The sequence below is a fragment of the Zophobas morio genome, unplaced genomic scaffold (assembly GCF_036711695.1).
Source record: "Zophobas morio isolate AGI-343-1 ecotype UQ-CSIRO unplaced genomic scaffold, CSIRO_AGI_Zmor_V1 ptg000002l, whole genome shotgun sequence".
Taxonomy (NCBI): Eukaryota; Metazoa; Arthropoda; class Insecta; order Coleoptera; family Tenebrionidae; genus Zophobas; species Zophobas morio.
This window is the reverse complement of record NW_026972107.1, coordinates 10,276,132-10,420,310: the sequence shown is the minus strand read 5'-3', so window position 1 is coordinate 10,420,310 and position 144,179 is coordinate 10,276,132. Positions and strand designations below refer to the sequence as shown.

The window sequence follows — 144,179 nt, the reverse complement described above, 5'->3', positions numbered from 1 at the left end:
GTCCAGGCAAGACGAGCCTCAGCCCTAACCTACATATCTGGAGAAGAGAAAATCCAGGTCGGACTTCCACCACCCCCAGGAGTGTTTAGTTCCGAGGGGCATATCCGCCCTCCCCAGACCCCCCTCCCCAGACAATGCCGGTCTCCCCCTATCCGCAACCCTGGGGACGCGCCTGATAGGTAGCTCAACCCACAGGTGGATTTTCGACTAGTTCTATCTCTGTTCGTTCTAAAACCAAATTCTTCTAGAATGTCGCTTTCACTTCATTAAATGTGCTAGAATTTCATAGAAGATTCGCCTTTCATTCCGTTCTGCTTTATAGCATTCAAATTCATCAATAGAATATTCATATACCTCCTTAGAACTGTGTCAATATCTTAATTTTTAAACGTTAATCTAGTACTATAAAATTCTTCTTTTTCTCGCTTCTGACAAGAAAACCTTGAAGAACCTGCCTGAAACGATATTCTTCTCTTAGCTTTTCTTATTCTAAAATCTTCTCGAAATAGCATGTGTCTCAATTACTGATCTATTGCATCCAGAAAAATTCCTCCATTGTTTCTATGTTTCTTCGACTCTGAAGTCCAGATCTTATTATTCGTTCCTCCAATTGGAGATCTTTTCAATTTTCACTTGGAATTTTCTAATCTTCTAAAATCTCTTGTGAATTCACCCTTTGTAACAATCCAGAATAATCATCTTTTCAACAAAAATCTTCTAGGACTTTCGACTAATTCTATCTTTTTTCTAAAACGGAAATGTTCTACCTTGTAGCCCTCAATTCTTTAGATATTCTAGAAGACTAACATATTTACGCTACAAGTTGAATTAAGAAAAATTAAACAATTCTACCTATTATGAAATATATGAATAAAATTTTTTTTTTTCAACATACAGACTGTGGACAGATCTATTTTTTTAAACCTCATAATTTTTTTAGTTTAGTTTAGTAGTAAGTTAATAATAATGAAAACAAAAATTTTTTTATTCACCATACACGCCCTACCGAAGTAAAAAAATTGAATAACCTTAAAAAATATGGAATTTATTCGAAACCTAATATGTATACCAGAATAAAAGTCCGCCGTTTTATACCTTCAGAACGGTTCGAAATATTGAAATTTTGTGAACGCCTTTGCTTTTAGCTTAATGTGGGAAACTTACGTCAGTAAATATGACACGCTAATTTCAAGTTTTCAATTTTGTAGTGCCCAGAATTCATAATTAAACATCCTATGTTTAACATGGTATACATATATATTCCAGAAGAAGAAAATCAATCAGAAACCTCTAAATTATCTTTTTTTTGTGAAAAGTAAATATTAAGACATTAGAAGTTGTGTCAACTGAACAGCTTTGGAGGTCTGAGAATAATTTTAGTGTTAAAGACCTTTACACCTGTTATGTTTTTAAATTACTCGATTTACGAGTAAAGATCATATTAAGCGTAATTATAAGTGAAGTAAAATATATGAGCTGGAAAAGCGCGGCATCTAACTCGTTTCTACTGCGGATCTGTGAAAACATTCCCCTGTCTTTACGAGTAGAGCATAAAAGTTGGAACTTTATCAAGCCATAAGTAGAATTGATTCTAGGACGTTAATTGATTGGAAAATTTTCGAAGCTACCAAAAGAAGGTAATTTTGGGTACTGAATTGGATTTCGTTCTGACTGACTTAAAACAACTTGTGTTGGGTTGTGTTTCCAAAATTTTGGGAGCCATTTTTAATTTAATCAATAAAATAAATTGTTTCATTATTATTTTTTGCGCCATTTTGTGTACGCAAATGTCAGATGACGTCATCAAACGCATGGGAATAGCCCCGAAATTTTAATTATCTCTATGAAAAAGGCGTCGCCGTAAAGTTGTGTTTAAAAAGTCCCCGTGTGACGTTCGCTATACGGAAGACTCTTTTATTTCTCATTTATTGGCTTCTCCATGTCGCTCGGCTGATATGAGCCGATGTTACGAGGCCCTCGGTTGACCCACACCACCATTACAAGGGTTGCAGCCAATTTAGATACCCTCATTTCGGCGTCATATTTTTGCGATTCGGCCGATTGATAAACGAAGCAAAGCGGTATCGCTCCGGGCGCAGCAGCGACACCGACGCCAGCAATTACCGGAACTCATTAACTATATTAATGTTCCCTTTAATTATCTTATTCGATTGGTGCTTTATTGCCCGGCCACACGCGAGGGGCGCGGGGACGACCGAAAAGGTGCGGATGTGAGGCCTCTGGCCATACACGAATTGCATTAGCCCGGCACTCATTACCACAACCACTAATGCGCCAATTCGAAAAAAGCAAAAAGAAGAAAAAGACCCCGTGTCGTCATTGATCCGACGGAAGCGCCAGCTAAAGCAACCTCCTGTTGCCGCCCTACGTCATTTTTAGCTCACTAATATCGTTACTGCTTCTACTTTAACTTTACTTTTGCTCAAAAGAATTCCTGAATGGCGGGGATTATGAGGAGGGTACTTTCCGAATATAACTTTCATTAAAACGACTTAGATTAGCTAAATAACGCCGCTACTTGCTTTACGAGATTAAGGTCGCGGTCGTACGAAGCGCGTTAAAACTCAAGGTTTTTTCGGGGATTTTGTTGATACGAAACGGCTCGAGTTAAAAAACATTAACTGCGTGATTATATGAAAATACGTGTACAAGAATCGAGACTTTGTATAGTATCACGACCTGAGATTCTCAAATCTGTGGAGTTCTATGCCTGGATAAATTTCCCTCTTTAAAGTTAAAGAGGAAGCCAGCTAGACGGCCTGATTCACGGTGGCAAAGATCCGGTATTTCAGATAAATATTCACATGAACAATGGCAATGAAAGACAAAACTCTACATTTGAGTGCGAACCCGATCCCGTTATTTCAGTTAAAGTTAAATCTCCTGAATTTTGCCGATAGCGCAGTGTGGAAGAAAACAAGCTAAATCTAATTATAGCACACTCTATCAAGAAATTCAAACAAAGAACAACTTACGTCATGTTAAATTATACATCAGTTCAAGTTAGTGATTAAATCAAAATTACATCGGGGACTCAACGAAACTCCATATTACAAAAAACAAAAGATATATGAAATAAACACAACAGATACAAATTCAATACAAGGAAAATCAAAGAAAACAAGGTGCTCTTGGGAACAACTCGAGCAATAAATGTTCAAATTCAAGCTGTGCGAAAATATTAAACCTGTAAGAAAACATTGTATGAACTTTTGAAACTAATTTTGTACATATATATGTAGCATTTTTTTCGGTTAATATTTTGAGAGTCGCAAAAATTCCGTCTTTCCTTACGACTCCCAGAGTTTTAACTAAGTTCAAGTGTGTCGGGTGTCAGAGGAAAATATAGTATTTTTACTTCACGAGCGTAAGCTAAGAAAATATTGTAATGGAGTCCACCGGCCGACTCTATACTTTTATACTTTCTCGACCTTCCATGACCCTTAGACTACAAAGAAGTAGATCTCCCGTTTCCATCTGTCTGTCTGTCTGTCGTGTGTCCGTTTTCCGTCTCCGAAACTACTGTAAATTTTGTATGTATATTAAGAAAACTTACTAGAATTTGGCTAATCATTTCCACCAACAGTTTGATGACGTCATCTCCAAAACTTACAGTGGTAAATTTGATTTTATTGTTACAAAATTATATACTCCTGCATTCGTGGTGTATGAATCCGTGTTGAGTTTTCACTTTGGACATCCACGTTTTTTGCGAAAAAATCAAAATTGGATAACAAAATTTTGCAATTTAACTTTGAAACTGCAAAATCGAATGCTCTGAAATCTTGGAAACCTTAAGCTATCGTAATCATGGTAAATTATTTATCAAAATTTATTCATTTATCCTCTTTTAAAAATTGATGACGTCATCTCAAAATCTTTTTTTGATTTTCTAATTTTTCCATTTATCTATGTTTCAGTTTCATAATTCGTTTATTCAACTTTCAATTGGTAATTTTTTTTTCTTCAATTTTTCAATTTCTCAGTTTTTAATTTTTCGATTTTTCAATATCTTCTTTTCACAGTTCTTTAAGTTTTTGATTTTTATTTTTCATTTTCCCTATTTTTTAATTTTCAGTTTCTCGATTTTACATCACAATTTTTCCTTTTTTAATTTCCTTTATTTTTTCAATATTTGTTTGGATTTTATAATTTTTCATTTATCCAATTTTTCAAATTTTCAATCTTTGATTTTTCAATCCCTCGATCATTCAACTCTGTAATTTTTCTCAATTTCTCGATTTTTTGATTTCTTTAATTTTCAATATTTCGATTTTATAATATTTCGTTTCTTTTATTTTACAATTTTTCGATTTTTAAGTTTCTCAATTTTATAATTTTGCAATATTTCTATTTTTTTTTTCGAAAAGTGAAAAATTAAAAAATCGGAAACCAAAAAAATCTGTACAAAATTGAAAAATCGTAAAACTGAAGAAACGAAAAATTACAAAATCGAAAAAGTGGATAATCGAAAAATTGGAAAAAAAACGAATCGAAAAATTGGAAAACCCAAAAATTGTAAAATTGTAATAAATTCAATATTGTAAGTTCGAAAAATTGGAAAAGTGAAAAATTTTAGTTATTATCACATATTTTGAAATTAAAACTAGAAAAATTACAAATCAAAAATTGAAGAAACGAACAAGTGAGAAGGGTGAAACTGAAAATTCAAAATAGAAGAAATGAAAATTATAAAATTGAAAAAAGTAGAGAAAATTAAAAACCAAAACGAAAAATTGCAAATCGAAAAACTGAAGAAATTTCAGATTGAAAACTAGTGAAATTTTAAATTGAAAAATTGCAGAATATAAAAATTGAAACAAAAAGTGCAAAATTGAAAGATCGAATAATGAAAAAATTAAATATCGAAAATTTGAAAAAGTGAAAAATTTTAATTACGAGTATTATTACACATTTTGAAATGAAATCTAGAAAAATTGCAAATCAGAAATTAAAGAAACGAAAAACTGAGAAAGGAGAAACTGAAAATTTAAAATAGACAAAACGGAAAATCAAAAAATCTAAGGTTGAAAAATCGAAAAATTGAAAACCCATAAATTTCAAGTCGGAAAATTGAAGAAACAATAAATTCAAAAAATCGAAATAGAAGATACAAAAAATTATGAACGCGAAAACCCAAAAAATGGAAGGAAATTGAAAAATCGAAAAACTGAAGAAACGAAAAATTACACAATCGAAAAAGTTGAAAACCGAAAAATTGCATATAGAAAAATTTTAAAATCCAAAAATTGGAAAATTTCACCTCGAAAGAAAGAAAAATTATAAAACTGAAAGAGATAGAGGAAATTATAAAACAACGAAAAATTGAAAATCGAAAAATTAAAGAAATGCAAAATTGAGTAATTGAAAAATTGAAAAATTGAAACATTGAAAAATTAAATATTTAAAACTAGTGAAATTTCAAATCGAAAAATTGCAGAATCTAAAAACTGAAACATCTAAATTTGGAAAATCGAAAAACTAAAAAATTTTAAAATTAAAACTGGATGAGTTGCGCATCGTAAAATTGAAAAAACAAATAAATATAAATTAGAAAATAGCAAATCGAAAAACTAAAGAAACGAAAAGTCAAAAAATCGAAAAATTGTAAAAAGAAAGAGAATAAAAAACCCAATCAAAAAATTTCAAATCGTAAATTTGAAGAATTGAAAAGTTGTAGAATCGAAATATTGAAAAAATATTGAAACCTCGAGAAATATTAAATCAAAAAATGGCTAAATGTAAAAACTGGAGAAACAAAAAAAATGAAAAATTGAAAAATCGAACATCGAGAAAATTTAATGAAAAAAAAATACGAATCGAAAAATTGGAATAAAAAAACGAATAAAATCGAATCGAATAAATGGAAAACCCAAAAACTGTAAAACCGAAAATGCAACATTGAAAGATCAAAAATTGAAACATTAAATATCGAAAAATTGGAAAACTGAAAAATTTTAATTATTATATTATTATATATTTGAAACGAAAACTATAAAATTCGCAAATCAAAACTGGAGAAATGAAAAACTGAAAAATGGAGAAACTGGAAAATCAAAAATAGAACAGACGAAAAGTTGGAAAATCTTAGGTTGAAAAATCGAAGAATGGAAAGCTGTAAAATTGGAAATCGAGAGATTGAAAAATTGAAAAATTAAAAATTGAAAACCAATAAAATTGCAATCGAAAAATTGCGTAATCTGAAAACTGAAACATCAAAATTTGAAAAATAGAAAAACTGAAAAATTTAAAAATGAAAGCTCGAAGAGTTGCATGTCGTAGAAGAAAAATCGAAGTTAAAATACAAAAAATTATAAAATGGGAGCATTAAAAAATCTAAACATTGTAAAAACAAAGAAAATAAATAACCGAAACAAAAAATTGCAAATCGAAAATTTGAAGAAATGAAAAATTCAAGATTCGGAATATTGAATAAAAAATTGAGAACTCCAGAAAGTTTAATTCGAAACATTGAAAAATGTAAAAATTGAGGAGAAAATGATAAATTGAAAGATCGCACGTCGAAAAATTGAAGGAAGAAACGAAAAATTGAAAAAATAAAAACTGAATAAACAAAAAAAAAATAAAAAACACAACATTGAAAAATAGAATAAATCAAGAAAATAATGAATCGAATAAAAAATGGCAAATCGAAAAACTAAAAAATTAAAAATTGGAAACTCTAGAAATTCAAATTCAAAACTTGCAAAATCTAACAACTGAACAAAGTTGGAAAATTGAAAAACTGAAGAAAAAAATGAAAAATTTAAGAATTGAAAACTGTAAGTTAAAAAAGCTGCGAGAGGGTTATATACCCCATTAATTTTTACTTTATCAGGGTATCGGAACACAAAAATCTTAAATTTTTTTTATAACTTTTTAAAGAAGCGGGATTGGTTATACTGCATCTCAGGGGCAAGAGAAGATCTGTCTAAATAACTTCCCACCAATTTTTTCTTTAAGTTTCACTCATTGTTACATATTCCCCTGATGGCAATGTTTTAATTTTTCTTTTTACTCTTCTGTTATTAAATTTTTTTCATTGAAACCGTGAGCTGAAATAGAATTTCGTGGAATTCGAGACATAATTTAATACATTCCACAATACGATCGAACAGATACGAAAAAGCTTTTTCTAGTTTGAAAGTATATTTTATCTCTTCTATACTAATTTTTTACTGCCTCCTTAAAAATGTATGAGATAAGCAATATTTTGTCACGCAGCTTGCACGCAATACAGAATTTTTTCATGATTATTGAGCTCGATACAATTATGGGATTTAATGCCAAGATCCTTGTTAAAGATTCACTAACAAATAAAAATAAGTTCTTGACGAAACCACCGCCAGACACTTTTTTTTATTTTGTAACAGAATTGATAAACAACTTCATAACGTTGTTGTTATTCTAATTAATTAGGTTATGACACACAATTAGCTTAAGTAGCGCAAATGTGCATCGTAACTATAATGAAACATAGCATGTTTCTCTGGAATAAGTTCTAGAAATATCGTCGGAGCGATAATATATTACAATAAAATTTTGCTCAGGTAACTTCCTTGTCAATGTACCGTGGTATATGATGGGATTCAGGAACGTTTCGATAACGGCGCTAAGGATAAATTGTGAAATTTATGGCTCTTATAGATTCAACAGGTTTTAATATATAGACCTGAAGACAAAATTTGGATGACCCTTTCAGCCGCAAATAAATAAGTCGCGCTTACCTATATCCCGCTTCCGTTTAACGCATTAGTCGAGTTTACGGCATAACGTATGAACCTAAAAATGCAATAAAACCCGGAACATACATTAACCAACCATAACTGTTAATTTCTGTTAAACAACCCAATAAATATTCCACGCAACCTCTGTCCGTTTTAGCGGTAAATTGACAAACCCGAATCATTTCGCCTTTACCTACTGCGAACAAATTTCATGATACTCGTGTCGGCGTAAACTTTGTTTCAATCCTATCTGTTTGCATAAGTTTTTAGGTTAAAATTTGTAATCGTAACTACGGATTAAACTTTCCGGCTTGTTCACATGAACTTCATTTTATGCCACTTGTTTACTCAACATTTCAACCCAACAGAGCAACCTTTGCAGTAGCTGTGTCTACAAACATCAAACTTTTTCAGCACGAAAGTTTTTTTCAAATTTCAAACTCTCGACTCTATCAAAGTTTTGCCTTAACAGACTTAAATTTCGAAGAAAACACATCATCCGGATTCGCCACGTACACGACGATGAATGTTTTGTGTGCTGGCTTTATTTTAAACTGCTTTTTCTGGGGAGATTGGGGTGTCGAACATGCTGCAATTAATCTTGGACTGATTTACGAGTAGCAAAATTGTCGAAAGCAATTTTTGGTGAGAGGAAGGTTAGGATTTCGACTGCAATTTCGTGAAATTGTTAACTTGCTATTTATCGATGGTTTCAGGTGTTTACAACTGTCGAGAACTGCAAACATTAAACAACCTAATCTTAACAATCAAACCTAATGAACGTAAATTTGTAATAACGAAGTTATATCGTGACTATCCTCTAGATTGTCTGTTGACCCTTTCTACGTTATGCAGGGCGTGGACGGCCGTAAATCTAACTTAAACCCAACGTTTGTGTTTATACGGCGTGTACCCAAAGATTACAATAAACTGCTTGTAAGAGGCTAAGAACGATTAAAAAATTTATATAAAGGCGGATTATTTTGCAAGAGGACGTTTATAATTTCGCATTTTTCGCTAACATTTGGTTAAAATTGTAAACTGTAAAAATTGTTCAGTCAAATAATATGTGGTGTCCTGAATTTGAGTTGTGACTGTAAACACGTGTTAAAAACTTGTTTTTACTTTCACGAAGGGTATTGTTAAAACAAAAATTGGTATATATTTTGCCTATATCAGACAGGATTTTTTTTTGGCTTCTGGTTAGCGTTTTACCGTTTATAGTCGTCGCACAATGAAAACAAAAACATAAACAAAAAATAATTATGATGGTAATGGAATGTCATTATTTTCACCTTTCTTAGGTTGTCAGCCTGCCAATTATCATCAAAATTTACATTTGAATTTTAAAACTCCTCAGACAAGAATTATTTACTCGGCAAGAATTTGAGTTAATTATATTTCATAATTACCACAATAAATTCCTATAATCCACGTTTAGAATTCATAGTTAAAACATTTTACATTTACATTCACGGGTTAATTGCTAAGTGGTTTTTTCATGAGCCAACTTTGCATAATATTCCTAATATACACACAAAATTCGACAAAAATCGGTCCAGTAGTTTCAGAGATTATCTGTCTAGTAAAAATTGACAGAGGCGGCAGACAGACAGACAGATAGATAGATAGACAGACAGACAGACGGAAGCGGATGACCAACTTTTTCTTACTTTATGGGTCATAAAACGTCGAGAAAACTTGTAAGCAGCCATTCCTTCCTTAACTTACGCTCAGGAAGTAAAAATAAAAGTATTCGACGCCACAGTCCTCGTCAACTAGTGTAATTTGAGTAATATCATGTTTTTAATGATATTCTAGTTTGAAGTATGTAATGCTTTGACTTTTCCATCATCACGTGTTAGATTTGTGTCATTTTTTCTAAATTCACAGTTCATATTACGATTTTTGGCTGTTCCAGGTTTTAATACAATTTAACAACAATAATGAAAAACGTTCCGGTAAACACGTGGTGGAAATTCACTTATTAACTCTCAGTTTATTTTAAATTAACGACGTATCTTAAAGTTGTGGATGTTTTACTTAGGTTAATTATTATCCACACTTCATCACTTCTCACCAGAGATTTACAACAATTCATTTATGGCATTTAAACTAATCTTGAACGTTGATGAATTTTGAGAGAAAAGCCCTTGAGAATTATCATCAGTTAAATTAATATCGTTTAATAATACATTAATGTGATTTTGAACGTATTTAATGTGTACCTAGGGTGCATGATGAACTATTATTGATTTAACAATTAACTTGAACTTACCATAATTTAATGTCCTGTAAATTCGTCGTCCCGCCATCGTTATACATTCAATAAAAATAGTTTCTTATTTTAAATCGAAAGAGGGCACAAAATCGCCTAGCGAAAGAGGAGCTTACGGTTTCTAATCAAAACTAACGTTTTTTTTTATTTGCCGGAATGGATTTTTATTTAGTTGTAAACTTCATGAGGAGTTGTTTTGCGAAGGCGGAGTGTACAGAACAATATGCGGCGGGTTTTTTGGGTTTTGCGATGTGGTGTTGTGTTACAGCTGTCAATAGAGTAAACTCGTCGAGGAAGAGTGATAGGAGGACGAGATACTTAAACTCCGCTCTCGTTGCAACTTTCTCTGTAGCACGTTTTCTTTCTATTTTTGTGTGTTTAAATTTGTGATATTTAAATATTTTGCATAGTTTGTAACATTTGATTTCATTTTTGAAAGCTTGAGAAGATTTTTACAGAGTGTTTGCGTCTCTAGAATGGCATACATACATTGCATACATTGTTTCGGTTTGTTTATAAAATTTTAATAGTTAATCTTATGTTTAGACTGATTTTGTTCTATCACAATTACCAACGTACCTAACAGGGTCTATTTCACGAATTGCCAGTTCCGTGTTTTCTCGACTTTTTATAGCTATTAGAACATAAAAAAGTAGCTCCCTGGCTGTCGATCGTTTGTGGGAAACCATTGGACTCTGATGTGATTTATCAATCCTTACCTGTTTTTAACTTAGTTTTTTGGGAAAAAGAAATCGTAATTATAAATTTTTTTACTTCCCGGGCGTAAGCTAAGGAAGTGTAGTAATTGAGTGCATCGGACGAATGGTCACTTTTATATTTTCCCGACGTTTCATGACCCCTAGAGTATCAAAAAAGTAGTCTCCCGTTTCAGTCTGTATGTCTGTCTGGTGTCTGTATCCATTTTTATTAGATACGTACCTAATCTTCGAAACTGTTGTAACGATTGTTGCCAAATTTTGTATGTATAATAGAAAATAATTCAATATTTATTTGATTTAAATGTTATACAAAAATATGGTCCTATAATTGTGGTGTACGAATCCGCTTTAAGTTTTTCCCTAACCGTCTAAATTGTCACAAAAACACAATGCAGGATATATTAACAGTTTACCATTATCGTAAGGAATTCCAGTCGTGGTCTAGTGGTTACGAGTCAAAAATGCGAACCGGATGTCAGAGTTCGATTCCAAGTTTGGCTTTTCGTTTCTTCTATTTTTTTCTCTTTCTCCCTCGCATTGTGTATTATCTATGTTTATGACGTCAATGAAATTATACCACTTTCTCGAAAAACTGAGAATACGTCCGTTAATTTAAAAATGTATAACCATCTCGGACGCCCCAAATATCTTTTTTTAAGAATGTGAAACCTTCTCGGGGGTACCAACTGTTTTTCTTAAAAATGTGAGACCTTCTTGGGGGCCCCAAATGTTTTTTTAAGAATGTGAAACCTTCTCGGGGGTCCCAATTGCCTTTTTTAAAAATGTAAAGCATTTTCGGACACGCCAAATGTTTTTTAAGAATGTAAAACCTTCTCGGGGGTCCCAACTGCCTTTTCTTAAAATGTAAAACCTTGCTGCGGGTCCCAAACAGTTTTTTTTCATGTCAAACCTTCTCGGGCGTCCCAACTGTCTTTTTTAAAATGTAAAACCTTCTCGGTGGCCACAAATGTGTTTTTTTAAAAATGGAAACCTTCTCAGGGGTATCAACTGTCATTTTGTAAAATGTAAAACCTTCTTGGGGGCGCAAAACGTATTTTTTGTCTTATGTGAAACCTTCTCGGGGGTCCCAACTGCCTTTTGTTAAAATGTAAAACCTTGTTGCGGGTCCCAAACTTTTTTTTTTAATGTCAAACCTTCTCGGGGGTCCCAAATGTCGTTTTGTAAAATGTAAAACCTTCTCGGGGACGCAAAACGTATTTTTTGTTTTATGTGAAATCTTCTCGGGGGTCCCAACTGTCTTTTTAAAAAATGTAAAACCTTCTCGCGGGCAACAAATGTCTTTTTTCAAAATGTGAAACCTTCTCGGGGGTACCAACTGTCTCTTTTTAAAATGTAAAACCTTCTCGGTGGCCAAAAGTGTATTTTTTTTTTTATTTAAAATCTTCTCGGGGACGCCAAACGTATTTTTTTTACTGTGGGGGTACCAAGTGTCTCTTTTTAAAATGTAAAGCCTTCCGGGGGCCACAAATATATATATTTTTTTAATTTGAAACCTTCTCGGGGCTCCAAGTTGTCTTTTTTTAAAATGTAAAACCGTCTCCGTGGTCTCAAATGCATTTTCCTTCTCGGGAGTCCCAATTGTCTGTTTTTAAAATCTAAACTCATCTCAGGGATGCCAAATGCCTTTTTTAAAAATGAGAAACATTCTCAAGGGTCCCAACTGTCGTTTTGTAAAATGTAAAACCTTCTCGGGGACGCAAAACGTATTTTTTGTTTTATGTGAAATCTTCTCGGGGGTCCCAACTGTCTTTTTTCAAAATGTAAAACCTTCTCGGGGGCAACAAATGTCTTTTTTCAAAATGTGAAACCTTCTCGGGGGTACCAACTGTCTCTTTTTAAAATGTAAAACCTTCTCGGTGGCCAAAAGTGTATTTTTTTTTTTATTTAAAATCTTCTCGGGGACGCCAAACGTATTTTTTTTACTGTGGGGGTACCAAGTGTCTCTTTTTAAAATGTAAAGCCTTCCGGGGGCCACAAATATATATATTTTTTTAATTTGAAACCTTCTCGGGGCTCCAAGTTGTCTTTTTTTAAAATGTAAAACCGTCTCCGTGGTCTCAAATGCATTTTCCTTCTCGGGAGTCCCAATTGTCTGTTTTTAAAATCTAAACTCATCTCAGGGATGCCAAATGCCTTTTTTAAAAATGAGAAACATTCTCAAGGGTCCCAACTGTCGTTTTGTAAAATGTAAAACCTTCTTGGGGGCGGAAAACGTATTTTTTGTTTTATGTGAAACCTTCTCGGGGATCCCAACTGTCTTTTTTCAAAATGTAAAACCTTCTCGGGGGCGGAAAACGTATTTTTTGTTTTATGTGAAACGTTCTCCGGGGTCCCAACTGTCTTTTTAAAAAATGTAAAACCTTCTCGGGGGCAACAAATGTCTTTTTTAAAAATGAGAAACCTTCTCAGGGGTTCCAACTGTCGTTTTGTAAAATGTAAAACCTTCTCGGGGACACCAAACGTATTTTTTTTACTGTGAAACCTTCTCGTGGGTCCCAACTGTCTTTTTGTCAAATGTAAAACCTTCTCGGGGGCGGAAAACGTATTTTTTATGTGAAACATTCTCTGGTGTCCCAACTGACATTTTAAAAAATATAAAACCTTCTCGGGGGCAACAAATGTATTTTTTAAAAATGTGAAACCTTCTCGGAGGTACCAACTGTCTCCTTTTAAAATGTAAAACCTTCTCGGTGGCCAAAAACGTATTTTTTTTTTAATTTAAAACCTTCTCGGGGACGCCACAAACGTATTTTTTTTTAGTGTCAAACTTTCTCGGGGGTCCCAACTGTCTTTTTTAAAAAGGTAAAACTTACTCGGGGGCAACAAATGTCTTTTTTAAAAATGTGAAACCTTCTCGGCGGTTCCAACTATCTCTTTTAAAATGTAAAGCCTTCTCGGTGGCTACAGATGTCTCTTTTTAAAAATTTGAAACCTTCTCAGGGCTCCAAGTTGTCTTTTTTTTAAATGTTAAACCGTCTCCGTGGCCTCAAATGTATTTACCTTCTCGCGGCTCCCAATTGTCTGTTTTTAAAATCTAAAATCATCTCAGGGACGCCAAATGCCTTTTTTTTTAAAAGGAGAAACCTTCTCGGGGGTCCCAACTGTCTTTTTTTAAGAATGTAAAACCTTCTTGGGGGCGCGAAATGTCATTTTTAAGAATGTGAAACCTTCTCGGGGGTCCCAACTGTCCTTTTTAAAAATTTAAAACCTTCCCGGGGGTATCTACTTAAATGTCTTTTTTAAAAATGTGAAACTTTCTCGGGGATCCCAACTGGCTTTTTTAAAAATGCAAAACCTTCTCGGGGGCGCCAAAGGTTTTTTTAGGAATGTGAAACCTTCTCGGGGGTCCCAACTGTCTTTTTTAAAAATGTAAAACCTTGTCGGTGGCCACAAATGTATTTTTTTTTAAATGTGAAACATTCTCAGGGGTCCCAACTGTCTTTTTGTCAAATGTAAAACCTTCTCGGGGGCGCAAAACGTATTTTTTGTTTTATGTGAAACCTTTTCGGGGGTCCCAACTGTCTTTTTTAAAAATGTAAAACTTAATCGGGGGCAACAAATGTATTTTTAAAAATGTGAAACCTTCTCGGGGGTTCCAACTATCTCTTTTAAAATGTGAAGCCTTCTCGGTGGCCACAAATGTATCTTTTTAAAAATTTGAAACCTTCTCGGGGCTCCAAGTTGTCTTTTTTTACAATGTAAAACCGCCTCCGTGGCCTCAAATGTATTTACCTTCTCGCGGGTCCCAATTGTCTGTTTTTAAAATCTAAAATCATCTCAGGGACGTCAAATGCCTTTTTTTAAAAAGGAGAAACCTTTTCGGGGGTCCCAACTGTCTTTTTTTTAAGAATGTAAAACCTTCTTGGGGGCGCGAAATGTCATTTTTAAGAATGTGAAACCTTCTTGGGGGTCCAAGTTGTCTTTTTTTAAAATGTGAAACCGTTTCGGTGGCCTCAAATGTATTTACCTTCTCGGGGGTCTTAATTGTCGGTTTTTAAACTGTAAAATCATCTCGGGGGTCCCAACTGTCTTTTTTTTTAAGAATGTAAGACCTTCTTGGGGGCGCGAAATGTCATTTTTAAGAATGTGAAACCTTCTCGGGGGTCCCAATTGTCTTTTTTAAAAATGTAAAACCTTCTCGGGGGCGCCAAATGTCTTTTTTTTAAGAATGTGGAACCTTCTCGGGGGTCTTAACTGTACTTTTTTAAAGAAGCCGAAATTTTCTCGGAGGGGCCAAGTGTCTTTTTTTAAGAATATTAAATCTTCTCGGGATACTCAGCTGTATTTTTTTAAGAAGGTGAAACCTTATTTTTTTCCATTATACTGTGGCTAGTACCTTCTATACTGTTTTTACTCCATAGAGGTTATTACGAAAAATAAGATTCCCTAAAATCAAATTTTATAGTTTTTCAGGGAATATTTGTGGGACTGTACTTCAGAAGCGAGGGAAGTTGTGTCGAAATAACTGTCGACCATTTTTTGAACTACATAAAATTTTGGAAATTAAACGACTGCAAAATAGTTCTCAATTCAATAATAGTCTAAAATATATCTAGTTTCTTATTCTAAATCGAAAAAGGGCACAAGATCGCGTGACGGAAACAGAACACACGGTTTCTAGTCAAAGCTGATTTTTTTGATCGTTTTTTTAAATGGATTTTTAATTGCAAACTTCATGAGGAGACCAGTGTTCGCTTGAAACGCGCGGTTTTTTTTACAGATATCTAGTTGTTTTACAAAGACGGGGTGTAGAGTATAATATGCGGCAGATTTTTCGGGTTTTGGGATGTGATGTTGTGTTATCGCTCTCAATAGAGTAAAATCGTCGAGGACGGGTGATAAATAGGATGAGGTACTTGAATTCCTCTGTAACAGGTTTGCTGACCTTTAACGATTTCGTTCTACTTTTGTGTGTTTAAATTTTTTATATTCAAATATTTGCATAGTTCTGTTATATTTGATTTCAATTTTGAAAGCTGGAGAAGATTTTTACAGAATGTTTCCCTGTATAGAAATTCAGTAATAGTTTAAAATGCATCTAGTTTTAGTTGTTTATATAAATTTCTTGATTTTGAATCTGGATTCGAATTTCTGTTCATTTCTTACAAGAATTAGACGGCTTCTATGTCGGCAACTGTGGCTAAAATCACGCACACGGCGTAACATTCCGTTTAATTACTTCCACGACATTTGACGTTGAAGACCCAAACTATCAGTGACATTCCACTTTAAAGGCCACTCACACGTACCGGCATCTGCATCCCACACAATCGCTAATAAATAGATCAATATTCACAAGTGTTTTATTTATGGCTTAGCAGAACTAAACCAGAAATAAAACAGATGTGAATACCGATAAACTGACAACTGAAAGACGCTTAGGATCTACCAGACACATTACGTGTGAGTGGACTTCAAGAATTCGGAAAATCCTAGAACAAATTTTACCAGCCGGATCCTACAGCATTGAAATGTCCTTATGACGTAATACTAGTAGTGTTTTCACTGATATCCTTAGATCCTTTTCCTTTTTGTGGCAAAGTTTGAATTCCGTTTCACTACTTCTTCGACAGAAAACTTGTTTATTCATTTTTGTAGACAAACATTCAAGCGAATACTCAAATAAGCCGCTTACATTTAGTTCCATGAGTGGATATTTATTTATAACCCAACTCTCTTTCGCCTTTCACGTACATACTCCTTCCTTCCTGTGAAAGTACTAAGCGGTGCAACAAATTCCCAAGAACGTCTAAAGTTCTTTGAATTCAATGAAGTGTGCGGAAAAAGAATAAATCCGATTAATTTATTTGTGCAGCGGAACGTCATGAAGTGCACGTCTTATTCCGGAGTTTTCCGTGTTCATTTCAGGTAAAACAGGATAACAATGTAGTTCTTAGGAGATTTATACTCGCCTAGCTGCAATCTTTTGAGCGGTTACAGCGTCTTAGTCGTATATAAAAGACGCAAGATAAAACAATGGTACTTGAACAATGATAAATCGTCGAAAGGCAAGTTTAGCGCAAGAATGCGACGAGACCGTTTAATCTCCGGAGGCGGCAGCGGCGGCGGTCGATGCGACCGGCGAGGCGGCGAGGCAAGTGGGGCCGCGGGTTATAGTTTCTATAATTATCAGGTTTGTTTGGGTAAATTTTAGTATAAAAAATGAACCCAAACCAAAATTATTTGTAATTTATAGGTATTGAAATTTTGACGTAAAAAATTAAGTTCTAGTACCATTTAGGAAAAATGGTTTTGTACAATAGTGTCACGCTTGGTGAGACAAATAGACTTTTAGTGTTCCTAGAGCTATTTTCTTCTCATTTTAGCTCTACCTCTTCAAAAAAAAGCGATCTTATAAATGCAAAATTAAGTCCTGAATTTTGAAAACTGAAGTCAGGACCTTAAAAAGATTTAAAATCATCATTTCAAAACTTTTACAGTTCTTGAAACGCTCTTAGAGGAAAAAGTTGACATTAAAACAGGACCTTAAAAATCTTGGGAACGCAAATCAAAATCCGAAAGGACAAAAGTTCTATATTATATACTTAGTTAAAAATCTTGATATATGTATTGAGATACACATCATTTCGAATTAAAAATAAAGTTGAATATTATCTACAAAAAATGTTAAGATATTTGAGAATCCAAATTAAAAGCTCAAGGGGCCAAAGTTCTACATTTTTACTTTTTAAGAGTAAGCTAAGGAACTATTGTAATTGAGTTCATCGGCCGACTTCCTGCTTTTATCTTTTCTCGACCTCTCATGACCTCTAGAGTACGAAGAAATAGGTGTTCCGTTTCCGACCGTCTGTCTGTCTGTTTAGCGTTTGTTCGGATTTTTATTAGACAGAACATCTTTGAAACTAGTGGACAAATTGTTGTCAAATTTTGTATATAAGTATATTAGGAATTTCATGTAAATGGTAAAACACTAACCAAAATTTAGCTGATCTTCCCCACCACCAATGGGTTAATGTCATCTCCAAAATTGACATTAGTATATTTTTTTATTTTATAAAATATGCACTTGTGGTCTATGAATCCGTGCTGCATTTTCACTCTAAACAGATTTTTGGAAGAATTCGAAATTGTATAACAAATTAACTTTGAAATTGTAAAACCTCATAAAAAAATTAAATTCGCATAATCAAATTTTATAATTTTTTAAAAAAGCTAGATTTGTTTTATTATACATCAGGGAAGAAGGAAGTTCTATCAAAATAACCTTCCATCAATTTTTTACATAAAATTTTTATCTAACCTTGTCAAGATTCTAAAAACAGAAAAAAGTTGAGATACAAGCCTAACGTAATATAAAACAAGAAACGTAATCTGGGACCAAAGTTCAGCATTTTGAATTTCAAAATAAAGTTGAACATTGAGATACAGCCTTGAGCTCGAGAACCCGAATCATAATCTCCAGTGCAAAACTTCTACATTGTTTGGTGAAAAATTTTGACATTCAGATAAACTGTGTAGATTCTAAAAAAAAGACAAAACTTGAACCGTTGAGGTACAATGTTAAGACAATGTAAAACAAAATCGTAGTCTTACGAGGCCAAAGTTCAATATTTTGCATTTAAAAATAAAGATGAATATTGAGAATCTCGAACCGAATTCAAAATCTCAAGGAGCCAATGTTCAACATTTTTTCGGTAAAAATTTTGATGTATTTTGATAAAATTGTCAAATTCTAAAAAAAAGAAAAAAGTCCAAAGTTGAGATACAATCTTAAGATATTATAACACAAAAACGTGGTCTAAAGGGACCAAAGTCCAGCACTTTGAATTTGACGATACAGTTGAACATTGAGACACAACCTTCAGAATCTCGATAACCCGATTCAAAATCTCAAGGGGCCAAAGTTCTACATTTTTTAGTTACAATTTTTGGCATATTCGTATAAAATCGTAAGATATAAAAAATAGTTGAACGTTAAAATACAATCCTAACATATTACCTTATAAACCAAAATCGTAATCTTACGATACCAAAGTTCAATATTTTGAATTTGAGCATCTCGAAACCTAATCAAAATCTCAAGGGGCCAATGTTGTACACTTTTTAGTTGAAAATTCTCATACATTCAGATAAAATCGTCAATATACCAAAGAAAAGAAAAAAGTCGAAAGTTAAGATACCATCTTAGAACGTAATCTTATGGGACCAAAGTTCAGCATTTCGAAGTTAAAAATAAAGTTGAACATTGAGACACAACCTTGAGTTTTTCGAGAACCGGAATCAAAATCTCCAGTTCTCAAAGTTTTACATATTTTGGTTAAAATTTTTGACATATTTGTAAAAGATCGTGAAGATTTAAAAACAAAAGCTGAATGATCAGATGCAATCTCAAAATCGTAATCTTACCAGAGCAAAGTTCAATGTTTGGAATTTAAAATTAAAGTAGAACAGTGAGAATCTCGAGAACCCAAATTAAAATCTCAAGGGGGCGATGTTCTACATTTTTTAGTTAAAAATTTTGACATATTCACAAAAAATAATCAATGTTCTAAAAAAAAGTCGAAAGTTGAGATACCATCTAAAGATATTGCAGCATAAAAACATAATCTTAAGAGACCAAAGTTCAGCATTTTGAATTTCAACATAAAGTTGAACTTTGAGATACAACTTTGAGCTCGCGAACCCGATTCAGAATCTGAAGCGGAAAATTTCTACATTGCTTGGTCAAAAATTTTGACATTCACATAAACTGTGTAGATTCTAAAAAAAAGACAAAAATAACCGTTGAGATACAATGTTAAGACATTGTAAAACAAAATCGTAATCTTGCAAGGCCAAAGTTAAATATTTTGAATTTAAAAATAAAGTTGAACATTGAGGATCTCGAACCCAAGTCAAAATCTCAAAGGGCCAATGTTCAAAATGTCCAAAGTTGAGATACAATCTTAAGATATTACGAGTAAAACGTAGTCTAAAGAGACCAAAGTCACTTTGAATTTGACGATACAGTTGAACATTGAGACACAACCTTCAGAATCTCGAGAACCCGATTCAAAATCTCAAGGGACCAAAGTTCTACATTTTTTAGTTAAAATTTTTGAGATATTCGTATAAAACCGTAAGATATAAAAAATAGTTGAACGTTGAAATACAATCTTAACATATTATAAACCAAAATCGTAATCTTACGGTACCAAACTTCAGTATTTTGAATTTAAAAATAAAATTGAACATTGAGAATCTCGAAACCAAATCAAAATCTCAAGGGGCCAATGTTGTACACTTTTGAGTTGAAAATTCTCATACATTCAGATAAAATCGTCAATATACCAAAAAAAAGAAAAAAGTCGAAAGTTGAGATACCATCTTAAAAAGGAAATCTTATGGGACCAAAGTTCAGCATTTCGAAGTTAAAAATAAAGTTGAACGTTGAGACACAACCTCGCGATTTTCGAGAACCCGAATCAAAATCTCCAGTTCTCAAAGTTCTACATATTTTGGTTAAAATTTTTGACATATTCGTAAAAGATCGTCAAGATTTAAAAACAAAGTTGAACGTTCAGATGCAATCTCAAAATCGTAATCATACCAGAGCTAAGTCCAATATTTGGCATTTAAAATTAAAGTAGAACATTGAGAATCTCGAGAATCCAAATTAAAATCTCAAGGGGGCGATATTCTACATTTTTTAGTTAAAAATTTTGACATATTCACAAAAAAATCATCAATGTTCTAAAAAAAGTCGAAAGTTGAGATACCATCTAAAGATGTTGCAAAATAAAAACGTAATCTTAAGAGACCAAAGTTCAGCATTTTGAATTGAAAAATACAGTTGAGCATTGAGACACAATCTTAAAAATCTCGAGAAGCCGAATCATAATCTCAAGGCCAAAGTTCTACATTCTTTAGTAAAAAATTTTTGCATTTTCACATAAAATCGTATAGATTCTAAAAAAAGAAAAAAGTTGAGCCGTTAAGATACAGTTTTAAGATATTGTCAAACAAAATCGTAATCTTGCGAGACCAAAGTTTAATAAATATTTTGAATTTAAAATTAAAGTTGAACATTGAAAATCTCGCTAACTCAATTCAAAATCTATAGGGGCCAATGTTCTGCATTTTTTAGTTAAAATTTTTGGGATATTCGTATAAAATCGTTAGATATAAAAAATAGTTGAACGTTGGAATACAATCTTAATTTATTATAAGCCAAAATCGTAATCTTACGATACCAAAGTTTAATATTTTGAATTTAAAAATAAAATTGAACATTGGGAAGTTCGACAACCCAAGTTAAAACCTCAAGGAGGCGAAGTTCTACATTCTTTAGTTAAAAATTTTTGGATATTCAGATGCAATCGGGTAGATTCTAAAAAAAAAATTGAACAGTTAAGATACAGTCTTAAGATACTGTAAAGCAAAATCGTAATCTTACGAGACCAAACTTCAATATTTTGAATTTAGAATAATAATTAATTAAGAATCTCGAGAACCCAAATTAAAATCTCCAGGGGGCGATGTTCTACATTTTTTAGTTAAAAATTTTGACATATTCACAAAAAATCATCAATGTTCTAAAAAAAAGTCGACAGTTGAGATACCATCTAAAGATATTGCAGAATAAAAACCTAATCTTAAGAGACCAAAGTTCAGCATTTTGAATTGAAAAATAAACTTGAACATTGAGACACAACCTTAAGAATCTCGAGAAGCCGAATCACAATCTCAAGGGCCAAAGTTCTACATTTTTTAGTAAAAAATTTTTGCATATTCAGATAAAATCTTATAGATTCTAAACAAAGAAAGAAGTTGAGCCGTTCAGATACAGTTTTAAGATATTGTCAAATAAAATCGTAATCTTACGAGACCAAAGTTTAATATTTTGAATTTAAAAATAAAGTTAAAAATTGAAAATCTCGCGAACTCAATTCAAAATCTATAGGGGCCAATGTTCTGCATTTTTTAGTTAAAATTTTTGGCATATTCGTATAAAATCGTAAGGTATAAAAAATAGTTGAACGTTGAAATACAATCTTTACATATTATAAACCAAATTCGTAATCTTACAATACCAAAGTTCAATATTTTGAATTTAAAAATAAAATTGAACATTGAGAATCTCGAACCCAAATCAAAATCTCAAGGGGCCGGTGTTGTACATTTTTTAGTTGAAAATTCTCATACATTCAGATAAAATCGTCAATACACCAAAAAAAAAGAAAAAAGTCGAAAGTTGAGATACCATCTTAAAACGTAATCTTATGGGACCAAAGTTCAGCATTTCGAAGTTAAAAATAAAGCTAAACATTGAGACACAACCTTGAGATTTTCGAGAACCCGAATCAAAATCTCGAGTTCTCAAAGTTCTACATTATTTGGTTAAAATTTTTGACATATTTGTAAAAGATCGTCAACATTTAAAAAAAAAAGTGAACTTTCAGATGCAATCTCAAAATCGTAATCTTACAAGAGCAAAGTTCAATATCTGGAATTTAAAATTAGTAAAACAGGCGCAGTTCTACATTCTTTAGTTAAAAATTTTTGGATATTCAGATACAATTGGGTAAATTCTAAAAAAAAGAAGAAAAATTGAACAGTTAAGATACAGTCTGATGACACTGTAAAGCAAAATCGTAATCTTACGAGACCAAAATTCAATATTTTGAATTTAGAATAATAATAATTAATTGAAAATCTCGAGAACCCAAATTCAAATCTCAAGGGGGCGATGTTCTACATTTTTTAGTTAAAAAATTTGACATATTCACAAAAAATCATCAATATTCTAAAAAAAAGTCGAAAGTTGAGATACCATCTAAACATGTTGCAAAATAAAAACGTAATCTTAAGAGACCAAAGTTCAGCATTTTGAATTGAAAAATACAGTTGAGCATTGAGACACAATCTTAAAAATCTCGAGAAGCCAAATCATAATCTCAAGGGCCAAAGTTTTGCATTGTTTGGTTAAAATGTTTGACAATTTGACATATAAAATCGTCAAAATCTAAAAAAAAAAGAAAGAAAGTCGAACGTTGAGATACAATTTCAATATGATTGATGTTTGAATTTGATACATTCAGATAAAATCGTCAATATTCTAAATTAATAAGACAAAAGTCGAAAGTTCAGATGCAATCTTAAGATATATAAAACAAAAACGTAACCTGAAAGTACAAATGTTCTACATTTTTTAATTCAAAATTTTGGCATATTCAGATAAAAAACAAAAAACTCAACGTTGAGGTACAATCTTAACATATTATAAAACAAAATCCTAATCTTACGAGATCAAAGTGCAGTATTTTGAATTTGAATTAAAAATTTTTATCATTTTTTAGATCAATTTTTTGGTGAACGTTTTCGTTGAAAGTTCAAACCTTTATGGCTGAGGCGTTCTTCCACAGTTGTCAAAAGGTGAACGGTGTTTGGCGATTTTCTGTTCTGTGGTGAATTCCGTGAACAATTTTCCGCTAATCTTGTGGACTTTGCACATTTATCCAATGTCCTGAACGTCGTGCAACTCCTGTCTATAGTTCGGGGTCTTTTTAATGATCTATTTAAAATTAATCGATCAATTTAATTGTGGCGTCTGGGTAAGAAGCTTTACAGGGATAAAAGAACAAGCACGAACTATCCTGGGTCCCGGAGAGAATTTTTTTATGAAAAATTAATTTCGTAATGTAGAAAGGAGGAAGAAGCCGTGAGGAAGTTTAAATGTAACAGAGTAGAAAGAGAAGTAAAAGTGAATGGAAAGAAATTGTTAAAGCTATGAGCCAACTGGGTTTAAAATGCTAGTATATATGAATTTTCACATTTCATTTTATTTGCTCGGTGTGTTTTGTCTGACAGGTCGTGTATTTATATGAAATAATACGTAAGAGTGAAAATATCAGGTGCTTCTTCGATAGTTGGAGACTGATACAGGGTTAGTTCGATTTCAGTATATATTACTATTATTATAATTCGGACTATTATGTAAAGGAAGCAAGATAAAACAATGGCACTTGAACAATGATAAATCGTCGAAGGGCAGGTTTAGCGCAAGAATGCGACGAGACCGTTTAATCTCCGGAGGCGGCGGCGGCGGCGGTCGATGGAGTCGGGTTATAACCGGAGAGGCGGCGAACCAGGTGAGTGAAACCGCACCGGCCGGCCGCCCCACGCAGTCATAGCTGACAAAGGGGGCGCCGAATGTCCCCATTTATCAACGTCAGGGCCGGAGCGCGGAAACCGCGATTAATGGAACTTACATGAATACCAAGGATGCAGCATAAACAACCCTAATGGAAAACAAACCTGCATGCCGGGTTATTAAAACTCGAACAGCCATTATTGCCGGCGGCGATCGTCAGCCGCTTATAAATACAGAGCGGATGACGCCGCCGCCCCATTCAATACGTGGACATAAATCACGCCGCCCCCGCCCGCGCACTCGCTAAATTAAAAACCGCATTCGGAAAAATGCCGCCCGGCCGGGCCAAACGAGCCCTTGTATCTGATAAAGCCATTTTAGAAATTTAATGGCTTCATTAATAACGCGCTCTCTAAGTTTTTGTTGGCTGGCTGTATTTAATCTCGGCCAGGTACGAAACACACCCTGTTTGCATAATATCGTCACGTTGCCTATCTTGCGAAATTGCGGACAGATAAATGCGGCTGTGCTGCTGCTCCTGCTGCTCGAAACAACTTTCCTGATAGCCTTTCGACGTAAATGCAGCACCCAAGACTGCCTGAGGACGCCTTGTTTAGCCGGTTCATGCAGGAGAGTGAACTCCGAGTTTGCCAACTCATTAACCAAAGCTTTTCGTTTAATTAATTATTTCGCGGAACGGAAATAGCATCATTGAACTATTACATGCCTGCTGGCCGCAGAAGGTCGCTGATTACTTCGTGATAACACACAATCATTTCTATGTTTGGATCGATTCACCGCAAATACCGGTAAAGCTCACATCATGTGCACTGAAAAACCTATCGCGTATAACATTTAGTCCGAATGTGCTCATAAGAATATACGAAATGTGTATACAAATGTTGGTTGTAATATCACACGAAAAGTATATTCAAATTAATACACATTTAACGTGATTTATTAAACGCCGTTTACCCAAAATGTTGTTGTTTACGAACTTGATTTTTGATTTTTCCGAACACGGAGCTTTCTCACAACATTAATTCCAAGTATGAGTATTTGGGAAAATTATAGAATATCGCCGTTTAGAGACTATAAAAGGGTATTGTGTCAAGGATTTTCCACGATCGGTTATTTAGTCATTAATTAACTGCAAACTTTATGCATAAATGTAATTGAAACTTACCACAAGCTAACAATAAATTAATGACTTTCGCACGAACGGGGTTAAGCTACAGAGAATTAAGCTTCAGTTTGATATAACTGATACCTACGAATGCGATTTTCAAACAAAAAATTGGTTTAAGGTTATTTGGACAAAACTTTCCTAGCCCCTGAACTAGATACAGTCCAACAAATTCAGCTTCCTCGAAAAATTATAAGATTTGATTTTGCGAATTTTATTTATTTTATTATAACGCCTGTAAGTTACAAAAATGTGGCCCATAACAGTCACAATGTTAGAAAAAAAGTGACCCAAGAGCGGATCAAACTATGCAATCTAGACTTTTTTGAAAATCTGGATGTCTAGGATAAACAATAAAGACGGATTCATAAATCGCAAGTGCAAGACTATGTTATTATTGTTTCTGGCATTCACCTCAGAAGTTAAAATCACCAGGTTGTAGGTTGTAGCGCACGATAGGTCCCTGAGATTGTTTTCAAATTGTTTTAAAAATCAATTAGCAGGAATCCTGAAAACTCTTTGACTCCTTAAAAAATATAATTTTAGGAACTGTATTCTTGATGGTAACCTATACAACTTAAATTAAAGATAAGTATGGAATACCAAATGCAGGACATTGTAATATTTATAAGAAGAGTGGTACTCCGACAAAATAAGTCGTATTCGACGCCACAATCTTTCTCAACGAATGTAATTAGTGTAATATCAGATTATTGTTAATTATGTTGGTTAAAATTATTGAGAGAACGTGGTGTACTTAAATGTTGCTCAAGAAGACGTGGTATAGAGTATAATATGCGGCAGGTTTTTTTGTATAGAGATGTGTATGTGTGTGTTATACCTGTCAACAAAGTAACATCATCTAGAAAAGGTGACATACTACGATTATGAACTTAGATTCCCTTCTCGTTACAAAGTACTCTACCACAGATTTTTCGACTGCTATAATTTGAATTTGCTTCTCCGGAATTGTAATAATTTCAGTATTATCATCTCATAACTTTAGTGACCAAAAAATATTTGTATCGATTTGTAACCTTTGATTTCATTTTTGAAAACTAGAGAGAATTTTTTATCTGATTTCCAGATTTTACTTTTCCAGAACAGATGAATCATCAGTTTGCCGTTCATATTTTGCATTTTGATTTAAAGTCACTTTTACAAATCTGTTTCAATTTCAGTGAATAATCTCGAAAGGTAGGTAATATCTACAACAAGAACCGAAATGAATTATATGAATATGTATATACGACAAAATAAGTCGAATTCGACGCCACAGTCTTCCTCAATGAATGTAATTAGTGTAATATCAAATTATTAATTGTGTTAGTTAAAATATTAATTATAAGAAAAACAATTATATTATAAGAAAAGTGGTACATCAACAAAATAGATTAGGACAAAAAATAAGTCGCATTCGACGACACAGTCCTTAAAAACTGTAATTAGCGTAATACCAGATTATTATTAATTTTATTGGTTCAAATAATTGAGAGAGTGTGGCGTACTTAAATGTTGCCTGCGAATACGGGGCATAGAGTATAATATGTGGCAGGTTTTTTTTTGTATGGAGATGTGTATGTGTATATTTTATTTGTCAATTGACCAAAGCGATCTAGAAAAGGTGACATACTACGACGAGGAACTTATATTCCGTTTCATTCAATAACTTTGATGACGATTTGTTGCCTTTTTTTGTGTGTGTATAAATTATTTGTATCGATTTGTTTTTGACAGCTGGAGAGCGTTTTGCATCTCTTTCCATATTTTTCCTCTCGAGAACGAAGGAACAAATAATTTTCCCTTCATATTTTGAATTTTTTTAAGATCTCTGTAATAAATATTTGTAATATTTGATTTCATTTTAGCAAAAATTGAGTCAAAAATGTTTAAAATTAGGTAAGATCCTCGTAAGATGTATAATAAGAACCGAAATGTATTATGAATATGTTGCTAATTTTTTGTGTTACTGTAAATGATCACAGTAAAAAAACACCTACAAAGTCCTATTTTAGGGTATTTCATTCAATTTTTTTTTTTATTAAAAAACATATTTTGAGAAAAAGTTTGGAAACTAAACGACTGGATAATTCTAAATTCAATAGTAGTTTGAAATTAGAGATGTACCGACTACAGTCGGCCGACTGTTTATAAATGCAACAGACAGTGGTTTTTTTTTTCTATTTCTCTGACTACCTTAAAAACTTGTTTTATTTTAATAAAAGGAATAACTGAAGTTTCTTTTTTTTCCAAAAAATGTGTTAAATTTTTTTGGATAATTTTAACATTTAATTTTTTGTAGTAACTCAGTACAAAAATAAAGAATAACACAATTTAGGGCAGTTTATACAATACTTAACCAATTTTAACCACTTTTTTGGAAAATTTTTGGAAATTTTGAATTCGCTCTGCGTGTTTATTGTACCATATATCGTGACGGCGATTTCAGAATCGTAACTAGCGGAAGATTATCTATACTTTGACACCAATTTTCGGTCGATTAAACTAATTTTAACCGGTTTTAACAAAGCCGACTAGTCGGCCGACTGCAGTCGGTACATCTCTATTTGAAATATATCTAGTTCTTAATTGTTTTTATAAATTTTTGTTCTGCGAAGATTCTTTTACATTTCAAAAAAAAAAATCACAAGTGGTCTCAAAAATTTTTGAAACTCTTTCAAAAATTAAACGCACCGAGACCCTGAAGATTCTGTTGAACACTTTCAAGAACAAAACACCAAGAGTTCGGAGATTGCTTTCAAATTGTTTCAAAAATGAAGTAGCAGGAACCTTGAAGACTTTTTGATCCCTTAAAAATATTAATTGTTCGATCTTTAATGTTGATGGTAACCTATATAATTTAAATAAAATAAGCATGGATTGCCAACTAGAGGACAGGTACATTGTAACACTTATATTATAAGAAAAGTGGTACATCAACAAAATAGATCGGGACAAAAAATGAGTCGCATTCGACGACACAGTCCACAAAGAGTGTAGTTAGCGTAATTTCAGGTTATTAATTTTGTTGGTTTAAATAATTGAGGGAGTGTGGCGTACTTAAATATTGTGTATGCTTTAACTGTCAATTGAGTAAAATGATCTAGAAAAGGTGACAGACTGCGACGAGGAACTTAAATTCTGCTCTCATTCAATAACTTTAATGCCGTTTTCTTTTTTTTCTGTGTGTTTAAACTTGTGATATTCGAAAATTTGCGATTTGTAAGCTTCGATTTCATTTTTGACAGCTGGAGAGCGTTTTTGCTTGTTTCCAGATTGCTCCTCTCCATATCAAAGGAATAAACCATTTGGAATTTCTCGACCATTCATGACCCCTAGAAGACGAAGAAATAGGTCTCCTGTTTCCGTCTGTCTGTCCATCTGTCCGTCTGTCCGTCTCCCCGTCTGTCCGTCTGTCCGTCTGTCCGTCTGTCCGTCTGTCCGTCTGTCCGTCTGTCTGCCGTCCCGGATTTTTATTAGACGGATAATCTCCGAAAGCACGTACCTACTGGACCGATTGTTGTGAAATTTCGTTCTTATATTAGGAATATCATATAGATGGTAAAACGCTAACCAAAATTTGCCTAATCATCCCCACCAATAATGTGATGACGTCACTTCAGAATTGTACATAGTAAATGGGTTTTAAATATTATAAAATAATGTCGTCCTACACTCCTACACATGTAGTTTCTGACTCCGAATTGAGTTTTTATCCGAAGCAACATTTTGCAATTTAATTTGGAATCTGCAAAACCGAATGTTTTGAAATCTTGCAGATAATTTACAGTTATGACATGTATGATAAATTTTTATTCAAAATGTATTTGCTCAGCGCCTCTAAAAAATTGATGACGTAACCTCAAAATTTTGCTGAATAAATCCTGTGTAAAATGTACAAGATAGGATGAGTCTGTAGGTACTTGTGATTTATCATTCCATTCATATTTTTTAGATTTGCTTAACAGGTTGTGCAAAAAAATTAATGAATGAGTCAATTTATTTTATTGATTAAATCAGGAATAGTTCACTCCATTTTCCCGAAAATTTGGAGATACAACACTGTTATTATTAGTATTACATTACACCAACCCAATTTGATAGACACAAAATTTTGTAAAGTAAAAACTCGTTTGAAACATAAGCGTAGCACACATACTTACATTTATTTTAACATTACAGACTTGCATTTGTTTTGTTGCGCTGACTAGATTTCGTGAATGTGGTATAGACAAGTTATAATCAACCAATTGTGAATTACACCATCAAAAATAAAAAAAATAAAATGTTTTGTATAATAAGCGGAAGCCGAAGCAATTGAAAAAGTCTGGGCGACCATCGGTATTGTTTGCAGTTTCTCTATTTGACTTTCACGTGTACAATCTCAACAAGTTTTACCGCTTGTTGTCTTAAATTAAGAATGCTTGTACATAAATGATTTTGAGTGTGATTTTTACACAAGCTGCATGCTTAATTATATTATTTTGAAAAAAATATGTTGGTCACGATGTTGAATCTTCAAGTAGTTATATAGTGGGGGTTCATTCTTATGAAAAATGTACGTAAAAAAACCTAAAAATTTAGAACTTATTCAAAACGTTCTAGGAGTGATTTTTTTGGCTTCTTGTGCAGGTGACTCCCCGTTTCGGTTGGTTTTAGGTGAGAATATTTTCTTCCGAATTATAATTTCCCTGTCTGAAATTGCATAATCACAAAATAATCATTAACAACGTTGTTTCTAAACCAATAATGTTGTACTGACTGACTGAAATTTGAATTTCCTAAAGCCGGTACAATATGTATTTAAATTTTAAAATTTTCATGTTTTCTTCTTAAGTCAATCTCACTGCGCAAATATTAAAAAAAAAAGTTTAAATATCTCTTGTTCCTTCGTAAAATTTACTTCGTTTTGATGATTTGATTCCAGAAAACTTTTCTAAGAAGTGGATGTATTTAGTATGATCTTAGAATCTTCTTGAGAAAATTCTTACTCAAACAAATCGAGCTTATATCTCTTTTTACTTCCCGAACGTAAGCAACGGAAGTATTCTAATCGAGTCGGTCGGCAGACTCTCTACTTTTGCATTTTCTCGACCTATCATGAACCCTAAAAGACGAAGAAATAGGTCTCCCGTTTCCGTCTGTCTGTCCGTCTGTGCAAACTGCTATACGTGTCCTTGCAAAAATGTATTGAGAAAAAAAAATAATAGGCATGCAGTCGTCATGTTTCCAACTGCTAGGGAAGTACTGTCTAAACTCTTCAGACCAATTTTTCTAAGGTGACTTTTATAAATCTATTTGTAATAAAATAAAAATATACTCCTATATGTATTGTAACAATAATCACAGTAAAAAGCACCTTGCAAAGTTCTATTTTAGGGTGTTTCGTCCAAATTATTATTATTTTTTTTTAATCAAAAAAACATATTTTAAGAAAATACCGACTGAATGATCCTAAATTTAATAGTAGTCTAAAATATATCTACCTCTTAATTGTTTTCATAAATTTTTGTTCCCCGCTGAAGATTCTGTCAAACACTTTCAAGAACAAAACACCAAGAGTCCGTGAGATTGTTTTCAAATTGCTTCAAAAATGAAATACCAGGAATCTCGAAAAGTTTTGACACCTTAAAAAATTTAATTGTACAAACTTTATTTTTGATGGTAACATTGGTAACCCATATAACTTAAATTAAAAATAAGCATGAAATGCCAACTACCAGATAAGTACATTGTAATATTCAAACATTAGAAACCCTTTATGTTTTTATACTGAAATTTCTAGAACTAATGTACATGTGTTCTCGCCCATTACAACTATGTGCAGAATTTATAATAATTATCGGAATAAATTTGATATCTTCAATTGTAGTTTACGCCAGATCAAAAATGCACATCTATAACAGTCTCCTAATTTTTAACTATTTAATTATGCATTTCCAACAATCTAAGTTAGCCCTAATATACCACCCTAATAATTGGTTTATCTGTAGGGGTGGTCAACAATAATAATAATAATAATAATAATAATCATATTTATAAAAAGAGCGGTACCTCGACCAAATAAGTCGCATTCGTCGCCACAGTCTTCCTCAACGAATGTAATTAGTGTAATATCAGATTATTGATTTTATTGGTTAAAATAATTGACGTACTTAAATGTTTCCTGCGAAGACGGGGTATAGTGTATAATATGTGGCAGGTTTTGTGGGCATAGAGGTTTATGTATGTGCGCTGTATCTGTAAACAAAGTAAAACCATCGAGACAAAGCGACGAGGAACTTGAATTTCGTTCTCGTTACAATGTACTCTGTAGCAGGCTTGCTGATTTCTCGACAGCCACAATTTACATTTGCTCCCTCGGTATGATAATAACTTAAGGATTAACATCCACTTAGTTTATTGCCGATTTCTTTCTTTTTCTTGGGTGTTTAAAATTGTAACCTTTGACTTAATTTTTGAAAGCTGCAGAGCGCATTTGATCAATTTGCCCCTGATCTTTTGTATTTTGATTTAAGTAGGTCACTTTTACAAATCTGTTGTAACATTTGAATTCATTTTGGCAAAAATTTAGTAAATAATCTCGAAAGCTACGTAAGATCTAAAATAATAAAAATCGGTCTACAAAGAACTCTATTATTGGATATGTTGCTAATTTTTTGTGATGATAAGAGTAGAAACTTACAAAGTTGTGTGTTGAGGTGTTGCTTTATTTTATTTTTTTTATTAAAGAAACAAGTTGTATGAAACATTTTGGAAACTAAAACACTGTATAATAATTGAATAATGGTCTAAAATAGAAAATTTTTGCTCCTACTTCACATTTCAAAACTAATCACAAGGGGTCCCAATGATTTTTCAAACATTTCAAGAACAAAACACTAGGAATCCCCGAGATTGTTTTCAAATTGTTTCCAAAATGAAATACCAGGAATACCGAAGAGTTTTTGACTCCTTAAAAAACTTAACTGTACGAATTTTATTTTTGATGGGGACTTATACAACTTAAATTAAAAATAAGCATGGAACGCAACTTCATAACAACAATTATTAATAATATATACATGATCGTTTTCCGGGTTGGAACCGTGTTAATTAAGTTTTTGGGCTTAAGGTTTCGCCCACTTTCGTAAGTTGCATCTTCAGGAGCAGGGTTCAGAAAAAGGCAAGAGAGCACGGTCAACCATATCAGAGGCGAAACTCTTTTCAAAAAAATGTACTGTGGTATGGTTGACATACTGAGTTACCGTGCTATTTTGCCTTTTTCTTAACCCTGCTCCTAATGATGCCACTTACGAAAGTGTGCGAAACGATGAGCCCAAAAACTCAATTAACACGGTTCCAACTCGGAAAACGATCATGTATTGATTCCGACCGTGGAAGCCTCCGAAATTAACAATTAATAATAATCATTTCTTTTTTTATCCACAAAAATTTCATACGGGGCTATTTTGACTGGGTTGTTTTTCGACGGCACTATTTTGACAAGTCACAAAAGAGCACTCTATATCCAGAATTTCAGGACTATGTCTTCAGTTATTTTTGTTCTAACCAATAAAGTAAATTGCTTGATGCTGTTATAACCGCTTTTAAGAACTATATATACACCGACAAACCACCCATCACATTTTCAGATTTTAAAAAGCCAATAAGCGAGAAATAAAAGAGTCCTCCTATAGCGGGTGAAACACCGGGACTTTTTAAACTCGCCTCTCTACGGCGACGCCTTTTTCATAGAGATAATTAACTTTCGAACAGACGGAATTGTGCGCCGTGAATTCGGTCCGAGCTATTTCGCTTAATGCAGATTTATAAAGCCGGTAATTTATTGATTCCGAAACTGTGACATTACGACCGCCATTCCTCTTCACGGTGACCTATCAATATCATACCCTTCGCTCTGATATAAATTAATTTGGGCTAATTGGCCGCTCCTGATTTTTCTCTTTGTGAGTTCTTACGGCTTTTCAATTATCGGTGTGAAAGCAAGAGGTTCAAACAAAGCTAAGCAAGAGGCGCAGGAAGTAGGTACCTTCGAAGGAAGTGGTTGATGAATTGAAGTCTATTTTCGGACCCAGATCCAGCCATTAAGTAGTCGCGAAAAACGAAAACAAAAATAGCTGGTTATATTTCCGGACTTCGCGGAGAGCTTACGTCAAAGAAGCTTTATTTTACCACTTGAAAGTTGCTGGTAAAATTCCTAAAATAAAATAAAGTGAACTTGGTTCTTGTCGTTTATGAATTACTTTCTATTTTTAAGCTTGATTTGATAAATAGGTAATCATTTCTGTAAAGTGCTAACTAAAATTAGTTTCACAATCCCCTCCAACAGTTTGATGACGTCATTTCGAAATTTGCTACTTAAATACTAACATTAGATTTCGACAAACAATTCAAATACTTAACTAAATTTGTCTCTGTACTTAGGCTAAGTATATCTTATCGGCTTTCTGCTTCCTCCTGTTCACAAGTGAGTACCGAGTTTAAGTCCAATTAAACTCAATTAACGCAGTCCAAAATTTAAATATAACTCTCAAAGCCCACTCCAACTCCGCCCAAACAATACATTCATCAATGATCAAATTAGCAAATAAATTGTTTGTGACGCTCAAAAGCGTTTTCTGCTCCTTTCAGTTTATTACCTATCCAGACACGAAAGACCATAGCAAAGAAAACATTCGTCCTTTTGTTATCCTTTTGACTTTCCTCCTCTCTTCAATTCAAGAGCACTCGCGTGACAGTTTATCCTGTTTAGCATTGTTGCCGAGTAATTAGTTAGGCAAATAACGTTCGACTAATGAGTTGAAAATTATCCAGCTAAACAGTATGTGTGTAAATCTCCCAACTCTATTGAGCTATTATTCTGCAGCACATAATTCATCTTCGATCATAGGATATAAACGATGTCTGCAGCACATACCGTTGTCTGAAACGGCCTGCACCGGACGTCCTGTCTCTACTAAATTAGAGAACTTAATTGAATTTTGGGGAAATGCTGATAGCGTCACATGCGATAAGTCGGACGTAAAAATCCGCAAGATGACTCGCTTCCAACGCAAATGTATTGTCAAAGAGGATAAACAGGGTTCTGCTAAATCTTGACTTTGAATGGTGTTTTTATATTCAAAGTAAGCTGCTCCTGTTTTGAATATCTATTACGGTGAGACACCTTTTCCGGCTGGAGCGCCCGGAATACGAAGGACGTTCCGAAATTCGCAAATCTATTCCAGGAATAACAAAAACAATTTAATTATGAGCGTAAAAGCTTAAGTAGGGGTCGAATTAGCGGCTGCTTCACCAAGCGGAAAGCTTAAGTTATAAGATGATTTATCTAAGACTTACTTATTATCTATGGAAGCAAATAAGAAACAAACAAAATTACTCAGTTTCCAAGTGTTATTTCTCGTTTAGAAATCACTAACTGCAAAAAAGTAGAGCTTTGGTGCTTTGCACCCTCTAAAAAACTAAAAATATGCTCTAAACTACATGTGAGGCTTTCCCAGCACTTGAAACTACATTAAAAATCCATTACATTACTTTTTTTTGGTTTTCATCTCTTGTAGCTGTACAGTTTAATCTGAATTACGCGGTCCTGCACCCTGACGTTTGACCCCGATCCGCCTGTTGATAGTAACGAAAAAAACAAAATATTCGCCGCAGAGTACACCTTTTTCGCACGTTTTCGCATTTAAATTCAGGTTTTTTTGCGTTAAAAAGTGCTCATACTGTGTCTAAAATTGCTAATAAATATGAAAAAAATTGCGCTGTATTTTTCTGAAGAAACGGGCCGGCTAACGCTGTTTGTTTCGATTTATGGCCAGTGAAATGAATTTTTTGGTGGTCACGAAACATATTTGCGAACGAAATATGTTAAAAATTTTGTTAATTATTTATGTAGAACTTCTTTGGCTATTTATATTATTGGGGCGTACTTGAAAATACAACAGAGGTTTTGATTCTTAAAAGACGTCATCAATTTATATAGCTATATAGTCTTGTTACCTATAGTTTTGGAAATTTCATTCTACCCTATAAAGTTTTATTGACGATAACGAGACGGAGTAGTGTAATGGTAAGAAATATTTATGGCTCACACTAGTTCACTCGAATTTGTCTGTGAAAATTTAGCAGGTAGTTGTACTCGTAAAATAATCGTCATTTCCCGTCATGAGTAACTATGGTTCCTGTCCGGACCTGGATTGTTCTGCTTTCTAACATCTGGGGATTATCGGCACGCGACAATATAAGTTGTAAATATCTCTTGCTATTGTACTCTGTCCGTCTCGTTATTGCCAATAAAATTTTATAGGGTACAATGAAATTTCCAAAACTATACTATGTTTCCCTAATTTTGGAAAAATATAAATAAAAAAAACAAATTAAAAAAAATAGGTTAAATCAGGCACACTGCAGAAAAAGTGTCTCGCGACCTTTGTTTTATTGTGCTGTTGGTCAACGTTATTCTTATATTACTATAATTCAAACAATTTCCATTCATACTGTAAATTAATTGTTGTATGATGTGTTTTAATTAATTTATTTTATTTACCACATCGATGGTTTCCCACTGGATTTCAGTGGGGCTGAAGATGGCCTTCAAACTTAACCTTTAACAGTTTTCAAATCCTTCAAAAGGTTTTTGTTTCGTTCTTTGACTTCCTCTAAAAATTTTCTTTCTTTATCTTCCTCATCAATACTTTTGCTTTTAACTTTTTGTTTATTTGTTTTAAAAAACTTTTTCTTCCTTTTGTTTGTACATTTGTGAGATTTGCTCCACTGCAGGTAACTTCATTTTTTATTTCAGTAATTTTACTTTTTGATTAATTTAATTTTAATTAATAAATACTTACCCAAAGCGTTTATTTGCCGGTACATAAAATTTCGTTCACTTCTGAAGCACAATGAATTTTTTAACCATTTTTACTTGTCGAGCGTAAGCGAATGGTTAATTTCATGTTTTATTGACGTTTCATGATGCTAAAGTATTAAAAACAGGCCTCCCATTTCCAACTGTGTGTAGTCTATCTGTCGTCTGTCCGCCGTCTGTCTGGTGTTTGGAATTTTGAGGATTTCAGGATTTCAGTATTTTGGTATTTTGAGGATTTCAGGAGTTTGGTGTTTTGAGAATTTAGGGATTTTAGGTTTTTGAGGATATGAGGATAATGAGGATTTGAAGATTTGAGGATTTTAGAGTTTTAGGGATTTGAGGGTTTTGCTGCTTGAGGATTTGAGGGTTTTGGTGTTCTAAGATTTTGAGGATTTTGATGTTTTCAGGATTTGAGGATTTTGGTGTTTTGAGGATTGAAGGATGTTGAGAATGTTGAGGATTTGAGAATTTAAAGATTTTGAGGGTTTGACGATTTGAGGATTGTGTTGTGATGAGGATTTGAGAATTTTGGTATTTTGAAAATCAAAAGATTTTAACGATTGCAGGATTTGAGAATTTTGGTGTTTTGAAAATTTGAGGATTAGGGATTTTTGGTGTTTTGAGGATTAGAACATTTTGGTGTTTTGAGAATTTGAGGATACTCGTGTTTTGAGGATTGGAGGATGTTGAGGATTTTGTTGTGAAGAGGATTTGAGTGTTTTGGTGCTTTGAGAATCTGAGGATTTTGATATTTTTTGTGGATTTGAACATAATGAAGAATTGAAGATTTGAGGATTTTAGAGTTTTAGAAATTTTATGGTTTCTGTGTTTTGAGAATTGGGAGATGTTCAGGATGTTGTAGATTTGATGATTTGAAGATTTTGATTATTTGAGTATTTTGTTGTTTTGAGAATTTGAAAATTTTAAGGATTAGAGGATTTAAGAATTTTGATGTTTTGAAGATTAGAACATTTTGGTGTTTCGAAGATTTGAGGAATTGAGGGCTTTGGTGTTTTAAGGATTTGAGGAGTTTGGTGTTTTGAGGATTTGAAGATTTTATTGTTTTGAGAATTGGAAAGTTGAGGATGTTGAGGATGTTGAAGATTTGAGGATTTGAGGATTTTGTTGTTGTTGAATGTTGTGGTATTTAGAGAACTTGAGGATTTTGGTGTTTTGAGGATTTGAAAACTGAGGAGTTTGATTTTTTGAGGATTTTAGTATTCTAATGATTTGAAGGTTTTGATGTTTTGGGGAATTGAGGGTTTTGGTGTCTTAAGGATTTGAGAGTTTCGGTGTTTTAAGAATTTGAGGATTTTGGTGTTTTGAGGAGTAAAGGATTTTTGTATTTTGAGGATTTGAGGGTGTTGAGGACTTGAGGATTTTCAGAATTCGAGGATTTGAAAATTTTGTTGTGATCAGGATTTGAGTGTTTTGGTATTTTGAGAACTTGAGGATTTTGGTGTTTTGAGGATTTGAAGTATTGAGAAGTTTGGTGTTTTGAGGATTTTAGTGTTTTAGTGATTTGATGGTTTTGGTGTTTTCAGGATCAGAACATTTTGGTGTTTTGAAGATTTGAGTATTTTAGAATTTTGGGGATTTGACGGTTTAGGTGTATTCAAGGTTTGAGGACTTTGGTGTTTTTGGATTGGAGGATGTTGAGGATTTGAGGGTTTGGGGATTTTGAAGATTTGAAGATTTTGTTGTGATGAGGATTTGAGTGTTTTAGAAAACTTGAGCATTTTGGTGTTTTGAAGATTAAAGTATGTTAGAATTTTAGAGATTTGAAGGTTTTGGTTTTTTGAGGATTTGACGGTTTTGGTGTTTTCAGAATTTGACAATTTTAGTATTTTGAAGATTTGAGGATCTTGATGCTTTTAGAATTTGAGGATGTTAAGAATTTGAGGAATTGAGGATTTTGATGCTTTGAGGATTAGAACATTTTGGTGTTTTGAAAATTTGAGGATTTTAGGGTTTTGGAGATTTGACGGTTTTGGTGTTTTGAGGATTTAAGGATTTTGGTGTTTTGAGGATTTGATTATTCTGGTCTTTTAAAAATATCAGGATTTTAGTTTTTTAGGATTTGAGGGTTTTGGTGTTTTAAGGATTTGAGGATTTTGGTGGTTAGAGAATTTAAGGGTTTTGGTGTTTTGAAGATTTGAGTATCTTAAGAATGTTGAAAATCTGAGGATTTTGAAGATTTGGGGATTTAAAGATTTTTATTGTTTTGAGGATTTGAAAATTTGAGAAGTTTGGTGCTCTGAGGATTTGAAGATTTTGGTGTTTTGAGATTTAGAAGTTGTTGGTATTTTCAACAATTGAGGATTTCGGTGTTTTGAGGATTTGAAGGTTTTGGTGCCTTGGGGATTTAAGAATTTTGGTGTTTTGAGAATCTGACGGTTTTGATGTTTTGAGGATTTGAGGAACTTGGTGTTTTGAGGATTTGAGTATTTTAGTGTTTTGAGGACGTAATGGTTTTAGCGTTTAGAGGATTTGAGGATGATGAATATTTGAGGATTTTGGTGTTTTGAAGATTAGAAAATTTTGGTGTTTTGAAGATTTGAGAATTTTTGTGTTTTGGTATTTTGAGAACTTGAGACTTTTGGTGTTTTGAAGATTTGAGAATTTTAATGCTTTTAGAATTTGAGAATGTTAAAAATTTGGGAATTTGGCGATTTTAAGGATTTGAAGATTTTGGCGTTTTGAGGATTTGAGAATTTTGATCATCTGTCGTCGTCTGTCTGTCGTTTATGTATTGTTTGTCTGTCAGTTGTGTCGATTGTTATTAGACAGATAATAATCTTCGAAACTACTGATTTGATTGTTGTCCAATTTTGTAGGTACTAGAGGAAAACTGTGTAGATGGTAAAGCGCTATAACAATAACGTGACTGCGTCACCTCAAAATATTGCGTGGTGACTGGTATTTAAATTTTATAAAATAACATACTCCTGTACTTGTGGTTTATGAATCCGCCTTGATTTTTATTACAATTAACTTACAAACATGCAGTATTTGCTACGAGTTACACGTAGCAGAAATATGGATAACACATAACAATCACATGCTTGTTCAATTTCAAGTGCAAAGAAAGTTACGTCTAAATAACTTTAGGTTAACTTTTTTTGAGATGCTGTTAGTAACCTTCTGAACTGGATAAATAATAAACGAAATTTACATACGTTTAAGACGTCATATTTAACATGAATTGTGGAGCAAGATTTAAAAAACCTGGATACCAGAAAAATTCAACGTTGTTAAAACATTACAAGAGAGAAACTTACTTTGGGAAGAAAACAAAACAAAAAATAAAACCTGGTAGAAATGACAGCTCAGAGATCTTTACGAATATCACATAGAGATAGAGTGAGAAGTAAAACATTGGTCTAAAGTGATTCTTAATTTTGTTATTATGAAATATAGGCGGGTGTAACTTTACAGTATTCTCAAATTTTGGAAAAAAGGGATGAATCATATTTCATTTGAGCAATAAAAAAATGGATATTAAGAGTCACAGGTTCAGAAAAAAGTCAGCGCTTTGAACATGGGACCTTCGGGTTACAAGTCGAGGACGATCGCTTTTGTACTACTGACCTGATCTGACCTGAGTTGAGTTGAGCTGACCTGGCCTGCCCTGACCTGACCTGACCTGACTTTGCCGAATTAGCGTAGTCATTCTCTAGAGATCGTGTAACCTTGAGGAAACATAAACGTCGATCGTCACCAGGGAAATAAAAAGTACATCAAGCAGGATACTATATGATATACATTCATCCCGTACAAAGACTTGAAACTTAAAAAATTGATTTAATCAACATTTTTGGTATCTGTCTCTATATATAGCGCTATTTTAATTGAAAACTATTAGTGGGGGCGAAGCGAGCGAACACATATCATTTCCAAAATAACAAAATTTTCTGAGGATTTTTTTAAGGTTCACAATTTATGTTGACATGTTGAAACTATGAAATATGTTAACTACTGCTCATGTAAGTGTAATTAATTACCATAAAAATACACCCATGATTGTGAAATGTAAAAACCTGTAACGAAGTTTAATGTTTAATGTGACTTTTGACCCGACTCTCGTATTAACACAGTTCGTGTAACGAGCTTTTAACTAACCTGTTATTGTATGTAAATATACAAAATGCATTTCCGCTATTTAATAACGCGCCACCCCGTTTAGAGTTATTCCTGCAGTACAACAAACCTGTCATGTTAGCGTAATTAAAACTAGTGAACTAGCGAACAGGGCGACCTCAACAACAAGCTATGGTAATTCAATTGGAAAGTAGAGCGCATAGGACGCACATGATGCTGATGGGCAATTTTAAACTTCTCCGCAAACGAACGCGATAAATTTTGCTTACAACAAGCGACCTGGCAAATCTAAAACGAACCTATATTTCATTCACATTTCCATAACGAATCAAACATGACATGCATACGCATTATGGCGTTGGAACGATATTAGCAATTTAGGAATGATGTGTAAAAAATTGATTACCTGCATGGAAGATGGATATCGGAGTTGTATTTTACATCTGCATTCCCGTGGGGAAGAGCATCGACAATGTTATTTGGGAGCGCTGAATGAGAAACAAAACTCGCATGCGGGTATTTTTGCAGATCTCGGAAACGAACTGTTTAATCTATTTCGTGGTCTGCGCACTGTTCTTTTGAGTTTTGGAAAGCAAAATACCAACCATAAATTACAGGATTGACGCCTGGCGGTGGACAAATGGCGAACAGGGACGGATTTGCTTAGCTGAATGTGTAAATTTTGGTTACATGAATATCAAATTAATTTGATATTCAACTTTATTTAAAACTGATGAATGCCGAATTAATCTATTTTGAAGTAATTACTGTGTTCATCGTAAACAAGATGTGAATGAACAGTAAATGACCATCGTTTGTAAAATTAAGTGGCAATTTTTATTGAGTGATTCGTAACCAATTATCTGATTTCTGATGACTAAACGAGTAAAAACAATAAATTTTTTCACGGCCAGTTAAGTTCTTTAATTATTTTTCTGCTCGGTGGATATCATCAAAACGCCACCAAATTCAGAAAAAATGCCTGTTTTCGTTGTCTCGTTATATATTTTTTTAATATTCCTTCCGCCACATCTAGCTTGATTTAAACTAGATATCAGTAAATCCGCGAACGAATTTTCCCTAGAGATGACTAGTAATGAAATTACACTGCAGTTTCATAATCCGCGAACATTCAAAGTACGTGCCACAAGTCTAATTAGTGCAAGACATGACAGCAAACTGCATTGCTAATAATATCCCCAGCCCTTCTCGAATTATACTTGCAAAGGAATTCGAAATCAAACATATTTCAGCAGAATATCTAAATAATAAATTTTCATTTTGGTCGAGCTACCAATTACTGGCCGTCCTCGTGGAAATTCGTCACTGGAAAAAGCAGCGCAGCTGAAAGTCAAATTTCGGACGAAACAACGAGATCGGAATAAATTTAACGGAATGGCCGCACTGCATTCAGATAATTCTGCAGTTGTTTCCGATGCTTGGTGATAACAAAGCTAGTCTGCCTCGGCTCACTCCATCACGGTCCGACATGTATTTATGCGATTGTTTGTCGGTGGAGACGTGCTTCTGCCTGCTGTAATTGGTTCCTGCGCTCCCCTAGAGTTGTTGTTCCCTCTGGACACTGGTCTAGCTTCTTATTCCGAATCCCTTAACGCAGATAACACTTTTTTGCCGTCTTCCCCTCACTTTTATTTTTATGCAAACGACTTTTCGAACCCTCCGATTTTAAATAAAGGAGCCGGATAAAAGGCGCATCAGAGGCTGTTTTAACCCAACAAAAAGCAAATTTAATTCCATGGTTATGGCCACGAAGAAGAGGTCTTTTAAATTCCAAACATGGAGGTTACGAATTATTTCATGTTATTTCCGTTTATATGTAAACGCGGTGTGTCATATCTACCTTATTTAACTTTACTGCATATGGAGAAAGAAAAAGTCGGCAATTATACTCAAATCTTATATTCTACGTTTCAACAATCCAACGCGTTTCAGCAGCTACGCTGTTACCTGCTTGGACTAAACGTTAATTTTAAACTTGAAGCGCATCTAAGGACAACTATTTAAACGTCATCTAAAGCATAAAATAGCTAAGACCTAATTTACTATTATTATTATTTTTACTGAAATTCGGGAACTCAACAGGTATGTAAAACCAATTAAAAATTTAATGAAACAAACAAAAATAAACATACAGAAAGAGTTAGTCAGTCTTATCATAGGATATACTAGCCCCGCCCACCCACCCTTTGTTTTCTTGGATTATATGTCATCAAAAATTAGTCTTATTTATATTTCTGAATGAATCACTAGAATGGTGACAGGGTGGGTGGGCGGGGTTAATTATACGTTCTTCTGTAGAGTGGGGATGGGGACTAAAAGAACGTGTGTTGTTAAAAAAACGGAAAAAATGCTAATCTTATTTTTTATTATTATATCATTTGCTATGGCTATCAGATTTATTTTTTATTTCAGAAGAAAAAAATGAGAGAACGGGTGAGTGGGCGAGGCTAAGCTTAACTTTTGTTACAGCTTTTTATAAGAAAATAATACGCCCGCCTACTCACCCCCTCCTTCATTCTAGTGTTTACTCTTAATATTGTTAAAATACTTTTACTGAAATTTTCGGAAGACAATTCGTTCCAGTAACAAAGAAAGTTTTTTATTTGTTTTAAAAACATAAACGCTATTACATTACCGTTCCATTGTTGAGAATCAATAGTATTTATTAGGACTACCATTAAAAAAACTATGGCAGAATTTGAAGTAGATTTTTAAAATATGATGTAACTTTTGCTTTCACTTTTTCCTTATTGTTTTAAAAAAATATCACTTTTTCTTCTTTTTGTTTGTACTTTTGTAAGATTTGCTCCACTGCAAGTAGCTTCATTTATATTTCAATAATTTTCATTTTTGACATTTAAATGATCAAGAACATGACAAATATTTCCAATATCAACTCTAATCAAAAATCTTTTTCACCACCCGTTATTTCCTAGAAATATACAAAAGGTACCAAAAAAATCGACCACCCTGAAATAGTTCGGAAAACCACTTTAAAAATTATATTTTGTTTAGTGATTGCATTTGTTTGTCTCTTTTTTTAGCGATTTTTTACATCCTGTGTTAACATTAAATGTTAATAGTCAAATGTCAATAGTTAAATTAATAATACCTAAAGCGATTTTTCGAAATATTTCACGGTGGTTTTTGATGTTTTGAGAATTAAAAGATTTTGGTATTTTGAAGATTTGAGGATTTTAGAGTTTTTAGTATTTAAGGTTTTCGATGATTTGAGGATTTGGGGATTCTGGTGTTTTGAGAATTTGAGGATATTAGTGTCTTGAGGATTTGAGGGCTTTGATGTTTCAAGGATTTGAGGATTTGGGAATTCTGAGGATTTAAGAATTTTGTTATGATGGGGATTTGAGTGTTTTGGTTTTTTGAGAACTTGAGGATTTGAAGATCTTAGGAGTTTAGTGTTTTGAGAATTTGAGAATTTTGAGGATTTGAGGATTTTCTTATGATTAGGATTTGAGTGTTTTGGTATTTTGAGAACTTGAGTATTTTGGTGTTTTGAGGATTTGAAGACCTGAGGAGTTCTTTGAAGATTTCAGAATTTTAGTGTTTTAATCATTTGAGGGTTTTCGTGTTTTTCCGGAATTTGAAGATTTCGGTGTTTTGAGAATTTTAGGATATTAGTGTATTGAATATTTGAGGATGTTAATGTTTTGAAAACTTAAGGGCTTTGGTGTTTTAAGGATTTGAGGATTTTGGTGTTTCGAGGATTTGAGGATTTTGGTGTTTAGAGGATTAGAAGATGTTGAGGCATTGAGAATTTGAGGATTTTCAAGGATTAAGAATTTGAGAACTTTGTTGTGATAATGATTTGAGTATTTTAGTATTTTGAAAACTTGAGGAATGTAGTGTTTTTAGGATTTGAAGATTTGAGGAGTTTGGTGTTTTGAGGATTTGAGGATTTTAATGTTTTCAGGAATAGAGGATGTTGAGGATTTGAGCATTTGAAGATTTTGAGGATTCGAAAATTTGAGTATTCTGGTGTTTTGAGAATTTGAGAATATTAGTGTCTTGAGGATTTGAGGGTTTTGGTGTTTCGAGGATTTGAGAATTCTGAGGATTTAAGAACTTTGTTATGATGGGGATTTGAGTGTTTTGGTTTTTTGAAAACTTGAGGATTTGAAGATCTTAGGAGTTTGGTGTTTTGGGAATTTGAGAATTTTGAGGATTTGAGGATTTTCTTATGATTAGGATTTGAGTGTTTTGGTATTTTGAGTATTTTGGTGTTTTGAGGATTTGAAGACCTGTGGAGTTCTTTGAAGATTTCAGGATTTTAGTGTTTTAATCATTTGAGGATTTTCGTGTTTTTCCGGAATTTGAAGATTTCGGTATTTTGAGAATTTTAGGATATTAGTGTATTGAAGATTTGGGGATGTTAGTGTTTTGAAAACTTAAAAGTTTTGGTGTTCTAAGGATTTGATGATTTTGGTGTTTCGAGGATTTGAGGATTCTGGTGTTTTGAGAATTAGAAGATGTTGAGGAATTGAGAATTTGAGGATTTTCAAGGACTAAGAATTTGAGAATTTTGTTGTGATAGGGATTTGAGTATTTTAGTATTTTGAAAACTTGAGGAATGTGGTGTTTTGAGGATTTGAAGATCTGAGGAGTTTGGTGCTTTGAGGATTTGAGGATTTTAGTGTTTTAATGATTTGAGGGTTTTGGTGTTTTAAGGATTTGAAGATTTTGATGCTTTGATAATTTAAGAATCTTCAGATTTTGAGGATTTGAAAATTTTAAGGAGTAGAGAATTTTGATGTTTTGAGAATTAGAATATTTTGGTGTTTTGAGGATTTAAGGGCTTTGTGTTTTCAGCATGTAAGTTTTTTTGGTATTTGGGGGTTTCCGGATTCTGGTCTTTTGAGAATTTGAGGATTTTAGTGTTTTTAGGATTTGAGCGTTTTGGTGTTTTAAGGATTTGAGGATTTTGGTGTTTTGGGGATTTAAGAATTTTGGTTTTTTGAGGATTTGGGGATGTTGAGGATTTTGAGGATCGTATTTTTTTTATTACACTCTTTGCTATGAGGTTTATTTCTTATTTCAGAAGAAAAAAATGAGAGAACGGGTGGGTGGGCGGGGCTAAACTTAACTTTTCCTACAGTCTTTTATAAGAAAGCAACAGCAACGTTGATCCATTTTGAGAACTTGACATTTCCATCAATCAAATTAATATTCTCGTGGACTCGAACAACGGGAGGGCTTTATTATTGTCTTTCAGGTTTAATAGTGTGTTTCAGGTATAATTATTTTCTTGTAGATTTAATAATTTGCTATTGCGACTTGAATTTGAACATTTTGTATTCTCAACGGCGCCGCTCTAGAGCGCAGCGCTTGCAAGACCAGTTTATTTTGATGTTGATCGTATTGAATATGTATTTTTTGTATCTGATGTGCGATTTAAGTTCACGAGGAAATCTGTGAATATATTTTAATTTAATCACTAGGTAACTCACATTAAAGCATAATTTTATTTTATTCAAATTATTGTTGTCCAAAACTGTTGATAAAATATGGCTTAAAGCATCATGTAATTTCTTTGTTGGTTCAAATTCTTGATAGAGTGTGGTGTAATTAATTTATTTAAGTAATTTTAATGCTCATTCAGGGACAATAAAAAATAAAAACCGGTTTCTAGTTAAAGTTACCGTAATAGATGTTGAAATTCAGATTGTATAGGGAGACCCAGGTCCGCATGAAACGCGCAATTTTGATTGATAGTGGCTGGTTCACGAAAACTGGGTGAAGGGTATAGTCTGCGGCATGTGTTTTGGGTATAGAAATGTGATAATTTATGTGGGATTCAAGTATCAATTTTTTTCAGAAATAAGCAGGCAAAATTATAGGAGTATTAAATAAATTGTCACTGGTTTTGCTAAAACTACAACACAACAGTTAAGCGATATTAAATATTTACGAATAAATCAATATTAAATATGTTATCAGTGCTTTTTATTAAAATATTTATATACTTCAACCAAAAATTAAATTTAGTGCCCAAAAATATGACATTTAGTTGGAATTAACAGTATTTCAGAGCGTTTAACCTTAATACTCTTTAAAAATCCGACAGTAAAATTCCGAATATCATTTTGTGTTAATCCGGCTCTCACTGCGTGCACACTTTATCTGAGCACCCACCTGAAAATTTTAATTCTGTAGCCGCTCTACTGAAAACGTGTTCACAAATAATAATAAACCCTATAAACGTTGAGTCTAGTTTCTAAAGCCGATTTATTCAGACCAGATTAATACGAGACTTAAACCTTGAATGTTATAGTACGTTTCCTGTTGTGTGTTAATTGTTGCCATTCACAAATTCCCATATCCGTGTCTGACTTAAGCCAACAAGCCCGCTTTTAGTCAATTTATCAAACTTTTGCGTTTTCGCCCTTCGCAGTTTACACTTTTATTTAAATAAGCCTCGTAACTTTAAAAGTAAGTACAAAAAAAGCACTCTCAGTAAACCTTGTTAAAAAATATTCCACTTCCGAATGAGTATATCCCAGTCTTAACGTTTTATTATTATTTCCGTCGTTTCTCAGCTTTACGCCGATGTCACTGAATATTTCCTCCTCATCGAAATAAACTTAAAACGACTTTGACCTTTCTGAAAAACAGCTCGAGAGCTTAATGATAAAATGTTTAGACTTCTACGGCCAATAAGATGTCATATCTTATCGAGTGGGACAGTGCAGCGGAAAAATTGTTTCTCTTAAATTGGTTTAAACTTAGTTTCCGGAACAACAGTTTTCGACAAAGTAAGGAAAGAAAAATAGACGATGTGGTTGGTTTTTGTTCGGAGCTAAAGCGCACAGATCCAAGTTTGATTTGACACGAAAATCAATAACTAATTACGAGTCATTTATTTTTATGTTGATTAACATGTCAATTAAACCCGTTCTATAACTATAATTCTTGTAACACTAATAAGACAAAAATGTCGAACTGAAAGTTTGAAGTTCCTCGATCGCATAAATTAACATTGCTCTCCACCAACCAACCTCAACTCTGTTCAAGTACACTACAATTTAGCAAATTATCCAGATAATTGTTGTTTGCTTGTTTGTCTCGCCAGCCCCCAGGACAACTTCGTATTTCCGTGGGGCAAATTTATTTATTCTTACTTATAAAGAGACTTTTAATCTATAGCTAAACAAATAATTTTAAGTCAAGCTCACTCCCTGCCTGCTCCTGTTTGATTAACTACGGCCGTTATGTTACGCAACTTTAATTACGAAATACTTGAACCTCATTTCGTAAATTGACTCCCGAAAAGAACATTAAGAATGATACGTTCTTGATAATTCTCAAGGGCGTCCTCAGACCCTAAGCGATCCTTAAGCGTGAAAAATAAAGAAATCCAAGTGATGAAGCTGAAAAGGCTTTTCAGGATCTCCACCATCAATATGCCAGGCTGCAGGGGTCATCCTGCAGATTAATGCCGTATAGCTGTTAACTCCCGTATCAGATGGACGTTTTCCAAGACGAACGAGTGTTGTAACCGTGCTTTTTAGACGAGTGAATTAAAGTAGAATTGATCGTACAAAGCTGTAATAAAGTAATCTATAAAATCCAAGCTCTTGCTGCGGTTGAATAATGACAAAAGGAAAAACGAACCCGGCTTCGGATAATGATATTGTTTTATTTACTTTTTCTACAAAACATGAACAACTATATCTCCCCTTTTCCGTCTGTCTGTCGTCTGTCGTCTGTCTGTCTATAGTCTGTTGGCGCTTTTATTTTTTTCTCGTGTCCTTTGTCATAACTTTCATTTAAATATTTTTCCTCACAAATTATTACCAAACAAATTATACGAGAAGAAGAGTTGTTGCTATTGTCAGCGTCGCCACCCAGTCTAAGCGTCCCTAAGCGCGAAAAATCTAGAAATCCAAGTGACGAAACAGAAAAAGCTTTCAGGATTTCCAGCATCGATATGCCGGACCGCAGGGGTCGTCTGCAGATTAATGCCGTATAGCCGTTATCTCCCTTATCAGATAGACGATATCCAGGACGAACGTCCTGTTTCCGGAGCAGACATGTTGCGTGTGCTACATTAACTGGACGCACCCTAATTGATAGATCTCCACGTGACCAGGTCGAAGGCCATTAACTGCACCGGAGATGGCACGCGCTATGAATTATTCAACGTAGTGAGACCGGTGGTAACATCGCTCATGTGTCTCCCGAAGGGAATCACCACCAGGACTATAATTCCTTGTTTGATTCTACCACCTCACTTTACGACCCTATCAGCGAATGCAAGACGAATGAACGGGATTGAGCAGGAGAGGTTTCTTCTTCTTCTGCAGGCGCGACAGTGGCCTTTTTTGTACGTCGGTCCTTGTTATGGCGCAGATTACTTATTCATGTGCTTAGTAAGAATGGCTGCAGATTAATTTACGACGCATAAAATCGCTGCGCGCATAATTTATTGCTTGACGTAATAGATTTACTACTGGCGGGTTTAAGGCGATATAGGTGGAGGGGTGGCGTATTGAAATATGCATAGATAGGTCGCGATTGCGGAAACAGAGAAAATACACATATTGGAGGCGGTGCCGAAGGTTAGAGTAATGAGAAGCAGCGATAGGGGGAGTGGTTGCCTTATGCTCTCCTATTAGATAAAATTACATAGTGACAACTTCAATGATAAGGAAGCAGTATCTTATCGAACGTTTCAAATAGTAACTAATTACTTTTTAATCTATAGCGTAGCTGTGGCTTCCGTCAACCTTTTCGCTCTCGCTGTCAGAGAAGAGAGCCGAGTGCGGGATTAAGCCTGAATCAAAACTGAACGTTCCCTCTTTATATTAAAAATTCTCCAAATATTTAAAGAAATTTCGTAATCTAGAATTAACTATTTGCCCCAATTAAAAGCATGTTTAATCTACGACAGCCAATGAAACGAAGTGTTTTGTATTAATTCCCAGCTGAAATACTTCCTGCGAGTCGGCGCACTTCTTCTAAAGACAAACCACAAGACGATTCTGTAATTTTTGTGCAAATTTGTACTACTACCTACTTAAATAAAGAATAGTGTTCAGATGAGAAGATGTAGTACATTTTTCTTTGAAAACTGGAAACTTCCAGGAGTCTAGAGTTTTTTCAAATCTCTAAATAATAATTCTTGTATTAGTTGTATATAATTACGATGAAATGTTTAATATTTTCACATTTTCTAAAATTTCTGTTCTGAGGGAAGATGATATTTTGTAGTGATAACTTGAATGCAATACATTTAGAATCGCTAGTATTTTTATATTTTCCGGAATCTCACTGATCTCGACAACCTTAGGAATGTGGAAAAGCTTTGGATTTTCTGCCATCTATAAAATATTTAGACGTTTTAAAACCTGTTGGATCATTGAAAATTTTAAAATCTGTGAAATATACAAATTCACTGGAATGTCCTTGGGATATTTGTGGTCGCTAGAGCCTCTATCGTATTTAGTGCTTCTGTGGTTTCTGACGTTCAAGAATTTCTAAGATTTTTAATAAAAAAGAAAATTTATAGAAATTTTGCGATGTCTACAATTTCTAGGACCTAGGAATCTTGCAATCCTTAGAATTTTTCGATTTTCAGGAATCTTTGCAATGTTCGTAACCTCTAAAATCTCTTAGATCTCGAGGTTTCAAACAAATCAAATATTTATGGAACTTCTGAATCTCCACAATTTTTATCCCGCTGCAGTTTCTACACTTGAAAGCCGTAGGACTCTGAATACCTTTTAGGACTGTCAAAATATTTTGAACTTCTGGCATCTAAGGAAAATTTAAAGCATTTATAAATCACTTATGCTGGATTTGTAGCACGACTGGAAATAATGAGATCGCTGGAATCTACAATTTGCTTAGAATGTGTAAGTAGAATCCTTGTCTTTGAGATCTCTCTGGAATCTAGTGTTTTCGAAACTTCTAAAGTTTTAGGGTTTCTGCTACCTTCAGAATCTCAAGTAACTTTCTAAGCACAAATATGTGTAACATCTCTACGATCTTTAGAACCTAAGAATGTCGGAAATGTCTGTGTTCTCTGACGTTCAAGGATTTCTAGAATTTTTAAAATGTCAATGCCGATCTGAATGATATGAATGATCTTATACTGAACAGAAATAAAATAAGTGGTTGTAAGAAAAAGAGGGGGGTGAGTGGGGCTAGTACTTGCTAAGATAAGATTGATTTTGGCAAATCACATACTCTCCAAGAAAATAGAGGGTGGGTGGGCGGAGCTAGTTTTGATGAAATAAAACTGATTTTGGCACTTTTAACATTTTTGGCCCTTTTTCCAAAAATTTTCTAAATAGTTGAACTCATTTTCTTATAGATTTCGATAACCAGTCTTTGAGTTAATTTTGGAACCCATTTATTTTTTGAAAAATTTAAAACAATCTTGTGTGCTTTGGAGCCTCTAGTACCTTTTCTTATAATAATTTATTTTAATTTCTCAAAGGATAAGTCAATTGCCGAAATTACTCTTATTTTAGCAGGTACTAGCCCCGCCCACCCACCCTCTCTTTTCTTAGAGTGTAGGTCATTTGCCAAAATCAACCTTACCTTAGCAGGCACTATCCCCGCCCACCCACCCTCTTTTTTTTGGAGGGTATGTGATTTGCTAAAATCAGTCTTATCTTAGCAAGTACTAGCTAGCTGATTTTGGCACTTTTAACATTTTCGACAATTTTTCAACCATTTTCGGAAATTAGTTGAACACATTTTTTGTAGATTCACATAAATGTTTAAAATTTGCTCATTTGAGTCAATAGAAAAGTTAGAACAGGTCAGGTCACGCTAGGTCATGTGAAGACAGGTACATGAAATAAGAAATAAATTTTATAGCAAAAAGTATAATAAAAAAAGTTACGAAGGGCGCACTTTTTACTTTTTTCACATCCTTTTTCCACTCCTACATGAAAGAAGAATATAATTAGCCCCACTCACCCACCGCAGTCTCTATTTTAGTCATTGATTTTATCCGCTCTAAATGAAATGAATGATCTTATACTGAACAGAAATAAAATTAGTCGTTAGAATGTGAAGAGGGAGGTGAGTGGGGCTAGTACCTACTGCTAAGATAAGACTGATTTTGGCAAATCACATACTATCCAAGGAACTAGAGGGTGGGTGGACGGGGCTAGTTTTGATGAGATGAAACTGATTTTGGCACTTCTAACATTTTTGGCCCTTTTTCCAATAATTTTCTAAATAATTGAACTCATTTTCTTATAGATTTCGATAACATAACCAGTCTTTGAGTTAATTTTGGGACCCCGTTATTTTTTGAAAAATTTAAAACAATCTTGTATGCTTTGGATTCTCTAGTGTCTTTTCTTATAATAATTTAATTAAATTTCTTAAAGGATAAGTCATTTGCCAAATTCACTCTTATTTTAGCAGGTACTAGCCCCGCCCACCCACCCTCTCTTTTCTTAGAGGGTACCTATGTCATTTGCCAAAATCAGCCTTATCTTACCAAGTACTAGCCCCACCCACCCACCCTTTCTTTTCATAGTGGGTATATCATTTGCCAAAATCAGTTTTATCTTAGCAGGTGCTATAGTCTCTACAGTCTTTTGGACATAACAATTTCCAAACCTCTAGAATTTTTTGATTTTCTGGAAACTTTGTAGGATTCGAGGATCTCAACTATTTATTTTCATCCCGTTATAGGTCTTACATTCTCTCAAGTCCGGTGAATCTTTGAAATCTGGAAATTTTGTAATCTCTATAATTCTGAGGAAGATACTAGTTATTCCAAGAATTTTATGGCTCTCGAAAAATTTTAACTTCTGACATCTATGGAATATTTAGAGCATTTATATCACATATATTGGATTTGAAGCATGGCTGGACAGACTGAAACCGCTGGAATCTAAAATTTCCTTGAAATATGTAACTAGAATCCTTAGAATATGTATAATCTCTACGATCTTTCTAGAATTCAGTGTTTTTGAACCCTCTATGGTTCTAGCATGTCTGATATCTTTAGAATCTCGGGAATTTATAAGATATATTTGAACTTTAAAAGCTCAAGGAACTTTCTGAGCACAAATATGTGTAAAATGTATACAATCTCTAGAGCTTGAGTATCTCTGAAATTTTCATATTCTCCAAAATTTCTGGTATCTCTAAATTAGTGAGATTTCAATATTACAATAATTTCCAGAACCTATACAATCTCTGAGTTTCAATTTACAACGTTCCTAGAATTTCTAAAATCCGTGGAATCTCTGAAATCCATGTTTTTTGAATTTGTTTAGTTTTTAAGATCTATAAATAGTAGAATCTGTTGAATCTCCCCAGGATCTAGGAATTTTTAAATCTCTAGAATGTCTGAATTCTAGTAGCATTTATAAAGCTTTAAAATTTCTGAGTCTCTAAAATTTCCATCTCGTTGGAGCCTCTACAATCTTTTATAGACGTCGAATCTTTAATTACCTGGAGTTTTTGAAAACTTTAAAATTCTCAGGGATCTACAAATCCATATATCTCAAAAAGTTTGAACTTTATGGCATCTAAGGCACATTTTATAGCTTTTAAATTACTGCATCTATAGCATAGCTGGAAACACTGAAATCGATGAAATCTAGAGTTTCTTTGGAATATGTGAAGTAGAATCCTTAGAATATGTATAATTTCTACGATCTCTATGGGATCTGGTATTTTTGGGATCTCTAAGGTTAGAGGATTTCTCCTATTTTTAGAACCTCGGGAATTTATAGCATTTTTAGGAATTTTAACATCAGGATCTTGAAAACTCATTCATGTCGTGTTTTTCTTGGAATTTGGGAAAATTTAGACAAGCTTGATTATTTCGAAATTCATAGATCATTTCCAGAAATTAGATAGAACATTTATATACAGGGTGAGTCAACTCACTCACCTCGACTTATATGTATTAATGGAATTTAGTTTATAAATAAAGAATGTAAGGATCACTTCATTAATATAAAATGATTGATAGAAAGCACAATAGTAATAAAAAATAAAATTGATATAAAATATTTTGCAAGGTTCAATATTTGTTACTTTTGATATACTACAAATTTAATATAATTACTTTTGGTTAATCAATAAAAAAGTAATTCGAGGTATCCCCTTTTAGCTGACTCACCATGTATAGTTCGAATTACAGTGTGTTTTGCCTGTAGCTTCTTTGAAACTTTATAAAACTGGATAAAAAATTCTGGAATTAATTCTTACAAAATTTGAATGTCTACAGCGGCCAGAACCCGAAACTAACACATAATAAAATAACTTCTTTTCATAATTTGAGACGTAAAGTTCGGCAAAAGATATACTCGTAGTAAGATTATGGTTTAACTTCCACTCAATATGCAGTCATTTTTACTATAGAAAATAAAGAGTAAATTGCTTGCCTGGGACGACCTTCTCCTATTATAAGAGTAACAAATAAAAAATATTTCAATACGGCACGTAGCCTACTTATACAGGTAAAGCTGCTTATAAAGTTAAAGTCATATATGGACTACATTTTTCGCCAAACTTTACACCCAGTAGTTTTCAAAGCGCTAGGAAACTCTGAGTGACTGTGAATGTTGGTAACTTGCTGTCAAACGGTTCACATTGAGCAATTCACACATATAGTTCATAAAGTATTTAGTTTTCATAATTGGCAATATCTTTCAAAATAATGATATCATATAAGTATAATTATTATAAACCGCACAAATACGTAGATATTGTTGCACACCGTCGTATTTATTTCATCCCAAGTTATGAACGCGAAAACACCTAATACAAGAGAAATTTCCGCCGCGTAAGCTTAATCGCAATAACTGCAAAATTATTAAAATTTTGCGAAAACTTTTCTGCTTTTTTTATTCTGGTTTAATTACATTTTTATGTTCTTTCTCTTGCAGCCGAGCGTGAATATTTATCATAGCCCGGCTTATCATCACTTTTCTTCTTAGTATTTTGTGCTTATTATAACTTTCGTTCTACGTCCGGAAAGTAAATCGCTCTTTTTCCTCGTTAGCCCCATTTTTGTTAAAATCAGTTTTGTGCGCTTAAAATGAAAGGGACGACTCAGATTTCAACCATTTAACACACTTGACACACAATCGGCTTACCCCATTTAGATTAGTTCTCAACTAATCAGCGTAATCAGCTTTAACTGTTAGTTTATATTTAGGAGATAATCGCGTTTAAATATTGAGAGTATGTCCCAAGGGCACACATTCGATGGAAATAGCGAACACTGGCAATTCCACGTGTGAATATGGTGAAAATTGGACGGTATTCGTGCACCATCAATCCTAATAGCAGATTGTAATAATTATTTAAAAAAATCACACGGGTATTGTTTTACTTTTGCTAGAAATTAACCCCGTGGCTGGTTTATTCAGTTACTGCGCTTCTTTATTTTAATTCTTCCATTTTTCCACAAGTGTCGTACTTGTTCCAAAGGGATTATAACCGGAAGAGGCAGAGACACTGAATCGCCTCAACAAAGGCGACTTGAGCCGTCTGTTTTCTGGAAATTATCAGCAGCCAGTTAGTGTGATTACCCCCGAAGCTAGTCGTTCTCGTTTCTTTTACGCCATTTTCATGATAATAAAAGAACAAAGAAAAAACACGATTACTTTATGATTATAATCGTTACATTTTATTAAACTGTTCTTGCGCGCGGCGACAATGCATTTTCAGGTTTTCTAAGCATCCATTCAGTCAAATAAGGCGAGTCTTGTCTTTTACAAGTATATTTAAGATAGACGATGCCGAAATTTGTTGCACACAAAAGATGATCATTATTCATCTTTTTTCGGCGAAAAAACTTTTTAAAGTGTCGTTCTGAGTAAAAATGATGTCTATTGAGGGACCTCGAGCTAAAATTCTGAAAGAGTTAGATGACTGTTTTAGAAATTAAGTTTATTGGGCGAAAATTCCTTCTTTATGGAGGGTCGGAAAAAATCGGAGGTTATAGTTGACGCAGTAGGCAGTCTGCTCGTTAGCAGTTTGCTTTATAACGAGCGCCGAGAACTTGGCCGAAATTTTTATGTGAGGAAAGGACACTGTTTTTATTATTCTTGAGTTTAGGGAATTTGCACTGAAATGCAGACATGCATCTGCATTTACATAGTTGGAATTTAAAACCAAATGAGCTCTGTCGTAAAGTTCTGCATCTAAATACGAGCAAACATGGCATTACAACGGTGATGAGTTGTGTTCATTTTGTTTCTCTTGCTCATAATCTGAATAAGACGAGCTGAGTTTATTTTCAGGCGACAAACTTATTTATATCAAACTAATTTCTACGTGACATTCTTACGATGTATAAATATAAACAGTTCAAGAAAATTATTATTGCTGAGAGGCCATTTTTACTAATGAGCGTAAACTAAGGAAGTATAGTAATCGAGTCCATCGGGATGCTGCCCTAGACCTAGACAACTTATAATTAACCAATATGAATTACAAGAACAACATCGAAAGTCAAAATAAAATGCAACACAAATGTATTAAATTGAATTTGTCGTCTAATTTGAACTGCTTTCAGTTAGTTACATTAAATGAAAATCCAGATATATTTTTCCTCTTGACAATTATTTTTAGTAAATAGTATAATTAATAAAAAAGATTCCAGGATACGAGACTTCCTTTTACCAGAAATAAATGCCCGACGTTCCATGTCAAAGTTTCCTTTCTATTTATTTTGCTCTCTATCTCCGCTGTTACAGCACAATGAGTTGAAAGCAGAGAATGGAATGATATACCTAGATATTGTTGCCCTCAATCCATTTAAAATAAGGAATAAAATCTAATTCAATGTAATATGCTGAATTATAATTTTATATTCGTATTAAAATATTTTAATAAATTTCTATAAAAGAATAAAATTATTAGGTATGCTTTCATTTTGTAAACTGTAAATTTAAGGCTATTGTTACGCTGCACATAAATAAGCCTGCAAATCGCTCAAAACGTTTATTTAAAATATACTTTCATTGTATAACTGCTTTTTATGGAGCTTCGGTAGAAGCAGTGTAGTAACCCCCTTAACAATATATATTTTCCTATTTTCTATCCTGTCCTTATTACTTCTCTAACTCGGTTTTATTTTATGGATTCTTTTTCAGTGAATTTATTCTCTCTACAGGTGGCAATTCTGCAGCCGTTTAAAAATCAATTGAACTGAAACTCTAACTATATACTAATCGAACTAAATGGAGATAATTTTCAGTAGTCCTTACGAACCGAACCGAGCACGTTCACAATTTTCGCAATTAAAATTAAATGTTTCACTTCGCAATACCCTTGACGCTTTAATGACGCCATAATACACAACTTTAAAGCTGAATGGATTTGAAATTCTTTCAGAGAATACACTAAACTGTCCACGGGCATTTACATTTTTCGCTTAATCGCTAGTTGAACACGGCATTAAAACAGTTATTTACTTTTTTTCCACGGCTTAAGCGCTAGCGGAACACTGCAGCACATAAAAAACACAAACACAACCCTTTGATGTGATTTCAGGGGCGGGTCGTCAGAGAAATATTAACTCGACATCGTATTTAATGCGCTCACGAGACTGGAAAATATTGGTTTGTACGATTATCGTCATAGAATAATAATAATGTCCGTAATGAACACAAACAATAAAGGGGTGGGAAAATAATAAATCCGGCTCTGTATTTGTCCTGACAAGGAACAGCACAGGCTGGTCGTTACTAGTAAACATTTTCCTAGTGGTGGCAATTGGTGACAATTGCTCAAACCTGACCTTGAAGCAACCAATGAGAATTGAGTCTTCTACAGATGTTGCAGTCAAAATTGACGTGGACTGTGTTCAATACAATACAAAATGTTCACAAATAGATTTTACAATTTTGATTACCATAAAATATTGACAACTTTATTTTTAAATGTATTTATTGTGACATGGTAGAATAGTAAGTTTGTTTTGTGAAATATATTACTCTGCAGCGCTATTAAATTCTCCTGTCACGAACCGTAACTCTTAATAAGGGGTGAACAAATAATCTCGTGTGGGTAGTTTCCGTATTTTAACTGGAAAACTACCGTTCCTCTGATTGAAAATTCATTAAATGAGTTATTTCCAATTATAAAGTACCAATTTTGGCCATACGTATTGTACACATTTTGTGTAAATTCTCTGTTGATATTTTTCATTCGTACATTTCCACGATGATTTTTTCGGTTTATTGTTTCGAAACCGCACTTTAAACTCAATTTTTCGCGCAGTCCAATAGCAATAACCATTCCGCCCGCCAATATTATCAAAGCAAATGCCTGTACCAAACCAACCGTGTTTTATTTTAGAATCAATCTCAGCTCGACTGCAAAGCATAAAACACTTGGTCAATCCAACTGCAAACATCAAACGGGGCAAAAACCTCGCCTTAATTTAAAACGAAATGAGGAGCTCCCAGCCAATGACCCAATCAAATTAAGAGAGTGGGTGTGGGTACTTGATAGTTTTTTAAGCTCTTTGTGGAGGTTTAAAGCACGGCAACGTGAGAAATTGCCTGCAATGCGGCGGTGGCTGGCTCTCACCGCTTCTTTCGCTGATGACTGTCTCTCCCTATTCAACACAAATACTGTTTTGGATTGTTGATCGCCACGTCACAGTAACTTTACCCGCAAAAGCTAGCTCCTGACACATTGTGGTAGACATATTGTGACGTCTTCTAATCTAGGAGGATCAGTGTTTCGTTTATGTGACCGTTGTTCCGCGATTTCTGCCGTTTTATACAACACGAGTCATTCTCGGGCTGTGGCGTAGTGCCGCGTAAATTTTTCGCAGGTCTGGTGGATCGGTAAGTGATATAATTCAATTATCACACCGCACGCACTTGCAGTTTCCAATAAAAAAAATCAATGTGGGCAACGTTGAACAAGTTCCATATTTCCGTTCCGTCTGTCTGTCACCTGTCGTCTGTTCGTTCATCAAGAAAAATTTTATTTCACCCAAAATTTTTAATAATGTATCCACTATTTTTAAACTAGTAGGCATTGAGATAGTGTGGAGCTTGGTCTAAAAATTACAAAATATCCCCTCTAGAACTTTGATGACGTCATGTCAAAAAATTGCTAAATAAATACTCGCCGGTCGATATTAACCTCCTTTCCCCTATTTAACGTTGAAATAAAAAAAAAAACATTTCAGGTAATTCATTATTTGAAGCACAACATGTCGTTTTTTATCACTGTGTGGTTTGGTTTCTTTGAGTGCGTACACTCAAAGCTGTTGTTTCGTACTCGACTCCATGACATTTTTGCTTTGATCTTGATGGCGACTAGCGTGTGGTTAAAATCGACAGCAACACCTCGCATGTTAAGAGTGATAAAAATTATTGTTACGGTTTGCGGTAGAGATTATGTAGATATGACTGTAATTTAACGTTATAAAATAGTCATATCTATTTGGAATCATAAAATTAAAAAATCTTTATGCGGTGCGATGTTACTTTTACTACGAAATGTAGGCCACGACACGTGTGGACTATGCATGGAACTATAAATATATTTCTTTAGAAGGACGACTCGATTAAGGATTATCTTCGAATTGAATCTCTTCAATACATTATGATAATTGATAATGAGTTGTCATAGTTTTTCAGTTCAGATTTTTTTTTCTACTGAAAAAATATCTCACGTTTGAAAAGTCACACTCGCTGCGCTCGCTGTAATGAATTAATTTAAATTATCGGCGTGTTTTATTATGTTTAAGGGTTTAATAAGTATGAAGCAAAGGTATGCGTCGTTTATATCTTCCGCTGACGTTGGTTTTGCGACCAATCAAATTGCGGTGGTGTGCAACTTGAAGGAAAATCCCCTGAAGTAAGGAGAAAATTTTTTTGGTTGACAGCACTAGTTCCACCAAAAACAAAATTTTGTTGCAGATAATGACGTCCGCTAATACTAAGCCATTTAATCACCTGTTCACCGAAGTCCTCATATTTCACATAGCTGCCATCATTTTTTACACTGTAGCTTTCTATCAGTACTTATGCATTGTTAAAGATAGTTATCGACGTTTTGCCATTTTTTCTTAATATGTGTAGTCATCTTTTCACAACAGGAACCTTAAAACATATTTAAAATGGTAAATTTGTATAGGAACATATAGATTTTGCAATTACGTATGACAACGAATGAAAAATTTATCACGATTAACATTGAGACGGATGGGTTTTCTTTTTTAACCTAACGCGTTTAGTTTTCTATGTATAACACGATTACTTAAGGACATATTTCACATTGTAATTTCTCGTAGAACAATAACGCTTTTACAATTAAGCTCCGCCTCTAGGCTTACAACGAATAAAAAAAATCATCAATATTGAGATAGGGTGGGTGTGCGTTGCTTCTATTTTAAATCTCATGTTGTGAAAAGAAGTCTACACATATTAAAACAAAAGGGCAAAATATAAACCCGCCCACCCACCCTATCTCGATTGTGATGATTTTTTTTTATTCGCCGCGAACCAAGGGGGCCGAGCTTAACTACAAAATACTTATTTCAAGAAATTAAAAACATGTTTTTGAGTATCGTGTTGTTCAATGAATACTATGCATATTAACAAAAAAAAGGCAAAATATTAGAAACATAAAACACGTTTAAAATGGTAAATTTCTGTAAGGAAATATGGATTTTGCAATTAGGCTGCGCCCCTTGGCTTACGACGAATAAAAAAAAATCATCCGAAATGAGAGAGGGCGGGTGGGTGGGGCTTATATTTCCCCTTTGTTTTCTTAATACGCATAGTCATGTTTTCATAACAAGAAACTTAAAACATGGTTAAAATGGTACATTTTTGCAAGGAAATATGGATTTTGCAATTATGGGGCGGAGTCTCATTGTAAAATCGATACCTATTTCCTTATAGACATTTTCAATTTTAAACATATTTCAAGTTTCGTGCTGTGAAAAGTCTACACATATTAAAACACAAAGACAAAATGTCAGCCCGCCCACCCGCCCTATCTCGATTGTGATGATTTTTTTCATTCACCGTGAATCAAGAGGGCGGAGCTTAACTGCAAAATACTTATTTCTTTACAAGACATTAAAAACATGTTTTTGAGTAACGAATTGTTCAAAGAATACTACGTAAATTAAGAAAAAAAGACAAAATATTAGAAAATTAAAACACATTTAAAATAGTAAATTTTTGTAAAAAAAATATGAATTTAGCAATTAGGCTCCTCCCCTCGGCTTACGAAGAATAAAAAAAAATCATCAGAAATGAGATAGGGCGGGTGGGCGGGGTTTCTATTTTTGCTTTTTTTTTCTTAATATATATATATACATCTTTTCACAACAAGAAATTTATAATGATATATTTTTGCAAGGAAGTATGGATTTTACAATTATGGAGCGAAGACTAATTGCAAAATCGATATTTCCTTGTACAAATTTTCCATTTTAAACATACTTTAAGTTTCATTTTGTGAAAAAAAGTCTACACATATTAAAACAAAAATGCAAAATATAAGCCCCGCCCTCCCACCCTATCTCAATTGTGATGATGTTTTTATTCGCCGTGAACCAAGAGGGCGGAGCTTAACTGCAAAATACTTATTTCATTACAAGAAATTAAAAATATGTTTTTGAGTATCGTGTGTTCAAAGAATACTATGCATATTAGAAAAAAAGGCAAAATATTAGAAACATAAAACACGTTTAAAATGGTAAATGTTAGTAAGGAAATATGGACTTGCAATTAGGCTCCGCCCCTCGGCTTACAACGAATAAAAAACAATCATCAGAATTGAGATAGGGCGGGTGGGCGGGGCTTATATTTCCCCTTTGTTTTCTTAATATGCATAGTCATGTTTTCATAACAAGAAACTTAAAACATGGTTAAAATGGTCCATTTTTGCAAGGAAATATGGATTTTGCAATTATGGGGCGGAGTCTGATTGTAAAATCGATACCTATTTCCTTATAGAAATTTTCAATTTTAAACATATTTCAAGTTTCGTGTTGTCAAAAGTCTACACATATTAAAACACAAAGACAAAATGTCAGCCCGCCCACCCGTCCTATCTCGATTGTGATGATTTTTTTTATTCACCGTGAATCAAGAGGGCGGAGCTTAACTGCAAAATACTTATTTCTTTACAAGAAATTAAAAACATGTTTCTGAGTATCGAAGTGTTCAAAGAATACTACGTAAATTAAAAAAAAAAGACAAAATATTAGAAAATTAAAACACTTTTAAAATGGTAAATTTTTGTAAGAAAATATGGATTTAGCAATTAGGCTCCGCCCCTCGGCTTACGAAAAATAAAAAAAAATCATCAGAAATGAGATAGGGCGGGTGGGCGGGGTTTCTATTTTGGCTTTTTTTTTCTTAATATACATATCCTTCTTTTCACAACAAGAAATTTAAAATGATATATTTTTGCAAGGAAGTATGGATTTTACAATTATGGAGCGAAGACTAATTGCAAAATCGATATTTCCTTGTACAAATTTTCCATTTTTTCATATTTTAAGTTTCATTTTGTGAAAAGAAGTCTGCACATATTAAAACAAAAAGGCAAAATATAAGCCCCGCCCTCCCACACTATCTCAATTGTGATGATTTTTTTATTCGCCGTGAACCAAGAGGGCGGAGCTTAACTGCAAAATACTTATTTCTTTACAAGAAATTAAAAATATGTTTTTGAGTATCGTGTTGTTCAAAGAATACTATGTATTTTAGAAAAAAAGGCAAAATATTAGAAACATAAAACACGTTTAAAATGGTAAATTTTTGTAAGGAAATAGGGACTTGCAATTAGGCTCCGCCCCTCGGCTTACAACGAATAAAAAAAAATTATCAGAATTGAGATAGGGCGGGTGGGCGGGGTTTATATTTTCCCTTTTTTTTTAATATACATATCCATCTTTTCACAATAATAAACTTAAAACACGGTTAAAATGGTACATTTTTGCCAGGAAGTGTGCAAAATCCATATTTCCTTATGCAAATTTTCCATTTGAAACATATTTTGAATTTCATGTTGTGAAAAAAGTCTATACATATTAAAACAAAAAGGCAAAATGTATCTCAATTGTGATGATTTTTTTATTCGCCGTGAACCAAGGGGGCAGTTCTTAACTGCAAAATACTTATTTCTTTATAAGAAATTAAAAACATGTTTTTGAGTATCGTGTTGTTCACTGAATAGTATGCATATTAACAAAAAAAAGGCAAAATACAAACCCCACCTACCCACCCCATCTCAACTGTGATGTTCTTTTTTTATTCTTAGAAATTTAACACATTTAACATTAAATTTTTGTAAGGAAATATAGATTTTACAATTAGGCTCCGCCTTTAGGTTTGCCAACGAATGAAAACTTCATTACTATTTAGATCAGGGCAAGTATAGGGGGGGCTTAATCTTTGGCTTTAATTTTTTCTTAATATACAAGATATTCTTTGAATCACACGATATTCACAAGCATGTTTTACATGGGAATTTCTTATAGAGAAATCTAAGGATTTTGCAATTATATTGCGCTCCTTTGGCTTTCGACGATTAAAAAAAAATCATCACAATTGAGATAAGGTGGTTGGGCGGGGCTTATATTTTACTTTTTTTCTTAATACACGTAGCCGTCTTTTCAGAACGAGAAACATAAAACATGTTAAAAATTGTAAATTCTTGTAGACAAATATGGATCTTGCAATTAAGCCCCGCCCCCCGATCTGACAACGAATGAAAAATTCATCACAATTGAGAATTGAGATCAGGGCTAGTATGGGTGGAGCTTAATTTGTTGCTTTATTTTTTTCTTAATATACATAGTATTCTTTGAACAACACAATACTTAAAACATGTTTTCAATTTCTCGTGAAGAAATAAGGATTTTGCAGTTAAGCTCTGCCCCCTCGGCTCACGACGAATAAAAAAAATCATCACAATAGAGATAGGGCGGGTGGGCGGGGCTACAATTTGCCTTTTTTTTCTTAATATGTGTAGACTTATTTCGACAAGAAACAACTTAAAACATGTCTAAAATGGCAAACTTTTATAGTAATCAACGTAAATCCTCCACTTTTCTTGTACGACCCCGTTAAATACGGCACAAGTTGAACATCAAAGTTACTATCAACGGCAACTTGGCGACGGAGTTTACAAATGACAATTTTCAGATCTAAAAGCAACGTAAGTGGGAACAACACCTGCAACGGGAAGTTCAACGTCAACAGAAAGTTTACAAATCCCACTTAAAGAGGAACGATCAAATGAAGTTTATATATGAGAAAAATTTAATTCTGTCGTAAAATAATTTTGTCATGTAGTAGGTACAAGTATTAAATTTTAGGCAAATATTTTGACCAATTTATCCGTTCTTTTTACAAAAAGTAAAACTATAGAAACATAATTTGATCCTTTCTCTTTCAAAATAGTGAAAAATTCTCAAGAAGTAATGCATAATAGAATGGCAATTAGTTTTTTACGTGTGTATTGTTATATTCTAAATTATGGTACTTGAATGAAATACCCCCCAAATTGAATATAAAAAATAATCTGCTTTTTCTGTGTATTTAGCTTACACTTGAACTTCAACCTTTCAACCGTGGATATATCTAAATTTAGCGTTCAGTTTTGAATGAATGGGAGGAATTCACTGTTTGGTAATTTAATTACACCATTAATTTATTATCATAAGGCGAATAACATATTTGACTCAAAGCATTCCTAAATTACGCAAAAGAGAGGGTTTTGCAAGTGAAAAGCAAAGTTTATCAAAGCGCTTCTTGTTTTTTTGTAGTACCTTCACAAAATCATATTATCCACATTGCATATTAGACGTTTTATAAATTGTTAGAGAAAGTAAAAAAAATTGGATTGGAAAATTGGAAAAAGTGAGTTTAGAAAAATTTAATAATATACACAAAATGCGCTTTTGTATCATAAATAATATATAACCCACCGACGCATAAATAAAACAAAACCAGTCTCTACTAAACAATAACTCGTCAAACTAGTATACTAGAACCTCTCCACTTACGTTCTTTCCTTTTAAACAGAATAAGCACTAACCCAACTCTTGATTACTTTCTCGCACCATTTTTATTTTCCTTCCCCTGCAATTTCCACTCGTGAAATAAACTTTGCTTTTCTATTAACCTTTAATTCCAGCATTCTTAAGTTTACTCTCTAGCGATTTTAAAGTGTCTGCAAATATTTACAACGAGCCAAGTTATCACTCTTGCAATAAATTTCCCCGATAAGATTTACAGCAACGCACGGCCATGTAGGGAGGTAAATTTAAGATTTCCGACATTTCGTAACAAATTAAACCAATATCATCAGCCCAGATGCATACCTTTGTTTACGTCACTGTCATGACGATGATGTTTCATGCTTGACATGCCCCAGCACGTGCATCCGCGATTACACCTGGAAGTTACGGCTTGGGGTGCCATTCACTATGGAAATGGGGACGGTTTAGTGTTCATTTCTGGTAATACGACTACACGTCATAGCGTCTCTGCCAGGATACCACAATCCGGAAATGTAACCGGGCCAAAATTACTGTTGTTAACATCTTAGCCGGGTTAGCACTAGAGGCCACGGCTGCTGAAAGGGTTCTGATCGATAGCTGGTGGGATTAGTGGATTCGAAAATACGCTTTAATTTAACCAAAATCTCGGAAAGTATTAAGAGATATTTTTTCAACGCTTTTAGTCACTGAGCTTCTGATTGTGGAAAGTGTTGTGAATGGAAACATGTATTGTTTACTTGGCTTTTCTATATCTCTGCATTCATTATCTTCAAAACATTCGTTATATTAGCTTAAATATGGTTAAAAATGTACGCTTTAACCCCTTAATATAAATGTTTACTCGTGTTTTAATTATCCACCAGTTAAAGGGTCAAGTCAGGTCAGGTCAAGCTAGGTGAGGTTAAGTCAGGTCAAGTAAAGTCAAGACAGGTTACATTTTATCACAATCTATCTAGTTTGAAAATGTGATATCTACAAATTCCTAACATCTATGAAGCTTTTTTGTTGGTGTAATCATTAGGACTGTTATGTGAGCTTTATTGTTTTAAAATTTTTTGCAATTAATAAATTATTACAAAAATTATATGGACAAATTTCGCTGAGCGAGAAGCTGTGAAATTTTTATTATGAAAATTTCATCAGCATATATAAAAAAGCTTAAAAAAGTTTCGTTAAAAGCTGTGTTGTTTAGCTCTCTGATCAATAGGGATTGTTGGCAATAATTTCAGCTGCGAATAGAGGGAAAGGTAGATGGATTGAAAACACTTTCATTCAAAGAAAAAAATTATCTGGAGAGCTTTCTGTAAATTATCACTTAACTTGTCGTAAAATTTGTAGTAGGAAGGAAGAGATCAATCCATGCTAAGACGGGTTCTTATGGATTTCCACTCCTAACCAAAATTGTGCGTCAGACGTAAAAGCAATGTGCTTTAGTTCAAATAAATGTAGAGAAAAATATTTAGATTTAGTGCGTTTATTCTTCCAAAAATAACCAAATTAAATTTTGGAATTTTATTTATTTATGACAACCCCTATAAGTTAAAACAGTGTCAATATCAAAATTATTAATAATGTCATTGAAAAATATATTATCATTACATGCATAATTTCGATTGTTTATGTTTACACATCGAAAGAATGTGTCTATTAAGCTATAACTTAACAAACTGTCTTCTGAAAAAAAAAACAGGTGACAAAAATGATTAATTAATTAGCAAAACGTTTTAAATATTATTTAGGTAAGTACTTGTTACTATGATATTTCTTATATAATTATTAAATATAGGCGGCACAACATTACTGCATTCTTAAATTTGCGCGAAAATGGAGTGAATTGTTCTTGATTTGATTACTAAAAAATTGGTCGAAGGTTATTTAGACTGAATTTCTCTCGTCCCTGAAGTATACTAATACACAGCTTTTTCGAAAAATTATAAAATTTAATTTTGCGGATTTTATTATTATTTTTTTAAGATATGTATGTGATGTCAAACTGTTTTTCTTACGAAATTTTGTGATAATTTTGTCAATATTTTTGCAAGGAAACATGTATCAGTTTGAACAGGTAGGTACAGTCTGATACTAATAACAGTATTGTATTTCCAAATTTTCGGGAAAATAGAGTGAGCCGGTTCTAATTTAATCAATAAAATAAATTGGCTCATTAAATTTTTTGTATCACCCTGTATAAGCAATTGTGAAAAATATAAATGCAATAATAAGTCACAAGTATGTACCTATCATATTTTGCACATTTTCGAGAGAATTTATTCTAAAAAAATTTTAAGATGACGTCATAAATTTTTGGGGGAGGAAAAATTTGCCATGCTTACGATAACTTTAAACCGTCTGCAATATTTATATTTCGCCTTTTTTTTCTTAATATACATATGCAAGATCCATATTTGTCTACAAGAATTTACATTTTTAACATGTTTTATGTTTCTCGTTCTGAAAAGACGGCTACGTATATTAAGAAAAAAATTTAAGCCCCACCCACCCACCCTATCCCAATTGTGATGATTTTTTTTTATCGTCGAGAGCCAAAAGAGCCTTTCCTAATTCCTTGGATTTCTCTACAAGAAATTAACATGTAAGACATGTTTTTGAGCATCGTGTTATTCAAAGTATATGTACTATGTATATTAAGAAAAAATTAAAGCCAAAGATTAAGTGCCACCCATACCTAATCTGATCTAAATAGTAGTGAAGTTTTCATTCGCTGGCCAACCTAGAGGCGGAGCCTAATTGCAAAATCCATATTTTCTTACAAAAATTTACTATTTTAAACGTGTTTTAAGTTTCTAAGAGTTAAAAAAACCTTTATATTTTGGCTTTTTTTCTTGATATACGTAGTAATCTTTGAACAACACAATACCCAAAAACATGTTTTTTATTTCTTATAAAGAAATAAGTATTTTGCAGTTAAGATCTGCCCCCTTGGTTCACGGCGAATAAAAAAATCATCACAATTGAGGTAGGGCTAGTGGGCGGGGTTACATTTTGCCTTTTTGTTTTAATATGTATAGACTTTTTTCACAACATGAAACTCAAAATATCTTTCAAATGGAAAATTTGGATAAGGAAATATGGATTTTGCACACTTCCTGGCAAAAATGTACCATTTTAACCGTGTTTTAAGTTTATTATTGTGAAAAGATGGATATGTATATTAAAAAAAAAAGGCAAAATATAAACCCCGCCCACCCGCCCTATCTCAATTGTGATGATTTTTTTTTATTCGTTGTAAGCCGAGGGGCGGAGCCTAATTGCAAGTCCATATTTCCTTACAAAAATTTACCATTTTAAACGTGTTTCATGTTTCTAATATTTTGCCTTTTTTTCTAATATACATAGTATTCTTTGAACACGATTCTCAAAAACTTATTTTTAATTTTTAGTGAAGAAATAAGTATTTTGCAGTTAAGCTCCGCCCTCTTGGTTCACGGCGAATCAAAAAATCGTCACAATTGAGATAGGGTGGGAGGGCGGGGCTTATATTTTGCTTTTTTGTTTTAATATGTGCAGACTTCTTTTCACAAAATGAAACTTAAAATATGTTTAAAATGGAAAATTTGTACAAGGAAATATCGATTTTGCAATTAATCTTCGCTCCATAATTGTAAAATTCATACTTCCTTGCAAAAATATATCATTTTAAATTTCTTGTTGTGAAAAGATGGATATGTATATTAAGAAAAAAAAAAGCAAAAATAGAAACCCCGCCCACCCGCCCTAACTCATTTCTGATGATTTTTTTTAATCATCGTAAGCCGAGGGGCGGAGCCTAATTGCAAAATCCATATTTTCTTACAAAAATTTACTATTTTAAATGTGTTTTAATTTTCTAATATTTTGTCTTTTTTTTCTTAATTTACGTAGTATTCTTTGAACAATTCGATACTCAAAAACATGTTTTTAATTTCTTGTAAAGAAATAAGTATTTTGCAGTTAAGCTCCGCCCTCTTGATTCACGGTGAATAAAAAAATCATCACAATCGAGATAGGGCGGGTGGGCGGGCTGACATTTTGTCTTTGTGTTTTAATATGTGTAGACTTTTCACAACACGAAACTTGAAATATGTTTAAAATTGAAAATTTCTATAAGGAAATAGGTATCGATTTTACAATGAGACTCCGCCCCATAATTGCAAAATTCATATTTCCTTGCAAAAATGTACCATTTTAACCATGTTTTAAGTTTCTTGTTATGAAAACATGACTATGCACCTGCCCTCTCTCATTTCGGATGATTTTTTTTTATTCGTCGTAAGCCGAGGGGCGGAGCCTAATTGCAAAATCCATACTTCCTTACAAAAATGTACCATTTTAAACGTGTTTTATGTTTCTAATATTTTGCCTTTTTTTTTTTGTTAATATGCATTGAACAACACGATACTCAAAAACATGTTTTTAATTTCTTATAAAGAAATAAGTATTTTGTAGTTAAGCTCGGCCCCCTTGGTTCACGGCGAATAAAAAAAATCATCACAATCGAGATAGGGTGGGTGGGCGTTCTTATATTTTCCCTTTTGTTTTAATATGTGTAGATTTTTTTCACAACGTGAAATTTAAAACATGTTTAAAATGGAAAATTTGTATAAGGAAATTTCGACTTTGGAATTAGGCTCTGTCCCATAACTGCGAAATCCATCTGTCTTTGCAAAAATGTAGTATTTTAACCATGTTTCAAGGTTTTTGTTGTGGAAACGTGGCTAAATTAAGAAAAAAAGACAAAATATAAGCCCCGCCCACCCACCCTATCGCAAATCTCATGATTTTTTTTATTCGTCGGAAGCGGATTGGCGGAGCTTAATTGTAAAATCCTTATTTTTCTACGAAAAATTACTGTATTCTTGTTATACAAAGAAAACTAAATGTATTAATTAAAAAAAAAAAACAAAAATTAAGCACCACCCATCCGTCTTGATCTTTATCTATGAATTTTTCATATTTCCATATACAAATTTATCATTTTAAACATATTTTAAGTTTCTTCTTGTAAAAAGAAGACTTCAGATATGTATTAAGAAAAAAAGGGCAAAATGTAAGCCCTTGTAGTGATAATACCTAATCTGTTTTTGAGACGAATAGTGATATGTCTTGTTGATTTAAACGTCGAGAACGTTATTTTTTGAGTCACTGTGTAATAATTTTTAAAAAATATGAAGACAATCATAAATCACGGCTCATCATATTTTGCACATTTCATTTATTAATTTTTTTATTTATTGATTTATTCGGCAAAATTTTGAGATAACGTCATTAATTTTTGGGGAACAAACAAATATATTTTTATCAAGAATTTATCATGCTTCGGTTTTGCAGTTTCAAAATTTAATTGCAAAATACTTCCTCAGCTTACGCTCTGAAAGTAAAACCATAACCCATGAGTCGTTCGAACCACCTACGTTTGCTTTGTATTATTAACATACAATATTTTGTACTGGTATAAATTATTATGATGGAAATTGGATATTTTTTGCGAAACAAACCAAGCAGCAATCAAGGCAGATTCATAAACAACAAGTACAGAAGTGTATAATTTTCTAAAATTTCGATACAAAATTTTAAAGTGACGTGATCAAAGTGTTTGTGGAGATGATTGGACAAATTTTGAGCGAGCATTCTGATGCGTTTCAGCAATTAAGTTCTCCTTTCTGCTTACTAATGAAGTCGTTACTATTTCTTTATCTACCTGCGGCTCCCTCCACCACTTTTCTTCCTCTTAACTGTAAATTCTCATTTATTTCTAAGTGCTATTATTGGTCGAAATCTTGCCTGGACATCTCATCTGTCACATGTTAAATTATCTACCCCTTGAAACAATTAAAACAGTATGTAAATATGAAATACTGAATTCCGGCATAATTGTATGGGGCTCAACAACAGACTTGCCTCGAGCTTTTACATTACAAAAACGGGCTCTAAGAATGATTGTAGGTAACTATAAGTAAGTAAGAGAACAAGCCACAAACATTATTTTTGTATATCTTCCACCTCGCAGTATATGTCAAATGCAGTATTAATATAATATAATAACTATTCCTCTAGAAATGTAGATATCTTAGAGATACCTAAACATAAAACATCTTTTTTGAAAAAAACCCTGCTTACTTGGGTATAAAACGTTTCAACAGAATTGCAGTTGACACAAAAAATTAAACTCAAATAAATTTTAAGAAATCATTGAAATTGTTTTACGGTAAATTGTGTTTTGTTGTGTAGTGGAATACATAGAAAAATGACGTTTACTTATGTACTATACTATGACCTAACACATTCTATACAACTTGTATATTTTATGAGGCGAATTCCCTGTACTATTTAAATATGAAAACGAAGCGCAATTAGTGTCACATAAAACACAGAAACGTTCCCAACAGATATTAAATTTCAACGAATGAATAATATAAAGTTTATGATGCTTAATATTTAGAACATGAAGCAGAATTTTAAATATTCCATAAACAATTTTCGTTCGGGTTTCTTGCATCTAAACTTGAAGTAATTTGCAGAAATTTGTTTAGAATATACAACATTTAAATGAAGAAGACCAAATGTATATTATTTAATGGTTATGAAAAAATAAAATACAAAACAACATAACATATAACATTCAAAATAACCAGTGAATCAAACTATAGAAAATTTGGAACAAAGCACGAATATGGAATATAATGGAACATTTTGTTATTATTAAAAAACGGATTGTGTTCCTGTACGCCGACAAGGTGATTACAAACTGATCAATAGTTTGCACTATACCCTATGATAAAATATTCTGAGTGAAATTAATTTCGGAATTAACTGTTTTATGATCCTCACGTCGTGTACGGCATGTATACTAATTCATCAAACGCTAAAGCAATTCGCTGGAAACTACAATGGAATACCGTGATTAGCTAGTCTATTTGATTAAAGTTTTAAGAGGTATATAGAGTTTTTGGCGGAGCCGCTTTGATTCATTATTGACGTAAAATAAACAGAAAACCACAATGGATAAGCGGTATTTAATGGAAACACGATAATAAAAAACCGCAAGCTACTTATTGATTTGTTCCACAATTTTTTGTATTGCCTGATGCAATTAGCTCTGTTCTTAAAGTTATCCGGAAACTAAAAGTGCTTGTTTTACCGTCAAATCGAATATTAATTACCTGCTGAATTTTACATTAGACATCGAAAAGTTAGGTTCCAGATAAAAAGTTTAAACTTTGCGGATTTCGTAAAATCGGAAAGTACAATACAATAAATGGGAAAGTTTTTTCAGTGTTCATATTTCATTGTTAAATGACAGTCGACAAAAATTTATATTTTAGCATAGTTACACTAAAAATTCCATTTTAAAATTTAATAGAAACCGTAATCATGGCCATACATTTTCCGGCATAACATCCACGTACGTGAGTCACATCTCTCCAGAGATTCAAGTGGATCGTTTATAACTTATAAACGGATTTGGGTTTATTAGACCCCAAACTTTCCAACAACCTTTCCTGCGTCTACATTACTAATAGGGTAACTTTACAAAAACATAAACAGAACGTACATCTCGAAACAATGTAAATGTAAATCTAAATGGTATTTTAATGCCTTTTAGATAAAAACACCTATGTGCAACCTGGATCTCTCTTTGTATCATGCAAGAACTCGACGTTTGTTTGTATCAGTGTTTGTAGAGAATGATTGAAAAGGGTTTGTGAATCGGTCGAGCATGAAACAGGCCATGCCACTCTGCACTGACTCGTATTTCTGCCATCATACAGTGGTTTTGTTTGCAGCGATAACATTAACACATCAAGGGGATGAAAGGTTTTTAAAAAAGCGATTCTATCAATGTAAATTAAGTAGCTGACAGTAGGGAATTTATGGTCACACAATAGAATTTATTTGAATATTAACACGCTTCTTTCTGTCACCTGTAAATTACCTTAATTCCACTTTCCGTTTCTTTGAACTTTTGAATTCGTATTTTTGTGCAAATTTCCCTTTTTGTTTATGCAGTCTTTTTCATTGATTTCACGGAAGAATTTTTCGTTACAGATTTGACTTGGTAATATCCAATATAATCCCCGCTCAAACTCCAGCATCAAATGGTGTTCGTTTCTTGCGTTTGAGCGGCGAGACCCAAATTTTTTACGACATATTTTTGACAACTTCGCTAATTTTACCTAAATCATACAAAATACAGTGCCATTTTTTGCAATTCAGATTTCAAGATGTTTCCTATCTTTACCTGGATTCGTTTGTTTTTACTCTTTTTCATGATAACATTACCTTAAGAACGGATGAAGATAGAAAAAGTAGTACAAAAATGTCCGTTCCTAAAAATGTAATAATTGAAGTTATGTTATGGAAAAAATCTGTGGAAACTTGAGTATCACTGAAAACAGAAACGACGTCAGATTAGGTTAGGTTAAGTTGGGTCGGGTCAGGTCAGGTCAGGTCAGGTCAGGTCAGGTCAGGTCAGGTCAGGTCAGGTCAGGTCAGGTCAGGTCAGGTCAGGTCAGGTCAGGTCAGGTCAGGTCAATTCAAGTCAGGGCATAACAAGTCAGGTCAGGACACAGGGGAAAACCAGAAAAAAAATTAGGTCAGGTCAGGGTAAGTCAAAGGTGTCAATATGGAATCCGAAGAAGATAAGATGATGAACAAATTAGTAGACTAAAGTGAATGTGGAAAAATTCAGAAGTGTGTTAAATATGAATTACAGAAGATTCTAGAAAATTTTCATTTTGAAAAGAAAAGGTGTAGAGGAATTTCACCCTCAGTGCAGCTTAAAACTAAAAAAAGAATGATCGTGAGGAATTCAAAAGTCTTCGGAAAAAGTTTGATAAAAGATGCACAAAAGTTTGATGAATTTCGATTCAAATTTGATAATAAACATATTCTACAAAATTTCCGGTCACTTCAAGGATATTCTTCTAAAAAAACATTATTTTCCTGAACTATGTCACTGCAGAAGAGAAGAAAATCTTCATAACGAGATTATTTACATAAAATTCCGGAACAACTGGGACTGAAAACGAAATTTCCGAAGAATTTTGCTACAGAGACGATACATAAGTGAAATTGTGGGTAAAATCGGAGTTGAAGAATAAACTAAGAGAGAATTGAGGGCGGGTGTGAAAACTTCTGAAGTTCGTGTTAAAAAAATCATTTTAATATATCGTGACTACTACATTACCACAGAGAAATTTTCGAACAAATTTAAAAAAAATCCGAAATAAGATTTTGATTTTGAAAAGCAAAGAGGAGGCAAAATTTCGCCTTCAGTGCTGACTACACCTGACAAAATAAGTTATTTGAGTGAATTGAAGAAGTTTCTAAAATAATCAACGAGTATTCACACTAATTCTGGAACAGCTGGTACCTGAAACGAAATTCTAGAAAATTCTGTTAGAAACCAAATGGAATAAAATTGGAGTTGTAAGAAAGAGTGAACCGCGAGCGTGTGGACACAGTTCTAGAAAATTTCGTTCAAAAAACATTTACTCTGGGATATCTCGATTGTGCAGCAGAAGTTGACGATCACAGGAATTTTAGGACAAATTCCATATTATTCGAAAAATAGAAATACGATTTCTATTTTGAAAGATAGAGAAATTTAGACTTCAAAAGAATCACTCAAACTAATTCCAGAACAGCTAGTAACTATAACGAAATTCTAGGAATTTCTGTTAAAAACTAAATCGAACTTGTAACTATAATTGGAGTTATAATAAAGAATCCACCGTGAACATGTGCACACATTTCTAGAAGATTCCGTTAAAGAAACATTTACTCTTAGATATCTCGACTGTGCAGAAGAAGTTGACTATCACCAGGAATTTTACAACAAATTCTAGATTATTCGAAAAGTAGAAATGTAATTTCTATTTCGAAAAGTAGAGAAATTTAGATTTGAAAATAATGTGTTCAAACTAATTCTAGGACAACTGGTATCTGGAACGAAATTCTAGAAAATTCTGTTACAAAGAGGATAGAATCAAATCGGAGTTGTAAGAAAGAGTAAACCACGAGCGTGTGGACACAGTTCTAGAAAATTTCGTTCTAAGAACATTTACTCTGAGATATCTCGATTGTGCAGCAAAAATTGACGATTTTAGGACAAATTCTAGATTATTCGAAAAATAGAAATGTGAATTCTATTTTGAAAGATAGAGAAATTTAGACTTCAGAATGGTGCACTCAAACTAATTCCAGAACAGCTAGTAACTGAAAGGAAATTCTAGAAAATTCTATTAAAAATTAAATAGAACTTATGTGTATAATGGGAGTTGTAATAAAGAGTCAACCGTGAACGTGCTGATACATTTCTAGAAGATTCTGTTAAAAAACCATTTACTCTGAGATCTCTGGACTGTGCAGAAGAAGTTGACCATCACAAGAAATTTAGAACAAATTCTAGGTTATTGGAAAATAGAAACGAAATTTCTATTTCGAAAGGTAGAGAAACTTAGATTTGAAAATAATGTGTTCAAACTAATTCTAGAACAGCTGGTATCTGAAACGAAATTCTAGAAAATTCTGTTAGAATCCAGATAGAATAAAATCGGAGTTGTAAGAAAGAGTGAATCGCGAGCGTGTGGACACAGTTCTAGAAAATTTCGTTCAAAGAACATTTACTCTGAGATATCTCGATTGTGCAGCAGAAGTTGACGATCACACGAATTTTAGGACAAATTCTAGATTATTCGAAAAGCAGAAATATGATTTCTATTTTGAAAGTAAAGAAATTAAGACTTCAAAAGAATCCACTCAAACTAACTCCAGAACAGCTAGTAACTGAAAGGAAATTCTAGAAAATTCTATCAAAAATTAAATAGAACTTGTGTGTATAATTACAGTTGTAATAAAGGGTCAACCGTGAACGTGTGGACATATTTCTAGAAGATTCCGTTAAACAAACATTTACTTTGAGATATCTCGACTGTGCAGAAGAATTTGACTATCACAAGGAATTTTAGAACAAATTCTAGGTTATTCGAAAAGTAGAAATGTAATTTCTATTACGAAAGGTAGAGAAATATAGAATTGAAAATAATGCGTGCAAACTAATTCTAGAACAGCTGGTATCAAAACGAAATTCTAGAAAATTCTGTTAGAATCTAGATAGAATAAAATCGGAGTTGTAAGAAAGAGTGAACTGCAAGCGTGTGGACACAGTTCTAGGAAATTTCGTTCTAAAAATATTTACTCTGAATATCTCGATTGTGCAGCAAAAGTTGACGATCACAAAGGAATTTTAGAACAAATTCTAGATTATTCAAAAAGTAGAAATGTGGTTTCTAATTTGAAAGGTAGAGATTTAGAGTACAAATTAATGCAGTCCAACTAATTCCAGAACAACTAGTAACTAAAACGAAATTCTAGAAAATTCTATTAAAAACCAAACAGAATTTGTGTGTGAAATCTGGGTTGAAAGAAAAAAAAAACATTTAGTCTGAAATATCTCGATTGTGCAGCAGAAGTTAACCATTACAAGGAATTTTAGAATAAATTCTAGATTATTCTAAAAATAGAAATGTGATTTCTACTTTTGAAAATTAGGGAAATTAAGACTCGGAAATAAGAATATATTAGAACTAATTCTATATCAGTAAGGGATTTTAATACCAATTCTAGATTATTCCAAAAGTAAAAGTGTGGTTTATAAATATTTTGAAAGATAGAGAAATTTAGACTTCAAAATAATATGTTCAAATTAATTCTAGAACAGCTGGTAACCGCAACGAAATTCTTAAAAATTTTGTTAGAAACTACATACAAATTATATGTAAAGTCGGAGTTGTAAGGAAGAGTTAAGCCCGAACGTGTGGACAATTCTAGTCCACTTACACTTACTCTAAGACATCTTGATTGTGTAGCAGAAGTTGACTAACACTAGAAATTTTTGGAAGAAATTCTATTATGAAAGGTAGAGAAATTTCGAATTCAGGAAAGATTAACCATCAAAAAAAGATTTTGTTGGGATAAATAAAAGACCTTCTGAAAGATTTTGCTCCTACATCTTACAGATTGTATGTGTTCAAGAATATTCTTTGAAAAAGATACATTATTCTAGCTCAAAAGAGACAGCTTTCAAAACGAAGAAGTAGGTATTTGAACTTGAGGAAGGGTGGAAAATGTATTAAATGATTCTACGAAAAAACAATTGCCTCTGAGATACAGAAAGAAAATTCACTATCACAGATGACTTTTTAAACGAACACTCGACAATTTAGAAGCAGGTAAAGGTGATAATAAGTTCAAACCGAAAAATTATGTCAATGGAAAAATTTAGTTCAGAAAATTCTAGCGGAGTCCATTCTAGAAAAACAATACCATTAAGCTGTATAAAACTATATCAACAGCTAAATACACAACATATATCAAATCAGATCAAATAATAGGCCAGTGCAAAAAAAAAAAATAAGCGAAGTGAAAAAATTAGATAAGACAAGATACATTTTTCTTGATGTTTCATGTGTAAGAACACTCGACGGTTTATGAGATTTTAGAAAAATTCTAGAAAAAAAAAACAGGAGTTGGGGGAATTTCAGCGTCAGGCTTCGCAAAGGAGAGGTTCGTTGACGCAAATTCAAAAATGTTGTAACATTCTATTCACAAATTAGACGAGTCGGAAGAATTTCAACTGCTTCACAGAAAGAATATAATAGACGAAGTTTCAGTTTCATGTAGGAATAGAATACTGTTAAGCTAAAACAATGCAGAACCAATTATTGAGTAAAAAGTGTTCACAAAAGGAAGATGTTATGAAACTTGAGAACATGTGCAGCGATGTTCTGGAAGAGTTTCCCTAAGAACAAATAGAATATTCAGACTTTCATGTAGAACCGAGTCTGCTGAATACACTTGAGAAAATTCTAGAAATTTTCATTCAAATTACAAATATCCTTTGGCAAATTTCAGTAAAAAGACAAATTTTCTCACAGTATAGGTTCATCAATTTGAGTCTATACGTCACCGCACATATGAGAGATTGATGGATTTTATTTTAAAATAAGACGACAGAAGGTGTTATGGGAAATCCGTAGGATTAAGCGTTATATTGTTGGGAGTATTCTACAGATTCATGAGTTCGGGAGATTTATATCCTAAAAAATAACACAGTATTTTACAGGTTTTTATCGGGTTCTTTGCCAATATATTTTCACGCCATATGAGACTCCGCTTAACCGTCATCACGTCTGAGTATTGCTAAAAAAAAATACGTACAATACCCTCTAATCGCTCTAAGTTAGAACATGTGTAAATATTACTACAAGCAAAAAAAGTGTAGTAGTAGACTTTCAAAAAACTTGGAACAAAATTTGTTTATCAAGTTACTATCATATCAGATCAAACACTTATTTCTGACAAATTATTGTTTGGTCCGATCAACTATGTCAAACAAAGTTACTTAGTTCGAATTTTGTCGTTCCATAATTAACCTTTGATTCGATGTCGTGTACCGTAAGGGTATAAAGTTCCTGTTCTCTAAATTCGGAAGATGTTACATAGTTATAAGTTTAACAAGTTTGTTGCATAATAATTGGCTCTTTAAGAATACCAAACAGCACAAACTCGACTGTTAAACGACGCAGACAACGAAAAACTACTTATAATTAAGCGTACGTCTCGACGTAGGAACAAAAACTTCCTGCAAACTTATCAGACTCTTCAACATCGAGTTCCAATGCATTCTTTCTCGATGAGAAATGACATAATTTTCCCTATGAGCTTGGACCCGAGCCAAAATAATACTCGGGGTGTTTGACCCTATCACTTATCAAATTTACTGCACGTTTATTGTCCACACAATGTTGCAATTCGGCCAGAATTATGAACCTTTCGGAGGCGTTATCGCGAATTTTATTAGAAATAGCTTTTTCTGCGCAAACTGTCGCGATTCTGATTCTGACACGTCGGGAGAAAACACAATTCTCGCGAATATATCGCGCCCCCATCTGCATGTTAACGGCACGAAATTTTAATTCAGTTTCTACTTTATTTAAATGAATATTATCGGGTTTATTTCTGTAATAGCTTTATATAAAAGCAAGCCAGGTAAATTACGATGGAATGAGCCACTCGAACGTAAACGACTTTTTCGCTTATGAATTGCAAATTGGCGCGGGTTATAAAGGAAAAAGCGCAAAAGCAATATTTTAATGATATAACTTTTATGCTCGTATTTTTCGTTTCACCCCAAAAACCTACAAATCGTCATTTTTATTAAGCCCGACCGAATTGGAGCGCAAATTTTATCTCGGAGGGCGAGCTTTGCGTGAATCTTTTCAATTTAAAGCAAAACCATCTCGTTATAATTAAGTATAAGATATTTACCAGGGATGGGAGTTAATAAATATTTGTGACGACGTAAAATGCGAAGTGGCGTTTTTCGTTTAATTTTAATTGGATTTCTATCAATAATATCGTACACTAAAACATGTTGACACAGCTGATGGAACAAAATCATTTTAAAAATTATATATTCGATGAATAATTTTTATTACTTTTATTTTTAACAAGTGGCCGCAGATGCGTTAATACCCGTGTTACGATATAAATGAAAATGACAACCGATAAGCGAAAGTACTGAAAAAATTGTGTAATGATATTGGCACGGAGCTTTTACGCGTTTTCAGGAAAAACAACTACAATTTAAAAACCTACTTATTGTTAATTAGAAACGAGAATCATCAATGAAGCTTTCGGAATTATCATAAGCGCTACTGTTGGAGACATCTGCTGGAAACTTAAGCTCAACAGTTTGGTCTATAATCTGATTTCGTAGTGGAAACTGTGTATTTTCCTAACAACGTACCGTAAGCTCTGGTTTTCATACAATAGATGGAACTGGTGATAAAAATCAATAGTCAAGGGGTGGCCACCAGCAGCCATAAATAATGAACCCGTCCATACGACGTCTTTGCAAACCAGTATTTTTTCGTCATAAGCTGTCCCTTAATGCTACTTTTTCATATTATACTGAAACAAAACAAAGGTACGTAAACAGAATTTTTTTCATAGAGGAACGAAAAATGGTGGAGGCGCCGGGATAACTTCAAATTTAATATACATATACATGTGTATTTTTAAACTAAAAATCCCAAAACTAGACTATAAAGGAGTTTATTTTCTCAACAAATATAGACGATTTTTTTTCAACTCTATCGTTAACAATTGTTCTTCTTTCGAATCCCAATTCTGACGATTTAGTACTAATAATTACAAATGCGTTGAACTGAATAGATTGTATCAATATTGTAGTCAAAACATCAGATAGAGCTGACAATTTGGCCTTAAAATAGGAAAACGTATTTGAAGGGTATTTTCACACTCATTTATGACATCGAAATGTTTTTTATTTCAGACTTATGAAGGCTAAATATGTTACATCTATATCGATAAAAAAATTAAACCAATATCTGTGAAGTAAAAACTTTTATTAGGATCAATGCCGACTTAAAAAAAATAAAGTTTATAAAAATATATTTTGTAAAACCTATCAAGTCAGGTCAGGTTTCTTCCAGTCACTTCCAGATCTAATTCACACTGCCATCTTCCGCTAAATGAAGATATGAATACCCCGACCTGCATGGAAACATCATTCATTTGTAAATAAATTTTTATTCAGTATGCCCTTGATGCAAACAAGTTTGTTTACAAAATTAGAAAAAGTGTGACTGAAAATGTTAAAGAGGTCATGAGTTTCTTATATTTTAACGCACATCAAAATTTGTCTAATTTAATATTCCAATTTAAATTTTGCAAAATAATTTACTCCTGTACTAGTGGTTTATGAATTCGCCTTACTTTTGTTAGTCTAGGAATCCAGTTTTCTCAAAAAAAAGTCCAAATTTTATAACAAGATTTTATAGTGACCGATTAGTTCAATTGATTAGAGTGTCGTGCTAGTAACGTGCATACGATTCTCTCATGAGTCACTTTTTTTTCTTTTACTGGTATGATTTATATTTTTTTAGCTTGGGGGTTATCATAAATAAATACAATTTCGAAAAATCAAAGTTTATACTTTTTCGAAGAAGCTGGATTTGTTGTTTCGTACTTCAGGGCGAGGAAAGTTCTGTAAAATAACCATAAATTACAAAATAACATATTGCTATACTTGTGGTTTATGAATCTACCTTATAAGTTTCCAAGCGCAAGTGAAAGAAGTGTTATCATAAGGTCCATATCACGAATGGCTATTTTTATTTTTTCTCAACGCCTAGAGTACGAAAAAATAGGTCCCCTATTTCCGTCTATCTGTTGTTTGTCTGTGTCGATTTTTATTAGATAGAAAATCTCCTAAATAACCGGATAGAATGCTGTCAAATTTTATACGTATTTTAGGAAGATAATGTAGATATTGTAACGCTAATATAGGTACTCGTGGTTTATGAATCCGCCTTGATTTTCGTCACAGTGTGTCGTCTCATTTTCAAAGTACGCTGTAAAGTTTTGAGATCAGAAAATATGGGTTCCTGCAATCGAATACCAATGTTTCACCGAGTCATCTTGTTTCTTAATTTTTCAATGCCAATCTCTTTGACTTTGAATTTAATTTACAATACGGATATGTCAAATCATATGTATACTTATAAAATGAAAGTTTTCATGTTGTGGTGTCCCAGTTTGAATTAAAATTTCGCGCTGATAAAAACAAAAAAGCAGTGCTGCGAATCTGTATTTGAAGAATTTGAATTTGAAAAATAAATTAAGAAAAATCATTGAAACTTAGGCAATCATCTTCACTAGGGTAGACAGTCTTAGAGAATTAGTAAATATCACTCTTTTAAGTTGGTAGTTATTTAGAGGTTGGTAATGCATGAGAAAGTATTCACAATTCATGTTAAGATTTCAGACTGTTCCTGGTTCCAAAATTGTTCCTAGAAACCACGTGTTCGGAAATTCACTTATTCACGTTTCACTCTTTTGTTTATCAAGTTTTAACTAAGGTTCCTGGATATTTTACTTAAGTAATAGCACATTGTAATGTGCTTATTAACTTCTCATTCGAGATTCATATTAGTTCATTTATGCCATTTAAAATCGTCTTAAACGTTGGTTCATTTTGAGAGAGAGGATCGTGAAAAGTTACGGTTGAGTACTTACCCACGTGGACTCGAAAAACGGGAGGGCTTTAATGTTTTCTTACAAGTTGCTTCTGATCTAATTATTCTCTTGAAGGTTTAATCAAATTTTTTGCGACTTGAATTTGAATATTTATTCTCGAAGTAAGTGAGTGTTTCTCAAGATCTTAACAAATGGTTGTTTTGCGAAGAGGACTAAAGAGGATAATATGCGGCAGATTTTTGGGGCATAGAAATGTGAAAAGTGTGTTACACCTGTCTATACAGTAAAATCACCGACAAAGGCTGACACACTATACTGAGCAACTTAAATTCCACTTTCGTTACACGTGGTCCGTAGCTCGTTTGTTCAGTTCTCGACTACCATAATTTAAATTTGCTGCCACACATTCGTATTAATTTGTGTATTATTTGTTTAATTCAGTTTTCTTCTATTTGGTGTTGTTAAAATTGTGTTATTCAAATTTTTGTATAGATTCGCAACATTTGATTTGATTTTGAAAGTTAGGCAGTTTTTTTGTAGCTGAGAATCAAGGGGTCTTTAATTTGCCCAAAGTGCACATGGTCACAGCTTTTTTTTTTGTTTAGGTCTCCAGAATGGAACAAACCATTTTGATCCTACATACTTATTTTGTGTTTGATTTAGCGACACTTTTCCCATTTTTGGACATAAAAAACACACAATGTAGGGTTCCGCTTTTGTTGACGACCACAATTTAATGCCAAATTTTCAGTTACGTCAATGTCGGAAGTATCGTTTTAAATTTATATTTAAAGGGGCTAGACTTTTTCTTTTAATTCCTAAAACGGGAATGTTTTTGTATTTACTAACCACAACTTTTCGGAAAAAGAGCTGTTTCTGATTTTCTCAGAACTGATTTTTATGTAACATATAAATGTTTTACAACAGTTTCCAGGGCGTTTGGTGAAGGTATCGATAGAAACCATGAGAAATTAGCTAAAAGTAACATTTTCTCGGTTTCTGTACGATATGGTCGTCAGAAGAAGCAAACTGACTCCATTCGATTCCTTTTCAGAAAAGGAGCTGTTTATGTAGGTCAGAAGCGGATATGGTGACTGGGATCTCACCACCTTTCAACAGCTGCCACAAATTAAATGTTGTTTGTATTATAGACAACGTCAATGCAACATATGCACGTCCATCCAGCGCACAAACTGTACAGCTGAATTTATCATGTATGTATGTATGTATGTATGATCTGCTCCTGTCAGCAACACTTGCATTCCAGTCCGAAATCTGCATAATATTTCCACCCCAGCATCCATCCCACGTCCGTTCGACGTACATAATTTGAATTCTAATTATTTAGTAGCTCAAGACGATTAAGCTGTAACATTTAAATTTGTTTACCTGAATCAGTGTTGTCCCAAACTGCCTCCGCAGTTTGTTCGCAGAATGTTGCTAATGACACAAATTTCCATTAATTAAAACATTAGGGAACCCTTAACTAGAAGATGAACGTTTTAATTTTCTCCTGGTCTTCTTGAGTAGAAAAAATTAATGAAATGTAAAAACATTCCGGGGAAATTTGCTGAGTCGTGCTGAATTAATAAAGTTGTGCAACTTTTTAATAGGTGTCTTCCAACTTTCCGCTCACAAAAATTGCGCAGTTTCCATTTAATCGCCAATAAAATTTGCAATTTGGAGTTTGCCGTTGCTTGCTGACTAATTGCGTTTAATTGGAGTTTGTCAAATCATTTGCAATTTTCGCAAAGACCATTTCGGTGCATCAATTCACGGACGAATTCGCCAAAGTCGGCACTTATCGACTAAATGGGCTCTTTATTGTGTGTTTGTTTAAACGCCAGAGATGCGTTCGTTAATACACCAATTTGAATTCAATCAATAAAACCAATTTGCAAATCAATGAGAAAACAAATCAGTTAAAACAAGGGGAATGCTACACGTAAATGAAAAGTTTGTATTTCCAGTCCACGTTCCGGCTTTTGCTTCCAATTTAATTGCGAAGTCGTTATTTTGGAGAGGAATTCAAGGTACGATCAAAGGCTCTTCAAAGTTTTTTGAATTTGTTTGCAGCGATTGAACACAGAGGCGGCTAGTGGAATGTGGTTGTTAAGTCAACAACGCCGCAAAGAATTTTATTTTAGGGTGGGCTTACGTTCATCCCAAGCGCTTGTGTCGGTTTCATATTTGATGACTGAAGCTAGTTGTATTTTTTAACAAAAATATGTGCTGGGAGAGCAGGAATGACACGTTTAGTTGACTTATACCACAACTGTTTTTATTAAAAAAGTGTATATTAGGGTAACAACTTTTAGAAAATTTTGAAAGAAAATACACGAAAACTTATCAGTCATAGGATAAATATACCTCTCACATTAGTTTTACACAATATAGACTTATGTTTATAATCTATGAACAGTTTGACAACATAGAAAAATATTTATTATACTATATTACAAAATCATTTGCCTTAATTAACGATTTCAAGGCACCTTTACAAAATACAAAATAAATAAAGATCCACGATAGCAAAAATAACAATTTTTTGGAAAATAGAAAAATAATCGAGAAGTGCTAAGGAGAACTACTGAATATTTGGCCACGTGGATATTTTCTAAAACTAGTGGCTAAAAAGCCTTACATCAATACATTTATTTTATTGATTATATTAGTAGCAATATTACTAATTAACATAGTACAGATATGCCACATACCGACAATTAATAAACGACTTACAGGAATAAAAAAATCACATTAAGTAACATTTCGAAGCAATTAAAGACGAAAAGCGACAAAAACCATTCACCTTGTTACAACATAAAGCTAAAGCAATAAAATCACAAATTCATCACAAACGTATTCAGGCCTTAATCAAAATTCATCAAACCATCACAGAAGTCACTAGTTCGGAAAATGGAGTTGCGGATGCAATTTGCAGACTTGATAGGTTTCGACAATTACTTCGCAACGGATTCAGTGAAATTAAATAGAAACGGACCGAGAGAATAACAATGCACGATTTTGATCAAAGGCCTGCAAAATAATAACACTAAAACATCACAAGAGAATCAGCAGCAATGATTAAAAACGATCGGTGCTAACCTTCGTGTATACATTAAGTCACATCTGCAGTAGGTCTTAGATAACTTAATCCGAGTTAAAAATAGTTTTAAAAACGATTATTCTGAGTATCACAGAATGGACACTACATCTAATGGCTCGTATAAAAAAGTCCTTAGATAGAGTACAATCTTAAACCCCTCTATTTTAATGGGAATCGTTAAAATTACATAAATTTGATTTTAAAATTGGTTTTAACGCTAAGACATGCCTGAAGAAGGATCGTCATTGTCAGTACCGATTATCTTACCGTGGTTCCACTTATGACTAACGTTCTGGTCTGTACTATCTGGGAAATCTACTTTTTCCGCGTCGTTATCGACATAGTCAATATTGTCAACATTTTTCACGAACATAGGTTCAGTATTAACAACCCTACTGCTATACCTTTGCTCTTCCGAGTCCCCCGTCACCACAGGTCGGGTTTTCCTATCACTCTCGTCTATACTTTTATTGGAAACGACCTGGCTGCGGCCCTTCGGATTAGCCTCCGCTTCCTCTCCGCCAGGGTCGTTCGGATTCAGTTTTAATTTGGCGATACGGTTCTGCACTATCTGCAAATGTTTGAGGACGTAATCTTCCCCCGGAGCCAGCTGATGAGCTTTCTCTAAGCAGCTTTGTGCCTCCAAGAGCTTGCCCCGCTCCACGTGGACCACACATAAATTGTGGAGGCCCTGGATGTTTTCGGGATCCAATTCCAGAATTCGCCGATAACACTGCAAAAAATAGCTATTAGCGGGCGAACCGATGGACGGTAATAAGCTTACGTTTTCGGCGGCGTCCAGGTCTTTGATATTATTGATATAGATGTCTCCGAGGAGAATCAAGCCTTTAACGTGATCGGGGTGATGCTTGACGAGCTGATTTAAGAACGGAGCAGCTTCTAATGGCCTTTGATCGTCCGCCAATAACAAAGCCAAATTGAAAAGCGAGCTCCTGAAATCGGCTTTTAAATGGACAGCTCGCCGGAACCAGTTCTCGGCTTCTATGATATTTTTCTCGTCCATCGCAAGCATTCCCAGATTAAAATGTACTCTTTCGTTTTTCTTGTCCTTTTCTAGGAGCTTCACCAGCCGTTCGCGGGCGATTTTACGCAATTCAGGCCGGCCGAATTCTTGCAAGAGAATTGCGGAATTCAAAAGAGCTTGTTCGTGCTCCGGATCGAATTCTAGAGCTTTATCAAGGTAGGCGAGTGCTTGGGACGCCTTTCCCTGCTCCAGGAACACCACCCCCAGCTGAAATTAAACATTGTATTACGAACAAAGCACAAATTAGGGGAGCAACTTAATAATAACAACATCTTTATTTCCGAGGGACCGCAACCGACATATTCTATGCTCATATAAACAATGAACGATAGGGTTACAACAAAACGGTCTGGATATAATAATTGATGGTCTTTATAAAATAGCACATGCTAGTTACGTCCAGAAATGATTAAAAGGCAGCCATTTGGAGTAAGCGTTCCAATTTCACAGAGGTAGTATAGTTCGCCAAGGAATATAGTGATTTTACAACTTTGAAAACAGCCAGTAGCGGTATTAGTACAAAAGGGTCTATGTTCCCAAACCAGGAGCTTGGTAAAGTCAGAATGATAAAACCAGTATATTCCTCGACACGCTATAAACGCTTATTTGTTTAACAAAGCCGGCGAATGTGCTAATACATTATCGTGTTAACACACGTCTGGTAGTCTCAGTTTAATCCTTCTATGTACGGAGGAAATGCCGAGAGTCACCGTCTTCGTTGATGGAACGTTCATTTGCAGGTATTAAAGTCTCTGTGATGAGACAACGGAACGTAGTAGCCATTTTGTGCCACGACAAGGTCAAATTTGCTACTAATTAAAATTGTGTCTTCAGTTTTACCACACAACATATAAATTTCCTCTTTACGGATCAGACGTGAATCAAGCGAAAAACAAACAGCAATAATAATAATATATACACTACGTGACAGTCGTGACTCACTTACTGTTATTCTGTTGCGCGTAAAAATCCCCTTTCGTTGCGGTATCTAAGTTTTTTCCTGAAAAACGAATGTTCATACGATGGAGCGAGACACATAAAATCTATAAGATACGGGTCTGGAAAAATAGGCAAAAAATTGTGTGACAAGATGGAAAATATAAACATAAAAAGCAAAGACGTTTCAAATCGGGCGACATTCTTTTACATTTAGGAGTCAATCAAGCAGCTGCACGTTCTCTGCTATTGTAATACTACTTATGATACTATAAACTAGCGTAACTCGAGATTTTGTTTATACAATTGCGGTAAGTGGCACTCTGAATAGTAGCAGAGTGCCAGTTTAATTTAGAAAGTCTAGCCAGCAAAATTGGATTGCTACTTCTATAACGAAAACTTTCGCAAATTTAATAAGAAAAATAAATCAACCAGATTGTGTTAAGAAAAGTGACCTTCCAGCAAATCCGTGTGCTCGAAAATGGAATTAACGTTAATCAAACAAGAGAAAGACAAAACAAGACAAAGAAATCCACCTTCGTTCATAAAATATAAATTGAATGATTGTTTTCTTTTAGAACAATGGCGTTCACTGAAACCTAACCTCAAACTGTCATTGTCACGAGCCATTTTGTTGTGGTGACAATATGATCGACTTGTTTACCGAAATTAATAAAAAATGCGGAACAGATTAAAAGCGATTGTTTATTTATGTACCTAAATCAAGCCTAAATCTGGCCTAATGCATAATGGAAATAAAAAACACCCACGTCAATATCGATTTAAAAATTTTAATAAACAGTATTCGTTTTACCATTTTTATACCTAAAAATAAATGAGACTAAACTGAAAATGCCAATGTCTATCGGTGCATAGATAGACTCGCTATTTTAAAGCGAAATTTTTTCATAAGGTTGTAGCGAGATCCACTGAAATAAAAAAACAAGAATATCCGTCGTGCTGAAAATCTTGAAAGCTTATTAATTATGGATCCAGGCAGACCTGGTGTCAATATCTGCCAGTAGACGGTTTGAAAACTAGCTTGTAAACGTGGTAAAAATGTGGTCTAGACTGTACTTACGTTGTAATAAATGTCGGGGTTGTTGCTGTCGTAGAGCAGCGCCCTCTCGTACACCTCTTGTGCCTCTTTGGTTCTATTCAGCTTGATTAGAATATCCCCTCTGTTGATGTAGGCTTGCGTGTAATCGGCTCTCATGCTGATGGCTTGCCTGTACAGCATGTCAGCCTCCTCTAATCTCGTCGAGTTCTTGGAGATCAAGTTCGCAAGGTTGAGGAAAACGTTTAGATGATTAGGAGCGATCCTTGCCTGGTAGGATTCGCCGGGCTTGGCTTTGGGGAGCAGAGATTTGGCTCTGAGATACGCCTCTTCGGCTTCTTTGTACATCTTGAGATGGTTGAACGTCCTGCCGACGTTGATGTGGGCGCCCACGTCGTCCTCCTGCACGCTCACCGCGGTTTTGAAGAAGCTCAGGGCCTCCTCGTACTTGCCCTGGCTCTCGAGGGCGTGCCCCACGTTGTTGAATAACTTGGCGTTTTTCTGATTGACCCGGAGACCCGACATGAAGATTGAGTACTCGTCCTCCCAATCCCAGTTCCTCAAGTAAGTTTTCGTCCCGTGCGTTAGGAGCAGGATACTAAATAAAAACCAGGCAACTTTCTTACTTTTTTTCTCGGCCAGGACGCTCCAGCCGTACGCCACGAGCATACAAAATCCCATCGAAGGCATGTATAAAACTCTTTCTGCTATTACGAAGCCGACGGGGAAGAAGAGGTTCGAAGCGGGCAGGAAGGGAAGCGCCATTAAAGCCACGCTCTGGAAGTAAGAAATTTTATTCCAATAACAAGAGTTTATTCACCAGCGGGACGTTCAAAAATAAAAATTCCTTAAGTTCGCTGAAAAAAAATTACCCCTATAACTATTTTAATTAACATTAAATGAATTAGTGTAACGCATAAACGGGAAAGGATAAACTTTATTTTCTATTATTAGATTTAGAGAGCTTGTAATTGACAGTTTACACAAATAGCTGGTTTGTCGTAATTTTGGAACTATTCGTTTATCAGTTATTTAAACAAATGTAAAGTTTCACGAAAACTAGTAAAACTTGACTTATTTCTGCGTGAATAGTAACAACTAACTCTTGTTCCCACAGTTAGTCATCTAAGGTTAATCGCTCCGACACGAGGGTCAGGTACATCATTGCAGTGGCGTTTTGGTGCTTTAGCAGCAAGAATCCGCTCTCTGCTGATGAGCCAAAGCTAATTGTAGTTGATTTCAATGACAACAAATGTTATTTTTTAACTTGGGTTTCATGTAGGCTTAAGATAGCTATTCACTTTTCTAAAGTAAATGTCAGGGTAAGACGGGGAGTGGGAGAAATAATTACTGCTATAAATTATCCACAAGAATCAATAGTAACGTTTGACATCGCCATGAAATTTTGAAGTATACAAACAAATGTGGGTTCTCCGAAAGCGTTAGTAAAAGAATTCGCGTAATGACCGATCCCACAACAAAAGATTTCTCTCTCGGTAGTTTTTTTTTTAAAAAAGGTTATAATTATGTTTAAAAATCCCATCAGAAAATGTCGACCGTTATCGTTAAATGTCAACAAGGAAATGAGGACCGAGAGGAAACGAACGAAATTTACTGACCGCTCAAAAGACGACTGTTCGTTTCAACAAAAGGATTGCTGCTCGGAGGGAGATTAAACGTAACTATTACGTTTGACGATCCCTTGTGCACTGCAATATATTTCCGACTTACACGAACGTCACGAATAATTGTCTAAAAAACAATTAAAGACAAATTCTTCGTAATAATAGTTACATTTATAACTTCAATATTCCGCGGAATGAGGTCAAGATGGCACGCTACTGGGCACGAAATGTTGCATTCGACGAAAATGAATTGAAATATAATGTTACGTGTGGTCTGCGCAGATTAATTGCGATAACACTTGATCCCTATTGTCATTCAACTCGTCTATCCTCACACAGCAGGATATTTTAATGAAATAACACAAAGGAGAACAATTAATATATGAATGTCAATACAAAAGCGTCCTACCGTTTTTAATAATGTTAAATTTCCATATTTATTCACGCAGAGCCATTAACGCAAAAAAACGATTAACCCCTCGAACGCGGTAAGTGTTAAAATATCTTTTAATTGAAACTTAATTCACACAAAACGTTTCCACGGTGGAAATTCCGCCACAAAAATAAACGTGTTGAGTAATTAAAAAATGTTAATCCATAATCCAGGCTTCATCGACATTACGCAATGTTTCCAATAACGTCAAGCAAGAAAAAGCTTGTAGCACCGTCGGAATTTTCAACCAACTAAACATCTGCAATATTTTAGTTGTACGTCACTTGTCAAAAGTCGAAAGTAATATATCGACACAAACGAGAGACAGCCGGAAACGGGGGACCTATTTTTGCGTTCTCTAGGGGCCATGAAGTAACCGTTTGACGGATGGACTATGGCACCTAAAGAAAAATCTAATTAAATTTGAAAAAAAAGATCAGAATTATCCACAGTAAATACCGCACAGAAGATAAACAATGCTTGTTTTCCATTGCAGTGTTTGTTAACAATTAATTTGCATTATTTCACCGTACCTGAAAATGCAATTTCCACCAATGTCATTAACGGTAATACGTTATAATTAATTATTATTGATAATTTGGTTGGTGAATTAATTAAATTTGCAAAATCCTGCCTAATCACCGTTCTTTGCACTGATATATTAAGTTAGCAGATGTTGTATTTACACTTTAGCTTTTTCAATAAGGGTTAGTTTAGCTTGAAATGTAAAAGTGTAAAGAAACACAATTAATATTAATAAAAAGAATACGTTGGAAACCACTCACGTAAATGAGCACAAATGATTTAACAAAAAAACGCTGAAACAATTAAATCACGAATTTACGTTTATGTCGTCTATATGAAAGCTTCCCATTTACTAGAACATAATTAATTGTAAAAAACATGTAGCCCAAGCATAAAAGTTGCATGTCGAAAGCATATTTGTCTCGTACGTAATTGTAAAAAATGACGCGCCTTTATTTGAAGGTATTTATACCAAACAACAAAGCAATCTACTTATGTGCAATTGCCGCAGTTATATATAGAGCAAACACATCAGACATATTTATAGAAACAATACTCCGAATGCATTGATTTATTCCCCAAGAACTTACTCAGCACAGGAGTTTATTAACTCCCCCACTCCCTAAATCGCAAATATAAATTATTAAAATCAATTTCTGTCGTGAAAACTTTATACAAGTTATTCGTTATAAAATTCCATCTCGGCAGCTCTCGGTTTTTTGTCCGGTTGCATATTTGCCCACATGAATATTTTAACAAGTATACGTTATACTCGAAAAGTTGTAGTAAATCAAGTTTGCGTTTAACTTGAGAGAATACTTCCGGTTTGTACCTGCGGGGATTTACTTTTTAATTAGTAACACGGAGACTGTCTTGGGAAGTATGAAAAGTTTACAACAAGTGAGAATAGTCAGCAAAAAGCGGGAGATACGACTTTCATAAGCCATTCGTTAAACGCGGACGTCAAGAGGTATAGTTTTGGTTATTAAATCCGCAAAATACGGAAGAAACCGACTCCAACTTTTAATTAATCTGGAATTTATGCAAATCCCTGTTCCGTGCTACACGACATTTTTTTCTTCGAGTCAGTCGTGTTCGCAGCTCGTGCAACATTTCGAAAACATCGGAAAAAAACCGACTTGTGTCAATTTTCAAGTGTTGGCAACTCAACTTTAGCAGAACGGAAGAAACTGTTACCTTTGGCATTTCGCGCACCCCTGTGGGCACGTAAACGCCGAAGAAATACTCGAACTCGGGCTGGAATCAGTTCCCTTGTTAAATTTCCATAATTAAGCTCTGTAGCCGCACTGTGTGTCTATCGAACATAATCAAATGTGCCTGAAACGTCTCTGATTCCGAAAAAGACGAGTTGGAGCTGTTTCCATGTTCCGACGCCTGCAGCTTTGGTGTAGGTGGTCAGACCTTGGAAAATGTAACTTCCAGCATTTCCGGGCACGCTTTCCAACATTTCGGAGGCCCCAGGGCACGCAAACGCACGGGAAGCTTCAAATTTTAGCCAGAAACCAACTTTCTCATTAGGTTTCGGTAATAAAGGTATGTAACTGAAGTGTGAAAAGGCTCAGGAACAACAGCATGGTTCAGGATGATATACTAGCGTCCATCGTAGACGTAGAGGAATGACGTTTTGTCTACCAGGTGGTCACAACAAGGTTTTATGACGCCAACTTGTGTATTTCCTAAAACGTGGAAAACGTCAAGTGTTTCTCAACATGTCCACGAAGGACAACATCTTAAGTTGTAGTGTAACTCAAGTCACATATTTAGGTCCAATTCTTTCGCTCGCATTGTTTAATGACGTTTGCAACATTTTTTATTGTTATGATCGCGTTGAACCTATAGACATGTTGCATGAATAATGTAAACATTACTAAGGACCGTGACCCATTAAAACAGCCCCGGCAAAAAATCCCTTCAAATTACCCCGACTTGAAATTTTTGTAGACAAAATTAATAATTTTTGTTTCAGAAAATACAATTGATTTAAGGATGTTGTTCTTGGTTCTTATTTATTCACAAAAATATTAAAATTTGGGAGAATGATTAAGGTCAGGTAAGGTCAGGTCAGGTCAGGTCAGGTCAGAAACAATATTTAAAGAGTAAGAGGAAAATGAGGCGTTTACAAGGGAAACAGAAGAAGACGGAACACGGTGAATAGCTTAGGATGGCGGGTAAAGAGTACAACGAGACAAGAAAAAAGTTAAAAATATAAATATTGAGATCCAAGAGAAAAAAATGAACGGAGATATTAAATCCGCTAGAAAAAGACCAATGGGGGAGACGGTACGAAATTGTGATAAAGCAGTTAAAACCAACCCCACCGAATAAGTTGGAAAAAGAGACCGAGAACGAGGTACTAGTAGCAATTTTTCCAGGTAAGGATAGAAGATTGGGTTGCGGAGTACCCCAAGGATCGACAATGGGGCCAGTTATATGGAACAACGTTTATGATAGTATATTGCGAATGGACATGGGGCCAAATTCAACGACATCGCATATGCGGATAATCTGGTATTCATAGTGGCAGATAAGGAAATGAACAAAGCAGAAAAGGAAGTGAACTGACAGTGGTCAAGAATCAATGAGAAAATGCAACAAATGGGACTGGAAATAAATCTCGATAAATCCGAAGCTATAGTAGTTAGTGAGAGAATGCAGGAGGAGCCGGTCCAAATCCGAATGAAAGGGAAAGAAATAAGAATCAAAGAATCGATAAAATACCTAGGCGTAACAATCGACGCAAAATTAACGTTCAAAGAACATCTATGGAAGACTGTCGAGGAAACAGACAATCTCATAGGGACGTTGGGAAGACTCATGCCTAATATAGGAGGCCCAGGAAATAAGAAAAGAAGGATTACGGGAATGACAGGCTTCTCGATTATACTATACGGAGTACAGGTATGGGGTAAGGCAATTGTAATCAAGAGCTACAGAGAGAAGGTGGAAAAGACCATAAGAAAGTTACTGATACGAATAAGTATGACCTACAGGACGGTATCGACGGAGGCACTATATGGAATTGCTGGAATGATGCCAATAGAATGTTGGGTGGAAGAAAGAATGGAAATATCAGGTAGATAAATGGCAGAAGAAATGGGAATAGGAAACGTGAAAGGCGAAGTGGACCAAGAAATTAATTTCTGACGTTAGGGAATGTATCAATAGGAAAGAGGAGGAAATCATATTTAGGTTAACACAGTTTTTGTCAGGATATGGGGCGTTTGGTAAATATAGAGAAAGAATAGGCAAGGTGGAAAAAGCGAGATGTTGGGGTTGGGGGTACGAGCAGGACACAGCGGAGCACGCGATATTCTTCTGCGAAAAAAATGAAGGGAAACGCAGAGATGTGGAGGAAGAGCTAGGAGAGGCTATGACGCCGGATACAATAATTAAAAAAATGATGGAAACCATCGAGAACTGGAAAAAGTAACAGGATATGTAGAGGAAGTAACAAAGGACCGTAAGGAGGAGGAAAGAAAAAGAGAAAAGGCGGGAAGAGAGACGGACAAAAATGGAACTGGGAACTGAGATAGGAACATAGAAAATGCCATAGGGTGGTACCGATGGATTGGAGGCTAAGAGACGGAGAGTGAATCCCCCAGACAGAAGATCAGCCGAGCCGCATACCATAGGCGGTAAATGTTACCTGGCGTCTAACACCAAGGTAATGCAGCCCACGGGGAGTAACTGGGTTTAAAAAAAGATCAGGTCAGGTCAGGTCAGGTCAGGTCAGGTCGGTTCAAGTCTTAATTAAGTAGTAACGGCATGTTTTTTCCTGAGAATTCCTTTTCATTAATATGATTGTAGTTCCGGACTTTCATGTTTTAAACTATAACTTCCACTGAAGAAACAAACCGTTCTAAGAAAATTCATGAAATAGTGGACGTCCATATTTTTGTGTATATGTTTGGTTACTTATAGATTTTGGGCTACTTTGAGGGAACTATTTTGTTGGGACCTATTTTATTAGTGGCTATTTGTTGTGGCGATTTTGTCTCGGGCTATTTTGTCGGGGTACCATTATGGACAATATTACTTGGATCAGTCAAGAACATAAATTGTAAAAAAGAAATGATTTATTTTTCGTCGTACTTGCAAAATCATGATTAATATTTCTGATTGAAATAGGTCTAAATATCAAATCCATCGATTTTAGTTCGATATTTTGTTGTCCCCTATTTTGAATCATTCGAGATATTTAAATGCAATGTGGTTTTTAAAAAGTCAAATAAAGGCATTTGATTTTCCTTGGGACAAATCCCCGCCCAAAATTATGGGTAACTAATCTAAGTCCAGATCGAACAGTGTAGACCCAGCTGTTGGATAAATGAGCAAATTTCATGGATAAATCAATCGTTATGATCATTTGTTCATTTTCCGCCTACATACATTTCTGCAATAGATGATTTGTTCGGCCTGAGGACGCTGACCGATAAACAGGAGTACAGCTATGCACAAGCTGATTGTTTTTACATGGCTGCTAGGCTCTCAACCCGAGTTTACTCGAACGAGCGTTTCACCCCGAAGCCTGACGAATCCCTCATTCGTTGCCTACAATTTTTCGCTTCAAAACTGTGTGTAGGGTGCCCCTAAAAAACTTGTTCACTTCAAGAACTTTATGTTTCGGCATACTAACTAAATTTTTTTTGGCTAATAACATTTCCTGAAGAACTTTCCGTGTAGTTGTTTTTGTTTTAGCCCATTTATGTTTTCTAGTTTATGTAGCGTGTGTATTTTTTTATGCTAGATAGATTTAAGGCTGTGTGGTTCAAGTCTTGTTTTTTCAAACTTATATGAAAGGTTGTCTTCCATGAAATATTCAAAAAAAAGCAAATTTTGAGATCGATTTTTTACAGCCTGGAATGCGGAAATAAATCATAGGGTTTTTTGTACTTCATAAAAGAAGTTTAAATGTTCTCATTCTATTCACATATGTTTCCTATTGCCTTTCTTTCTTCACCTCGTGTTGGAAAGGTAAATTTTGAACATTTTGGTCGGAAGACGCTAGTAATACCGTTTGAGAACCACCACATCAATAACTATGATTTCTCCTTAGCCAGGTGCCGTTTTCTTTTTCTTTTTCGAAATCGCTGTCGTATCACCTGATGTCGAGGTCAGGGGTTTCAAATTAAGAAGTTAAGTCTGACTGTTGGTCCACATCACTATCGCCTATAGGATTTGAAAGTATTTTTATGTGCTTGTTGACTTAATTTTAAGAATTTTTGGGCAACATCCCATTCTTGGATGTTTAAGGCCCACGTCTGCGCGTGAATTTTCGCAACTGATGAAAGTACAAGCTAAATGTCCGAGAGGGGCTGTCCCCTGGCGGTGAGATGAAAATATCTGTAAACTATTCTACAAATCTCTATTTCCTATTCTGCGGAAATAAGTCTTGCTACATTTTGCGTACTGCTCGAGACGTCAGCAGTTCGTATCTACCCACATCTGAAAAAAACCTAGCCACCTGCATTTTATTATCCTTCGGTATTAGCGATCGGTTTTGTTTCATAATTAAACTGCTGAAATGAAAGTACATTTTTATGAACTTTAAATGTGTTCTCGTGGATATAATCCTGCGCTTCTTTTTGTTATTATTTTATTAATAAAAAAAAGAAAGTATTACATATATTTTTTCTATTTTCCTTGTTTTCTCTTAATTATTACTTTTTATATAATTTTTTATATATATTCGTTATAGGTGAGTGGGAGGAAGCATTTTTTCTCTCAATTCCCTAAAATTACATTAATACTTTAATAATTTTTTGTATTATATTTATTATATCCACAGTTCTTTTTCATATGACGCCTTAAATAAAGCATATTTCATAATTAATATAACGTATGGTTGTGTTTTATAAATACGGCAAAAGGAATTAATAGGTTACTGTTACCAATATTGTTCTTATTGTGTCACTGTAACCGAAAATACTGTTATCAATATCTTCTACAAATTTTAATCAGCGTCCTCTTGTGGAGAATTACTTCAGTACGAACTAAACCGTGGGGAACCAAGTCGACCGAAGGCCACAATTCGGTACCACAAAAATGATGGTTTACCGATTTAGTTGTAGAATATAGTTTTTGGACTTGTTTACCTCAGTTGCGGATTTTTTAGGTTTATAAATGGTATCACAAGCAAGCTGACACTTTTCTTAGGGGTACCTTCTATGTGTCCGCTTAAAGTGGTCTAAAAATTGGTCAAGTTTATTTATTTATTTATTTTATTAAAAACTGCACACTAGACAAGCTTATAAATTAAGAGGTACTTAGATTCAAGTTTGTTTTTTGAAATATCATTTTTTGAAGGGATATACATATACTATGTAAAATGCAACTCAGCTAAATAACTGATTTTTTAAATTACAATATCCTAATTGTTTATTTTTATTCATTTTGAATTGATCATTAATTTCATAATTTTTTTGTTAAATCGTTTGTAAGTTAAACCTGCTCTAATTTACACCCCGTATCCCACTTACAACGAAAGTGATACACATCCCACTTTCGGTAACCTAAGCTTATTCTAGCAAGCAGTCAAAGGTAAGTTACTTAGCGCCCACATATATCTATTTTGAATCCATCTCCAAGCACTCCAACCTTTTTATTTAATTAACACCCACCTGGTTTCGCGGTTAAAGGCGCCCTATCTTCAGAGATGTAATTATACTACGACACCACGACGCCTTTTTGTAAGTTGTGGCAAAAAAGAATGGCTATGTTAGTAATTTTGATTGTGTTTGACGTTAATTTAGAATTTCAAAGGGTATAAGTAGTGTACTTACAACCCTGAGGATGTGTCGCATATAATCACGAAGCAGTTGGCGTTAGTTATGGCGTTGATAAAACAACTGATTGAAAAAAGTCTACCCAGATGTTGTCAATTATCCAAAAACCTACCGACTTCTGAAGAAGTTGATACATGAATCTGGCACAAATGATCATAGTGTTTTTGTGTTAAAATTTCATAGTAAATCGAATTATTTCTTGAATTTTGATAATTTTAAAAATATTCAAAACTACTCAAAATTTTGTCCTAGTTTTTCAACTGTAGTCTTATTAAATTTCTATCAAAATTCATTGTTACTTGAACAAAAAGTGTATTGAAATTTCTAACATGCGAGGTTTTTCTTTATTATTGAAGATTTTAAAGTCAATCAGTGGTAAAGTTGTAGACTATGGACACGAATTTTAAATTTGTATTCTTATGCTAATTGTAAACTAAAAGGAATGAATGCGTAGAAAAGCCATTTGCCATCGACTTACCATGAGGATGGTGACGCGCTGTTGCCGGTTCTCCGTCGTATAGGCCGTGATGAAGAGCGCCATAAAGAAGGTGTAAGCCGCGATGGTGGAGAGATTCCTCGGGTCGACGAAGGACTCGACCAGAGGGATCGTCCCCATCGTCCAATCACAGCACAGGTTGCACGGAAACAGGAGCAGCCAAAGATTGACGCTAATTAAATAATGGTAGGTCAGCTGTCTGGCCGGAGTAGGTGCAACAGATGCGGGATTATCAAACCTCGTAAAAACTGGCAACTGCGAGCCCATTATCTGTAAGCGCGCTAGTAAAAGACATAAAGTAGTGGCTGAAAGCACGAGCAGCCTTTTGGTTGCTTCGCTTGACCATGGTAAGTGGTATGAAGACTTGGCCGTTATGGCCGCCTTTACGACGTGTTTTATCTCTGGAAGACGCACCTGGAAAAGTCGTAAACGAGCTTGTTATTGCGTTTTGTAAGGGATAATGTTTTATTTACCTTCTGAGTTACAAATATTTCATAAGCTGCACACACGCCCGCTACTGTGATTCCTTGTTCTTTGCAGAGCATCGCCGTGGCGATGGACATCATGGAAGGGATGAGGTATTTCCAGCCTGGAACAATTATTAAGATCGAAAATGTTTTGAAATCGAAGTTTGAACGTTACTGGCATAAATTGAGATTAATCTGTAAACACGGCGCAGTGATAGAACCTCAAACAGCTGTAACCAGATAACACCCGGTGCTGCAGTTTTCACCTCCGCAAATGTTCTTTCTGTGCGAAGCGTTTAAACCCCGTTATGGAAACTAATTACGAAGCGGCCATTATTCACTATTATATTTCATCAGTTATCAAACAGTAATTACAATAAAACTGTAATTTCAACTTTACAACTAGAAAATATTAAGTACTTTAAATCAGGCAATGTAGACGTTAAGAGGAGAAACTTAAACTAAATTAGCGTTCAAAACTGATCATTTCGGCACTCGAACGACCACCTTTACGTTTTACTGCAACTAATTAGGGAACTTAAAGACACTATTAGAATCATTGCTTTAATTGTACCGATTTTGCACTTAAAGGAAGGAAATGCAATCCGTGTGAAGCATTGTAAATGAGAACGTAAAAATTTGATTGGCTATTTACGTTTCGGTTCGAAGTCTGGATTGAAAAGAGAAAAATGTTTTTGTTTGGCCAAAGTTTATAGTTTCGACATTTATTCCATTTTACTAAATAATAAATGCGGCAAAACAAAGAAATACAACGACAAATATTAATGAAATCTTTTAATATGTTATAACCACATGAACTTTATTTGGGAACACATAGGCAGTCCGATAATCAAATATTGAAAAATTGATTTTGTGAGGAATAATAAATTACAGCAAAAAATCACTCTTATTTAACATATTCCGGGAAATAGATGTGTATGTATTATGTGTTTAAAACACACTCATTGTCGTCAAACGGTGTTTGTATGTTCCACCGTTAAATTTATCACGACACGCACCATATTTTTGTTACGATAGATGATACCAAATACCATTATTCAATCTAGAACAGAAATGTCGCATACACAGTAAATTTCGTAACTGATTCGAGAACACAAAAGAAGTGATTTCCCTCTTCTAAGTATTTTAGGTATCAATAGACTTACTATTAAGTTACTAACTTGTTATCTTTTACAGAAAAGTGGTTTTCTTACAATGATCTAGTGTGCTTGTAATTCTGCTGGTAAAAGTATCCAAAAAGAGGTCGCTTTTAGATAGAGCTTTTACTACTTATACAACTGGAGTGGAAACATGAAAGAACATGTTGAGAGGTGGTTTAACTTAACACGAAGGAATCACAAAACAGAATGACGATACAATCGGCACAGTTTCCTCCCCCTAAACTCCCAAGTGGGCCCATCCGGACACTTTTACGTCTACTGCGACGTGTAATTCGTGCATTCTCATTAATTATTAATTGTGTTACATTTTACACAAATATGCATTTGACAAAATAAAACCGAGGTAAGCTTTTTCTAAGTCGTTATTTTACCACTGATTTTTATGGAGGTCCGGCCGGAGTTGTTCCTCCGGTTTCCGCGTAGCAACAGTCTTAAAGCTGCAACGATTTTATTAATGTTGACGATCATCCGATAGAGCTTCTCGAAACTTTTATTATACCATTTATTTTATCTACTGCGGCTTTTAACAGATTCACGAATTCGTCTATATGATTTTTATTTTGTGGACAATGAAACTAATAATATTTGTACGTATTATTCACTTCGATTATCGAGGCAATGGACTGCAAATTTTATGATTTGGAAATTATTTGTTGAAGCGAAACTAAAACCAATAAACAACTGAATGATAAAAAATTTTTCACCGACAAGGCACATGGCTCATTTTTTCTGAAATCAACAGCATTTATAAAAAAAATTATTTTGGTTTAACTGTGCTTTAGAAATGTAGAAAATACGCATCCAAAAAACACACGGATAAATAAATAGAAAAGCCGAAGATCTTCTCAATCAATAAAATTGATTGTTTCTAAAGATAAAGTTAAAGAACCTCTCAAAGACTTTTCTCATTTTGTTTACTAAAAATTCTCTATCAAAACTATTTCTTAACCACACTTTTTTTTTCCACAACAAATGAAACACTATACCAGAGGACCGGTTTCGGTTTATTCCTTCTTCACCCCTCTACTACAGAAACAAAATTAAACATATTTTGGTGTTAGAATTTTAACAAAATTTAAAGGAAAATGTAACGAAGTGAATTTTCGTGGGCCGGAAACCGGGGACGCATACCGAGAGCTGGGGGTAATTCCGCGATCGCCGCGCCGACGTTTTATTCTTTTTGTTTATTTTGTTATACGAACTTGTAGTTTTATTATTGAAGAATTAGTCGTAATATTTATTATTTTAGACGTGTAGCAGGGAATAAAACCCGATTATTGTTTAAAATATTTCATTCCGTTTTATTTATTCTCTTGCTTTCCACCTGGAAATCCGTGTGTCCGGTTTGAGAGCAACCCGGGTACTCCCTCTCCCGGAGAGAGCTGGCGCCCGAGCGACTGCCGCTCCCGAACGAAGGCGCCAGCGGCATTAATCGGCCCAAGGCTTGGCACCGAGGCACGCCGCCCCCACGGGTTATCAGCAAAATTCCAGACCGTGACCATCCCGTCTCAGAGGACTTTTGTCGCAAAAATTACCGTTACATATCGTATCTAACTTCACTTCTTATTTCATGTCGCATTTATCTTCTACCAATAACATACTAAAAACCAAAGATGTTTTACACTATTACTACACTAAAACAATCTTACCGTCAGCTCTTCTTAAATATTATATTACTACTATCAAAATTAAAAATTAAAAAGTATCTACCACGTGGTGATTTTTTAAGATCCTCTCTGTGATATTGTGTTTCATTTGATGTGGAAAAGAAAAAGTGTGGTTAACAAATAGTTTTGGTATTAATTTTCTTCCACGCAGTAAAACAAATGAATATAAAAATTCTCCATTGTTCCGTCTTTCAATATTCAATTCTGTTTCCAATACTGAAAAATTGTATGAAGGTTAAACAAGTCACAACTTTAGTAGAGTCATGATATTTGATCTGGTATTGAAATTTGAATTCCCATTCAAACATTTTTGTTAAATCAAAACTATTCACTGCCCATGTTATTGCATTTTATAACAGTTATCCATTATCAATAACACTACTTAAACTGAACATGGGACAAAAAAATTGAAAATATCATCAATTAAAATTTTGTTCATAATGCGTTATTGTGAAAGTCTATTTCACATGCATGGGTGCAAACTCCATTCGCTCGTTATAGCCATAATTTCAACTCGTTAAATATCATGCTTTTTATAACTGCTTTTGTAAATAATACTGGGCCATTAAAATTTTATCTATGTTAGTAAAACTCAATATTAGAATATTTCCCCCTTCTCGTAAAATATTTAATCAGTTAGTGTCAAATACCAGAATTTTACTTTGCATCACTGGATAAAAGTCATGTTAGGTTCGTCTCGCAGACTTGACGATTCCATTCAAACTTGGCTTGAGAATGATATTTAACAACAAAGTAATACGTAAGTCTAGGAAACGCTGTCAAGCCAAATGTCAATTATCTGTCAACCTGACTACATTAACATAGTAATGATGAAACCATCTATGTTCTAAAATATATTCGGCTGCCTACTTGGCCTCCGAAAATAGTTACCCTCATTACATATTTTACCGCTGACTGGAATGTTTGAGCCTACATTTTGGTCCGTAAAGTTGAGCAAAAACGTCCTGTGAATACATTTTCCCAATTTTGACTCTTAATACTTGGCTAATTTCAATAATAAGAGTGTATAAAAGCTTGTTCTATGCTTCTCAAATGCCAGAATAAAGGTCACCGACTATGACGAGATTAGTTTATGAGAGGCCTACACAGCTTATTTCTAAATTGTCCTCGTAAATGGAACGATTACTCAATTTGGAAGAACACCAAACTAAAATAACGAGACTTTGAACGCAATTTTAACTTCACTAGAATATGTAGTAAAAAAAATTGAACCGAGAAAAAAAATACATCTACATTATGTGAAAATCTAGTTTATTGGGACATAAATAAACCTAAATAAGTGTTAGAAACAGAGGATTTCCGGCGAGAATAGACAAAAATAAGACAAAACCAGAACTTAGCCTAGAGTTCTATTCGGTACAAATTGCTGTAACTTATTTATTCTTGTTACGAAGTTAAACGAAAAATGATTTTGAGTAAGCAGTTTATTGCAGTTAGTTTAGTTGAAAACTAGGAAAGATGCAAAAGTCGGATTATGTATTTTGAAGTATAGCAGCGTTGATTCCCGGAGTAATTTACATGTATTACCATAGGAGAATATACCGCCTGAAGTTCGAGCTTAAATTTGCTACGTCAGACAGTAATAAACAAAATTACGCCCGCATAAATGAACAAGCAAATTAAAGAGATGTGTCAGACAAGTGTGAGTAAATGGGCGCAATAATTCGAGTCGCCTATCAAGTTTACTTTAATTTAACTACCTTTGTGCTGTTTAATTATCTCCTAAATGAAATCAAGCCCCGATTCAATAAAGACAAACTTAAAAACAAAATTGATAAATATTCCCCGTTTCTCGATAGTCTCGTCGTCGGTAACGGCTCTTTGAAGTTTTCGTTTCTAATTATGAAAGAACAAAGGAAAAAGTTGGACGAAACGTTTCACAGAACACAGCCATATTGTGTATTTTCAGAACAAATACCATTCTCGTATAAAAGTTGTATCCAGGATCCATCAGGACAAAGCTTTATGGTAGGTAATGTTAAACAAAACTTCCCCAGTATTCTTTATGTCATGTTCTTTATGAATTATTTCGTCTGTAAAACCGGACAAAAATCGCCTCCCGCAAGATGACCACATCAAGTAAAAATTACCTGTAGATTTTTTGCTCCTCGACGCTTTTGTGTACAGCATAAAGGCGGCCAGAAAGAAGACCGACGAGAGGGTTTCGGCCCTTCCGACCACCCCCGTCACCTGCAATTTCAATAGAATTAATATGCTGCCGATTTGTTTGAATTTCGGCTACACAACTTGTACGGCGCCCTTTCCAAATTAGGCTCCGACATAAATCCATCAAATTTAATTAAACGGGGTTCCTTTGCGAAAACACCCTTGAAGATAGCTAGTTATATAATTTACTTAAGACGGATCTCGAATGCGTTTTAGAGTTGCGATTAAATTTTGCGGCTGTTTTCCATCAACCAGGTGAAACTTACATGTCGCTTCAAACTTGATAATAACCGGCGATCAACAGAAAACGACGTCAAGTAGGTGCTTGATGGAATGTGCGTCGTTACCACGCTCTACACACCCTGTCAAATCACCTCTCCATACACGACAAGGACACCGTGATAAATTCAAGGGTTAGAAAGAAATGAAGCTAATTTACGCACTATTCTGTGTCATAATGTTGTGACAGTTTGTTTTTACATTACCAGTTCTGAAAAACTGATTTTGTACTGACTGGAAACCACAAATTATCGTAAAATACAAACTTAATATATTTAATATTCATAAATAACACTTTCCGTTTCGTTATGTACAGTAGAGTCTGCCAAATAATGAACTTTCGGTTTTCAACACTGCTAATTGGAATTTCCCAATAAACTGCTCCAGATTATAATAATAATGATTTAGAACAATACTAGATCAACGACGACAATTTTGACTTTTAATTTGTTTTAATAAATTTTTGACTTAGGCTTTCCGATGTTTCCATTGTTCTAAATACATCTTCAACAAAATGCATTTTATAGTCTTACATGTGTTCTGATTCATCGAACCTTTGTTTTTCTTAAGCAAGCAATGCAGGAGAAAGTCAAGTCAAGTCAGGTCAGGTCAGGTCAGCTCAGGTCAGGTCAGACCAGGTCAGGTTAAGTCAAATCAGATTACCATAGTCCTAAGCGATTTATTGCGGTTTCCATTACAAAATTTGAAAACAGAAAGACATTGTTCCCTATTTGGTGGACTCTACTCTATACGAAAGCTGTTCACTCTGTGTGCTTTTTATAGCTCGCTCTGTCTATGAATAATAATAATATTCAATTCGATTCAATTTTGATTTTCGGAACAAAGAAAATAAAATTAAAAACCAAATGGAAATAAAGAAGGATAGTGACTGTATAACCAAAGGAAACGGAACATGGACAGGACAAAGGAAAAAAAAAAGAATTTGGAATGGAACAAGAAATGCAGTTAGCTGAATTAAAATGACCGACTTCCGTCAGAAAATAACCTAAAAATCGGAATCACGGGAGAAATGAATGAAAAAGTAAAGGATATAAAATAGAAACAGAAAATCAAAAGACAACCGGATCCAAGACCGCAAAGACAAGAATCAGGACACCTAAGAATAGGCTAGAAGATATGAAATTGAGGATAGAATATCAGAAAAAAAGAGATCAAGAAGGTAAAAACAGTAAGAACAAAATAACCACAACGTTACTAAGATGTGTGGAAAACCCAAAAGAAAACCAAACAAGCAACGAAGAAACTGGTAGGATGTAGAATCCAAAACGAAATTAAAAGAAAGAAGTAAATGTAGAAGAGAAACTTATCAACAAAGAGAGAACTAACAAAACAGACCAAAAAAACAACAAAAAGAGATTAGGAAGCGAAAAAGAATTGGAAAAATTTTGGTGAAGATGTCAACAAAAATTCCAAGGAAAGTATTCGAATATCTTAGAACAAGATTTAGTCACTAAGAGGAGTAACAAATCAGAAGAATAATAAGTGAACCAGATCCATTGAAAGAAGAAACGAAAGCAGATTAGCGAGAATACAATACACAAAAATTCAGATACCAAGAAGGAAGACAACGAAAAACAAGATAAACCAGGTAATCGAAAAGAGCAGGAAGAGAATAAAGGAAAGACAAGAGCAGATGAACTACAAGAAGTAATAAATAAAATAAAGACAGGAACGGCGAGTGTATGCGAAGACATGGAAACACAAATGGTAAAATAGAAAGAGAAATAGTATGTCACAGCTTAGAAGATCTAGCAATAATAAATCAGCTAAAACAGGTAGTAAAAAGCGTACGAAAGAAGATAACTGGAAAAATACAACAAGTGGTGAGAGATCAGATTACTTCATGATGAATAAGATAATTAAAAAGGAAGATACTCAAAGTCGTAGGATAAACTATAAGGAAGAAGGAGATTAAGAAGTTATAAAACAACAAGAACAAAACCAGATATGGAATATGGAAAATAGATGGAAAGTTTGAGAAGGTATTAAGAGCCACAGCAACCAAGATATGTGAAAAAAGAAAAATAAAACCATAGAAGCAACGAAGAAACTGGTAGGATATAGAATTCAAAACAAAGAAGACAATGTGAAAGAAAAACTTGCTAAAAAAATAGAACTAACATGACAGAGTATAACGATATCAAAAAGAAAGGCAAAAGAACCAACACAGAAATGGTGGAAAATTTCAGCGAAGAACTCAACAAAAATTACAAAGAAAACAATAGAAATGTTCAGGAACAAGATTAAGTGTCTAAGAAGAATGAAAAGAAAACAAATCAGATGAATAATAAGTGAGCCAGATCCACTGAAATCAGAAACGAAAGAAGATTTGCGAGAATATTGTACACAAAAATTCAGATACCAAGAAGGAAGATAACGAAGAACTAGAAAAAGCAGATGATAGAATAGAACAGGAAGAGACTGAAGAACAGATAAGAGTAGACAAACTATAATAATCAATAAATAAAATAAAGACAGGAACGGCGAGTGGAGGCGAAGACATGGAGACACAAATGGTAAAATAGAAAGAGAAACAATATTCCACTGCTTAGAAGATCTAGAAATAATAAATCACCTAAAACAGGTAGTAAAAAGCGTACGAAAGAAGATAACTGGAAAAATACAAAGAGTGGTGAGAGATTATAATACCTCATGATGAATAGTCGTAGGATAAACTATAAGGAAGAAGGAGATTAACAAGTTAAAAACAGCATGAACAAAACCAGATATGGAATATGGATGATAGATGGAAAATTTGAGCAGGTATTAATATCCGCAACGACTAAGATGTATAGAAAAACACAAAGAAAACCATGCAAGCAACGAAAAACAGATAGAATGTAAAATTCGAAACGAAATTGAAAAAAAGAAGAAAATGTAGAAGAGACACTTATCAACAAATAGAGAATTAGCAAAACGAAGTATAAAAACAAAAAAGAAAATTAAAAAGGGAAAAAGAAATAGTAAGAAAATTCTGGTGAAGATCTCAACAAAAACTTCAAGGAAAATAAGAGAATATCCTGGAACAAGATTTAGTCACTAACAGAAGTGAATAGAAAACAAATCAGAAGAATAATAAGTGAACCAATTCGACTGAAAGAAGAAACGAAAGAAGATTTGCGAGAATGCTATACACAAAAATTCAGATACCAAGAAGGAAGACAACGAAAAACTAGAAAAACCAGGTGATCGGAGAACAGGAGAAGATTGAAGCAAGAGCAGGTGAACTATAAGAAACAATAAATAAAATAAAGACAAGAACATATTACTCCATGATGAGAGATACTCGTAATCGTAGAAAAAATTATAACGAACAAAGAGATGAAAAAGTTTGTCGCAGCAAATAAGTAAGCATACAAGTAACGAAAAACTGGTGGGATATAGAATTCTACACGAAGTTAAAAGGACGAAGAAAGTGTGGAAGAAAAACATACCAACAATTAGATTTCTAGCAAGACAGAATATACCAACAGAAGCAAAAAAGAAATGGTGGAAAAATGTTTCTGAAGAACTCAACAAAACCCACAAAGAAAATAGTAGAATATTCTGGAACAGGATTAAGTTACTAAGAGGAGTGAATAGAAAACAAATTAGAAGAATAATAAGTATGCAAGATCTATTGGAAGTGGAAATGAAAGAAGATTTGCGAAAATACGAATTCATGAGGAAAATAGCCGGAAAATCAGAATTAGGTAAAATGGGGTAAGAGAGACTAATAAAGGGGATATATGAAGCAAAAAGAATCGCAAAGAGGATACAAGGGAGACCGATGAAGACTTAGAGCCAGCAAATATGAGAGATGGAAAAAAAACGAAGGAAAACTTTGAGAGAAATGAAAAATCTATCACGACACTAAAAACAATAATGGAAGAAGTGGATTAAGAGTTAAAAAATACTCCTCCAAAATCTATTAAGGGTACAAGGAGATATCGGGAAAGAAAGAAAAAATATTTTCTGGCGTTTAACAACATGAAATTTCTATTCACGTTTATGTGGAAAATATTTCACGTTTCTACTAAAGTTAAACATTCTTATTGGAGTAGGTATAGATCAGTTGTTTTTTTTTAATGTAACTATGAATTTATTTAACTTGTTTATAACATTTGGTTAAAGCTTGCCTGAAGATCCAACGCTTGTGGTTTCTGTTTGAACATTCCGTGGTAATTTTGAAAACTTTAACACTCAAAGCATCTTGAAAACGCCTCACTACTCTTGAAAATTAGAACAGAAGTGCATCCAACAAAACCACCACACACGTTAGGTACGTACATTCCAATTTGACAGATTGCTTTCGAATCCTGCACTCAAGTTACTCTATAAACTGAGAACTGGGTAAAACAAGCAAAGATTGGCTCCAGACTTGTGGTCGTTTTCTGTTCATCGCACGTTAAAAGGCTCGACTTACCGCTTCAGTGTGGATTGGATGTACCACGAACAACATGGCCGCCACGAAACTTGACAACTCCGGGAGGAACATCGAGCACATCCTGAAACGGATACAGATATAGTCGTAGTCTAGGACATCATAGTTAAACAAGCTATATTAACTTTGCCAACAGTTGATTCTCTTAATTAGCGAGATATTCATGCTGGAAATTACCGCGCTGTAAATTGACATTTCAGAGGAAAACTTCGTCTTTGATAGCGCAGATGATGCACGAACACACCTGCAAAACCAACCCGGATTCGTTAAAGTTCAGAAGGTCTCTGCTTTGAAGCCTGAATGAACGAGTACGAAAATAAATCTGAAAATACGGTGTTGCGTATGGAAATAAATGCAATAATCAGAGATAATTGGCAATAGTCGCAACTGCGTATGACATTTTTTAAATTGAAGTATAAAAATGACATTTTCGTTTGAATGTAGGTGTAAACAAGCACAATGAACAGATGAAACGTGACTAAAAAAACATTAATTTGGATAAACCGCCTTCGCCTTTCGCCAACGGGGTGGGCACCGTCAGGATAATTAAACAATGTTTGTGTGTTCACTTTTTTAGATTTCACGAATAAAATAAATCCTTCTTTCTTTCATCAGCGTCTCGACTTTATTCTCGAACCGTTCCCAGGATCTTTTTCAGAAAATATATAATTCAGCTGTTGTTGCATTTTGTGTAAACAAAGTTCTCTTTCGGCCTTTGTGCGAACCCCGTTCATAGCACTACACTAGAAGCCACAATTTCAAAGTCGCTTGACAAAACCAGAGAAAATACGCCAGATAAAATTAATAATGTAGAGCAGATGATTAGACGTTGTATAACAATACAGGCGCTTCGCGGTTTTATTAATTCATACATAACTCAACGCCATAAAAAGGCATTGATAACGATAATATACAGCAAAAATAACGAGCACCCTTCAGGCTTTTGTGTGTGGTAATAATAGAAGACCAAATCTCTTTTTCCATATCGTCCCGCTTATCAACCATCATTTCCTTTTAGCATAAAGTCACGTGTATCGAGTTCTGTTTCTGAGGGCCCTTCACCAACATTCGCGATTTTATAAAGGCTCAATTTCTGTTCTCTTTTAAAAAGCGGAAGGATCGATAAAAATCTAGACCGTATGTAAGCAGGTGCATACTCGCAGGAAAATTATATGTCACAAATGAGTACGTGTATTTCTGCAATGTGATCGCATGTCTAAGTGGTTTATTACACAGGTCGAGTATAAGTCAGTGCTGTAGGCGCGGAAAATGGGTTAGTAAATAATAACAGGAATAAATTAAAGTTGAAAAAACTCATATATAAGTGTAGACGAGTTTAATCAACGACACGTGGTAAACAGTGGTATTTATCCAAACCCATTATATCTGAGCATTAAACTTTTATTTCGGCCATAATGTCGACTAAAATTAACTGTGAACTTTATAAAATTGAAATTAAACTCACCACGACGAAGTTTAGGTGTATCAATTTTAAACTTGATGTAAACATTTTAAATGCCACTAAAGCAAGCGTCAAAAAATATGCACAACTTTTAAAAGAATTTTTAAATTTGTTTTGAAACTTAACCTCGTGTTGAGTATATCCGGAACATTCCAGAAAACAATTTTCGACTGCAAGTTCTCTGGAGGGTGTTGAGTTGACCAGCTAGGCCTCAAGATCTATCACCCATCGAACGTTATATGATCGAGAGCAGGCTGAAAATTTACCCACTCCTTCAAACAATTTCAAAGAGGGATGTGAGAAACTGAAAGGGCATGAAATAAGATCCCCCAGGAGGACATCAGCCGCATTAGAGAGTGCCCCATCGTGTAGCTGCCAACGTAAGAGAGGCAACGTCACACACTATCAGTCTCTGTTTTGTTATTTTTTATCGTAAAAGGTTTTTCTTTGAAATTCACAGTTCCCTTATTAAAACTCTACAACAAAATTAGCATAGAAGTTTATTCAAAAATAAAAGAGAAGTAAATGAGACTGTGTGTTCGAAATTTATTTGTTAGATAATCTCAGAAATTATTGCATTGGTAATCAAGATTCTAAAGGACAAAAGCTCGCTACGTAAACAATGCCGTATCTCAGGGCGTTTTGTGTAATCAACACTTACTTAGCAATTTTTTGAAAAAAAATCAGAGTCCCACACAGAACAATATAATGATTGTTTTAAGCTTAGCCAAGTAAATTAAATTAAATTAAATTAATGTTTGTTACGTGGAATGCCAAAAATTTTTTAATTCACAATAATCTTAAACCACAAAAGTTTAAATATCTAGATCAGTAAATACTTAAATTTAATTCATTTCTAACAGACAAACAATAATTTTTATGATGATTCGGAAAGTAGCGATTGAACCATATCTGTTGAGTAATAATAAATGAATTATCACCGACGAATCATGTTCATACCATCCATAAACGGTGTTGACATTTATTTTAAATACGCCGATTTCAGTGACCTATATATGTATTGTGTCATGAACCTAGAACTTCATTTGCCAAATACCACTTCGGTTACTGTTTTATTAAAAATTCACAAGAACTGTTTGTTAAAAAAACAAACTGTTGAAGTAAAATTCAATCTAAATAGTATCAATTGCCAAATCACAACAGGTTGGTACAACGCCTGGCAAACCATTGAAAATTTAAAACAGCAGGAAACTATAAATATGTAACTGTACATAATTTATTTGGCACTAACAAGTGTCTAAACAGAAGTGAGGAAATTACATAATAATAATCCCATTTCTAAATGGTTATGGTTTTAAATAAATAATCAAACTGTAAAATCTAGTATTGTATATAAAAACAAGTACCAAAACGCAAATATACTTGTATGTTTTTTTTTCGATCCTCCTTTTATTTCTTTTGCCATTTATAAACTTTGTCTTGAGTAGTAACTATGGGAAGTATTGTAATAAGATTTTACGAATTTCTGATGCACTATTTTTAATTCTCAACAGACATTTTCTTACATGTTAATCTCTCCATACTAAACGAATCAAGTATACGGTCTGAAAATTTGCTCGTATAACTAGAAATCTTCAACGAATAGAATGCTTCAAACCGCAATGCGAAATCTTGTGCCGTTTTGGAATTATGTCTGGTTAAGTTTGAAAAAAAAAAATGTTCTTTAGCCCGCATATGACACCTTTCTGTATATTTCTCTCTCGGGTTGAGTATCTGGTCCAAAAATTTGGTGCTAGAACCATAAAGCTACAAGGAATCGAATGATTTGAACGGCAATGCGCAATCTTGTGCCGTTTTGGGGTTATATTTATCTTAGTAAGTTTGAGGAAAGAATATTTTTAACTCTCAAATGACACCTCCCTATATATTGGTTCCTCCACAGTAAACCGATCACGTATCCGGCCTAAAAATTTGCTCCTGGAACTACAAAGCTTCAAGGAATCGAATGCTTGAAACCACAATGCGGATATTTGTGGCGTTTTGGAGTTAGGTCTCATTAAGTTTGAAAAAATAATCTTTTTTAACTCTCAAATGACATTTTCCTAAATATTGGTCTCCTCCATGTTAAAAAGATCGAGTATGCGGTCTGGAATTTTGCTGGTAAAACTCGAAAGCTGCAATGAATCGAGTGGTTCATACCGTAACGCGAAATCTTGAGCCATTTTGGAATTATATCTCCTCAAGTTTGAAAAAAAATTATGTTCTTTAGCTCTCATATGACACTTTCCTTTATATTGCTCTCTCTGTACAAAGCGGATCGAGTATTTCGTCTAAAAATTTGGTGGTAGAACCAGAAAGATTCAAGTAATTGATCGCTTTGAACAACAATTTGAAATCTTGTGGCGATTTGAAACTGGGTCAGGTTAAATTTCGAAAAAGGTTGTTTTTAGACGCTCAAATGACAATTTCCTATACATTGGTCTCTCTACACTAAACAAATTTAGTATCCAGTCTGAAAATTTGTTCCTAGAATTAGAAAGCTTCATGGAATACAGTGCCTCAAACTGTTTTGGAATTATGTCTCATTAAGTTTGAAAATATAATGTTTTTAAAATGACACTTTCTTATACCTATATTGCTATCTCCATACTAAACGAATAGAGTATCTGATATGAAAATTTCCTGGTAGAACTAGAAAGCTTCAAGGAATCGAATGATTCGAACGGCAATGCGCAGTGTTGCGCCGTTTTAGAGTTATATCTCATTAAGTTTGAAAAAAGGATCTTCTTAACTCTCAAATAACACCTTCCTATATATTGGTTTCTTCAAAATAAACCAATCAAGTATCTGGTCTGAAAATTTGGTCCTGGAACTACAAAGCTTCAAGGAATCGAATGCTTGAAACCGCAATGCGGATATTTGTGGCGTTTTGGAGTTACGTCTCACTAAGTTTGAAAAAAGAATCTTCTTTAACTCTCGAATGACATTTTCATAAATATTGGTCTCCCCATGCTAAAAAGATCGAGTATGCGGTCTGAAAATTTGCTGGTAGAACTAGAAGGCTTCAAGGAATCGAGTGCTTCATACCGCAATGTGAAATCTTGAGCTATTTTGGAATTATATCTCCTCAAGTAAAAAAAAAGTATATGTTCTTTACCTCTTATTTAACACCTTCCTGTATATTGCTCTCTCTATACCAAGCGTCTCGAGTATTTGATCTAAAAATTTGGTGGTAGAACCAGAAAGCTTCAAGGAATTGAACGCTTTGAACAACAATTCGAAATCTTGTGGCGATTTGAAACTGGGTCAGGTTGAATTTCGAAAAAGGTTGTTTTTTGACGCTCAAATGACAATTTCCTATAGACTGGTCTCTCGACACTAAACACATTTAGTATCCAGTCTGAAAATGTGTTCCTAGAATTAGAAAGCCTCATGGAATACAGGGCCTCAAACCGTTTTGGAATTATGTCTCATTACGTTTGAAAAACTAATGTTTTTAAAATGACACTTTCTTATACCTATATTGCTATCTCCATACTAAACGAATAGAGTATCCTATATGAAAATTTCCTGGTAGAACTAGAAAGCTTCAAGGAATCGAATGATTCGAACGGCAATGCGCAGTGTTGTGCTGTTTTAGCGTTATATCTCATTAAGTTTGAAAAAAGGATCTTCTTAACTCTCAAATGACACCTTCCCACATATTGGTTTCTTCAAAGTAAACCAATCAAGTATCCGGTCTGAAAATTTGCTCCTGAAATTACAAAGCTTCAAGGAATCGAATGCTTGAAACCGCAATGCGGATATTTGTGGCGTTTTGGAGTTACGTCTCATTAAGTTTGAAAAAAGAATGTTTTTAACTCTCAAATGACATTTTCCTAAATATTGGTCTCTCCATGCTAAAATGATCGAGTATGGGATCTGAAAATTTGCGGGTAGAATTAGAAAGCTTCAGCGAATCGAGTTCTTCAAACCGCAATGCGAAATCTTGAGCCATTTTGGAATTATATCTCCTCAAGTTTGAAAAAAAATTATGTTCGTGGCTCTCATATGACACCTTCCTGTATATTGCTCTCTCTATACAAAGCGGATCGAGTATTTTGTCTAAAAATCTGGTGGTAGAACCAGAAAGCTTCAAGGAATCGAACACTTTGACCAAGAATTTGAAATCTTGTGGTGTTTCGAATGTGGGTAGCCTTAAATTTCACATTTTTTTTTTAATTTCCTGAAGGGTTCACTTTGTCATAACGGACTCGATACAATGAATTTTCCAGAGATTTTTTTTATCAAAATTATTTCTTTAATGGGTACGGATAATGTATGTATTGTCTGTTTTCCTAATTGTTATTACATATAGTTAGTACCCAATATTTATCATAATGATTACTAAGCTTTACGAATAATACATTCCACGGTTACAAAAGACAAAAGTAATTTTTCAACAATGTAAATTGTGTTCATTACAACCCTCCTCAATGCCCTAGTTTTGCATGAGAAGAGAAATATCAATGGTATTTTAACGAGTGCTTTGAATATTAACATGTAATGTAGTTTCTACGAGATAACTAAATCCTAAAAGCTCGCATCTGTCACATCCAATATTACATAAATGTCACAGTTGATAAAGATACTTATTACAGAGACAACATTATCCTGAATTCCACTAATGTTCTTGGGGTCGTATCATAAATGAACCTGTACGTAATTCCTATTACATTTAACTACAAACAACACAATAATTAATTTTTAAGTTTCAATTAGGGCTTCCTAGAAAATTCCACAGCATAGAACTAAGTCAACTATTTCGGAAAATATTTAAGAGATATTCTTGAAGGAAATTCGCTTGTTCCAGGAAAATACACGCAATTTAAATGAATATTTCTGTCATTTATTTTTACAAATGACAAATAAAACAGAACACAGATAGACACATGCTAATGTTTTACCATGTTTTATTTCATCGTTTTTGGGCATTGGCTCCAGGGTAAAAATGTAGCCAGGTGCTGTATTTGAATTTACAGTGTCGTTTAACAGCGTTTTCGGAGATTTAATTTTAAAAAACATTGTGGCATAAAATTTTACTGTTCTGGAACGGGTTGCAGCCAGTTACCACTTGTATTAAGCGGCTTAACTGTTAATTTATACTTATACGTATATACGATGTGACATCTGTACGGGAAACTAACATCAATACTCAAAATACTCCTTAAGCATTTTCTTATTCTAGAAGCTGTTGAATGTCAAACTTCCTTCTTGATTTTAAAACTTGTTATGCCACTAACCTAACTTCCGTTAAAAAAATACGATCCAGTCTGAGCGACTCTGGCTTAATTATGGGTTAAAAATATCTCTGGGTTTAAATATAATGTAAAACGGAAAAAGAAAAAGAACTATTTGAACTAAACTGGGAAAGAGTTCTCGGTTCTATATAAAACCCAAGATTTTTGTTATTTTTCATCTAAATTCGTTTATTTCTTTTGGCATTCTAGCACCTGCAGTTATTCCCGGTATATTAAACTCGGTGTAGAATGTGGAGCGGAATTTAAAAAGCGGCAATTTCAATTTAATTATAACCGTGTAATATGACCTGGAAAAATGATGCGACCTCTGTCGTTTCCCACGGATGAAATGATCAAATGCAATATTAGCGAAACATTGTTAACAGTGTGTATCGAAGTGGAAGCAAATTTATTTTATTAGGAGGCCGACGAGCTTAATTGTTTGTAAAAGAGCCAGAGACAATAAAGAGATGAAATGTTGTGTAAATTTGGTTTTCCCGTCGATACTGCGTACAGTGAAGGGCACAAAAGCACGTTAAAGTTATTTTAACGGCGCTATCGCATGTTAAAAGAAGATTAGCTCGGTTCAAGATGTTAGTAATTTGATATTATATACTAACCTGAAGTACATGAGGCAAACTACCGAATGTAAAAGCATGTTCACGAGATGATACCCTATGGGTTCCAGCTGCCAGTACAAATAATTCCATCGGAAAGTCAAAACACACAAAGGCCGGTAGGACTTGTGGCTTTGCTCCTGAAACAATAAAAAGGATGCATTAGCATAAAGTATCCAGCGAAATGCATCACAAAAAGCACGAAAAGAGGCGCGTAAATCGCGGGAAATTCACCGTTAGCTCATTTTTAATGCATAAAAGTGCGATGTAAACCGTAAATGCGAAAATTCAGGCGAAAATGTTGATTTTTAGTTGTGCTTTATGCCGTCATTCGCGTAATAGAAGATCCATTAGTTATTTTACGAAACACGTGGTATGAATAACTTAAAAGAATTTCTTTCAAGCATTGTCGCTCAAACAGAGAATGTGGGAATTAATGTCCCGTGTTTCAGCTCCCAGCGATTTCATTCTCTTTACAGCTACACATTTTTTGAAGCTTTGAGAAACTGAAAACATCTAAATTTTAGGTTTAAATGCAAGTCTATTTCACTTTGATGTACAACTAAAAAGGAAGCTAAATATAGGGTACCTACATCAAAGTAATTTGGAATGAAAGAAAACGATGCCCTTTTACTTTATGTTACAAATAAAAATGGAATTCCACGCATAAAGGAAAATTTTTATTTCTGTGACAAAGTTTTACGATAAAGCCGCTGCCCCAAATTTATTTTTGTATTATACGGAGCAATAAGGTAAATTATCCCTGTTAGAACATTCCCATTATAAAAACTGTCCAAACATTATTTATTTTAGTATTATACCACGCCGTAAACCCACCGGGTGAGACCCTAAAAAGTCCACCCCATCAAAAACAAAAGTGGGCAAAAATTAATGCCGCTCTAAAAAGAAACACCAAAGTCGTCGCAACACACGTAGCCACCATCTGAAACCGGGACGTAATTGAACAAGGCACAAATTTTGTTTTATTCACATTAAAATCCATCAGCTGAAAGTTGTGTGCAGTCAAGCGGAATACTAAATGAGACACAGCGCGCAGAAAAACCTTCAAAATATCGTTGCTACACATAAAAATGAAAGGTCCAACAGCTCGTTTAAAATTTCCGGATCTGCAAATCCTCTATAAAGTCCCAGCGGAAAATTCTCTTTAATTTATCGAATAAAATATGGGCTCATCAAATATTAATAAAAATCCTGCTGTCGGCCACATGCGGATCGATACCTAACCTTAGGCTTTAATCAATTCATCCCTAAAATTCGAATTCGATGAATTGCTTAATTCAATTAAACGAACAAATAATTATTACCAAAACTCGAGCCTCGACATGCTACATTTAAAATTTTCGGTTGATATTCGTCCCATTAATACATTAATGTCCAACTGCGTTGCCTGAATTATTCAATTTATTGAGTATGCACAGTTAGTTATTTTTGCAAATTAAACACGTTTTAAATTCGCTCAAATTCAAGCAATATTACACCATAAATATTGCTACCGAAGCACTGTTTATTCCAGAAATTTAAAAATCTAAAGTTCCAAACAGTTACAATTATATTTATATTTATAGAAACGATATGTCGAATTATGTCAAAAATAAAATTTATAAATAGGACAACTCCTTTTTAGATTTTTTGTAGTGTTATTTTCGCCTTTTTGGAATAGAGAAAAAAAAATTAGTTGTTTAACACTAAACCATTTATGGGTTAGCCGAAGAAATCAAAGTTGAGTACTTGACTTGGGCAGTCTACAAATGAAAATATCAGATCAGATCAAGTCAGGTCAGGCCAGATCAGATTAGATCAGGTCAGGTCAGATCAGAGCAGGTCCGATTAAGTCAGATCAAGTTGGGTCAGAGCAGATCAGGTATGGTCAGATCAGATAAGATCAGATCACGTCAACTCTGATTAGGTTAGGTCAGATCAGGTTACCATTTATGGGTATAGTCGAAGAAATCAGAGTTTAGTTAAGCGGTGTACGAATGTAAACGTCAGGTCAGGTCAGATCAAGCCAGGTCAGATCAGATCAGATCAGATTATAATATGATTGATGAAAAGGTAATGAGAGGGAGAGAGAGAAAGGAGAAAGAAATTGTGAGAGGTAAGTGAATGAGAATAAGAAGAGAGATCACAAGTAAAACAGGGAAAAAAAGATAGGACGACGGAAGAACAATAACAACAAAATAATAATAATAATAATAATAAAAAAGACTGCATGCCTGAAGAACCAACAAACGATAGAAGTAGGAGAAGAAGAAAAATAGGAACGATGAACAAGAAAGGAAAAGTAAGGAAGTGAAGAGGAAAAGGAAAAATATTAGAATAGAGAAAGAAGAAGAAAGTGACGAACAACCAACTCCCTGAAGTAATGCTAACGCGGTTCCGAGGGGGGGGGATAGGAGAAATCCATTATGTTCTTATAATTTGCCATAATTAATTTTTACTTATATTCTTAAATATGAGTTAAAAACTGCATGTAGTATTTCATTCGGCTTCACATGATTTAAGTGAAATCACTTTCAAAATATTTGCAAATTATATTGTACAAATAAAAAATTGATCTACAGCTATTGCGACATAACTTTCCGTCTCTTTAAAAAATTATAAAATTTGATTTTCCGGTTTTCGTTTTGTGATTAATAACCTCTATAAAGTAAAAACCAATGGAGTAATTAACACTTTCGTAGCCTCTGTGCTGCGGGGGCAAAACCTTAAAGGTCTGCACAAGTGTGGACAATATAAAATATATTGAAAGCAGATAACCAACGGGTAAAGATGTTCTCAATTTCTCAGTACATGCTTGCAAGAATTCGACTATTAATTAGTACGTTGAGATTAGAAGCATCAGCGATTAAAAAAAGAGTGCGTCGACCCAGGGACGCACGGTTGGAGTTTTAACTCTGAGTTGTCAATGTCTATAAATTAAACACGTATACGCGGTGACGTCATTAATTTTCTCTTAATTAAAAAATAATAACAACCAAAAATATGTTGCATTTGTATTTTTTTACAAAATGATGACTAATCAATTGTTGTTTATGTTTATTATAAAATATACTTTTTTTATTTATTTATTATATAAAAATATCATAATTAATTATTATAATAATATTGTATAAAAAAATTAAACTACAATGTGTAATTCACCAACTAAAGTAACAAGTAAATATTTACAAATGCTAGAGCAGTAATTATAACTTATTCGATTTAAAATACAAATTACTGTTTAGCGTTATCGCTTTCGGTATCTTTATCCCTATCATTTAATACAGAAGTAAAATGAGTGATATACATGAATTGAATATCAGTTCTTAAACGAGTAATAAAGCGTGTGAAAACGGCATTAATTGTTGTACCTAATTTAGTCGTTGGAACAGTCAAACGAACACATTTTATTAAATAGTTGTAACATGGCTCTCTCCACTCAGACGAAGTTCCAAAAGTTAGTCTGTGCATCACTTCTGCATCCTGAGTGTCGTTGTGGTCTAAATACTCTTTGAATTTTTCGACACCGACACCAACACCGACATCGACACCGAGTTCGAGCTCGCAGCTCGAACTCGACATCCTATTCCGGCGCGCGGCGTATACGTATTCTACAATAGGAAAAGAAAGGAGTTAAAACTCTAATTGAATGAAATTTGATTTTGTCTCTTAAACGCAACAAAGATGATTGACTAATGAATTAATCAGACTCAGTTTTTTCCCACATATACTCATAATTTTTAAGAACTTTTCGGCAAAATTGTAAGATGACGGATAAATTTTGATTAACGATTTACAATGTCAAAATTGGAACTTCAAAGGTAAACTGTAAAAGCAGTTATAAAATTCGGACGTTATTCCCAAAAATCTGGATGCCAAGAGTAAAAAACTCAATACGTTTTCTACATCCACCAGTTGAATAGAAATAATTATAGATACTTCAGAAATTAATTACGTGGATGAAATGCATTCACTCGCTGTCTATATTTATTGACACGACAATAGATATTCAGTTGATTTGCATTTTTATAAAAATACGAGTATATTTTTAATTTCCAAACAAAAATAAAACATCAATTTGCAATATCGAAACAAAGTTAATCAAATGATGACAAAAATGGACTTTAAATTTGTTAATTGGCCAGTTTTCTCAGCAATAAAACGCCGTCAACAACCTTGCCGACACAAAATTTACTGTCTCCTGTTGTATATTATGCAATTTTTTTCCATAACTCAAACTGGCGCAGACCCAAATCAAATGCCTTGACTTCGCCTGTGGATTGTCAAGTAAAAGCTCGAACTCTCGTCAAACGGCTTACAACAAAATATTTTTTTCTTTATATTTGAATGAAACTGAAATAGTCTTGAAAAAAATGCTTAAAACGAAAGTAATGTCTTCGATCACGCTCCCAGCTTGTTACACCTGCCAATTCGCTGTCAGCAACCGTCGGTTTTGGTTGTCATAAAAATCTATCTATTCTTCGCCGCAACACCATCCAACACTAATTCATTTAGTACACAAGAAAGTGAACTATCTCGAAAACACAGGCTTCGTAATAATAATTCGGTCGTCCGTTAAACATTTAAACAGCTATAAACTTATATTATATTATTATATATAAAATGCCCCAAAAACCGCACCAAACCGGCTGAAACAGATTTTAATATCATAAATTTTTAGCAACGAGTGTAATCATGAATATGGAAAATATTTATGACTCATTGCAGCAATATAAAAATCGTCATAATGTTTTATCGATTTTTAATGACCGTTTTCCGTGTGGCTTGAAAAACTGCGTAAGCATAAACAATAGATTCTTCTCCACAATATTCCATAAACTATGCAGAGGCACGTAATTATTTTGAAAACAATGCTGACAAGTCTTGTAAGAGGGTGCACTTCATTTAAACTCAATGGATAATGAATTTTGAAGTAGGTAGATATATGTTATGGTAATATAATTTTGCCATTAAAATTGTAGGAAGAATTCAAATTGACCGTTGATGAAAATACCATGAATTAACCTGCATTTTAAATTACGTCAATATAAAACACGACATACTGTGGTTATTTATCCCGTTTACAATAGCATTTCGTATTTTAGAAATTTATGACAATCGTTGTAATAACACTGTGATATTAATGATCGGTCATAACCACCACAATTTTATAAGTCGAATGAAAAATCCACCAGCAAAAATGAACCAAAAGACAAATAACGTTATTTGTGATTAAACTCGTCCAGGTGAAAATCGATAACAATATGATCAATTTTCCATTAAAACCCCAATGACAAACTTCCATTAACCGTACTAAAGGTAAAAATGCTGCGGTCGCTAATGAGAAAAGTAACAACGATTAATCATAATAATTAAGCGAGTGGACATCAGTCGAATATTTATTCGGATGTTATTAAAGCTGATTGCTTTCCATTCACGCGGAAGCTTCACACGCACACGGGCGTCAAACAGGACACTGTGTAATTTACTTAATTTAATCCATGATGTGTATAAACATGAAAAACTAATGCCACGTTGTCCAAACCAAACAAACCTAACGCGACTGGCTCTAACACCAAATCCGTAACTGACAGGTTAAATAAATTCACTTGTGAATCTATTACATCAACAAATTGTCGAGTTGTCGATTTGATAAATTCAAATGGGGCCGTAAAATATTGAAAAATTAAGAGACACAAAAAACAAATCTCTAAACTATGGCGATTTTTCAGTGTCGTTGGACCCCGGTACGTTGAATATCGATAGCCTGATGATTTATCTTCGTGTCGGCAGCACTTACGATAAAACATTAAAATAACATCTAGAACGAGTACACAAATTTCAACACAAAGTTTAATGGATCTGTCAATTTCATAAGAGTTTTAGTAAAAAATGATCTTTTATTTCGGCATTCACAGTGCTGTCACGACAAGCATTAACGCAACGTTTGGTCAAGAAGATGCCAACATTGAAAGGGAAACGGAGATTTTCAACACAGCAGAAATTTGGGCTTTGATGGATGATGATTAATCTCAAGCAATGCTATTTTTGCCAAGAAAGGTGTTTTAAGAATTTTTTTGACCAAACTAATTTCTACGCGACTATCTTTCGATCTATAAACATAAACACTTGAACTTAAGCTTATCATTAGTGCTGTGAAGATATTTTCCTGTTGGTGATTTGCTTTGAATATATATTATCTTGTTCGTACTTGGGAGCGCAAATTCTTGTGCTGCGGGGGTGTTATTTATGCCACTATTAGACATTATCACAAATACGAAAATCGCAAAGTCAAATTTTATAATTTCTTAAAAAAGGGGAGATATCAGATTATACTTCAAGGGCGAGGGAAGTTCTGTACAAATAACCTCCATTTTTTTTTTAGATATGTCACATAGTTGTGTATTACGGTTCTATTGACCTCTGCAAAGTACGACGTCGTTCATAAATAGGTTGCGGACACCGCACAGTAATCCATAAGCGTGCGGGACTTTGGCTGCAAACATCAACACCGAGAGTTTACATTGACGATTACTGTTCTTAAAATTTGCATCAAAGTGTACCGCCACCTTTTCAATAGATTTACAAGTATAGAAGAACCAACGATCGCCTACAAATCGCCAAATCACTAAATAAGTGAAGAAGTACCTAAAGCAAGTTGCACGTCTGGTGGTGTAGGCGAAGGGGTCACTATGACACCACTGGGTTGGATGGAAATGGATCTCCCGTGGATCTCGTGAACGGCCGCGACAGAAATAAATGATACCCTGGTTAAAGTCTAAAAATATACGGTCTTTATTGCCTACCAATTATAACGGCTGAAATAAACAAATTCTCAGATACGATAAATAACTGCTTCGGATCCTGGGGCGGCGGCGACGCTGAAACGGGGATGATATGTACGATGCCACGCCATCATCATTATTTTAAAAGTAAATTGTGTGATCTACTGGACAACTTTTTTCCATAATGTATTTATTAACAATGTCTTGTATAGGTAAAGATATTATCATGGTTATTATTATTCCTATTTGCATTGCTTCATAGTCCACAGTTTTGAAAGCCCACTTAGATTATCTGAGCTTTTCTTTTTTCACGTACTTCTGAACACGAACCACCGCCGCATTCCCAATAAACCTCAACCCAACGCAAAATCTCCCAGCGTCAAATCCGCACTCACAAGTAGAATAAATTCACCTGCAAATGTATTCCACCAACAAATTAGCAATCAGTTAGCGTGTGATTCAATAAACTCCCCGAACTGCAACGCAGCCCAAAGTTCCCAGAGAAAACAAATCCCTAAATCATTCAAATTTTCCAATATTGGCGGTCGTCTAATTTCCATCACAAATGCACCACGAGAGCGGCAACAATACAAAACAGCTTCGTGCCATTATTAATGAGGAACAATTTCTGGCCGGGCGATCGAGCACGACGCAACACGGAAACTTTTCGCCCGGTTTGTGAGAAACTGCAAAACGCAATTATGCGCCCAGAAATTCCGGTTTCCTCGAGTGCAGCGAAGTATGTTGTGTGTAATTCAGATCGCCCGGATGGAATCAAAACAAGGCCCGATTGAAATTACGAGGTTTATTACTCATGAAAATGCATATCCGTGGTGAAACTGTAATAGAAAGAAAATTAAAATGGCCCGCAGGGACGAAAGTGAATTTTCCACTCGTGGAAACCCGGAGTCGTACGGCAGGCTCTGTTGCGCTCGCGGAAAATCTTGACGCGGAGGTTTCCTTTACAATTAATTTCGTTATAATACTGGGGGAGTGTCATCGCCATTAACTTCAGGTTAAATTAAATTAGTTGGGATCTATTGTATGTTACAATTCGTACGCAGACTGTCTAGATTTCAATTAGAACGATTTCGTCAAAGCGGAGAACTCAACTGAGTGACAAGTGCGTGGAAGGAGGTCTGGCAGCTTCTTTAAATTTTCAATTTAAAGCCTGTTTGTGCTGCTGTCTATTTTTACAGAGGGTGACGTACCAGTCGCTTTAAAACACCCGGAAAAATCCGCTTACGGATAAATCCTTTAATTATATAGACTATTACGTTACGGGCTACTTGTTCCCGATGGAACATGCAGTTACATGATATCGGTAAAGGCTCAGTTCTATCCACCTGGTTCGACTAACATTCAAGCTGACGTGTACTAATTCGATAATTATTAACACGAATGACGGCACGACAAAAGTAATCAAATAGACGCCAAACTTCGAATGGCTGAACAAATGTTATTAACGTCCCGATAAGTAATATGATACAAAATTAGCTTATATGCACCACAAATCATATCTGTTTTATAGATTTCCAATGCACACTAAATATACAAAAAGTATACTTTTCTACCAAACGTGTGTGACTTTGACAAATTAACTATCTATTGTTTGTGAAAAATTACATTGGAAACACATTTTTGTAGTGTGCCAAGGAATATAGGGGTCTGACGACTTTGACTCCTGGATCACCACTTGTCAACAGATAAGGCAGTAATTAAAATCATCCATTTCTTACTCTCCAATTTTTCTCTATCAGTAAATTCGTTTGCTTTTATATCATTCTTCACTAAATTTCTTTTCAAAGTTGTGTTCTGTAGCCATTTTTACATTTTGTTGTCAGTGCGGCAGTGCACCATGTTGTTGAAAATCCTTTTTCTAATGTTCAGGCCTGCCATGGTAAAAAGTTTCTTAAACAATCCTGGTAATTTCACTTACTCCACTACAACTGAATCTAAAACACAAGTGCTTATTTTATGGTCAATTGGCTTCAAATTTATGTCGTAGTAACAGAGAAACGATTAGGTTTATTTCCTGCAAGTATTCGTGAGATCCAAACCTCATACACAACAGGAATACTTACGCAAATTTTTGGTTTGAACAACCCACTCTCTTTAGGTGTGACCCGTTTTCCCCTTTATGGGTTCCTTCACTTTTAAATAGTCATTCTTAACACTGAACTGAACTTATAGAAAAAATTCGCTGCAACTGGTGTATTTACCATTAGTGTCATTTGTAGAGCACGACGAAAGCTTTAGTGAGTTTACGAGTTTGACTTCATAAACATTTTACAGAAGATTCCTCCTAGAATTCACTAAATACAAGCCAAGTGCCGTATTGGAATAATTTTCATTTATTGTACTTACGAAACAAACAAAAATCCACGAATTCATGAAGAACAAGTATAGGATATAATTTATGTTTTTACTTCCCGAGCGTAAGCAAAGGAAGTATTGTAATCGAGTCCGTCGGCCGACTCTCTACTTTTACGTTTTCTCGATCTTTCATGACCCCTAGAAGACGAAGAAATAGGTCTCCCATTTCCGTCTGTCTGTCCGTCTGTCTGCCGTCCCGGATTTTTATTAGACAGATAATCTCCGAAAGTACTGGACCGATTGTTGTGAAACTTTGTACTTATATTAGGAATATCATGTAGATGGTAAAACGCTAACCAAAATTTTCTAATCATCCCCACCACTAATTCGATGACGTCACTTCAAAGTTGTACATAGTAAAGGGGTTTTAAATTGTATAAAATAATATAGTCCTACACAAGTAGTTTACGACTCCGAATTGAGTTTTTACCCGAAACGTCCAGATTTTTGGAAAAAAAATCAAAATTATAAAACAACATTTTGCAATTTAATTTTGAATCTGCTAACCCGAATGTTTTGAAATGTTGCAGATGTTTTAAGGCTCTAAAGAGCATCATAAATCTTTAGTCAAAATATATTTGGTTATCCCCTCCAAAAACTTGATGACGTCAGCTCAAAAGTTTGCCGAATAAATCCTATCTAAAATGTACCAAATATGATGCGTCTGTACTTGTGATATATCACTCCATTCATATTTTTTGGATTTGCATATACAGGGTGACTCAAAAAAATTAATGAATGCGCAAAATTTATTTTACTGATTTACTCTGGAACTACAAAACCGAATGCTTTGAAATCTTGCAGATGTTTTAAGGTTATGAAGAGCATAATAAATGTTTAGTCAAAATATATCTACTTATCCCCTCCCAACAATTGATGACGTCAGCTCGAAAGTTTGCCGAATAAATCCTATCTAAACTGTACAAAATATAATGAGTCTGTACTTGTGATTTATCACTCCATTCATATTTTTTGGATTTGCATATAAAGGCTGACCCAAAAAAATTAATGAATGCGTAAATTTATTTTATTGATTTACTCAGGAACTACAAAACCGAATGCTTTGAAATCTTGAAGATGTTTTAAAGTTATCATAAGCATGGTAAGTTTTTGATCAAAATGTATTTACTAGGGATGTACCGACTAGTGGCCGACCGGTCGGATAAGCCGACTATTCGGCCGTTTTTCATCGTCGGCTGGCAGTCGGCGACTGGTCGGCTAAACAGCCGATCGGTCGGCTTTTTTTTATTAAAATTAAAATACTATATAAAACAATTAAACTCGGTTTACAGAACCTCAATTAAATATTTAATTGCGATTTAATGTTTAACCCCGCGTTAAAGTACCATCTGATGGACTCTACGCCAATCAGACGTCGCTAATGGCCTTGCTAAATGCGCGATCAACTTAATCTCAGTTAAAATATTGTATAAACTGGCCCTAAATTGTGTTATTCTTTATTTTTGTACTGAGTTATTAAAAAAAAATTAAATGTTAAAATTATCCAAACAAATTTAACACATTTTTTTGGAAAATAAAGGAACTTTGGTTAGTCCTTTTATTAAAATAAAACAAATTTTTAAGGTAGTCAGAGAAATAGAAAAAAAAACACACTGTCTGTTGCATTTATAAACCGGTTTTAGCAAAGCCGAACAGTCGGCCGACTAGTCGGTTTTTACTGGCCGAACAATCGGCTAGTCGGTTAGTCGGCCAGACCCACAGTCGGTACATCTCTAGTATTTACTCATCCCCCCTAAAAAATTTATGACGTCACCACAAAATTTTACTGAATAAATCCTATCTAAAATGTACAAAATATGATGAGTCTCTTCTTTTGATTTATCATTCCATTCATATTTTTTGGATTTGCATATACAGGGTGACCCAAAAAAATTAATGAATGCGAAAATGTATTTTATTGATTTAATCAGGAACTACAGAACCGAATGTTTTGCAATCTTGCAGATGTTTTAAGGTTATAAAGAGCATAATCAATTTTTAGTCAAAATATATTTGGTTATCTTCTCCAAAAAACTGATGACGTCAGCTCAAAAGTTTGTCGAATAAATCCTATCTAGAATATACAAAATATGATGAGTCTGTACTTGTAATTTATCATTCCATTCATATTTTTTGAATTTGCACATACCGGGTGACTCAAAAAAAAAAAATTTAATGCGTAAATTTATTTTAGTGGTTTACTCAGGAACTACAAAACCGAATGCTTTGAAATCTACTGCGAAAAAAAAACATAATAGGCATACAGTCGTCACGTTTCCGACAGCGAGGGAAATACTGTCTAAACTCTTTAGACCAATTTTTTGTTGTTACACTATTTGCTATAAAATTTATTTCTTATTTCATGTACCTGACTTAACTTGACCTAACGTGAACTGACCTGTTCTGACTTCCATTGTCCCAAATAAACAAATTTTAAAGAGTTCTGTAAATATATATATACATCACAAAGTACATTCTTGAAACATTTGGTCGACAATGTAACAAGTGCCAAAATCATTCTTATCTTAGCAAGTACTAGCCCCGCCCACCCACCCTCTATTTTCTTGGAAAGAATGTCATTTGCCAAAATCAGTCTTATCTTAGCAAGTACTAGCCCCGCCCACCCACCCTATATTTTCTTGGAAGGAATGTCATTTGCCAAAATCAGTCTTATCTTAGCAAGTACTAACCCCGCCCCCCCTCGTCTCATTCTAACGACTAATTTTATTTCTGTTCAGTATAAGATCATTCATTTCATTCAGCTCGGCTTCACTGAAAAGGAGAGAGGGTGGGTGGGTGGGGCTAATTATATTCCTTTGTCGAGTGTGAGTGGAAACTAACAGAATCTGGGATGTAAAAAAAAGCGCTATTCGTAGTTTTTTTGTTACACTATTACTATAAAATTTATTTCTTATTTCATGCACCTGACCTGACTTGCCCTAACGTGAACTGACCTGTCCTGACTTCTCTATTGTCCCAAATGAACAAATTTTAAACATTCCTGTAAATATATAAAAACCACAAAGTACATTCTTGAAATAATTGGTCGAAAATGTCAAAAGTGCCAAAATCAGTTTTGTCTTAGCAAGTACTATATGTTAATTCATAAAATTTAAATCCTGCTTGCTATGAAAAATTTTGAGGGGATGTGACATTCGTGGTAGGGATGTTTAGCCAAATTTTGATCAGCGTTTTACCGTTTACACAATATTCTTAACATGCATACAAAAATCGGCAACAATCGGGGCGGTAGTTTTAGAGATTGTCATTCTGTCTAATAAAAATCTGAACAGACGGCATGCAAACAAACAGACAGACAGACAGACAAGCGGACAGGCGGACGAAAACGAGGACCTATTTTTTCGAACACTAGAGGTCATGAACGTCAAAAAAACATAAAAGTATACAGTCGCCCCATGGATTCGATTACAAGATTTAATTAATAAGATTAATAAGTAAAAAATGAACAACTAAACGCGGCTTTTTGACCTGTGTAATCTAAAATTACATATTTTCATTTACGGTTTGCTCTTTAGTGTTTATTTTCACAGCGTAAGCTATGGATGTATTGTAATAGGAGCCATCTGCCTAAGGGCTACTTTCATGTTTTCATGGCTTCCAACAGTATGAAAAAGTAGGCGTCCCGTTTGCGTCTATTTGTCGTTTGTTTAGCATCTATTGGCGATTTTATTAGACGATAATCTTCAAAAAGACTTGGATTTCTTGTTGTAAAATTTTACATGTAATATGTAGGATTATGTAGACGATAAAACACTAACCAGAATTTAGTCATTGTGTAAACGACGGACGTCGTACTTTATAAACGACAGACAGTACTTTAGAAACGACTTTGTAAATTCGGACGCCAAATTCTGTACATTCTGAACTCTGTACAGGTCACACACAATTTATAAAAAGTTACATAACAAAATTTTCGAGTAAATTTGTCTGTCGTCTATCTGTATCGATTTTATTAAACACGTAATCTTCAAAACTATCCAAGCGATTGTCGTTGAATTTTGCGAATGTATAGATGGTAAAACACTAACCGTCACTTGTCTGATCATCCCCAGCAACAATCTGATAACATTCTCTAAAATTTTTTTAGTAACACCATTTAAATTTTATAAAAAACCATATTCTTGTACTGATCGTTTATGAGTCTGCCTTGAGGTTTTCCAAAGGCATTAAAATTTTTGTATAAACTTCGTGAATATATTAACGCCTACGTTCGATTCTCTCATGGGTTTTTACTATTTCCTACACTGTTATTGTTGAATCGTACTTAAAGGACGAAAAAAGTTCTATTGAAATAACCTTCGATTAAATTTTGTAGTGTTAGTTTTGATTTTGTCCATGGAAGTTTTCAAAATTGTACAACAAAATTTCCACAAGCTTTCAGGTTATCGGAACATGGTAAGTCGTTATTCAGAATTTACCTGTTCATTGCTTCCAAAAACTTGACGTCATCTTAGAATTCTGCCAAGTCAAACTGAAACGGGGAGAGTCCAGCGCCTTGTCCACTAAGCCGCCAGTAAAGTAATTGTGATAAAAATCAAGGCGGAGTCATAAACGACAAGTACAAAAGTATTATATTTTAGAAAATTTAAGTTTGGTGGGAATGATCAAAGAAATTTTGGTTAACGTTTTAGCATTTACATGATATTCCTAAAACAAATCTAAAATTTGAGAACAATCGGGTAGTTTCTCAGATTATCTAATAAAAATCAGCACGAAAACAGACACAGATGACAGACAGACAGACGACAGACAGACAGAGGACAGACAGACCGACAGACGACAGACGACAGACAACAGACAACAGACAACAGACAACAGAAGACAAACGACAGACGACAGATCATACAAAGCATGAATTAGGAATAATTAGAAATGGCGCCTAATTATTAAACCCCAGAAAAACGAAAATGTCACGTTGCATATTTCGAGCAAAATTTTACCCAATGGTACTCTGTGGTGACGTCATCAATTTAAGGAATGAATGCACACCAGAATAATGTAAGCGTAGACCAGACACAATAAGTAAAAACTGTCAGAATGTGGTCAAAATGAAATTTGAACTACATTGTTTAAAAAATTCCTAACAAGTTTCGTACTTCCTGGCTTCTTTAGAAACATGAGCTCGTATTCTATTCTGTCTGCCAATCCTTCTTCGCTGTATCGCTCTTCTCAGCAAAAGGTTACTTTGCAATTTATTCCTTTATTGCCTCGAGTGAAAAGTCTGAGCGGTCAAATGCGATTTTTTGCAAACTGTCTACTTCATTTTCATCCTAGACTCAGGCAATTGCGTGGATCTCATCTAATCTTCAAACTTTTGACATTTCCCTTTCTTTTATTCACTCGATCGTTAGTTTTTCAATTACATTATTGTCAATACAAAAAACGGAGTGTTGTTAATTTAGCTAAGATACTATCAAGAAGTACGACTTGCATGCCGTCGATCTTGATATTCATTATTCATGGCTAGAAAAAGTCCGTTCATGTTTGCAAAACGTGTTTATTTAAAACACGATGTTCCCCGTCAAAAATAAATCGATATTATTATCTTGTAAATGAACTTGGACCATTGCAATCGCAGTTAATAATACAGTCAGTTGCCAGGTTTACAAACCAACTTTTGCAATCTCATATCGGATGATTTGTGGGAGACTATTTTAAGTCTACTCCATCTCTTCTGTCTATTCCCGAAGGAGTGCACCCCTCTTACAACAGCTCATGATTACGTTACGCATAGTCGCTAGAGTGAGGCAATGTCGTGCCGTTAGAGGTTTCAAATATTTCAAAGGGTAAATACAGACCGGACTCGGTTGTAGATATGCTTCGGAGTTATTTTTAACCCCCACAACTTTTTTCACGTCACTTCATTTCTTCTCGAGGGAGAATTTGTTTGAATAACGTTACCGACCAAAAAATAAACACTGCGATCGATGCTAACAAGTATACATCTGTATTTGTTGATTTTTTGTAAATTTATAACGATGTTGGAAAGACTGAAAAAACAGCAGCTACAAGTTTTTATTACGAAGTTTATGAAAAGTTTTAATTAATACGGCTACTTGCCGACGGCTAGGAATCTACAAAACTTTAAATATGACGAGTTCGCGGTTGTTTGTTTTCGAAGAGTTGTAAGTTCGTATGAAACCGTTTAGTCGGATTGAAGCTGTAATGTGGCCAGTAGTAGACTGACGGCTTATTTTTGAATTTTCGTTTCAGATTTTAATTAAGTTAATTAAATATACGCCAGTTTTCGAATTTATTCGAATGAATTTATGATTGAGCTTATTCGGGATTTGGCTAATCAAGAGATGAAAGGTATATTCATCGGCAGTAAGTTTAAGTTTGAAAACACCGCCAGTGTCTTGGAGAATTTAATTACAAAAATTAAAATTTGTAAATTTTAGAGAGCTTCCCGAAACGTTGACCTAGAATTTACAACAAACCAAGCTATAATAAAGAAAAATGAAGGCGTTAATTATACCAAGACTAATGAAGAGCACTTAACGACACTTATAAAAATTATTATCAACATGATGATAATGTTCAGTAATGTACGGCGACATTATCTTTCACATAAAAAAGCTCACCGGAAGGATCATAATATGCAGCGAAATTCGCCCTAATAAGTCTTTCAACTTAATCCGATAACATTGTCTGGCAAATATTTGACTTTCAGATAGGAATACATTACTATTTGATACCTGGTTAAAAAAATTGGTATTGATTATCGAGCTTTTTAGCCAAGCTAATGAGTAAATCAATGACCAGTACACTGTTTGTATTAAAAGTTTTAATTGCATCAATCCCGAAAGAACAAAAACACTGTTTTAGACAGAACATCCTCTTAATTAAATATACAAGAAGTAGGACATTCGAAGTAATCGTTTATCAATAACGTAACCAGAATATCTTATCGATGATGGTCGTAGCAATAACGTTTACGACTGAATTAATTGTTTTAAAAATATCATCACTTTATGAATGTATAACCTTCTAAAGAAACAGTGTATAATAACTTCATTTCTTGAGTATGTATTCCATGAAGTAGCATTCGATAAGCTCTCCTTAGTTAAATTCAAGTTTTATGGTTTATCACTTCTTCAGAAGCTCGCGCTCCGTCTTGCGGTGAAGTTGAAAGTGAATGACAAACTTTATGTGAACACAATCTCGTAAACTATAACAACGTTAAATTTTACACTTTCACATACTTCGAAAGTCCTGTAGTTCACGCTTCATGGGCAACAATAAATAATCGCAAATAATGTTTAGTGTTACGGCTTCCTGGAGTTTCTAGAATCTTCCGGTTTTTCGCTACTTGATGGTTATCGCTAATTTGTTTTTACATGAATTCGTTGTTGTGCAACGTTGTATAAAGATTTGAGATGGATATGCGTTGGTTTTTTAGGACTCTGTTAATTAAATAATACATACAAGTGCTCAGGCAGAAAATTATCCCAAACGAGAAAGAATAAAATGGAAAAAACATACACAACAAAGAAATTAATAACTGGAAATATAATAACTGTAATCAACTTTATAAAAGTTAATTTTTTATTAAACGGAGAAATCTATTTATGTTATTATATTGTTGAGTAAAAATGTATGAATGTAGGAGAAAAATTTAATTAAAGCGCTTCCTGGAGATTCGTTTTAATTGAAATGTACTCAAAGGTTAGAAGTCACGTCGTGCATTCTTTTTTGATTTACACTTCGCGTGGGACGTCGGTAAATATACTCTTTCTAATATTTGAAAGCACATTCTGTATACAAATCGATCTGATTCTGATCTGCGTCACGGCCGCCACGTCTTTCGAGTAAAAAACGAATCTCCCAGGAAAAAGCTACATATCCACACCATTTGACCAAAATTTCCAAACTACGAGTCCCAAGCTAAATTACATCGATAAAGATCAAAGCTCTCCTGTTCGGCTTTTGTGCGAAAAGTGTCATTGACAAAAGAAAACTTTCCCGTTGGTTCAAAACTTAAATTTAATTCTTCTCCCAATCTCGAGAGTTTTAAGCACATAATCCAAAACTTCCACTTCAATGGGGAAAAATAATTTATATTTACTATTGGCAGGCCGAATTTACAGTCTGATAAACTTAATTTCAGTTGCTTATTAATGGCCATTGTTAAAACACCGAAGCTTTCTGAAATAATATCAGCGCACAAAGTTTTAATTGGATGCTGCATTATCCTTCATAAATCCAATCACACAATACAACCTGAAAATATTTTTAATACACCGCGAGGAACGACGACTAATTCCTGCGAATTTATTTAAAAGTTTGCGCGATAAAACATCGTATTGTGCACACTTGCAGGGTTTCTACAATCCCATCGATTTTCCTGGACGGGTAGAACAAGAAGGGTGACTCCGGAAGGGGTGAAATAGTGCCTGACGAAACTATTGTTGCTTGTACTGGTGCGATATACTTTTAACAACTTCTTGAACTTTCCACCACATGAAACACTCAAGTTATTAGATCAGAAATCTGCCTAATATCAAGATGGGGCATAAAATAAAAATAACACTTTTATCACAAACGTAAAGTTTTATTGCACTTTTAGGAAGGTACGTGCTTTACGATCGTGAACTTATTCAAAACGTGAGAGAAAGACGAGAAAGTATACATTAGCAGATCGGAGATTTACACAGCGACCGGTTTGACATTAGGTCCAGGAGATAATTTGCGCATGATTCCTCTCAAGGGTTTCAATCGCCTGACTTGGGCACTAAAAAAGCAGTAAAAAGTTCTAACAGCCATGATAATTTTATCGCCATTTTTTGATTATCGCTGCCTCCAAGAGACGAAGTCAGGAGTCCATACGTCAGTCTCAACAGAACATTTAGAGTTTCACCAACTAGTTGTCTTGGTTTCAACAAAAAAGTTTACCAAAACGTATGGAAGCAATAGTCGAAGGTGATCAAGATGTAGCAAAGACAATATAATACTTGAGTAATAAATAAGTATTTAGTTAATCCGTGAGGATATCGTTCATAGCAGTCATCAGAAAATTGAACTCGTGCTCTATAACACTTGTGTTATTACGGCAAATGTGATCAACAATGTCAACAAATTGGAGCAATTCTTCCTTGTAATTACCTTACCAATTTGTTGAATTACATCATCGCAGAATGGGGGCAACTAGCAACTAATGGTTTCGAAAGGAACGTTTTCTTTTTGTTAATTTTGAACAATTTCGCCGAATGGAAGGTAATATATCGCACATTTCTTTCGCCGCCCCATTAAGCTCGCTTTGCGATGAGACTAAATTTAATTGCTAGTAATTTGTGCAAAAGACAGGCTTTTTGCAGTTAACGCTGTTGATCGTTATGGAAGTAATATATCTTGGATTCGAACGATAAACTGCGGATTTTAATTTGAGTCGTAATATCGACAAATTTCGCTCTATTCAAGAATTAAGCAAAAAATTGGAAACGATGAAAATAAGAGAATCTAATGATATTCCGCGATCCCTCGAGCGTTTCAAAGCATCCCGAGAATCCTATTAAAATCGAGAACTAAGTTTTAAGAACTCGGCGTCCGCGAAGTGCTCCAGATCGAGTGTTGTCGGTGCTTCCGACGCCATATACAAAGATACATTTTTCGCCAATTTAAGTGAAAGTATCAAGACGTAAAAGTGAATTTTTGCAAAGAACGTCGATACCGAAGTGTATTAAACCGTATCCATATCTATAAAAACTGGAATAAATCTCTCCGGCTTCGTTCTAAGAAACCTCTTGAATACTTAATAACGCCCTAAAAAGCATAACCACGATCGTAAAGGGGTTGAGGGGAGATGCTATCTGCTTTTTCGCTTATCACCCAAAGAGAAAATTTTGAGACAATTACGTGTGGAAAAGAATACACCATTATTCGATGAGAAACTTGCCCGTAATAAGAAAAGTTTAATGGTGACTGGCCGTGATCGTTTCGGTAACGAATGAATTTACGTAGGTTGGCTACACAATATCTAATAAAGTTGGCAAATTTTATCAGGGGGTGTACATTTGTATGCGCCCTTCCCTAATGAATATATTTAGGGCTTTAACAACGCCGCAGCGCTGTGTTGTGGTAGCTCCCCTACACGGATTATTGCTCAAACCTCGACAATATCATCACGCAGGCAACAAGCACCAATCATAAAATTAAAAATTGCCAGATCGGCCTCCCAACTAGCACGTTAGTTTCAATTTTTGTCGTACCAAAATTATTTTACTTACAACACGTAATGTTCGTCCCATAAATTCGTATTTACGTAACAAGTGCGCAAAATAACCTTTTGTCGCAATAACGACGAACCTAGAGCAAGTGCGCCAAAATTGTGCCCGTGTTGCATACATTATTTGAGACAGTCAGGTGCTTCTAAGTCGCTTCAATTTCTAAAAAGGAGACGATTTGGCGCAGCTGTCAAAATCAAAATCGTGGAAATGTTAGTTTCAAGCATATTTTCTCTACATAAGACAAACATGTATTGCTTTGAAAAAATTGTGCATGTTTATAAGCTATATAAAGACGTTACTAAAACCGCCACATTGTCGTAAACTTGTACTACTTATATACAGGTAAAGTTATATGGCACGGGTTTATTTTAAGTTCACGTATCTTCCTTTAAAAGCATTTATTGTAATAAAAAGCTTTGAGACCCTGACGAAATTTGGGTGGTTATTTTTGTGCTATTTTCCGTAACGAACCCGGCTAGAATTTTCCGCCTAGGCGCAAATGCGAGGTAATGAAAGGTAATAAAAATGCTGCACGTACCTACCGAGTGAATATTACAAAAAAGTAATTTTCTACTACGGTGGTTTCTTTTATGAGCAGTTGCCCCTGCAACGAGCATTAAATTTTTCCGCGTCCGTAATTAACCCAGAAATGCGGCACTTTTCACCAATGCATGGTCATATCCACACCGGAATCCTATCTACCCTGACAAAATCCGATTTTGATTACTTAAAGGATTACTGGGCTAGAACAAAGAGCGGGTGCATTGGTCGCTTAAGCCCTGTGCGTGTCTAAGTCCCTTGTAAATGGAAATTCTCGTTTTATAACACTACCTGATAAGTGGATAAACTGATATTTTGTAGTTTTCGGAGATTTATTTCCCATTTCGGAGATAATCCGCGAGATTATAGAGCCGAATCGGTGAATGTGATCGCGATAAAAAGATATCGCCGTGTTCTTTAAGAATTAAGAGGCTTCCAATTACGGCAGAAGGACAAATGTTGAATAAAACCGGGGAACACAAAGGCGGGTGTCTCTCCTTGATATATTCCTGCCTTGAAAAGGGCCGCTTTGAATCCCAATTGGCCTGATATATTAATGATCGCGAACATTGGTGAATGGAACCTACAAAGAGGATCATGGAGAGAACGGTGAAAAAATTATGGGAGGATAGAGAACGTGTGAAGTGGAAGAGTTTTATGTAAATTCCAAACAAACGATCCAGCTTTGCGAATTTTAACACGCTGCGGATCAATGCAACTCAGCCTTGATTTTGACCGTTGAACCAAACAGAAAGGATTTGTTTAATCCTAATTATGCGCTGTAGGAGGACGCTTTATCCGAGAAGTGCTGAATTGAACTTTTACAAACACCGCGGAAAGTTTTAAGATGAAGATCGGCGCTCCAGATATAACAATCAATTATTTATTTCGGATCAACGTTTGGCATCTACTCGACCAACTTGGGCAGCTATAAATAATGCTTATTAATATTTGAAAAAAAATTGGTAAAAATAACAACCAGGATATAACTCGTCAGAATAGCCGCAAGAAGATCAACATGAAACTTTGCTGAAATACACGCTGCAAGGCACAGATTTGCATACTCGGAGGGATGGATAGGTTTCTAAATTATGAAACGTTTCGAAAATGATTACGAAATTTTTGCCAAAATCAATGCGCTGTAATAAATTACGAGGAATTAATAGCGAGGTTCATGGTATACATTCAACAGCACATTATAAAAGCTTTGATAAGTTAATCAGCCGATTTTAACTAATTTTGTGTGATCAAATTTGAGAATATTGCTTTTTTTCCCTATGATCAGTGATCCTCAGTCTATACAGTTTTCACAATGTAGTTAAACTAGAGTCAAGAGCCACAGGCATAATCAGGCAGAAGGTGTATCGGTTTTATGACCTGCGAAAATAATTATAAGTGTTTAGGTGTAACTGTGAGGATTTACCAACCCACATAGTAAATCCGTTTCCCTCCAGCTGTTTCATGCAAGCAAAACAGGGCCGTCTCCTGTACAAATTTGAACAGATTACCATGACTGGAATATTATTAAAGATGTAAAAGACACATAAGCACACCTACAGATAAACCCATGGTTTAAGTAAACTACTATTTATATAAACCAGAACTAGATTAGAAAAAATCTATATCTTTATCTATGAACAGCTAATTTCTAAGAAAAGTGAAACTTTAACATTGTGAATATAATTCTAACGTAAATGCAACAGATGAATTCACTATTTGTGTACTGCATCTTCCACCAACAAGTTAAACAGAAAGTTTTATAACTAGAGCGAAAGTTAAACTCTGGTTAAACACACTATTATTGTTGGTTTACTAGTTCCATACTTGGTCGTTAATATTTTCACATTTAAGTCTCGTAAGTGACATTAAATTTAATTGGTTCTCTTTACTGCAACAATCGATCTGATCGCCGAAAATTTATTGTTAACATGAAACAGACTGATGGTTAACTGCAACCAGTGGTTAAAAACGACAGTTACAATTAGTACACCCTCACTTCGCCGAGGGGTAACTTCTGAAAACAAGACTGGTGGGACCCAGTTCGCCTCGTCGCCAATTTTCCACTAATCACTCTCGGTTCGAGTATCAAAGGCCCACGTTTTTCGTGTTCTTACTTTGTCCCGAGCAACTGGTGCAGTGCTATATCGCGAAGGATGCAGGTGAAGACAAGGGTGGTCGTGCATCTGGCTTGGATCAAGCCGTCGTCAAAGGTTAACACGTCTATTTATAACTGGAACCCCGACTTCCGATAAAAATAATCATCGGAAAAGCGGAAAAAGACACCAGAAGAACCGAATTGTGGGACGCCAAGGAGGTTTCAGCAGCAAGAAGATGAATATCTTGAAGATGATGAAATATGATGTGATAATTTTTGGTGTAATGGTGATGATACTAAGTTATGAGAAATAAATACGTTTACTGTGTGTCAATTGGTCCAGGTGAAGATAATGAAAAAATCAAGAGAAGAAACTGGAGGATAATCTGAATTAAGTCGACTTTATACTGGAAACGAAGATAAAATGTCAAACTGTGTTCTTTGGATCCAGTAACTATTACCTGCAGAATAATTCATTTATCATTGTTATTATTTATTATTTATTAATCATAATATTTATTTTATTACTATTTTTCTTTGTTATAAGAATTGTATTAATTAAAGTTGAAGAGCTTAAATTCTTAATCCGTAAAGCCATAAATTTCACACCCTCGGGGTTTTGCGGTTGTCAACTGGCGAACAGGAACGGACCTGCCTTAGCTATAAAATGAATTTAACTGCAATCCCTGTGAAGAATTTTGTTTGTGTTTATAAGCAGCCCCTTCAGTGTTTCTAAATACGGCCCTGAAATTTACGCATGGTCCGTGAAATATCGACAAGATCTCTTCGGAAATTTTTCGACCATTTACGGTAATGCTATTTTTTATTGACAAATTATAATTAGTTATTTTTAATTATTTTAGTACTTGTTATTATTCTTGTGTATATTACGTTGTCTATGTCACTCTTACCTTTATTAAGAGACACATTTAGCTAATTTAATACTTTAATTGGGTAACTGAAACAAAATAATTGGTTCGGAATTTGTTATAATCTTTCATATTTACTGAAAAAGTACGCAAGAGCATCAGTAAAATTCCTACAGGTTTTATATCGAAAATAATCCACTACAGCAACATTTAAAAATCTAATGATACGACAGTAATAACTGTTTAAACAAATGATGTAGCACTTGAGAAAGTTATAGAGAAAAATAATAAAGCAGTGAAATCTGATGGCGCATAAAACACAATTTATAAATACTTGCTTTTGCACTTACTTGATCCATTTAAACCGACTAGAAGTCCGCCAGGTTGACTCTATTTGTCAAAAACCAAGATCTATTAGCAGATAATTCAGAGAAACCTGAGAGCTATTGATCCCCTGCTTTTTTCAACCGCATTAGAAAAGTGTTGAAGATGTTTCGAAACACAGTTTAACGACCTTTTGAGAAATCAAAGGGTTTTATCTTGCAGGTTTTTAAAATATAAACACGAGTTATCGAGTTATTATGTTAATAATTACCTTAAAAATATTATTTCTATGGCACTTATGTACTCTCCATAGAGGACTTAATAGTGCTGTTGGACTTTACATTTTCTCGGAATCACACGGTACACAAACTAGTGACAGTCACACAGATGGCCAATAACAAATATAAAAAAAATGTTTGTGAACGATAAGCTCTATAAAGATACATCAAACACGAAAAACAATATTAAATTAATCAGGAAACACAAAGCTTGTCGTTTTACAAAATTTTGTAACTTGGTTTCTTGCCAAAGTTTTATAATCAAAACAAATCTGAGTATCACAGTGTTGCGAAAAACAGGCACTGAAAAGGTTAAAAGGTGACACGTTATCACACTATTTTAACTTTATTGTGGTAGTTACACTTGTATATGGTATTTGTGTACAAACAATACAAAAGCCCGTTTTAACATCTCATGTGAGAACCACTAGAGACTAGGACTTCGTGGGTAGAGCGGAATTTCAACTATTGAGTTCAGTGCATTCTATTTACCCATCAAACACTAAAAGAAGTATTTAGTTCCTCTAAAACTACGTGGATGGGCTACCTGGGTCTGACACGTTGATTGTGAAGACTTTTACCAACGCCTTCCGATAGCACTGATGATTTACTTAAGCCGAGATATGCAAAGATGCCTGGTAATACCAGTATTTTTACATAAAAGCTCGACCGATAAAACAAGATTTAATTGGTTCTGTATATCTTGATTTCACGATCAACGTTGGGATTTGAAATTCTGGTAACTATGTCTACTTTTTTTGCTGATATTAGATAGATCTTGTAGAAGTGTTAAAGGGCGCAAATCCTCTTGTTTGCGGTTGTAGGTAAACGTTCTCATCTAAAAACATCTGTATTGCGAAAATCGTCCGCCCTCATTACCCGGAGAGGCAATTTATCAAAACAAGAGTGGCGTGAGCTGCGTCCGCCTCGTCGCCAATTTTCCACTAATCGCTTTCGGCTGAAGTGTCAAAGGGCCACGTTTTTGCGTCTTACCTTGTGCATGGGGGTGCCCCAGAAGTCATTGTAAAAAACATTGGCGAAGGGGGAGTGCGGCCGCAGGTCCCTGTTGTCCTTGATGGCACTGATGTCGTCGAAGACGAACCCGCAGTAGCAGCTGTTGTAGTAGAGGGCCAGGCAGCTGAGGAGCACGATGGCAGCCAGCGCGTGGTTCCGTGCCATTTTCACTGGGTCAGTGGAGCAATCGTCAGTTTCGTTTCGCGCACTCCCGGAAAAAACACTTCTGCCGATGCAACCTGTTAAAAATTCATCTGGACATTTCGAAGTGAGCGCAATGCCCGGCTCGCCGGGCCGCCCGAGGTCGCGGGTGTGAGCACTGTGAGCGCGGTGCTCGCGAGCTCACTGCACGGCCTGCTGCGATCGAAGCGCGCTCGGCATCTCAGGCTGGGCTTCGGTCAAGCTGTCCGCTTAATTTTGCACGTAAGTGTACAGTGTGCATTGCAGACTGCAGCACGTCTACACCCCACCGTCTGCTCGGGGGCACTGAGGAGGACTGAACTGGTTTCTGGCTGGCACTCTTCGGCTGCCATACTGCGTCGGTGCGTCACGTGACCGCCGTGTTGGTGGCCTACGCTCAGGCGCAGGCCTGGCCCCGTTGAAATTCAGTCCTCAATTCGGAAATAGACGGGGATAAACATTTTATATTACGCTGCAAACCAATTGACGTGAATTTTTACCCCTCAAGATAGAATTTCTCATCTTATATTTTAAAAGCTGCGTCGTCGATGTATAAATTTTTTAGGGCGTATTTACAACAACCTGCCGCAAAACAGGGGAGCTTTCGCGACGACGAGAGCTTTCCGCGTTTCTTCCTGCCGCTTCATAATTATTTCTAGCTGTCTCGGGGCTTTCACAAGATTGTATTGATTTGGACGATATGTACGTGCACACCTTTAAAGTACGACCGCTGGGGATGAGATGAGTTTCTACAAATAAGGAAAAAGCTCGACCGATCGATCAATTATTCGACGTCGCATATGAATATTTTCCAAAGCAGGGGATTTACGTGGCGACGGTAAACGAAGCTTACTTTTTCCTACTAGTGGAAAAAGTATTGCACTGAATACCAGCTACTATTCAAAACACAATAGATAGATTTGTATTCTAGTACGTCTTTAAAATCAGTAATTGCAAACCGTCAACGCGCCGTTCCAGTTAAGACAGCTACGTCATCCGCATAATTGTTACTCAAAAGATTTCTATAAATGTTAGACGTTGCAACTGAAAGGGTGATGTATATACTGACGCAACAACCCGGAAGAGCGTGGGCCGGTATTCAGTTAAATATAAGAATTTTGTCCAGTAGTTCGATCCAGTCTTTCACTACGATTATTATCAACAAGTAGAAATGTTTAACGTTTTCGAGCGAAATGACTACAGAATTGGAGAGGGTTAAGTGGTAATACATGCTCCATGCATGATGAAAATTAGGATTATGTGAAACAAATTTATAAGGATGTTCTTCCTTAATGGTTCACTATATTTAAAAGCAATCAGTTTTGTAGCTGAACCAAAGTTTAGATTGTGCATCAAAAAATTGACATCAACAGCCCGTCCCCAGGTTATGTTTTTAGTATTCAATAAATCGCTGCCTTCCTTTGATATATTTACCAACAATGTCTAACGCTAAACTTATTCGGATGCTCCAGAGCTCCACAGGTGCAGTTAGATGAATGAGTGGCAGTAAAACGAAAGTAATTTTCAATAAAATATTAAGACGATTGTCTTATCTGGCATTAATTTAAGTTATCAAGGTACACCCAATGTTACATAAAGTGTATCTCATGGTAAAATTTACTTCTAATTAAAAACATAACTTCGTTCTTTTGACATTTTTCTTAATTTGTTATTTGACTCTACTCTCTACCTGTATACATATCGGATGTCAATAAATGATTTAAATCTGGTGGGTTCTGAAATTCATTTGTTATTGTGCCACTTTATTTGAGCTTCCGGTAAATTAATAAATCTGTCAATTTTTAACGTTTGTTTCTTTAAAAATTACAGAAAAATGTGAAGAAGATAAATTTATAAAATTATATTATCTTATTTTTTTCTTGGCCGAAATCGTCAGGTTAAAGCCAGTCCCTATGTTTTTCTATTGAATATATTTTCAGGATGTAATATCTCCATCATTAACGGATTTATAGTTATGAAAAGTAAACATAACGTGTCCACAAATGTCTCTACATAACAAATGATAGTTTTTGACAGTTTCCCATCATCATTTTTACTACCCAAGGAACATTATCGAATTTTTTGGTCGGAAATGGGATCCAGTAAAAGCAGTTTTTGTGGACAAAACCTGACTATTTTATCTCATTTCTGATAAAAAAGTCTATAATGGTTCTTGGGTAATGTCTAGAATTCTGTAAGTTGAAAACAGTGGCGCAAACTACGTTCCGAAATTTCCATCGACAAATAATTGAGATTTTTTGAAAGTATTTTCTGCTTCAGAAATTCTCAGAAGTAAAAATATCAACCAGTAAACGTCTTTAATGTTTTATTCGTAAAGAAAACGAATGAAATTAACGAAGTGTCTTTAAAAAAACTTAAGTCAACTTTATATATTCATTATTTTTAAGTATCTACTACAAGAAAATTAGTTTTCATTTATTTTTTCATTTAGCTTCTCGCATTAATCATGTGTAAAGAGAATTTTAAGCAAACGTAAAAAATTGAGTGAAAATATGAGACGGATTTATGAATAATAAATGAATTACTGTGTGTTTATTTTTAGTATTCGTTCATAAATATTTAACGTGAGTATACTACCACTAATGAGTCCTGTGTTGGATGATTTTATTGGTGATAATGTAAATATAAAGAGCTGGAACGCTTGTCGATTACCGTAAGCAATTTCATATGATAATACAGTGATGGGGAAAGAGTTTTTACCCGATGTCAAACATTTATCGATTTTGATGTAATTATTTTTCTCTTCTTTTAGACAGACTTATGCGAGGGCGTCAAAGTAGCACGATTTTTTTGAAAAGTGTCTACATAATCGATTTTCTCTTTATTGAATAAGCTTTCACTCCGTCTGTCCAGGTTTGAGGGGCTGCAAAAGTGTTGACAGCTTGATTCTGTATTTTTTTGTTAATTTATTTTTGCGAAAAAAAAGTATCAACAAAATGTTTTTCTGTATTTTCTAAAAACAAATTATACAATATGGAATCCTGTATAAACATTGATGCATTGGAGCTATTTGAATTTTAATTTAATTTTACAATAAAATGCAAATTCTATTATAGATGGTCTCGTTGTGCATATTTAAATACTCCTACTGAATCCAACATAAAAGTTTCACACTGTACCTATTTTCATCTATTTTTGTTGCAATATTCAGGCCATTTTTTTTAACTCCGTTGCATATAACATTAGAAGAACATAGTCCATTTAGTCTTGGAATTATTTAATAGATGAAACCCATTAACGTTTCTTTTAATTTTTAATTAACGGATACTACTTTTAATACCTTTTAATACATAATTAAAGAGATTAGCTTGGAAAATGCCGTATGCGTTCTTGAGAAAAATTCGAACAAAGCAGCCCTCAGTAGTAGCAGTTGTAACAACCCTTAAAAACAAATTATTGATTTTGCTATTGTCTAAAAATAAGCTTCAAGTTATTTTAAGGGTGGCACGGTAAGGTTTTGGTGTTTACTTTTAATTTTTGAGAGTGTTGTTTCTGAATAATAGATTTTATAATTTTTTTTGTGGTACTAGCGGCATTTATTTTATTCGGGGCGGTATTTAAGGAGCTATCAAGTTTGCATTAGCATAACTCTTTATTAATCCGTAAAAGATTTTTATGCTGCAGTCAGGATTATAAATATTATCTCCATTAAGGTGTCGTTTCAGGTTTTTATTATTTGTCGGTTAAAAGGTGTTTGATGAATGGGTATTGGTTACTCGGCCGTGTGATGGGTCAATATATTTGCAGCTGTAAACTTACCTTCATAGAAAACGTTGTTTGTTGTGCACTATAAAAATTGCGACGAAATTGAGTAAATAAAAGTTAAAAGCATGTCGACTTTTCTCGGACTTGGCGTATTCGAACCCACACAAATTTTTAAGACGGTTATAAAGAGTAGCATGTGCTTTATTCTCATGTTGAAATAGCTCGTAAAGGCGAGCAGCGTACGGATTGCTGTTTTTCCGAACAAAAGTGCGGTTTATAATGTATTTTTCGGGTAAAATACGAAATATGAGATTAAATTTCGCACATAACAAGTCAAGTATGACAGACAGAAGAGCGGAACGTTGACGGGGCTTTTCCCACCATTTCCCCACTCTGCATAATATGACGGATTATGAGCACATTTCTAAAAATCCCGACCTAAGCGATTTTTGCAGAATCCATTTTACATAAGTACACATAACACCGACCACTTCTTGCCTCTTGAGATCCGCAGTAATGCTGAAATAAAACTTCTTCCGCATCTACGCTCTTATAGAACTTAACGACCTGAATTCTAGAGATATATATTCAATAAAGCCCCCAATTTTTCCACGCGAAATTATTCCTAATCCCCGAATCTCATCAGGACGGCGCTCTCCTGAAACACACTCCACTTTTCCCGCCGAATTATTAACCCTAAATATTTAAGGAGTGAGCTTTTTTAACTTCTCTGCACAAATTACGGATTCGAAAAGATCTCCGGCCTATGCAAAAGAATCCACTCCAGAGCTTTAACCGAAATTTTTCGCATCAATCTCACGCGACCCTTTCGGCTTTAAGTGTCGCGAGCTTCTTGCGATCTTACGTGACCCACGATACGCCTCGGAACCCCATGATCGATAACTCCAAATTAAGACCAGAAAACATCCCAAAATACGACAAAAACAACAAACGTCAACCCGAAGACACGCTTTATTTTAAGGTTGACATCCTCACCACAATTCAGCTACGCACATACTACACCTAATCGTTTTAGAAAACGCGTTTCGCCAACCACCTTGGCA

The 144,179-nt window shown here is 34.3% G+C and overlaps 1 protein-coding gene across 1 annotated transcript; it reads right to left on the bottom strand.

Moving 5' to 3' along the window:
• Window positions 1-83,447: 83,447 nt before the first annotated feature.
• Window positions 83,448-139,694, bottom strand: LOC135127442 (protein O-mannosyl-transferase Tmtc3-like). The gene is made up of 9 exons (XM_064053886.1): window positions 139,189-139,694; window positions 114,685-114,821; window positions 107,345-107,426; window positions 102,564-102,663; window positions 97,611-97,726; window positions 97,120-97,551; window positions 87,277-88,029; window positions 84,999-85,466; window positions 83,448-84,947 (listed from the first exon to the last, which is right to left on the bottom strand). Exons 1-9 carry the CDS (start codon window positions 139,372-139,374, stop codon window positions 84,432-84,434), a joined length of 2,790 nt encoding a protein of 929 aa, XP_063909956.1. The 5' UTR covers window positions 139,375-139,694; the 3' UTR covers window positions 83,448-84,431.
• Window positions 139,695-144,179: the final 4,485 nt, after the last annotated feature.

Excerpts from the sequence above, each read along its gene's own strand:
- LOC135127442 (XM_064053886.1), bottom strand. The coding sequence starts at position 139,374 with ATGGCACGGAACCACGCGCTGGCTGCCATCGTGCTCCTCAGCTGCCTG. Across the intron at positions 97,727-102,563 it reads GAGGAGCAAAAAATCTACAG|GCTGGAAATACCTCATCCCT; the intron begins GTAATTTTTACT and ends TAATTGTTCCAG. Across the intron at positions 97,552-97,610 it reads AAATATTTGTAACTCAGAAG|GTGCGTCTTCCAGAGATAAA; the intron begins GTAAATAAAACA and ends CGACTTTTCCAG.